Source organism: Lemur catta, chromosome 3, assembly GCF_020740605.2.
Source record: "Lemur catta isolate mLemCat1 chromosome 3, mLemCat1.pri, whole genome shotgun sequence".
NCBI classification, from domain to species: domain Eukaryota; kingdom Metazoa; phylum Chordata; class Mammalia; order Primates; family Lemuridae; genus Lemur; species Lemur catta.
This window is the reverse complement of record NC_059130.1, coordinates 105854074-105975969: the sequence shown is the minus strand read 5'-3', so window position 1 is coordinate 105975969 and position 121896 is coordinate 105854074. Positions and strand designations below refer to the sequence as shown.

General features: G+C 51.1%; 2 protein-coding genes across 5 annotated transcripts; one reads left to right on the top strand and one right to left on the bottom strand.

Moving 5' to 3' along the window:
* Positions 1–352: 352 nt before the first annotated feature.
* MECR (mitochondrial trans-2-enoyl-CoA reductase) lies at positions 353–31098 on the bottom strand. Of its 3 annotated transcripts, none has more exons than XM_045545729.1 (10): positions 30879–31098; positions 18242–18339; positions 17649–17780; positions 10230–10373; positions 7350–7452; positions 6204–6306; positions 4614–4687; positions 2381–2441; positions 2151–2223; positions 353–742 (listed from the first exon to the last, which is right to left on the bottom strand). In XM_045545729.1, exons 1-10 carry the CDS (start codon positions 31052–31054, stop codon positions 585–587), a joined length of 1122 nt encoding a protein of 373 aa, XP_045401685.1. In that variant the 5' UTR covers positions 31055–31098; the 3' UTR covers positions 353–584. The 3 variants fall into 3 exon arrangements, with proteins under 3 accessions (XP_045401685.1, XP_045401686.1, XP_045401687.1); XM_045545730.1 differs by having other exon boundaries at positions 30887–31070; XM_045545731.1 differs by lacking the exon at positions 10230–10373 and having other exon boundaries at positions 30879–31080.
* Positions 31099–42221: 11123 nt separating this feature from the next.
* Positions 42222–116661, top strand: PTPRU (protein tyrosine phosphatase receptor type U). Of its 2 annotated transcripts, none has more exons than XM_045545728.1 (30): positions 42222–43411; positions 52860–52991; positions 56459–56730; positions 57252–57333; positions 57441–57556; positions 57818–57992; positions 58532–58825; positions 70164–70472; positions 73537–73646; positions 73991–74192; positions 74532–74634; positions 77052–77325; positions 78285–78321; positions 79119–79257; positions 86693–86850; positions 96064–96254; positions 97008–97083; positions 97770–97846; positions 103712–103748; positions 104354–104442; positions 104541–104657; positions 105232–105386; positions 107418–107553; positions 108002–108151; positions 109625–109798; positions 111102–111242; positions 113478–113603; positions 113738–113895; positions 115117–115252; positions 115494–116661. In XM_045545728.1, the coding sequence occupies exons 1-30, from the start codon at positions 43387–43389 to the stop codon at positions 115554–115556; spliced, it is 4254 nt and encodes a 1417-aa protein (XP_045401684.1). In that variant the 5' UTR covers positions 42222–43386; the 3' UTR covers positions 115557–116661. The 2 variants fall into 2 exon arrangements, with proteins under 2 accessions (XP_045401684.1, XP_045401683.1); XM_045545727.1 differs by having other exon boundaries at positions 42223–43411; positions 104354–104451.
* The last annotated feature ends 5235 nt before the right edge of the window (positions 116662–121896 follow it).

Here is a 121896-nt window from a genome sequence, read left to right as displayed (position 1 = left end):
TCATGAGGCTGGTCCAGCTACCTGAGATCCCACGTCCTTAGTTCCTCAGGGCTTTGATGACCTCGCCCTGCAGTCACTCTTCTGTGCAGCTGATTTCCCCATCCCCTGGACCGAGCTGCACACTACCTGAGAAGTGAGTCAAACCTTCCTTTCTAAACCCAGAGTCTCCTCTCTGGGCTTGTACCGCTGGTGTGCAGGGATTGCCACTTACTGGCTTTTGCGCCTGCCAGTGCCCAGCCAGGCTTTGCTTTCAGGGTGGTCAGGAAATGACGGCTGGGGGGACAAAACAAGGAAAAGCAGGGCAGGAGCTTCTCAGTGCTGTGAGATGGCCGGTGCACAGTGACAGTCCTCCTTGACAGGGGCGACTTCTATTTTAATTTTTAAAATTTTTTTTACTTTATTAGGTACCCTAAGGCTGGCCCTGGGGAAAGCCTTGGCTGCCTGCACAATCTTCCTAAGAGGAAGAGGCGGTGAGGGAGGAGCAGTCTGGGGAGGTGGGGAGGGCTGGGCCCTGACTGAGGGACCTGCAACCCGTCCCACTGACCAGCCTCCCCTCCTACTTGGCTCTGGCTCCTCTGGGATGATCACATGGTGAGAATCTGCTTCGAAGACACAAAGGGCTTCATGGAGGCTTCCAAGGCATGCTGGTAGTCCTGCAGTGGGACCTCGGTGCAGGTGGGGGCTGCGAGCTGCCCTCGGCGGATGAGATCGCAAAGTGTGAGGATCAGCGCCTTGAACTGGTCTGTGGGAGGTTGGAGGAAGTCAGACAGGGGACTAGCCACTGGGGCTTGGTGAGATGGCACATGGCTGCCCTATGGGCAGGAATGGGCACTGAACTCCTATAAAGCCTTCAGAGCCTGGCTTTGCTAAGGATAGGGTGGCTGTGGAGGCAGCCTGGTCCCTGTGTTCAGGACAGTGAAGGCCAGGGCAGGGACAGAGGAACATGGGGAGCAGCACTAGGAGCTGATGGGCAGGCAGGCAGAGATGGCTCAGGCCCACAGAGCCTGACTGGGTGCACCCAGGGTGCTGAATGGTGGGAGGGGCAGGATTACTTTGAGGCAGGGAAGCGGAAGAGGCACAAGGAGGGAGGTGGGTGTGCCTCGCAGGCCAACTGATGTGGGACAGGACGTGCTTTGCTCAGCGAAAGGAGCTCTCCCTGAGAGCCCAGGACTCCCAGAACCCCATGTGAGGCCAACAACATCCTCTTCCTGGTCCTGCCTACTGCTAAGGACCCAAAATGGTACAGGAAGATGAGAAGTGAAGGCCTTGGCTGAGATGTGTTTCTTCATAGATATAAATTCATTCAGCCTTCAAATCTAATCACATTTCCTGCTTAAAACACTTCAGTGGCTCTTCAATTGCCCTGAAGATAGAGTTTGAATGCTTTACATGTGTAATCTGGTCCCAACCCACCTGTCCAGCTTCCCAGGTCGCTCAGAACCACCTGGGTGCCTGGAAAGTCTCGCTCTCTGTCTGTGATGGGCTTTTGCACAGGCTGTGTTTTCCACCACTCACACCAGCACTTTCTTCCCCTTCACTTGATAGCCCCCTGTGGTTCTTCATTCACAGCTTGGGGTCATGCTCTGGGGGCCAGTCCTCCAGGAGAGGAGCACGGTGTCCTGACTCGGGATCTGGAGTCAGAGAGACTGTTCACATCCTGGCTGCACCACTCCCTAGGTGGGGTGACCTTGGGCAAGGTACTTAACCACTCTGAACCTCAATTTCCTCCTGACAGGGCTAACAAGAGTTTAAACTTAAGTTTAAACTGAGGCAGAGATTAAGCAACTTGCCCAAGGGCCCACCACTGAAGCCGGGTGGAACCTCTACCCAGTAATGGTGGAGGCAGGATTTGAGCCCAGGCAGGCTGGCTCCAGAGCCTGTCCTCTTCACCTGGCTGTCTTCCCTACTGTCAGCTCCTCAGGACAGGGGCAGTGTCTGTCTTGTTCGATATTGTGCCCCCAAGGACTAACCAGTTTAGTCCAATAACTATTTGCTGACTGCAGTGGGGGCTAGAGGCTATTTGCCTGGATCCTGTTGTGGGGCTGGGGACCCAGTCACCTCTCTAGGGCTCAGAGTGGCTAGTCACTTCTGAAGCCATTCTTAGGCACTGCCCTCCCCTGTGACCCTTAGCACTGGAGCCATCCACTCACCTGGACTGTGGTTATTCTTCCACTGGGACAACCAAAAGCCCCGAAGCTTAAGATCCTTAAAAATGAGCAGGCTCTGTGGACACAGGAAGGACATACTGGGCTCTGAGGGCAAGAACGTCAGGCACCACTTAAGGACACAGATTCCCCCCAAGGGACAGGGGCATCGCCTGAATTTACACAGCTGAGGTTTCTGGCCCCTGTCTCCAGGCATGCCTCCCCCACCAGCTTACCACAGAGGCTATGACGGGCTGCTTGGCCATCCCCCCATAGGTCACCATGGTTCCTCCAGGCCTGAGGAGTCCGAAGAGAACAAAGAGTGGGCACAGAGACAGAGCCCTTCTTGAACCTCTCATGGTGCTTCTATTCCAACCCTGAGTCCTAAACCTTGCTCTCAGAATCGCTGGGAAGAGTTCAAAAATACAGATTCCTAGGCCTCACCCCAGACCTAATGAATCAGGAGGCAAGAATGTACACTAAAAACAACACACACACTCCACACACTCCAGATGACTTGCATGTTCAGCCAGGTTGGGAACCCACTGATCTAACCCACCCAGCCAGGCTTTAAGTGTTCCAAAGAAACACACTCTACAGAGAAGTGCTCAAGAGCTGAGTTCAGCCCTGGCTCTACTCCCACTTAAAGGAGCATGGACCCTGGACAATGCGCTGAAAACAGACCAGACCTCGTCTGCTCATTCTGAGGATCAACTCAATGAAACAGTTCTACAGACAGGCATGATGTGGACAGTGTAGGGGACAATGACGAGTGTCCTCTCACCACAGGAGGTGCCTTGTTATACCTACTCTCTGATGTCTCCCCCCCACCGCCCCACACCCAGCAGCAGTCCAACAGGAGTGAGGCTCGTAGAATTTTTAGAAGCTAATAAGTTAGACTACTCCCTGGCTCTTTGAAGAGTCTGTTGACCAAGGATGACCTTAGGCACATTTTGGGACAACACAAGGAAGACTTTGGAAGCTACCAAGTGGAAGAAGCTGCTATGTGGGGCATGTTACTATCCCTGAGGTTGCTGGGTAGATTGGTCTTAAGTACCCCTCAACTGCCACCTGCTCTAGAAAGAAGCTGCTGGGAATTAGGCCCTCTCCTCTGTGTCCCCATTGCACTTGGTCTAATCAGACTCGCTAACGTGTATTGAATGTCTACTATGTGCCAGGCACAGTACTAAGCATTTTGCATGTGTTGTCTCTGAATCCTCACAGCAACCCCAAGGGAGCACTTTTAATGTCATCTTGCAGAGGAGAAAGCTGAAGCTGAAGCCCACCCCCTATTTGTACAGTGGTTTTGTACATCATCTTAGTGTTCCTCGGATTAACCTTCAGAGGCAGAAGGAATTTATCTCACCCCCAGTTTACAGATGAAGGGACTGAGGCCTGGATCATTTTTCATGTATTACCTAACTTTTCAGCCAGTAAGTAGCAGAGCTGGGGCTTGAACCCAGCCATTCTGACTCTAATGCCTACACATGTCACCACAGCACAATGCTTCATCCACAGTGACAGTCTCCAGAGGCTGCCTGATGTAGAGCAGAAGAAGTGTGCTCTGGAGTCAGGCAAACTTGGGTCAAGCCTGGCTCTCCTGCTGACTAGACCTTAGGCCAAGTACGTACCCTCTCTGGGCCTCATTTTCTTTAAGTATAAAATGGAGACCAGACTAGTACCCCACATCTAGAGGTTGTGGGAGGGGTAGGTCAAGCACTGCACACGGTCTGGCACATGGTAAATGCTCAGTGATTCTCATGACAGCTCTTTGGCCACAAGACTCATCGGCCTGTCTAGCCTGTGCATTCTCACAGGTTACCTTAGTGTCCCAGCTATCACTGCATTTGGTAGCTAGTGAGTGCTCCAACATATGTGTTAACTGAATCAATGTTGTTGAGGGGATTGCTGCTTTAGTTGTGTCTTTTCAGGCCACCCTCCAGCTCCAGAAGTTTATATTAAAGGAAAGAACAGAAGGACGTGTATCGTTAACACTGTCAATAGTGCTTATCTCCCTTAGTGGTGGGATGATAGGTAACTTTTAGGCTTAAGTTTTCCTTTGTATTTTTACATGCTTTCAAAATTTAATAAGCATGATGTTAGCTCTAAAATTAGAATCTATTTTTAAAAGCTAATACAAATTTTAAAAGCTCATAAGCTAGGATTAAGTGACTTTTTAAGACGCCCTAGGTCATGAATCCTTGGCCATTTCCCTCTTGCAGACAGCTTTAGCAATCTACTTCTGGGGTCCCTTGGAAAAATAAAGCTGGGCAGATCTCTCAAATCATCTACAAAGGAGGAGGCTGAGAAGTAAATGCCCAGGTAGCTAGATGACTTTGTTCCTATTCATTGTTGTGCTGACCTGGCCTTGGCTGCCAGTGGCCACTGGGACTTGGTCACCTGGTGGTCCTCCCAGCTAAAGATCTGGAGAACTCCAGCGAGCTGGACCTGCAGGGCTGAGGGACTTACGCTAACTGCCGCAGCAGCTCTGTGGAGCTTTTCCCGCCGACACCGTTGAGAGCAAGCCGTGGCTGGGGCACGTCCTGGAAAATAAGGAACCTGCAGTGAGGGAGGCACCACTCTACACGCGGGGTCTGAAGCTTGCCACAAACTACTTCCCTGGCCCAGGGGCTGTGTTAGGTGGAGGGAGTGCAGAAAGTGGGATATTTATGCCTTCAAACTCGCTTTTTTCTCTGCCCAGGAAGGGCCTTTCCTATTGTGCATTTCAGAACTTGGTTCAAAACTCAGCTCCTCTGGGAAAGAATAGGCAAAGAACATTCATATTCAGTTTCAGTGGATTTCAGCTCCCTGAGTGTGTGCCTCTTGTCAGTACTTAAGACTCAGTTTAATAATAATAGCAGTGCTGATCTACTGCTTCAGAGTTTGTAAGCGGCATATGTTCTTGAGCGAGTATATGTCTTCAGCCCTTCCAGATAGTTCAGTGCAAACAGGCTGAGACAGGATTTGATCACTTCCTCGTCGTGTTGGGGGTAGGTGTTTTGGAAGGTTAAGAGGCTCTGAGTTCAGAGAAACCTGAGGCCAGTCCTGACTCTACCACTTACAACTATGTGGTCTTGGTCAAGACCTGTATCTTTTCTGAGTCTTGGTTTCCTCATCTATAAAACAGATAACAACTCCTTTGTAGAGCTTTTGTGGGGATTAACAGATACAAAGTAAGGCAGGTGCATAGGGAACCTTACTTCTTTTCTTTCTCTTCCCTCTCTATGCCTGTTTCCCCAGGTCCTTTCCTAGTTCTGAGAATCACACCCATTGTGACACTACAGATGTTTAAAACTGCAAATCATACAGTGTTTCCTAAACTCTGTTTCTTCTGCCTCCTTCACAGCATCTGGGCACTTGATGCTGCTCCCAGCTAAGGGGAATGGGCTTTGCCTGTCCCAGAACAGGAGAGGGAGGTTTTCAGAGAGGAATGATGGGGCCAGGCCCCAGCTTTATTTTTCTTTCTTTTTTTTTTTTGAGACAGAATCTCACTCTGTCACCTGGGCTACAGCACAATGGCATCATCATAGCTTACTGCAACCTCAGACTCCTAGGCTCAAGTGATCCTCCTGCCCTCAGCCTCCTGAGTAGCTGGGACTACAGGCATGCACCATCATGCCTGGCTAATTTTTTTCTATTTTAGTAGAGATGGGGGTCTTGCTCTTGCCCAGGCTGGTCTCGAACTCCTGACTTCAAGCAATCCTCCTGCCTTGGCCTCTCAGAGTGCTAGGATTACAAGTGTGAGCCATTGTGCCTGGCCCCCAGCTTTTTAAATTAAAGTCTACTTTCTTGAGGGACATGGACACAGATTGGAGGGGAAATGTCTCTCTTCCTAGGTACTTAATTTTTTAAAATTTTAATTATATAAAATTAAATACTAATATGTTAATTAATTTTGTATAATTAATATATATACATATATAGAGAGAGAAAGATGGGGGGGGGTTTGTCTCTTGCCCAGGCTGGTCTTGAACTCCTGACCTCAAGCAATCCTCATATCTTGGCCTCCCAAAGTGCTAGATTACAGGTGTGAGCCACTGCACCTGGCCTCCTAGGTACCTTAAAGATGTTTTTCATTTCAGGCCTTCTTAGCTCCTCCTCTGTGATGATGTGCTCAGCCCCCAGACTCTTCAGTCTGTCGGTCAGTTTCTGGATGTCAGGTCTGGAAACCAAACACAGTCCCAGGTCCCTGGTCACACCTGCTGGCTTTCTCTACCACAGGCTCCCTGGACCCCTCCCCATAGCTGTGAAAACCCACGTTTCTTTTTGCACAAACCTGGGATTGGGTTTAAGCCAGGTCTTGAGCAGGGATCAGTCACCTAATTTCATCAGGCTCTAACAGTTTCCTCACAGGCACGAGAGAGCTAGACTGGGTGGTTTCTACAGCCCCTGCCAGCTCAAGGATGCTAGAAATCATCTGAGAAGTCATTTCACTTCCTGATTTCTTCTACTGAAATGACAAACTCCACTTCCTTTGCCCCCTCTTTTCAAGGGGCTCTTCCAAGTGTTGTGCAAACACTCTAGCCCAGGAGTGGCTAAGGCAAGCAGAATAATTTTTGTTAGCACAACTGAGGGGATGAGGAACTGAAGTAAGTATTAAATCTCCTACTAAAACTGGACATCCAAGACAGACACAGCCACATTCGTGGACAATGAAGCTTAAAGGAACTGGATGATATGATGGAAACAGAGTAAGTGAGGAAACAAAATCTGCCTCTGACTTGCTGTGTCTTCAGGAGCAAGTTGCTTCTTCTCTCTGAAACTTGACAAACCTGCCCCCCTCCTTCACATCTATATTTAGTGCACTTCAAAGTGCCACCCAAATGCAAGGGGAACGAAAGGGCCTTGTGTCAGACAGTTCACAGAAAGAATAATATAGTTCCAAACATTCCCAAATATGAACTACGGTTTTGAAAACAGGGGGTTGTCTCAAGCCAAGAGTCTCAAAAACCCTTAGCTGTTCAGTAAGGGCAGTTTCCACCTCCTTCCCGCCTTCTCTTTACATTTCAGATTCACTCATCCTATAGCCAAAAGCCACCTGGACTTCATTCCTCCAGGCTGACTCATCTGTCTCAGCTGCCAACGGTTAGTGAACCGTAAAGGCGCCTGTCTATGGCTGTGCAAGGGCGCCATCTGGTGGCCACACGGGCAGGTGTGCGCTGGAAAGGCCCAAGTCGTGGTCTGGGATTAGGCTCCCCCACACACCTTTCTCGGACCACGTTGATGGTTCTCAGGCCCAAGGCTGCAGCGATCTGGATGACTGCTTGTCCCACTCCACTGTTGGATGCATTCTGGATGACAGAATCCCCTGTGGAGCCAGGAAGACAGCCAGGTCAAGCCCTGTGGCTCTGTAATGCCTCAAGGGTTCCCGGCCTGGGATCCTATTGTAGGGCAAGAAATAGGAGTCCTCAGGCTCAAAAGGGCCCGAGACCCCAGCTGCTGAGCCATCTCAGACCTTGCACTGTTGCTCACGGTTACCCTGGTGCCTCCCAAACTTCCACAACACCCACGATGCCTCCCAGGACTTGGCAACTCAGCAACTACAGTGGACATAATTTAGACCCTGCTGTGTAAAAAAGGTTTTATATCCATCATCCTCCCAACTTTTATGTCCTCAAGTCTCTGCTTAGGTTATTTCCTTGGTTTCTAATGTTTTCTTCCTTTTCTCTTCCTTCCTTTTGAAATCCCATATATCTTTTGAAGCACAGCTCAAGTTGCCTTCCTTTATGAAGCTTCCCTCTACATGCGCCCACAGTGCCCTTGGGCCTCTCTATTAATGTCATGGCCTGCCTTTTCTTACACGTGCTTGTACACAGGTCCATTTCCATCAATAGCTTGCAGCTTCTTGAGGGAAGGGCCATGCCTTATTCCCCTCTGTACTGTTTAATAAAGGGGCACTGCCTTGAAATGGTATTAGAGCCATAACGGACAAACCGGCATCCCCTGGAACAGGATCCTATTAACAGTTTTATGGTCAAAGCCCAGGTTTAGCTTTGGAATCAGCCAGTGGGGAAGGCAGTGTGGCATGTTGGGAAAAATGTGGGCTCTGGAATGAGATGGACCTGGGTGTGAGTACCGGCTTCACCAATGACTTGAACTAAATGAGACAGGGCAAATCATGACCTTTTTGAACTTCAGTTTCCTCCCTATAAAACAGGAGTCCTAGGAGCATGGATCAGGGAGCCCCTCGTAAGAGTGAAAGGCATTGTGTCCAGGAAAGTGCTCTGTTAACTTTGAAATGCTATCTGGTTTTTCAGAGGCAGCAGGGATTGCACAGTGGGCCAAAACTAGAGGCAGAGGACTTCCTGGAAGAAGAATGCCCGTTTTCCTTAGCCAGGGGTCAGCACACAGGGCGTCACCCCTTAGTGGATTATAACTCAATCTAGTAGGTTGCAAGCAGCCTTTTTTTAAAGTTAAAATTGAGGAGACTATAATAAAAAATAATGGTGCATCAGGGTAAATACTGTTCTAAGAAACTTTGGTTTCTATTATATTAACATGTGTCTTCATATATGTACATACTGGATTATAATGTAAAATGTTACTCTTACTATGAGTCAAGATCCTAAGTTTGTTTAACACTGATCTAGCTCATGCCACATCATTGCTGAGGCAGAAAAGTAGAGAGATGCACAGTGGGCACTTATGTTGGGCAGTGTCAGAACACTCAGATCTGTCCACCACAGCTGCAGCCCAAATCAGAGGTGGCTTAAGGGGAAGAGATGCAGGCGACAAAAGTGTCTGCTGCACTAGGACTCCAGCAAAGGTCCTTGGTCATACCCACTGGCTTTCTCCACTGAAGGCTCTCAGGCCCCCTCTGCCACAGTGGGGAGAACCTGTGTTTCCCTTGGTGGAAAGCTGGGATAGGCTTTTAGCCAGGGCTTGGGCAATGGCTGGTCACCCAATTTCATCATATTCCAACAGTTCTCGGCCTCAGTTTCCTCACTGGCATAAGAGAGGTAGCTTGGATGATTTCTACAGCCCCTGCCAGCTCACAGATGTGCATAGTGTACAGGGGAGGCCCAGGAGGTCAGCGCCCCTTGGGGCAACCCTCAAGTAATGCAGGATGACAGTCAGGGGAAAACTGGCCCAGCTTCCTGTCATTTAAGGGTTAATTCTGCGGTGGGTTTGATGAGGACCTTCAGAGGGCCCCCAGCAGGACTGAGCAACAGTTGCCCAGTGCAGTACCCAGCCTTCACGGGCTCTGCCTCCATCCGTCTTGTTCTCCCTACTCGGCTCATTCCTGCTTCCTGGGGTCACTGCGCAAACGCTGCCCCTAGTCCTGCTCTCAGGCTCTGCTTTCAGGGGAGCCCCAACAAAACACCTGGCTTTATCATTTACTCGCTGAGTGCCCTCATGCAAATACTTTACCTCTCTGGACCTCAGGTTCCCTGTTTATAAAAAAGAAGAATAAAAGCAGCTGCACTGTATGCCAGGCGCTGTGCTACGTGCTACATTGCCCTGTTCCATGAACCTCGGAGCTCTTGATTCTCCACTTTACAGAAGAAAAAATCTGATGATGTGACAGGTGAATTCACAGTTAGGGAAAGGTGAAGCTTGAGGTCAGACCTGGGTTGTCTGCCTAGGGCTTGAACTCTTAACCAGTGGTGATGGCGACCTCACTGCACTGCTTTGAAGATTTAACGCACCCAGTGGGATAATGCCTGTGAAGGCGCTTACGTGAACTGGAAAGTGCTGCGTAAATGCTGAGTGGGATTATTAACACTAAGTTCAGCGTTTTACTGGAAACACAGAGGCTGTGCCTGTCTTGTCTGGCTTTGTGTCCCTAGAGCTTAGCACAGCTCAACACATTTTTGCTGAGTGACAGAATTCCATCCCAAGCTCTAGGGAATGTGACCCCTTAGCAGTTTTCAAGAGCGTACTTCTCATGAGGTTTCAGCATGTTTTCTAGGAACCGAGCTAACATCTTTCTAAGTGAAAGCTACAGCAACACACTCACCCAGGTTAGGGGCCCGTCACCTCCGCAGACCCATCATCGGCCAGCTCCCATGGCCTCAGGGTCAGGATTTGAGCCGCACCCCAGTTGGGAGACCCGGGCCTGTTCTCCCATTTACAGGTCCCTACCTGGCTGTAGCTGCTCGAAGTCTACCAACATCCTGTAGGCCGTGCAGGGATTGACACTCAGGGTGGCAGCACTCTGAAGAGGGATGTCACTTGGAACTCCGATCAGTGCTTCCTCGCTGAACACAGCCTCAGTCCGCCAGGTTCCTGAGTCAGGGGATGAGCCCAGGATCACAAGGCGGGACCCTTCTCCACACCCAACCCCAGCTCACCCTCCTCAGTGGATGGGCATCTAGGACGGCAGACTGAGCAATGCTTGGAGGAAAAAAGAACAAACTGGAAGTTCCTTTTCGTGTCTTCGAGTTCTCACGATAATTACATAAGGTAGACTGTTGCTCCCATCTAAAAAGTATGGTAAGGGCAGTTCAGAAGAGGTTGCCTCTCTGAGTAACCATTAGATTTAGCTAAGTTCACAGTGCAGGTGGCTAACGACCTCATACTACTGCACTCTGGAGGCAAACTACTGCAGTAGCATCACCACCAGGGCAAGAGAAGCTGAGAAAGCCCCTTTCTCCTGCACAGCCCTCATTCTGCTCATCTAGGGCAGGCTGACTTGGGTGGTATTATGGAAGAACACATGAAAGTAGAGGTTACTCTAATATGTAAATGATACTGGCAGGAGCCGCCTGACTCGGCTCCTTCAAGAGCTGTTGTACAAATCAAATAAGATACGGGAAATGGAAGAACTCCGTAAGCTGAAAAGAAATGACCACAAAGCTCCATCCAACATTCTAGTTCCAGACAAAAGAATCGCAGAATGTTAATACTGAGAAGGCCCCTATCAAGTATCGAGTTTGAACTCCTCATGTAACAGGGGAGGAAACTGAGGCGGTGACTTGCCCAAAGCCACCTGGCTGATCTAGGCAGAGTTGGAGCTAGAACCTGAGTATCGGGGATGCCTCCTTATATCCTGTCCCTACTCTGGCCAGGCACTTGAACAACACAGACGTGTTCCTTACTTTCATTCTAGTGGAGTAGAACAGGTGAAAACAAACAAGCAGATACAGTAATTGTAAGTTATAAAGAGACAGTAACAGTGAATTACCTTATTTTTAAAAATTTTTATTTTTTAGAGATAGGGTCTCATTTTGTTATCCAAGCTGGAGTGCAGTGGCATGATCATAGCTCACTGCAGCTTCTAACTCCTGGGCTGAAGTAATCCTCCTACCTCAGCTTCCCAAGTAGCTAGAGCTACTGGCATGCACCACCACACCTGGCTAATTTCTAAATTTTTTTTTTTGTAGAGATGGGGGTCTCACTATGTTGCCCAGGCTGGTCTTGAACTCCTGGCGTCAAGTAATCCTCCCACCTCAGCTTCCCAAATCACTGGGATTACAGGCATGAACCACCATGCCCAGCCAAGAATTACTTTCTCTTTCTTTCTTTCTTTTTTTAAAATTCTCACCTATTTTGTGTGGGACAATTGGCTGACAATTACTTTAGATAGAAGTCAAGAATGGCTCTTCTGAGGGGTGATAGGCTAAGAGTGAAAGGATAGAACGTCCATGCTGAGGAAAAAGCATATGCAAAGACTCGGAGGCAGGACAGATAGAAGAATGGAACCGGAAGAATCCACATGGGAAGGAGGGCAGAGAGTGACCGGAAGAGTGGCTTGAGATGTGGCTGATGTGGCAGGGCCAGATGAATGTCAGACTTTCATGATCGTGCCCCACAGTAACCATGAGTTCCACGTCGATTGCTAACATAAACATATATGAATATACATGTAACAGAAGCCTATATTTTATAGAAAAGTATTTACTCTTACCATGTGTGATATACTGTATTTTTTATTGTACTCTGCTCAATTTTAGTAAAAAAAAAAAAATGCTATTTGCAACCCATTAGATTTGTTTAACTAATGGGCTATAACTTATAGTCTGGAAACACAAGGCTCAGGGTCATGGTATGGAAGAGAGGGGATCTTATTTTAGTGAACAGGAAGCCTCTAACGATCTTTAAGAGGATCCTGGGGTGATCTGATGTAAGCTTTAAGATCACTCAGCCAGACGCGGCTCATATCTGTACCCAAGAGCCTAGCACTTTGGGAGGCCAAGGCAGGAGGATCGCTTGAGGGCAGGAGTTTGAGACCAGCCTGGGCAATAGTGAGACTCTGTCTCTACAAGAAATAAAAAAATTAGCAGGGCATGGTGGCGCATGCCTGTAGTCCCAGCTACTTGGGAGGCTGAGGCGGGAGAATCGCCTGAGTCCAGGAGTTTGAAGTTGCAGTGAGCTATGATGATGGCACTGCACTCTAGCCTGGCAAGAGTGAGATGCTGTCTCAAAAAAAAATAAATAAATAAAATAAAAAATAAATAAATAATCACTTTGTTGCTGGGTAGAAAAGACTGTGGGGTGGAGCGGGGCAGGTGGTAGTGGGAGGCCAATCAGGAGGCGTTCGCAAGGGTCCAGGTATGAGATGATGGCTGCCTCAACCAGGGCTTTGGCAGGGGGGTTGTGGAAAATGGATTTGAGTTTTGTTTTGAAGACAGAAGCAACAGGATTTGGTGAGGATTAGGTGAGGGGCACAGGTCCATGCTCATGCAAGCAGGATCCTGTATGACGAAGGGGTGAAGTTGATGGGCCTCGGAGTCAGACAGGATCCAGCCTTGGCTTCGCCATGCACTCACTATATCATCTTAGGGAAATTACCTGGAGTCTTCTTGGCTCAGAGTCCAGTGGCTGTAGTGTCTCAGGGGCTCTTGGCCTACACACTTCCAAAGCTCTTGGGTATGCCCACTCACTAGCTGGTTGCTGGGATTCTAAGAGTATCCTGCCACCATGTGGTCCAGCTATGGGAGGTAGGGGGCAACCTAGGCAATTACTGATTGTGCTGCAGGAGGCTGGAAACAATGTGGGCTTTAGGGACTAGGAACTGGGGAGGGAGGAACACTCTTTATTAAGGGCTGTGTCAATCCCACAGTAGGTCTGTGGCTGAGAAAATGAGAGACCGAGAAGTTGAAGGATTCCTCTAGAATTCAGGAGGTGCCTTGGCATTCTCTGGGCTTCACCCAGCTTGGTCTCCAAATCTTCACAATCATTTCTCCCATTCACCTTAGCTAACATTTACTGTACTTTACTCTGCAACACATGCTTGGTGCAGGGCTTTCTATGCATGAAATCCAGGATGTTTTCTAATTCCCTTTATGGCATGACAATAGAAATCTGGCCCTTGACGTGGATTTCTGGGGCTTAGCAGTCCCTAATCCTCTTCTCAAGGGAGTCTGGGTGGGCGGGGGCAGTGCCCATGGTCATCGACAAGGGCTTTTGTGGTTTCAGGTAGAAACCCCTAGGCTTTGGAGTTGGGGAGACTGGCTCTGCCACTCACTAGAGTGTGACTTTGAATTATCACCTCACTTTTTTTGGATTTCAGTTTTCTTGATCTATGAAATGCAGAGAGTAACACTTATGTCGTGGTGTGAAGAGTAAACTAAATGACATTTGTACAGAGACTATCACTGTGTCTAATACATAGCAGGTGTGTAACACATGTTGCTTTCCTTTATTGGTCCTGATTCCCAGACCCTAGCTCTGAGGATGGTGACCCATTCCTCACTCATGTGCAACTGACCGTAACCACCTCCAGCATCTAATGCGGGTGTCAGCAAACTATGGCCTATGGGCCAAATCTGGTTCACCACCTGTTTTTGTAAACAAAGTTTTATCGGAACACAGCCACGCTCACTTGTTTATGTATTGTCTGTGGCTATTTACAACAGCAGAGTTGGGTAGTCACAACAAAGCTGGTACGGCCTGCATAGCCTAAAATACTTACTACTTGGCCCTTTAAGAAAAAAGTTTTCAGGTGATCTAATGCATAGAGAAGTTGAGCATTTGCAGAGATCACTGCATATATTCCCTCAGTTGCACTGCATAAGTGTCTGTTGAGATTTGCAACGCAGTGACTATTTGCTCCATTTCACAGATGAAAAAACTGAGGCTCAAAATAGTTGTGATTTAAACAAGGTTATACAGAGGAGCTCGAAGGAGAACCTGCATCCGATTCCCAGGCCAGTGCTCCTTCTACTGCCCTGTGCTGCCTCACAAAGGTTTAGAGAGTGTTTTCCAATGAGAAAGTCAGTTGGCAAAGATCTGTCCACACTCTCTGGCCCAGTCTCCCCTGGGACTAGCTGCAAGTGGGAAAAAGCTGGCTATGGGCACAGCAACTGCAGGGCAGCTCAGTACCATGAAAAATAACCAAGATCTGGCCAGTTGAGGACTTATGTGTTTGATGTCTTACAAAACTGCAGTCTCCATGACAAGACCATGTCTGTTCACACCTGTACCCTAGATCCCAGCGTGCTACAGATGCTCACAAAATGTTTACTGAATAAACTGGGTTAATTATAAAATCCTCATCCTATCCAGCTGGCACGCTGCTTAAAAGACCCACTTTTCTCCACATATACAATGACCTGCAAACGTCCTTTATTCTTCTCCTCTCCAAACTGAAAGTATTACCAAGTCGTCTTACTTTAGTAGCTCTTGAATCCACTCCCTTTTCTCCAGGTCTAGGGCACTGTCTTGTTCAGACCTTTGTCATGTGAAGCCTGAACCGTGTGCCTCCCTCCTCACCGGCTTCCTGCCTCCACATTCTGCCTTTCCAGACCATTCTCTGCATTGCACAAATCTGGTCAAATCATTCCTCTCCTTAACTCTCTATCAGGACCCCTCTGCTTGTGGATGCAGGCCCTCCACATCCCAGCCTCCGCCAACCCCTCCAGCTCCATCTCGCCTCTCCCACTCCCACCCATGCCCCAGCTGCACTGAGTTACCTGTTCTCTGACGGTGCTGTGTCTTCTTTTGTCACCTTACCTTTGCACATGCTGTGCTCCCTGCCTGGGAAACCCCCTCACCTAGCCCATTGGCTGCACTTCTAGTAGGATTTCTAGACTGAGTTCAGGCACCACTTCTTAGGGAAGCCTTTTCTAATGCTTCTCAACTTTGTGTGTCCATCCTGTGATTACAGAACTTGTAATACTGTATTGTATTAAGTGTTGTTTTCTATTCCCGGCCTCCCATCCCAGCCAAGAGCACTCTGAGGGCAGAAACTGTGTCTGATCCATCTTGATGTGACCCTCACTCAGCACAGGGGGCTGGCCCAAAGCACTGGCATTAGTACCTAGTAAGTTCTTGCAGCTCTCAATCTGCTTAGATGGCTGGGCTCTGTCACTGCCAGGTGGGTGTAGGAGAGGACAGAGTCATTCTTGACAGCTTCCCTGATCTAAGAGAAGCAAAAGAGCTTGAAGGAGACCCTAGTTATTGTTTTGTTCTGCCTAGTACCTTTTCTTTCTAGAAGTGCTCCTACCTAACCTCTGGGGCTGTCAACCACAAGGCCCCACCCTCTATATCACAGAGGTGGGCAAGACAATCAGAGCAACTCCATCTGCCAGGTGATTGGTTGAAGGCCCACTCAGGGCCATTCTGGTGGATGGATATGGTTGTGCTGGACATGATTGTGGAGGATGTACTCATTTGTACTCATCTGAGAACATCTCAGGATGATATAAACTCAGGCTGCTGGTGCCATCTATGAGAGGTATGTCTCAGAGTGGATTTGAATCTTAGCTCCACCACTTACTGGCTGGGTAACCCCAGGCAAGTTGCTTAATCCTTTACATTTATTATTGTCTCATCTGCAAAATGGGAATAATAATGTATTGACCTCATGTTGTGGGAATAATTAATATATGTAAAGTGCTTAGAATGGTGCATGGCACAAAGAAAGTAGCCAAAAAATATCTGTTGCTATGATTGTATCACTATGTGGGGAGATCCCATCTGAGAATTAGTGAGAAAAAGAGCTCTAACTGCACTGAGTTCCTAGATCCAGCTGAATCTGAAGCTTTCCATCTCTTACACTCCCCAGTTGCACAAAACAATTAACTGCTTCTTCCTTTTTCCCCCTCCTTTCCTTTCCTTTCCTTTCCTTTCCTTTCCTTTCCTTTCCTTTCCTTTCCTTTCCTTTCCTTTCCTTTCCTTTCCTTTCCTTTCCTTTCCTTTCCCTTCCCTTCCCTTCCCTTCCCTTCCCTTCCCTTCCCTTCCTTTCCTTCCCCTTCCCCTTCCCTTTTCCTTTTCCTTTCCTTTCCTTTTCTCCTCCCTCCCTCCCTTCCTTCCTTGACACAGGGTCTCACTCTGTTGCCTAGGCTAGAGTGCAGTGGCATCATCACAGCTCAGTGCAACCTCAAACTGCTGGGCTCAAGTGATACTCCTATCTCAGCGTCCCAAGTAGCTGGACTACAAGCACACACAACCATGCCCAGCCAATTTTTTAAATTTTTTGCAGAGGCAGGTCTCACTCTTGCAGATTGGCCTCAAACTCCTGGGCTCAAGCAATCCTCCTGCCTCAGCCTCCCCAAGCACTGGGATTACAGGCATAAGCCACCACACCTGGCCTATTAGGAAGTCCATATACTTGCCTCCAGTAGGAGTGGGAGCTGAGCCAGGAGAGCAGAATTCTGTTTCTTTGCTCTGGCAGTGATGTACCTACGTTCCCATCTCCTCAGGCCATGCTGATTGGAGCTATAATTCTCTGCATCCTTACATCCCTAAATTCCTGCCATATGGGGCAAGAAACAGTACAAATAAGATACCCCTGCCAACCAGGAGGTTCATATTGTCATTGAAGAAATCTCTAAACCAATAACCAATAATAGAGGGTGTGCTACAAATTCACAGGAAGCAGACGGCACTTCTGGCTCCCATGTGTGTGCATATGTATGTATGAGAGAGGGAAACGGTCTTGGGGGAGGATCAGAAAATTCCTCATGGAGGAAGCTTCATTGGACTGGACCTCTGATGGATAAATTTTGTGAGATAGGGATAAACGAAAAATCATTTCATGTGGAGGGAATAAAATGAGCAAAGACACAAAGGTGAGATTGGGAAATGGCAGAAAATCCCTTGTAGCCTCAGCAGAGGATCTGCATATGGGCGAGGATTGCATGAGTGAGAAAGTAAGTCAAAAAGGTAAACTGGAGCCACATGGGGCGAGGCCCTGCAAAAGCCAACTGAGGAGTAGGATTTTCTTTGACATATAGTAAGTCATTGGTGAGTTTTGTTTTTTAGCACTTGACAGTTTTTGAGGCACATCCATTATACAAATGGATCCTCACAGTAGCTACAAGAGGGACGCAGGACAGACATTATCCACTTATGAGCACAGGAAGAATTAAAGTTTGAGAAGTGATGCCCCTGCCCAAAATTAGAAGCCCACTGGAGTCTTGTCTCCTGTGTTCCCACTACAGTCCAGTGTTAGGACCTTCTGGGTTATAATTTACAGAGACCCAACTCAAACTTGCTTTGAAAAAATAAACAAAGCTGCACTGCTTAGTTACACTGAGCCAATGAGTGGATGTCTACAGAGCGGGTGACATAGAATCTGGAAAAACGAAAAGGCTGCTGACACCTGGAGAAACTCACCCACACCGGCATTTGCTGGAATCACCCAGTCTCCTGGCTTCAACCTAGTTACATTGCTGCCCACTGCCACCACCTGTCCAACACCTTCGTTCCCTCCAACAGCAGGCAGCTTGGGAAGGAGGCTGTAGTTTCCTGAGGGAGAAGAGCACAAAGGGTCAGCCAGTGAAGTCTGGGCAGTGAAAGAGGATGGAGTTTGGAGTCTGACAGACCTATACCTGATCTGGGCTCTGCCTTTGCCTCACTGCCTGCCTAACCAACCTGGGAGCCTTAGCTTCTTTGTCTGTATAGGGGGATAATACTCTTTAGTGTTCATGGTGATTACGGGGATCAGATAACATATAAATGAGCCCAGCATGTCACAGGCACTTCATAATGGTTGGCTTATTCCCCACTGCAATCTTCCTAACTCTCAAAAAGCCTCATATTCCAGAGAAGGGAGGCCAGGGAGGGCTGACACAGTCTGCAGACAGCTCATCTGGAGAACAGCTGTTGCTAATCACAGGAATTTCACACCCACACCTGAGGAGGAATGAAAACGAGGTGGTAGCTGAGCAAAAAAGCCAATTAACATAAGCCACAGAAACCAAGGTTACCTTGGATCATATTTATGTCAGATGGATTGATAGGGGCCGCCAGCATCTTCACATGGACGTCTGATCCTCCCACAGCAGCTAGCTCCAGGTTCTTCAGTCTAAGTACAAAGCCAAAAGAGAGACGTTAATGTCATCCAGGCCAGACTGGGCGTCTTTCGCTCAAATCATCTCCCCAAAGTAGGTCAGGCAGCATTTTTGAGCTGCCATATGTGCCCAGGAATTAGGGCTCTGGTATAAAAGAGAGAGAGATGCTATAGAAAATTAGCACAGGGTACAGGTTGACTCTCTCACTAAACTGCTGGTGGATAATCCCTAGTGGCCACTCAACCCCACTGCATACTCCGGGACAGGAAACCTCTGCTGGCCTGGATTAGCCTTGTGTTTCCCAAAACTTGCTTGGTTGTAATAATCACCAAGTGTGCTCACTTGTATGGATTCTCAAGCTCAGCTCTGACCTGAACCAGAATCTCCAGGTGAGGGCACCCCAGTAGTTCTTATGAACAGGCAGACCTGAGAGACCCGGGCTAGCCTGCTGTCCTCCGCCTGTTTGGTTTTTGTTGCCCCTAACACGTATGGGGAGAGGAAACATTTCCATGACTTGCAGAGAAGGTGGGGAAATGGAGGGACGGTCTACACAGTTCAGAAAGAACTCCCTGGGTGGCTGTGATGCACCCGAGTGACGTCCCTCCTGGAGAACCCTTGTCTGCCAGAAAGAACGCTGGGCAGAGAGCTAGAGGTCTTGGGTATAGAGCTCTACCACGGGATGGCTGGGCCACTGCTGCCAAGTCTCCGCTCTGCTGTAGGCCTGTTTCTCAATTTGTAAAATGGAGTGAGGGGTGGTTTGGATCTGATCCCTTCCACGAACTTTTCCCATGTGCAGGCTGTGGTAACTCCCTTTGAGGGGGTTGGACATCATGGTACCAATGTCTTTATCCCACTAAAACTTTGCTTAATGGGCAAAACCTGCCAGAAGGTCTTTGAGGCTTAATGATAATGTCCATATGTTACTTCTGTTATTAAAAAAAGTTTTTTTTAAAGAAAGGAGACCTGCCAACAGATAGCACTGATCAGTGTACTAGACCCATGGGTCCTATGACTTTTTAATCACCAGAGGCTCCTTTTCTTTCCCCACACCTCTAAAGCTTCCTGTTTGCAATGCTTCTGTCTGCCCAAATGTACTTATTATTAATAATTCTCTTCATTTTTACTTGCCAAAGACACATGACTGCCAACCAGAGGTTCTTAGCATAAGGCAACAGTATCACCACACTAAGCTGATGAATTCCACCCACTTCCTGCAGGAATCCTACCTTTTAATTATACCTGAAGCTTGACCCTAGGGTAAAAGTGTGATTTTTGGACAGGCATGGTGGCTCATGCCTGTAATCCCAGCACTCTGGGAGGCTGAGGCCAGACAATCACTTGAGTTCAGGAGTTGGAGACCAGCCAGAGCAACCAGGCTGAGACCTCACAAGAGTAAGACCCCATCTCTATTAAAAATAGAAAAAAAATCAGCCTAAGGCAGGAGGATCGCTTGAGCCCAAGAGTTTGAGGTTGCAGTGAGCTAGGATGTAGCCACTGCACTCTAGCCCGGGCAACAGAGTGAGACTCTGTCTCAAAATAAATAAATAAGTGTGATTTTCAAGAAATGTTTTGTACTAATAGTAATAATGGAGACAGGAACTTATAAGGTATTTATTATATGCCAGGACCTGTGCTAAGAGCTTTAAATACATGATCTAATTTAAGACATAACACTTACGCGAGGAAAGTATGAATATCCTCATATTATCAAGCAGGAAACAGAGGCTCCTAGAGACTCTGAAACTTACAGAGGGTAAGGTAGCTAATAAGTGACAGGGATTATCTCATTTCAGTCAGTGCTCTTATTTACATTGCTCTACACCGCCATCCTTAAATTAGTTTGAGAATTCTCCCAACTACCTACAAGAACCCCTGAGGATCTGGGGACCCCAAGCTCGGAATCCCCATACTGGATCATGGTCAAAGAGAGGCTGTGTCTTACCATGATTGAGATACAGCAGCAAAAACCAATAGACAAACTCCACAGAAAACAGTTAACTCAGAAGGAGCTGATGACAAAGGGGCAGAAAGAATAAAAATGAGCTTTTAAAAATAAGATTAGGGGTCGGGCGTGGTGGCTCAAGCCTGTAATCCTAGCACTCTGGGAGGCCGAGGCGGGCGGATCGTTTGAGCTCAGGAGTTCGAGACCAGCCTGAGCAAGAGCGAGACCCCGTCTCTACTAAAAATAGAAAGAAATTACCTGGCCAACTAAAAAATATATATAAAAACTTAGCCGGGCATGGTGGCACATGCCCGTAGTCCCAGCTACCCGGGAGGCTGAGGCAGTAGGATCACTTAAGCGCAGGAGTTTGAGGTTGCTGTGAGCTAGGCTGATGCCACGGCACTCACTGTAGCCCGGGCAACAAAGCGAGATGCTGTCTCAAAAAAAAAAAAAAATAAGATTAGGTACTAAGGAATGTATGTATTTATACGTAGCCGGAGGAGGGGGAGTCCTTGTCAGAGATAACCACTGTTTATGGAGTGCTTACCAGGCATCCAGCTAAGTGCTTCACGTGCCAGCTCTCACCCTACTACAATAGCTTGCATACTATTGTTCTGCTTTTACAGCTGAGGAACAAAGGCACAGAAGAGGTAAATAACTTGCTCAAGGTCATTAAAAGTAGTAAGTGGCTAATCTGATTTGAACCTGGCATCTGATGCTAGAGAAGCCAGATGGTAAGGGGCTGACAAGGGACCAAGCAGAGGGCAGTGAAATGAGAGCACTGGCCCGGCCTGGTGCACCAGCCTTACAGGGAGAGGGAGGGCCGCTAATGGGCACCACAGCCTCCCCACCAGACTAAGCAGGGAGGTGTCAGCCGGGACAGTGATGTTTCTCTGTGAATCTATGTACAAGTCTGAATTCCAAAGAAAAATCCTGCCTAGAGCAAATGGATTTTAGACTAGCTGCCCCTTTATATTATCTGCACTGCTTCTCTCCTGCATTTGACAGATAATCAGAGTTTTTCTGTAAGCTGACAAAGTCCATGTGCTCAAGCTGCTTAAAGACACTTTTTTCTGTACAATTTCTGTATGCTCTTCCTTCAGCCCAGAACTTCTTTTCCATAGCTTCTCCATGAAATGAGAAATTCAATTCACCCTTCAAGACCCAGCTCAAATTTTACTTCCCCTGAGACATGTTTAGACCTTCTTGCTGGCCTTGAAAAAAAATCACTTGCTCAGTGCCCCCATCATACAGAATTATACATCCTAACTATTTAAGAGCATCTCACACGTTTATTATTTTTTAGTTTATGAAGTCTTTTCACATTTTTTCAGTTGACAAGGATAAGACATAGGTTCACATTGCTTTTCCAAAACTCTTGGTGCCAGATGTACTCCACAATGCATAATCATGTATTATCTGTACCCCCAGTTGGAGCTGGGGCAACAACCTCTGATCAGACGCATTAACGTTTCTGCAGCAAAATGTAGGAATATTAATTCACACTGAGATGAATAAAGACCATATGAAAACCTAATGTTAGATCAGATTTTGCCTCCAAATGAGTTATGGAAAAACTGAGTTTTCAGAGCTTTCTGGATTTTGGAACTATAGATAGGAATTTGGATTTGGATTCAGGTCTTTCAGACTCTGAACTCAGTGCTCTTTTACTTACCACCTAGTTTCACAGTCAGAATGTGTGTGTGTACATGCGTGCATGTGATCTCACTGTTAAGACTGTGAGCTCACGGAAGGCAGAGAACTTTTAGTCTTAACTCAGTGTTGAGCAAATGCCTGGGATTGAACTTTTCTCTCTAGTGAGAAAATGTGGCATAGAAGTGCCAGTTGTGTGTCTGTGTGTGAAACAAGAGGGGCATTATTAATATCCTTTTGCAGACAAGGAAACTAAAGCCCAGAGCAGTTAAAAGTTAAAAAAAGATTACATGGCAAATAAATGATTGAGCTAGAAGAAAAAAAAAAGTGCCAGTCGTTTAAGGAATCAGGGGAGGGGCTCAAACCAAAGGGACTTAGCTATTTGTACTTGCTCTTCTTGGTTCTGGGCTGTTTAGGAAAATACCCCTGACACAAGGGCTAAAATAAAAATGGAGATTATCCTTAAGAGAGTTCAGTTTAGGCATACAGATAAAATGTGCAGTAAGACTGCACTTCTTAAAAATCATGACCATGGTCAAGATAAGAATTCAGGTGGATCTTGGTTCATAGATGAAAGGTAGAGAGTGGATTTGGAGTGAGAGAGGCAGCCCTGGGTTTGAATCCTACCTTGGTCATTCATCAGCTAGATAAGCCTCAGAATGCTCCTCTGTAAATTGGAATAACACTAGAACCCAGCTCACGGGACTAAATGAGTTAATGTACATAAAGCATTTATGATAGTACCTGATACACAGCAGATGCTGAAGAAATGGCAGCTGTTATCAGTGGTAGGAACGTGCAAGGAAACCTCTGAAACAATCAGCTGGCTATACCTCTGAAAAGAATCACTGAGTCACTGAAAGGAAGACAGCAACTTTTTGGAAAATTCAAGTAAATTTAATTCAACAGATATTTATTGACAGTCCAAGTGCCAGATCCTATGCCAAGGGGTTTAAAGATGAATGAAGCCAGGAGCAGTGGGGAGTGCTTGTGGGAGGCTGAGGAAGATGAATCACTCGGGCCCAGGAGTTTGAGGCTATAGTGTGCTATGATTGCTCCTGTGAAGAGCCACCTGCACTCCAGCCTGGGCTACATAGTCAGACTGTCTCTAAAAAAGTAAATAAAATAAAATTCCCTGCCCAGGAGCTTAATGGTCTGGGAACCCACACGTGGAAACACCGGGAGAAGAGCTATATAACAGAGGCAGGCTCGTGGTGCTAAAGTTGGCTGAGAGTGTCTAGCCTTGTGGGAAGAAGGAAACAGATGGCTAGAAAAGGGTCTTTTGGAAGAAATGATACCTTAGTTGGGGTTGAAGAATAAACAAGCATTTACTGGGTGGACCGAAAGAAAACGGAAGGCTTTCCTGCTAGAGGGAATGGCAGAAAATCTGACCTGACAGGCCAGGCAACAGGTGTGGTCTGGATTGGAGCCATGGAATGGAGAGAAAGATTCAATAACCTGGAATCTCTGGTGACGCTGATGTCACTTGGTGATCAACTCTATGTTGCAGGAGGGAGGGGAGGTCTTTTAATGGCTCCCAGGTTTTTGGCTTGGACAACTGAATGTTGAGATAGGAAGAAGAGTAGATTTGGAGTGTGGACGCAGGTGACCTGCAGGACGGACATGGAGCAGAGGGTGCTCAAGGCTGGACATAAAGAGCTGTTGAGTCAGCCGTGTGTAGGTGGGCTCTAGGAGAGAAGAAAGCTTATTCTGAGTGATTTAGCTGGGCAACGAAATGACAACTAGTATCAACTGCTTATTAAGCCCCAATTATGCTTATCATTTTATATACGTGATGTCATCCAGTCCTCAAAATGCCTATGTGGAGGGTATTATCCCCAATTTAAAGAAGAGGAAACTGAGGCTCAGGGAAGTTAAGTAACTTGCTCGAGAATAAGTGGCAAGTCTTGATCTTAGGCTAGACTCTGAAGCTCACGCTGCTGAACACCATGCTGGCATCTGCTACATTATGTTTGTTGAATTCTTCTCGGAGATATTATTAGGTATTCCCTGGGATCCAATACATTTGGGAAATGCTGCCTAGTAACCCCCCTTTCTAAGATTCTGACTGCACATTAGTCATAAAGGCTCGGAGAAGTCCTTGAGTAAAGAAACTCCTATGTGGCTTGTAGAAATCAGAGCTTTTCGGATTTAATCCAGGCTGGGAACACTATAGTGTTTTCACAGCACAGCCTGCCTCCAAAAGCATTTGAGATATGATACACTGGGCTACAAACTGCTCCCACTTCTCTTCTTTGTTTTCTGGGGAGCCTAGCTGCTCTGTGCCAGTTGAGATTTACAAAAGTGGGAGGGAAGGAGAACAGGAAGGGCCAAACAGGGACATGGGCCTAGGAGATGGGAAGCTGAAGCTGCAAACACAGGCCTGACATGTGCTGCAAGCCCAGGGGTGGAAGGTGGTGTGTTGGTCCAGCTGCGTCTCACCAAGGAGACCAGCCGCAGCCTACCCCGTGGAATGCCATCAATACCACAGACACTGCTGTTCCCACAGACAGTTCTAACAGAGTCGTCAAGGATACCATTCTGCTAAGGCAGGAGGGAAAATGGGAGTATGAGTTCCAGGAGTTAAACCTCTAGTGTAATGATAGCAATTTCTTCCCTGTTCCTTTTTTTTTAAAACTCACCAAAGGAAATAGAGGCTGTGTTGCGGAGTACAAATGGGGCACCCAAACACAGCCTGGCTAGATCTCAAGTTGCTTCCCCTGTACCATTCACGTCCTTCCCCTGTGAGTGTAATGGTGCCACACAACTCGGAGGGATGCCACTGTCTTCAATTGACAGATTCCAGTCTGGATAAGGTCACAATGGCTCCTTTGAGACTGAGGCTGTACACCTGTGATGCCATATGAAGTACAAGGGAGACAAAAGCAGGCAAAATAAAGAGCCTTTTGAGAGGGGGAGAAAAGAGGCCAGTACCCTGAGGACTAGCTCAGTTATATTTGCTGTGTAAGGTGGGCATTAGCTAGCTCTGCTATGATATCTCTCCTGAGTTCCACATTTAATTAGCAATCATTTGTACTTATCTTTCATCTTCTACTCAATCACCTAAAACGGTCAATGTCATTTTGAGCAGCAAGAACAGGCAGGGAGAGATTGTCACTGGCCAGAGACTTTCTCTTCTGCTCAGCAGAGAGCCAGGAGTGTTTATCTCATCACAGGGCACTGGGTGAAGGTAACTGACACCTTATGTGGCTCTCCCCAGTCTGTCTGCAGTCCCAGTAGTCACCAACAAGCTGCCTTCTGTGATTTGGTGAAATGCCTGGTGTGCTGGGTACATCGCTCTGGTATTTGACTAATAATGAATAAGCAGGGCGAACTGGGCACAGTGAGGGAATGAAGTTCCTCAGCTCCCAGCTTGTGAGGGTTCAGCCTTCAGCAGGGAGCGTTGGTGGCCTCAGCTTGTGGGGGTCTAAAGGACCCCTGGGCTCACAGGGAGAGCTCCGTTCCCTGAGCAAAGCTCCTTTGTCTCATGTCACTTGCTGTGCCAGGCTTGCCCACCTGCCTCCCTGTGCCTCTTCTGGCTTCGCTGCCTGGAGAGAGTCCTGCCCTCTGCCATTCAGGACTCATCTTTTGGCCCTTTAGCATAATCGTTTTGATCTGATGGGAATCAGAGACTTAGGGCAACTTCTGGAAGTTTCTACTCACAAAGAAACCCTCTCCCTACTTCCCTTCAACTAAGATTAGAAAGCTTGCAAGCCCCACAATATTCTACATCTGCTGACAACAAGGGAAGCTCCACTTGAAGGGAGCTGCAGAATTTCTCACTCAGCTTGCTAAGGACCAATTCTCTGTAGCTCCAGAGAGCAAGCATGGCCCACAGCAGGGGGCAGAGTCCCTGCCTGCAGCTGCTTGTCTCTTTTTTTTGGAGGGGGGATGGCTCCCTCTCTCATCCAGGCTGGAGTGCAGTGGCGCCATCATGGCTCACTGCAGCCTCAAACTCCTAGGCTTAAGCGATCCTCTCACATCAGTCTCCCAGGTAGCTGGGACTATAGGTGTGTGCCACCACGCGTGGCTAATTTTTCTTATTCTTTTAGAGATGGGATCTTGCTATGTTGCCCAGGGTAGTCTCAAACTCCTGGCCTCAAGCAATCCTCCTGCCTCAGCCTCCTGAGTCACTGGGGCTTTTGTATCTTTGACAGGCAAAAACATAGCCATGCAGCCCCTGTTTGGCTAGAGGCCGGGGCGCTGATGATTAGGTAACCAACGAAGAGCTAAGTGAATCCTTAGTGAAATCTTGTGTCCAGGACCTAGATTTTGCACCACACCATTGCTCCCTGCAGGTTGCTGGAGCAACCACTGGCAAGCAGGCAGTCTGATGCCTGCTTCACTTTCATAGATTTGTTGGAGCTGGACAGTTTTTGAAGCAAAGAGGATTCGTGTCTAATAACAGTTTCCATGGCTGCAGTCTTATGTGGAGAAGGATGCTGAGGCCTCATCTTGTCCTGGCAGGAGCAGTGCTGTTTGGGAGAATGGGGCAAAGAGATGGGAAGGTTCTCAGGTGTACAGAAAAGGGAGCTGTGAAGGTCTGTCAGTGGCATGGAAGAGGGGGTTGGCATGCATGCCCCAGTCTACCACTGCTGACCATGGTCACCCCCTTTATTTCCTCAAGGAGTAACTGAAGAGAACATAGACTGCAGTGATTTCCTCACCAGCGTAATCAGTGGCAGAGGTGGGACTGGAACCCAGGCCAGTGCTCTTGAGGGTGGTCTCCAATGAAACATCTGAGCCACCATCTAACCTGGTGTCATTTCTGCTTTTCCTTCTCTAAAATGAGGACCCTTCCCCCTCACCTGGTGGGAAAGGCCAGGAACCACACCAGAGAGCTGCAGGAGCTGCTAGAAGAGGGCAAGACAATAACGATAACTTGGAGTGGCATCGAGTGGCAGCCCCCCTCCCACACGCTTTGGGCAGAGAGAAAACCCCAGTCTATTGTGCAATTCCTTGGAGGCGTGCCTGTCAAATTTCACCTTCAAAGGCAAGAAAGAAGAAAACAGGGTAGGAGGGCTTGTCCTTAAACTCCACAGGCTACTGTGAAGTCCAGATGGAAGGTAATGTACGAGTATTACAGGTTGTGGAATCTGCTTGGGTTCGAATACTGTGACCTCAGAATAATTCCCTCTGGGCTGTCTTCAGCAGATACCTCTCTCACAAGGCTACATACTGAACACACAGTAGCTGATCAGACACACCATGTTTTCTCTTCTTTCTGGGTCTCTCCACATGCAGGTCCTTCTGCTTGGAACATTTTTACCTTTTCTCTTCTCATATACTGCTCACCAATCTCCTGGGGGACTCAACTTAGTCCTCCTATCTTCAGAGAAAGCATTTTATGACCAGCCCAAGGGGGTTAGGTACCCCTCTTCTGGTGCCCATAGCATTCTGAATATATCCCATGATAGCACTCACCCCCTGGACTGTGGTGGCTTATCTCCTGGACTAGACTGTGAGTTCCCTGAGGGCAATGACCACAATTCATTCAACTCTGCATCCTCAGTGCTTGCACTTTAGTAAGCCCTAAAAGAATAAAGCCTGGCTAACTTACTAAATCAATGAGTTCTGTTCCCAATCCTTTCATTCATGAACACAATAAACAGCTCTCAACAGAGCACCATACCAAAATACTATTTTTTTTCCAAAGTACTATAATTCTGGTTTAGAAACCTAGTCACCTACACAGAGTGGTTTTAAATACTAATGGCAACTGTAAAAAGAAATCCCGAGATAAACAGTGCCCTACTACCTGAACAGCCTGGGTCCCTACCACCTGCTCCCCCAAATTTCATCTGGCTTAAGGCAGAATGAGTATGTCTATGGGTTTTCCAGCTTGGCTGCATTTTGTACTAGCAGCAGGCAGGTGAGAAAGTCATGATGATCAGGATGCTGTTTTATGAAAACTTCAGGATCCTGAAAAGGAGAAGAGACACGGGAATATTTCTTCTATCTTCCCCAGGCGGGTGCTGCCCTTCCTGCTGAGTAGAAACTTGGAGTCGCCTGAATGACCTAACATTTTACCTTCTCTCCTGACCTTATTCCCAATTGTTGACTCCATTTTATTCTCAAAAAACATTTGAGATGATTGCTATTGTTTCTGCAGGGCTATGTCTATATCAGAGACTTTTATATTTATTTATATTTTTGAGACAGGGTCTTGCTCTGTTACCCAGGCTGGAGTGCAGTGGCACGATCATGGCTCACTACAGCCTCCAACTCCTGGGCTCAAGCAATGAGCCTCCCAAGTAGCTAGGACCAGAGGCATGCACCACTATGCCTGGAATTTTTAATTTTTTCATAGAGACAAGGTCTTCCTATGTTATCTAGGCTGGTCTCGAACTCCTGGCCTCAAGTAATCCTCCCACCTCGGCCTCCCAAAGTGCTGGGATTACAGCTGTGAGCTACCAATCACAGCCCTGTATCAAGAACTTTTAATAAAGAAGGGGCATCCAAATTGTATGATCTTGGATAAATGCCTTTCAATCTTCTTTTTTGAGACAGAGTCTCACTCTTTTGCCTGGGTTGGAGTGCTGTGGCATCAGCCTAGCTCACAGCAACCTCAAACTCCTGGGCTCAAGCAATCCTCCTGCCTCAGCCTCCCGAGTAGCTGGGACTACAGGCATGTGCCACCATGCCCGGCTAATTTTTTCTACTTTCAGTTGTTTGGCTAATTTCTTTCTATTTTTAGTAGAGACAGGGTATCACTCTTGGTCAGGCTGGTCTCGAACTCCTGAGCTCAAGCAATCGTCTTGCCTTGGCCTTCCAGAGTGCTAGGATTATAGGTGTGAGCCACCACGCCTGGCCCCTTTCAATCTTCTTGAGCCTCAGTTTCCTTACTTGTAATATGGGAATAACAATGATCAAACTGGATTATTGTGATTTTTAAATTCCATAATATATGTGGAGAACTTAGCCCAGTGCTTGCTACACAGCAAGTATATAACATATGAGAGCTATTTTCACCATAAGACCCAGAGAATGGCAAAAATCTAAAAAGACTTTCAGGAAAAAAAAAAAAAAGGAAAGAGAAGGACATCAGGGTTTTTGGGAATTATCTGATGGAGAATCCAGAACTCTGCTTAAGGGACAGAGTTGTGAATTCTGAAATTTCTAGAATGTTTGCAATTCTTCAGTCTTACTACGTTTAGATCAGCAGTTCAATCCTTTAAATGAAAAAGGCCCACATACTAATTTAGAGGATCCCATTTTGGAAGGAAGGGAAAGAAACTGAGGGATGGGGGACGTGGCTTAGTAGAGAACAGCTGGAATGTCTGGGGTCAACAGGAATGAAAACAGGGACATTTAGAATGTTGACATGAAAACAGTAGATCCCAGGGGCCTCACTGTGAGGCGTTCTGCAACCTCTCAGACTTGAGCAGATTGTTCCTCTTTCCCTCCCTCCTGCTTCCAGAGCTCTGGCCCGCAATGCAAACATCACATACCAAACCAGTTTGGGGAATGCTCTGTTCAGACGCTGGGTAGGTCCATGACCTTACCTGGTGTAACCTGACCCAAATACCCAGTCACTGCGAAGTTTAAAGGACATCTGATTCTTTCCAGGACATCTGATTCTTTCCATGACAGTATGGTTACCCTAAACCTCCTAAGACATGACTACAAAGAGAATCCCTGTCTCTGGCCTCAGTCCATATGCGAACAAGGAGTTCCTGAATCTGGGTCAGAAGGGAAAAGTTGCCCTTCTGGGGCAAAGGGAGAATTACTACCTGCCTGATAATCTGTATCCACAGGGAAATGGTTCTCAACCCTGGCCTGGGCAGCAGAGTCACCTGGAGAGCTTTAAAAACTCGATGCTCCAGGTCATCCCAGACCTACTAAGTACCTCAGGGATGGGGCCTGGGAATATATACTACAGTTTCTAAAAGCACTATAGGTGACTGAGCTGTGAAGCCAAGGTTGAATAGAATGCTTTGTAGAAGTATCATGTTTTGAACTTCAGGGAAATTACTAGGATTCCACACAAGGAGACAAAAGAAGCTGTCCTTTTTTTTTTTTTTTTAATCAGGCACATGCAAAATTCATGAATTAAGAGCCAATAGAATTTTAGGAGGAAGGCATAATCATAAAAACAATGAGGACTCAGAGAGGTTGAGTGACTTGCCCAAGATGAAACAGCTACTAAAGAGGCTAAGCCTGTATTTGACCTAATACAGATACTTAGGTCTGTACGGCTCCAAAACAGCTTTTTTTTTTGACCCAGGGCCACACTCAAGAAGTCTGAGCAAGTGGACTCCTAAAGCAGCTTTTTAAAAAACTAGGCCAACGTGCATACACTGTGCAGTGGAGGGGAATTCACATGAAATAGGAGTCAGAAGCCACAGATTCCAGTCTCTGTTCCAATCACTTATTAGCCAAATCACTTTGGACACGTAAAGTACCTTGCTCTCTGTAAAGTAGAAACAATGATCAATGACCAACTTTACTGAGAAGTGAAGATCCAAATGGATGTAAAAGTATTTTGAAAATTCCCTCCGAAAAATAATAGAGGGAAATAACTTAGGCAGGTCAGTCAGTCAGATGTGCATTCAAATCCGACCGTGTCACTTACTGGCTGTGTGACCTCAGGTGTGTGATTTTACCTCTCTTATTCCTCAGTTTTCTCATCTGCAAAATGGAGATAAATCAAGTAACTACCCCACAACATTGTTGTAACAATTAAATGAGAGCACCCATTTAAAAAAGGGATTGCCTGACACGCCATACTCAATCAATGGATATCAGCCATTATTATCATCCTTGTAATTGTCCCTCGGGTCTCCAGCTACCTCGAAGCACTGACTTTCTGAGCTACCGAAAGCGCCCTGCGCTTCAGTTTTGGTCTTGCTATCCTTTGTCCCCTTTCTCGGATCCTGTCCCTCCCTTCCCAGTCCACAGCCGGACTTAAACCCCTTCAGGAACCCTAGTCCCCTTTCCCGGTTTCCGCGCTCTTACTCGACGACCTTGGCTGGATCTCCGTGGTGCCCATAGACGAGCGCCCGGGCCCGGGAGGGCTCGGCGGATGCGGAGTAGGAGGAGGCAGCAGGCCCATGGCGGCCCGAAGCGGAGAGCACACCCCACAGCAGCCTGGCAGGCGTTCGCGCCCCCAACATTGAGCCGAAGACCCACATGCTCCTTCCAGTCAACAGAGCCGGGCGCGCCGGCTACGTCATCTGCCCGCACCCGCGCGCCTGCGCCCCGCCCCGCCGCGTGACCACGCCCCACGCTCCTTTTAAAGGGCCGTTTTTTTCCTTTGCTGCCCACGCGGTGGCGCCTGGGGAGACAGCGTAGGGGGCTGGGGTTGGGCAGCGGAGGGACTTGAGGGAGGTGCGGAGCTTGCAAGGCCGCCGAAGCAGCTCTCCCAGCAAGGAGAGTATGGATCTGGCCTAAAGCTGTGTGTACAGCTTGTAGTTCACTGTTTGATTTGGGGAAAGTCATTTACTCTCCCCTGGCCTGAGTTTCCCCTTCTTCCACCCTTTATTGAATGCTGCCTGAGCCAGGCCCTTTAAGGCATTATCTCATTTAATCCCCATTACCCTATAACAGCATAGGGAGGGCAAGCCCACTTCCCTACACTGGGTAAAGCAGACATACGGTGATATGGAGGCAGGAGTACTGGACATAGCGTTAGAAGACTTAGGTTCAAATCCTAGCCCTGCCACTTCTTAGCTTGGCCACCTTGAGCAAGTGAAACTCCGAGTTTGTTTTCTTATGGGCACAATGAGGATAATATACCTCCTTCCAGATTGTTGTGAGGATCGGATGAAGCAATAGAAGAATGTTATCGTGGACGGGAGAATACATTGTAAAAAATGCTAAGTGTGTTCAGATACGAGGCAGGAATCACAAGGAGAAGGGGCCCCTCTCAGAATGCTCACGGTGTAGAAAGGGATTAAGTGGGACACTGGAAGGGCTTTGTAAAAAGATGTAGCCCTGTAAAGAAGCTAGATCTTATTTTTGGTATAGGGAAGATATGAAAATAACTAAAACCCCAGTTGAACGTTAGCACATGCCAGAGTGCACTGCTCTAATCTGAAGAAGAGAGGTGCTCTGGCGTGGGGGTGGGGGTGAGGGCCGGGGATTTTGGAGGAGGTGCTGTAGGAGCCAGCCCTGTGACTCAAAGTCTTCTGTGTGCATGTGCATAAAAATAATCCAAGGTCCCGTCTCAGACCTACTGAATTAGAATCTTGTGGGGTGGGGGTTCCAGGAATCTACATCCTTACAAGCTCCCAAGAACATTTTGATGCAGGTGGCCCACGCAACAAGCTTTGAAAAACACTGAGCCAGGGCTTTGAAGGATAAGGAAGAGTTCCTTTGTCCGGATTTTACTGACCCAATGCTTGTCATGTCAGAGCTTTTTCTCTCAGGAAGAGAGCACAGCAAACTACCCTCATTAAGGGTGTGGAAGCTGGACTCTAGCACACCTGGCTTTGAGTCCTGGCTCTGCCATTTTCCAGTCATTTGATTTTGGACAAGTCACTTGGCCTCTCTGTGTCTCCATTTCCTTATGCTTAAAATTGAGGGAATAATAGTTATCTGTATCTAGGGTGTTGTGAGGGTCAAGCAAAATATTATTCACTTGAAGCATTTAGTATAATGCTTGGCACATGGAAGCATTTGAGAAATATTATCAGGGGGTTATTGTGGAGATTGAATGAGAAACATCACATGCAAAATAGGCTAGGGTCTGAGTCAATATGTGCTCAATAAATATTTGTACTTGTTTTTATTATTAGAGAAAGTTAGTGTCCCATGGTGGGGGAATGACATGGTCCCACAGTTATGTGCAAGCATACATATGCAAGCACACACCATAACCAGTTTTGCTCACCTATTTTCACAATGACACATAGGCCTACTTGTGCTGAGAGGTACAAAATAGCCCCCCAAAGTTGTAAGGTTCGCTAGGTAACATTGAGCTGCTGACAGTATCTTCTCCACCAAATTGGCTCTTCTGAATTCTTGGGCAGCACAGCCAGGAAGCCTAAAGAATCATCCAACAAGTCTTCCTACTTGGGGCTGGACTTTGCTCCCCTGTGCATTTCAATAGCCCTCACTTAGAGTCCAGGCCATCTGGGTTCCCCCAGGGGCATAGTTTGAGAGCCACCTTTTGAGGGGTTCAAGTCCAGTTGTTCTGGTCTTGCACTGAAGACCCTTTGCACTCTGACTCCCACCCTGTCTTTCCAGCTTTATCTTCTACTGTTGGACTGTGCATAGCCTATGATCCAACCACACCTGATACCCACCTTTCCCAGCACTTCTTTGTCTTGTGCCTTTACTCAGGCTGTTCCTTCTGCGTAAAATACTCTTCCCTGCCTTACCTCACCTGGGAAACTCCAGGTTCAGATATCATTTCTTTGATGTTGTTTCCCAGTCCCCTAGGTTGAGTCAACTGCTGCTGCGTTTGTGTTTTTTCTGGACTGGTCTTATGGCCTTTAGCACATGGTCTCTTAGTTATTTATGTGTCCACTTCCCCCTCCAGGCAAGAGTGGGGCCATGTTTGGTTCATCTCCATGACACCAGCACTCAATATGAGGTCTGGCACAGGGGAGGTGTCATAAATATTCCATGAGTTGCAGGGAATTGAATTTCCTCATGGCCTGGCACTGTCTGTAGTGTCATCTCCTTTTCCCTAGATTTGGGCTGGTCACTCCAGGCCAGTACTTTCCTTCTTAAGGATTATAGAAGTTTGTGGTTTTTTTGAAGTAAAGCAGAATGTTCTCTTTTCACCTGTCCACTTGTTGCTTGCACTCTCTTTCTCCCTCCATCACAGTCCCTGCCATCTTTCCCTGCACAAAGAGTAAAGGGATGTGGAATCAGTCAGACCTGAGTTCAAGTCCTGGGTCCACTATTTACTACTTGTGTGACCTTGAGCAACTGCCTTATGTTCTCTGAGCCTCAGTTTCCACATCCATAAAATGGGACTAGTGGTAAACTCCTGTCATGAGAATGCCTCAAGAGTCCTTTGCAAACAGCAGCCTTGGTTGTTTTTTCTGTTCACTGGTTTTCTCTCCTTGAACCTCCTTTTATCTGGGTGGGCCTCTCTGGCTCATGTCTGCTCCAGCATCTGTCCACCTTGGTGTCTTCATCATCACTCTTTTCTTGCTTCTGTCTCTCTCCTCATGTGACTGCCTCTCTGTTTAATTCTCTGCCTCTGGTCCTTGCCTGCTCTGTGCCCTTTGGCCCCTTCCCCACCTCAGCCTGGAGCTCATCAGTGCTCACAAGAGAGGAGCCCAGAGGCCAAGAAACCCTCAGCTCTGCCTCCTCAGCCTCAGGGCAGCTTATGGGTGTGCCAACCTCAGTGTGAGGCCAGCCGGGAGTGGAGGCAGGGCCTAGATACACCTTGAACTCCCAGGCTGTGTCTGACCCATCTGCCTGTGGGGTTCCCTGCCTCTGCAGTCTGTTCTCCACTCAGCTGCTTGGGGGACTTTAAACTAATCAGAGATTAGAACTTATTACTCTTCTGCCTCATGCTCCAATGGCTTCCCATTGCTCTTAGGCTGTAACCAAAAGCCCCTTCCTTGTCCCTAGTTTCTTGTGTGACCTGCAGGCCCTGCCCACCTCTCCAGCTGCACCTGGCTCCCTTCTCCCCCCAGCTCGCCCCATTCAGCTGCCCTGGCCTCTTTGTGGCTCCTCAAAGCCACCAGCACCTGCCTTTGTACAGGCTGTCCTTTCTCCCTGCAATGTCCCTCCCCACCGGTTTGCATGAGGCTGGCTCTTTCTCATACTTCAGGTCTCAGCTGTAATGTCACCTGTCACTTCCTCAGTGAAGCCCTCTTGGACCACCTTATCTAAAGCAGACAACCCTCCCTCACATTCTCTATCATAGCACACTACCCATGTCCTTCAGAGTGCACTTGTTGAAGATTGTGATTATGTTTATGGACATGTCACCTGCTAGATAGTAAGCTTCATGAGGGCAAGGACAATATCTATATTCATTCATTCGTTCAATATTTTTTTTTTTATTTCAGCTCTTCATGGGGGTACAAAGGCTCAGGTTATATACACTGTCCATGTCCCGCCCATCCCCCCGAGTCAGAGCCTCAGGCGTGTCCACTCTCCAGACAGTGCACGTGGTATTCACCATGTAGTCATACCTCCATCCCAGTACCAACTGCATGCTAGATACCAGGCACTGGGATACTAGATGAAGTCCTTTTCTAAAGTCCCTAAGGGAGCTCATTTCTAGAGGTGGGGACAAATAATGAATATGTCATATAGCAGGTCCTCTGTTTAAAACAGCAACACTCCCTGTCCCCCTCACTATTTTTTCCCCTAAATTCTCTGGTGTATGAGACAGTGATAAGGGATATAAACCAGAGGATTTGCTTTTCATTGTTGTTGTTATTTATTGTTTTTATCTTCCCACTGGAATGTAAGCTCCGTGAGGGTAGGGATTTTATTTTTTGAGTCTTGCTCTGTTGCCTGGGCTAGAGTGCCGTGGCATCAGTGTAGCTCACAGCAACCTCAAACTCCTGGGCTCAAGTGATTCTCTTGCCTCAGCCTCCCGAGTAGCTGGGACTACGGGCCTGTGCCACCACGTCAGGCTAATTTTTCTATTTTTTTGCAGAGATGGGGTCTTATTCTTGCTCAGTCTGCTCTGAACTCCTGGCCTTAAGCGATCTTCCTGCCTTGGCTTCTCAAAGTACTAAGATCACAAGCGTGAGCCACCAAGTCTGATTTTTTGTCTGTTTTTTATCTCTACCTGGCCTATAGTAATTTTTTTTTTTTTTGAGACAGAGTCTTGCTCTGTTGCTCAGGCTGGAGTGCAGTGGTACAATCATAGCTCCCTGCAGCTTCCAACTCCTGGCTCAAGCCATCCTCTTGCCTCAGCCTCCCAAGTAGCTAGGACATCTGGCTAATTTTTCTTATTTTTGTAGAGATGAGGTCTGGCTGATGTTGACCAGGCTGGCCTCAAACTCCTGGCCTCAAGCGATTGTCTCACTTGGGCCTCCCACACTACTGGGATTATAGGTGTGAGCCACCTTGCCCAACCTAGTAATTGTTGAATAATTGAATCAGTATCTAATAAGTATTTGTTGAATGAATGGGTTTCCAGGTCTCAGCCACTATTCAATTCAAGCCAGACAACCTTGATTCAAATCTTTTTTTTTTTTTTTTTCTGAGACAGAGCCTCACTCTGTTGCCCTGGCTAGGGTGCCGTGGCATCAGCCTAGCTCACAGCAACTTCAAACTCCTGGGCTCAAGCAATCCTTCTGCCTCAGCCTCCCAAGTAGCTGGGGCTAGAGGCATGTGCCACCATGCCTGGCTAATTTTTTCTCTCTATATTTTTAGCTGTCCTTATAATTTCTTTCTATTTTTAGTAGAGACGAGGTATCCCTCTTGCTAAGGGTGGTCTCCAACTCCTGAGCTCAAACAATCCGCCTGCCTCGGCCTCGAGTGCTAGGATTTACAGGCGTGAGCCACCACACCTGGCCTGATTCAAATCTTGGTGCTGCTGCATAAAAACGTACAACCTTGGAAAAGTCACTCTCTCATTCTATGCCTCAATTTTCTCAACTGTGTTATGGGAATATAGTAGTACATACCTAATAAGGTTATGATGAAGATTAAATGATTCCATGTGGGTAAAACACATAGAAGGTACCTGGTCTTACATAGTAATGGACAACTAGTTTGCAGATCATTGTGCAAGGGCTTGTATTGGGTAGAGGCCCAAATATACCTAACCAGTGTGCCCAGAAGGTAGAGTAGGACCAGTGAGTGCTAGCAAGGGAGACAGACTTCACGTCATGAAAATGAAGAACTTTCTAAATGCCAGCGTTTCCAAAGCCCCAACAACTGCTTTTGGTACGTGACGAGTGCCCTGTCCTTGGAGGTATGTATGAACGCACATTTGGAGGGGCCAAGGTAGAAGGGATTCAAGCATCAGATGGGACAGACAGTATCTCCCAGGGTCACTGTCCCTGAGAGCGCTATGCGGGACCTAGGCATGGGCAATGAGTGTGCTCGCCTGGAATGTTGGTGCCCAGTCAGTGCAGAGGTGTCGGGGCCTCCGGCGGGGATGCGGGAGTGGGGGAGGGGCGCGCCGGGTCGGCGGGCGGCCGGACCCGCAGCAGCACCCGCCACCGTCAGCAGGGGGCGCCGCGAGACCGCCGAACGCGCGCCGGGCCTGACGTCAGCGCCCCGCTCGCTCCGGCTCCCGCTCTGGACTCGGCGCCAGTCCCGCTCCGCGCCGCGCTGCTCCGCTCCGGCTCCGGCTCGCCTCGGGCTCGGCTCGGGCTCCGGCGGCGGCGCCCCCCGCGCCGGGCCCCGGGACAGGCGGCGGCGCTCCCGCCATGGCCCGCGCCCAGGCACTCGTCCTGGCGCTCACCTTCCAGCTCTGCGCGCCCGAGACCGAGACTCCGGCAGGTAAGCGCACGGCGGTCGGACCAAGCTTGCCCCGCCAGCCGCGGGGCCCGTGGCGTAGCTCGGAAGAAAGTGTGAGTGTAGGGTGGCCGGGCGTTGTGAACGTGCTCCCTGTGTGTATCTGAGTGTGGGATGTGCGGTTCTGTGCCCTGGGCGTTGTGTGACTGCGAATGTTGTGTGTCCGTGAGTTCCCTGTGCAAGAAAAGGAGCTGTGTTGTGTGTGTGCGAGTGTGTTGGGGTGAATGTGTGTGCATCGAGGCACTGGGTGTACGCTGTCTCTTGTGTGTCTGCCAGTGTGCAGTGTTTGTGCGGCCAAGTAGGTGATATGTGTGTAGTGTGTGCATCTGAGTTTGGTTGTGTGGTCGAAGTTGTATCTGCTAATGTGTTGCATTTGTTTGCATTTTGTATGCCTTGGCCGGGAGTCCTGTCTGTGTGTCTGAGAATGGGTTGTGTGTTTGTGGTACGCATGTGGTCGGGGGTGCTCCGTGGATCCCGCCTGAGTGTGGATCCGAGGAAGCGTGTGTGGGGTGTGCTTGTGAGATCGCGTGTGAATGCGTGGGAATGGGTCCGGAACGTGTGTGTCCCCGCGCTGTGTACGTGTGGGAGTGTCTGGGGTTTGTGGTGTGCGCCGCCGGGGCTGCGTGGGTCCGTGTGAATGCCAAGTGTGCCGGGAATGCGTGTGTGGGAGCGAGCCTGGAGCGGATGTGAGTGTGTGTGAGTGTGTCCGTGTGTGCTGGCTGCGCGTCCAGGAATGTTGCGAGTGTGGCGCGCGCCTGGGCCGCGGTCGAGTGTGTGCCCGGGGCCGGGGCCGCCCGAGGGGGCGGTGGCAGGACGTGTGTGTGTGCGTGCGTGTGCGCGTGTGTGGCGCGCTGGGCCGGACAAGTTGTCGCGCGGCGCCCCCTGGGCTCCCGGGTCGGGCAGGGCCCGAGGCTCGGGAGGGAGGAGCGGGCCCCGCGGCCGCCGACTCCGGCCTGTCGGGCTGTTTGTTGTTTCGCAAGTTCCGCGCGGCGCTGGCGGGCGGCAGATCCGAGGCGGCGCCGGGGCTGCGGGGGGCCCGGGCCGGCGGGGGCTCGCGGGGGCTCGCGGGGGGCGGCGGGCGGGCGGGCGCTCCTGCTCGGGGCCGGGCGCGGCGGGTCGGAGGGCGGCCGGGCGGGGGCTGTGTTCCGGGGTGGCGGGCTGCGGCGTCGGCGGGGCCTGGCTGGCCGCTGCGGGACGGCGCCCCCTACCGTGAGCGCAGGACGCGCCGCGGACGCCGGGGTCTCCTGGGACACTCCCTCGGTCGCGTCCGCAACTTTGTGCGGCCTCCTGGCCGGCCGGGCCCGCCTTGTGTGTACGCGTGTGAGAGCGTGTCCGTGTGCCTCGCGCTCCTGTCCTCTGTGTGGTCGCGCGCCCTGGGTGTGTTTCGGAGTCTGGTGTCTTTCGGTGTGTGCGTGTTCGCGTATCTGAATGCGTGTATACGGAGCTTGTGTGTCCGTGTGCGCGTCCGAGTGCGTGCTGTGGACGGCGTGTCGGGTGCGTGTCCCAGACCCCACCCTGGGGCCTGGGATCCCATACCGCGGCCCCTTCCCGCGGAGTTGCGAAGGTACCCTCCCCTCCTGGGGACACCCCCAACACCCCCCACCTCCGCGACCCGCTGGGCGGCTCCAGGCGCCGAGTAACGGGGAGACGCCCCTGGCCAGGCGGGGTCAGAGCCGAGACACGTGCCGGAACCGCCTCCTCCCGGCTGGCCGCCAGCCTCAGACAACGGACCTCCCCGGGACCTCCCCGGGATCGAGTTCGTGGCCTCGCCGCCTGCTGGGGCGTCTCAGGCCGGAGCTCCCGTGGATCCCGAGTTCTCCCCGGCCCTGGTTCGCACTTGGGCCTCGCCCTGCTGGTCCGGAGCCATTGGGCACAGCTTTAGCTTTGACCTCTTGGTGGGTACTGGAGAGGATGCCCAAGGCGACCTCCCTCCCTGTCCACCCCCAACTCCTTCCCCATGTCCTGGAGCAACTATGCCTGTCTTCTCCACCCTGAGATCAAACTGGGGGGAGAGTATTGTATGCTCCCCACCCCCACCTCTACCTCTCCGGTGCCCCAATTCTTGCTAGTAGTAGGGATTGTCAGGAACTGAGGTTTGGGAGTGAGACCTAGAGCAAGTTACTCCCCTTCTTGATGCCTCAGTTTCCTCACCTGCCCCCTGGCATGATAATAATAGTGTATAGTACTTGGTAGTACCTTGTAAAGTTAGGCTCTATCTCTGAGTGCTAGGGAACAAAAGATGGGGTTGAGGGTTGTTACAAAGCCCCAGAGGCTGTGATTTGAACCCCGGGTAATCTGGGTTCAAATTCTGCCTCTGCTACTTGCTGTTCAGTTGACCTTGGGCAAGTCACTTTACTTCTAAATTTCCTGGCCAGTTAGTAGCTGTTACTATTAGAGCTTAAGTCAGAAACCCTTAATAAAGGATGTGATATTTCCCGGCCCCCAGTCTGGGTACGGTCAGCCCAGCTCCCTGAGTGCCTCCCAAGTTTCCCGGGTAGGGTGGGCATGTGATGTCTCTCAGCAGAGCAAACCTGGCGGTAGTTTATTCTGCCGTGTTCTTGCTCATTGCGTCCTTTCGGTGGCTGGACTTGTGGACAGCTGGAATGAGGGAGAGGCTGCCCAGTGGTTTCAGGTTGGGCAATAAAGGCTTGTCTGGGCATCCCGCCCTTCCCTTGTTGCTGGGGCTGGAGGAGGGGATTCGGCAGGAAGCAGCTAGGGGCCAGGGTGGGAGTGCTGAGCTCGGGGCACCCTGCTTGCTGGAGGCATGCCGCCATGCTTTGGTGCTTTCACCAGCGAGGCTGGGCTTGCAGGCTGACCTTTCCATGCAGGGCAGGGGTAGCCAGAGTTGGAGGGGGTGCTTTCTGCCCCCTTCCTCCCTCTGCCCCTTTCCCTCCTCCTGCATCCTGTTGTGCCCTGTCCGTGTGCTGCCTCAGAGGCTCTCTCATCTGTCCCCTTCTTTCCCTCTGCAGCCATCTTTCACCTGCAGGAAGGCTCCAGCCTCTTCCCTCCACAGTGCAGGGATCTTCCTAAGACTCATGTTTTAACCTGGGTTTAAAACCCTCTGAAGGCTACCCCTTGCTTTCAGGGTTATGTCCTTGCCCCTTTGCCCTGTTGCTTGCCTCGGCCCCTGCCTGCCTGTCCAGCCCCATCTTGTTCTATGTCACTTGCCCTTTGCATCCTGTGATCTGGCCAGCCTGACCTTCTCACCAGTAGCCCCCTAAGTGCCCATGGCTCACCTGCTCCTCTCCGGACCTTTGCGCAAGCTGTGCTTTCTCCCTAGAACGCTCTTAACTCCACCTCTTGGCAGGCGAACTCCAGCAACTTGTTCAGCCCTCAGCTTAGACATCACCCACTCCCTGAAGCCTTCCTTGGTTATGCCGAATCCTAGCCCAGGAAGCAGGAGTGGGGGTTGATTGGATTTTTACTTAGCATTGTAATTATTGTAATCACAGTTTATTGGTCCTGTCTCCTTTACCAGACCCTGAGCCCTGTGAGGACAGAGACTGGGTGTTTAGTTTACCTCTGAATCCTAAGTGCCAGGCACAAGGCCTCGACCACCCTGTCTGAATAAATGTATGTGACGTGAAAGAGTGAATGAAGTCGAGGGGATCAAGTTCAGAGCTAGAGACGCCAGATGGGGGCGCACTGACTCCACTGAAGGTAGAGATTAAAGAAATAGGGTTTCCCTCCAGGAATCTGGAAAATTCTGCCGGGGGATGGTGTTGTGTTGTGAAAAGGCCATGTAGAGAGGGTCATCTGGGAGCTTTGAGTTGGGGCGGTTAAGTCCCTGGCAGAGACTGAAGGGAGCAGGTCTCCTGCCTGCGAGCCCCGCCCCTAGGCCCCAGCCCCACCCCCAGCAGCTGGCAGGGCCTGTCCAGCCCCCAGTCTCAGGCCTTTGTGACAGTTGGTGAGGCATTGAGTCTCAACGGTCTGTCTGAGCGTCTGGGGAGGAGGGAGGGCAGAGGGAGGGCGCTGCGTTAGGAGGGGGAGGGAAGCCTTCCCAGAAGATCCTCACTCCGTCCTCAGTCCCAGATCCTGGGGTGGGCAGGTGGGATCACAGCCTCTGTCCTGGCTGCTGTGTGCTGGGGGAGAGGGAGGGGACCTGCTTCCCTGGTGGCCCTTGTGGGTGGGGTGGGGGGGAGGCTGGCAGAAGTGTGCACGAGTGGGACCCTGGCTTCTGGGCAGCCAGAGTTGGGTGTGTGTATGTAAGAGAGAGAGAGAGATTGTAGCTAGGGGCACAGGGCATATATGTGGCCGGTCAGGGTGTCTAGCCATGTCTGGTCTCCCTGGTGTGGCAGGATCTGAGTTTGGAGTAAGGAGGTGACCAGGACCAGGTGCTCTGATCCCTGGGGAGCCTGACGCTAGGGTGTCTGGATATGCAAGCGTCGAATTCCTGGAGTTGGGTGCAGAGCTGTTTCGATGGGTGGTGTCACAGTATCTAGGTGTGGGCATCCCAGTCCCAGGCTGTGGGAGGATCAGGGTGTGCAGAGGATACTCAGTGTCTCTGGGTCTGGAGGTGGGCGTATCCAGGCATCTAGGAGTCTTCAGGTTAGTGGCTGTTTAAGTGCAGAGTGTCTCTGTGTTGTGTCCAGGTGGCTGGGTGTCTGGATATCTGAGTGGGGGGGTATCTATATGTCCAGCAACAGGGTGTCCACGTGCTCAAGAACCCAGGTGTTTGTGAGTCTGGGTGTGAGGTGCCATGTGTCTGTTTGCGTGTTTTGGTGTGGAAGTGCCCTGATGTCCTGTGGGGATATCCATGTGTCCAGGAATGGGGTGTGTATGTGTTGGGTGGGAGTGTGCTGGTGGCTATCCCCAACTCAGCCTCCGGGACCCCCTTCCCAAAGCCAGGAGCCTGGGAAGGAGGCCCCACTGGTTTTGTTTCTCCATGGTTAGTCAGTCTAGAGCTTTGTTATCCACCAGAAGTTTCTACAGTGATGGTGATATTCTCTACCTGCATTCTCCAGTACATTGGCCATTTAGCCACATGTGCTATTAAGTTTAAATTAGTTAACATTAATGAAAATAAAAATTCCTTCCCTCAGTTGCACAAGTCCTCAAGAGTCACATGTTGCTAGTGGCTGTCGTACTGGTCAGTGCAGGAGGAGAACATTTCCATCCTCTTGGAAGGTTCTATGGACGTACTGGTCCAGAGGTGTGAGGCATGTGGCAGCTTAGTGAGGCCTGGGCATCTCAGGGAGTGAAAATGTCTGGACAGATCATCACTCAGTGGCTGTGGAGAAAGATTTTGTTGATTCCACGTCCCCTTCTCTGCAGACTCGTTATTTCCTGCCTGGACTATTGCAATCCCTCCTCCTCGGTCTCCATCCTGCCATCAGCCTTTTCCTTTCTAATGTGCTCTGAATGACCTTTCTAAGCATACATAGGGTGCTGCCACTCCCTTGCCCCAAGCTGAAGGCTCCCCAGCACCCAGGAGACAAAACCTAAAGCCTGACATGGCAGACGAGTCCCTGTGTGACCAGCCCTTTCTTTCCAAGGCAGCTTCACCGTACGCATCTCCTCCCCGACCCCGCTCCTGCCTGTCCACCGTCTGATCCAAGATCACCAGGCTTACGGCCTATCCCAGAGCCTGCCATGTCCCTTCACACCTCTCTACCTTTGCACATGCTGTGCCTTCTGCCAGGAATGCCCGTCCCTTTCTCACCTTGCTCGGCCTTCAGAGTCCAGCTCCATTGCCTCTGGCACAGTGAAGCCTTCCCAGCCCCATCCTGGCACAGTTGGTCAGGTTTCTCCCATAATGCACACGTGACAGTGGGCTGCTGTTTCCCATCCCCTGTCTCCACTAGGCCAGGAGCCCCCCAAGGAGTGGGCTGTGTCTTTGTCATCTCTGGTCCCCAGGGCCCATGCATGGTAGGTGCCCACTGTTTGCATCAGTGTGAACCTCTGGGTGGATAGGGAAGGCTTGGAGGGGGTAGAGGCAGGCTCCAAGGGCAGTTGTGGGTGGGTCGGTATGCCTCCTTGTCTGGCTCTGGGTGGGGGCTGCCATCGCCTGTAGAATGGCTGTGGGAGGACCCCTGAGGTGGACAACTCAGAAGATGCTGCTACTGGATGACTCATGAGGTCCTGGGCAGACTCTCAAGGTGCAGATGCCAGGATCAAGTGGTGACTCAGAAGGGACGAGGAGAAAGGGGGCTTAGAAGGGTTAAGATTGGGAGTTTGAGGGCAGAAGCTGCCGGGAAGGATTGGGATGGGGGTATTGGGAAGGGGTTGTGGGGGGTATATTTGATGGGCAAGATCACAGCTGCAGCTAGGGTGACAGCTGAGGGATGGGCGAAACCTGGTGGCGAAGGTAAATCTGGGGAAGAGGACAGCTGGCAATGAGGGGACAAGTGGTGCTGGGGGAAGAACTGAGGGTTGGGGGACAGGTGGAGGATGGAGCAAACAGGGGGATGTGGGACAGCTAGGGGTGAGAGGTGACAGCTGAGAGGTATCAGAAACCTATCCAGTCAGGACAGGTGGGTCTCAGCGAGTGGGAAATGCATGCTCAGAATGTGTGTGTGTGTTTACATGTGTGTGTGGATCCTTGTGGTGGTGCATGTGTGTCAATACATGTTTGTGCCTAGCACGAGGTGGTTAAGAGCATGGGCTCAGGGCCCAGACCATCAGGGTGGTTCTAGTCCTGGTTCCACCACTCCTAGCCACGTGGCACTTGGGCCAGTTACTGACCTCTCCGAGCCATTAGTGTTTGTGAGATGGGGATGGTAAAGGACACACCGCTTGCGTTGTTGTGAGGATGTATTTTGTGTTTGTGCATATCTAGTTTAGAGCAGGCCCTGCACATAGTAAGCACTGTCGGTGTTGACTGCAGTGTGCATGTGTGCGGCATCCTGTGTGCTCAGAAAAGTTTGTTCTTGGCTTCTGATGAAGTCCAGGTCTGGGAGGAGTAGTGGTAGTGGGGATGCAGGGTGGGGGAGTGACTGGCCAGGGTGGCTGACTCTGGCTTAACTGTCACTGCCTCCCTCCTGTCCCTCCCATTTCCTGCCCACCCTGTGCCAGGGCCTAATCCAATAGGTTTGCCTCTCTGTCCCTCTTCTGTCCTGCCCCACACTGCCCTGCCCTGGGCCGGGGGCCAGGGGATACACTTTAATTGTCCAAAAGCTTTATCAGCAGACTCTGAATTCATTGTTTGGCTGCCAGCACGCTGGGGCCCTGCTCAGATATAAATACCTGGACAATGTGCTCAGCTCTCTGTAGACTGCCTGTCCTGTGGGTGGCAGTGGCTTCATCCTGTGCCCTTGGAGAGCCACTCTAGTGGAAGATGTTGGAGGATGGGGGACAAGGCAGATGAGGCCTCAGACCCCAGCCGGTGGGCTGAGCCAGCCCAGCCTGGCAGAGCTGTAGGGATAGGGTTCTCCAGGGGTCTGGGTTCCCCTCCTCTCTGTTGCATCACAGAGAGGCATCACAGCCCTCCCCACAACACTTCTGCAGTGTGCCGTGTCGTTGCCTTGTGCTACATAAACACAGTGCATCACGGCTCTGGACTGCTTTGGATGTTGTTACCTGGGGTCCTGGATCCAGCATGCTTGTGCTGCTGCACTGCATCTCAGCCCTTCACTGCGCTGGCATTCTGCATGGCACTGGGTGTGTGGGCTCTGCCGAGTTTCTGCACACTCTGCCTTTGCGTTGTGCCACTGGACTGTGTCTCCATCCTGCAGCTGTCCTGATCCGTGTAGCTTCGCAGCTCTCTTTTACACTGTGTTACTCTAATGGACGTCAGTGTTGCACTGGGAAGGTGGAGTCCCTGGGCTTCTAGACAGAGCCCCTCACACTGCACCACTGCTTGAGACCAACACATGGCTTTCTATGGCCGCATTGCGTGTTTGCATCATAGAGCATTTATGTTCTACGCTGCAGCACCTCACTGGGCAGTCTGCGTTGCGCTGGGCATTGGACTTTCCTGGGATCTGGGCATAGCTCCTCTTGTTGCAGCACTGCAGTGTGCCTACAGATGGCATGGTACCACAACATTGCATCTGTGTATCACGTGCCAGCTCTGTAATGTGCTGCATTATTGCATGGGCATCTGTACGGCATCCGGCATACGAACTTTCCTGAGTTTCTGGACACTGCCCCCTCTTCATTCTGCTGTTGCATTGTACTAACACAGTGCACCTTTGCTTCCCGTGGCACTTCTGTCCCACTATTTCACTGCTCTGCACTGGATATGTGCCTTCTGGCCCAGCCCTTACACTGCACCACTGCTGCTGTAACACTGCCCCTGTGCTACCTCAGCCTTTCGCTGTATTACCAGCGAGGTGTCTTGGCTGGTGTTTTCTCGCAGGTTTCTGTTGGCAGCCCCAGGTGAGCAACATCTTTGCATCAAGTGCCCTCCCTGCAATGCACCTCTGCCCCACATTGCACACGGCTCAGGGAGTCTATACCTACAGTGCAGCTTAGGACCACTTTGTTGGGCTTTGGGACTGGTTTGGGTTTTTGCGAGCATCACCACTGCACAGTACCTGGCATTGGATTTGTGCACTGCACAGGGTTACTGCCAAAAGCCTCTACCTTGCAGTGCACTTGTTTGCTGTCGGGTTGTGTGCATGCTACTGGATTTTGGGACTCAAGGCCCTTGCATGGTATCTACTGTTCCACATGGCATCTTCACTACACTCCGTTTTTGTGCCACTTCCTACTCTTGCCCTCGAGTCTGCACCTACTCTGCTCCTTGGGACTGTATTGGGCTTGTATTCTGGACTGGGTTGCTGTACCCACCAGTTTCTCCTGCACTGCACTGCATCCTTCTCTTCCCTGTCTCTCTGTACTGTTCTGCGTGCCTACACTGGACACACCCTTCCCATGGGAATGCATGGAGCTCCTACTATGTGCAAGGCCCTGTGCTAGTGACTGGAGAAGAAGAACTAGTAAGGCTTGAACTTAACCACCTTAGCATTCCTTCATACACCTGTTGTGTAGCACTGAGCCCCAGTGTATCACTGGATGCACCGCAGTGGTGTGGTGTGCCTCATGCTGCTCTGGGATATGCCCGTGATGGCTGTGGCACCTCACACTGCATCATGGCCCTGACCAGTTCTGCCATGCAGTACCCGATGTCTGTAGGGGTCTGTGCATACTATGTGCTCTGCCCCTCTGCGTTGTATAACTGCATTCTGTCTCTGCACAGAGGAAAGCTGCTGCACCACACAGTCAACATGCCACACTGCAGCACTACACAGCCTTCTCTCTCCATGTGTCTTTATGAAGTACAGATCTCTGCACTGCATGGGTTTGTGCACAGCCTCATGCCCCTCTGCTCTGCACTGTGGGTTCCTATCACACAGGGCATCTGCGCTGCAGGGGAATGGTGAACTCTGCCCGCTGTCTCTCTGCACAGCACAGCCCCCCATTCAGCCCTTTGCCTGTCTGGCATCCAGCCTTGGTCTGTGCCTTCCCCTTGTACTGGCAATATGGCAGCCCCACTGCTAACACTGGGATTTGCAGTGCATGTTGATCAGGGAGATGGGGAGCGGGTCTGGGGTAAGATCCCCTTGTACATTTGGCTTCCTTCTGTCCTCAGTGGAGATGGCAGGATGTTGACATTGCTGGGCTCTGTGTTGGCTTTTGTGGGTGGCGCCAGCTCAGCTTTCTCTTCTTGTGGCCCAGCCCTAGGTGATCTCCCTGGTTGCAGCCATGCTGACCCCCTGGGTGATTAGAAGATGGCATATTGCTCCCAACCTTGACCATAATTAGTTGTTCATGAGTTCTTCAGGGCTCTATGGGCAGCTCTGGAAACCCTGGCCTAGGTCTGGATGTGTTGACTGGGCAAGGAGAGCAGCAAGGTGGGCTGGGCCAGGCCCCTGGGCTGGAGTCAGTCCTGGAACTGGGTGGAGTTCGTTGGAGTCAGACTAGCTGAAATCGTGGGGTCAATCGTCTGGCAACTATTGGTCAGGCACAGAGCTTACAGGTGGGGTTGAAAGGCATGAGAGGCAGTCCTGACCTCAGGCAGGGAGGAGGTGGGAGTTAGTCCTGCGATGGAGCTGTAGTTGGGATGGAGCATTGGGGACAGGGCTGGGTTAGGCAAGAATTTCCAGGGCTGAGGCCAGTGTTGGTTCCAGGGTTGGGTTGGGCTACCTAGAATAGGGGTACAGCTTTGGAAGATGAAATAGACCAGTGTTGTTGTTTGGGTTGTATTTGGGTTCCCCAGGCCACGGTTAGGGCTGTACTTGGCGTTGGGTGAGATCCCAGCCCCTAAATTTGCAATCTGTTGGGAGAAGTTTTGTTTCTCCTGAATCATCCTTGGGAACCAGATATTTTATTGACAAACCAAAGAGCACAAAAATCTGCCATTGAAACAGGCTCTATTTACCTGGGGTCCTCAGAAAACACTGGTGGCAGCTGCAGCCACAGTGGGCACAGTGTGGTGTCAGGAAAGTCTGGTGCACAATGCTTGTGGGGCTCACACACACACATATGCACAACTCCCCTCTACCGCACCACACACACCCACCTCCTCCTTAGACACATGCTCACCATTGAAAATGGCCTTGTGCCTTTGCTTGTAAGTGTAGCACACCTACAACTTCACAGGGCCTGCCTGGAAGACCCCCGCTTTCAGGCACGCATGCTCCCTCTCATATTCCTCTCCCCCATGGAGTCTGTCTCTTTCCTCAGATTATTCTTGATCATATACACACTCATACTAGGGACTGGGGGCACCTGCAGGGGTCCTGGCTTGATTAAACCCACCCTCTCTGGGAGGCCACCCCAGAGATGGGGTGCCCAACCAAGATTGTGTCCCCAAGGCTTGGACTAGCCCGGGGAAAGGGAGTAGTTGTGTGAACATTTGAGTGTGGGGCTCAGTGTGTGTGTTGTGCATCTGCGTGTGATGCATGCTGCAGTCTGCAATCAGAATTGCAGAGGTGGGAGCAACCTCAGAGATGCCCATTCTCATTTCATAGGTGAGGAAGCAGGGGTTGGGAGAGGGCAAGGCACAGAGGGACTTGGGGCCTCAGTAGGAGTATGGTGCAGGTCCCCTGCCTCCCAGCTGAGTGCTCGATGGTACCAGGTACCTGTCACTTTCACAGCCATGTACACACACTTGGGTGCGCCCACACAGGCACAGCTGCCTGTGGAAACATGCACGTGGAGGCGTGGAGACCCATGCACCAGGAGACTCCCCCTACTCCTCCAGCTCTGCCCCTTATATCACCCCATCTTCAGCCCAACTGGATGTGGCTAAACCATCCCGCTGCCTTCCCAAATTGTGGCTGACGGTTGCTCAGGCAACCGTCTGCCAGATTGGGGAGATTAGCTGAGGAATGTAGCTAGGCCAGTTTGAGCTGAGGTGGGGGAGCTCATGGGGGTCCTGGCTGGATTCAGCCCACCCTCTCAGGGAGGCCTCCCCAGAGATGAGGTGCCCCAGGAGAGGCCTGGTCTTCTCCCTGTTCCCAGCCTGAGATTGTGTCCCCAAGGCTTGGACTAAGTGGGGGTGGGGCAGGAAAGGAAGTACGAGAAGTTTGTGTGTGTGAACATTTGAGTGTGGAGGTGTGTGTGTGTCTGTGTGTGTGTGTGTGTGTGTGTGGTGCATCTGAGTGTTACTGGAGTGTGTGCTGTTTGCATCCAGTTTGGGGACTTGAGGCCCTTTTCCTCACCAGTTCCTGACACTGGACTGTGGACCCCATGGTGGCTGGGTCTCAGGCTCCCTCCTCCTGATCTTGTTGTGCTCTCTGGAGAAGCCACCTGCCCTACTCATGGCTTACAGGTTGTGTCACTTACCTCATCTGAATCCAGGCACTTTCCTGCTCAAGCACCTACTATGGCTTCCCAGTTCAAAATAAGGCCGAACTGCTCACTCTGGTGTTTAAGGGCCTCCATGATCTGGCCTAAACCTCCCTCCCTCCCTCCAGGCCCATTTGCCAGGGGTTCAGCCAGTTCGGCTCCTCTCTGTGCTCTGACAAACTGTTTACTCACTGGCTCCCTTTGCTCTGCTGGGCCTTTTGCCTCGAGTGCCCAGCCGCCTATCTCTCCTGGCCAGAGTGACACCTGTCCTTCCAGGCTCTGCTCAGATGCAGCCTCCTCTAGGAAGCCTCTGCCCTCCTCCCACTCCCTCCCCTGGACCCCTTCCGGTGGCCTTGACCCTTCTCTGCTTTGTCTCATCCCCTCACTCTCACTCAGACCTGGAGGTCCCTGGAAGCAGAGTGGGATCTTAGTCATCCTCATGCCTCTAATAATGCCAGCCTGGGACCTGCTTTATACTGTCAGGGAGCAAATGTCCTGTGAACGAAGCTGAATTAACACATGTGGCCAACAGAATATCAGGACCTTATTTTGTTTGATAAAGATGGGTGGTTTAAGTCTGAGCTTTTGTAAGTTGTAGCTGTGTGGCCTTGGGCAAGCAACTGTATCTGAGCCCGTTTCTAACTATAAAAAAGGAATAATAATAGTGCCTGTTTTCTGAGTTGCTATGAGGATTCACCAGCACAGGTGGTCGTGGTGGTAGCTGGAGGCTGCCTTGCGGTGGTGTTGATGTATGTGTGTACATGTCTGTGCCCATGTCTGTGTGGATGAGTCCAGAGGGATTCCCTGCTGCGGTTCTGAACTCTGATTTAGTCTTTTTTCCATTGGGCTAGTAGCCTCCCCAGGAATTGGGTTTCTTAGTGGAAAATGGGCCTTGGTTCTGGGGCTCTTGGCTCCTGAGCTGCCCAGGCTGGGGGTGATGGGGGCTTTTCCTAGCACCGGGGAGAGCTGGCTGTTCCCATCCCGGGTGACCTGGGCTCTCCTTGGGGAGCCTGGCCCCAGACATGTTACCCACTAAGGGCCATAGCTAGAACTGGGCCTGGCCTAGAGATGGACGTGGATCAGGGAGATGGAGTCTTTCTGGTTAAGGAGTCACTCTGGATGGGGTCAGTCAGCCCAAGAGGTCACCCTGGCTGGGGTCAGTTGTAGGGCATTTGGCATAGGTCAGGGGTCACTCTGGCCAGGGTCAGCCAATTTGGGCTCAGTCAGTCAATCTGGTGGTCATTCTGGCTGAAGTCAGATGACCTAGGGCTTATCTATGTGAGGTTGGGGCCACTCTGGCCAGGGACAGTCAGCTGGGAGCCAGTCTGGCTGAGGTCAGTCTGTTTGGGGTTCAGCAACTTGAGTCAGTCAGTTTGGGGGCTACTCTGGCTGAGGTGGGATGGTCTGGGGTTCACTCTGAGCAGAAACTTTGGTCTGGGTGTCACTCTGACTAGGTCAGTTGATCTGGGAGTCCTGGCAGGTCATGTGGCCTGACTCAGGATGGACATGAGGAAGCCATGCGCTGGCACTCCCAGGCTCACCCCAGGGCCACGGGTGAGACATTGGGGGCAGCTGCATTGTTACTAGTGAAGGAACAGGAAGGGCCTGAGCCCTCGTCAGGGCTCTAGATCCTGAGCTTCCCTTCTGGCAATTCCTCTGCCTCAGGGAGGCCTTGGCTAAGACCCTTGGGGGCAGGCCCAGCTCAGGCTGAAGTCAGCTGTCCGCCTCCTCCAGGAAGTCCTCCCTCACTGTCCCTACTAGCCATGTCCTCTCTCTGTGCTGCCCTGTGGCCCTTCCAGCCCAGATGGGGTTAAAACCCACCTCCCACAGGCCATAGGGCATGATGCTGACCAGGGCTTTTCAAACAAAGAGTCAAAGAGCTCAGGCAAAGCCCTGCCCCAGCTCTGGAAAGAGTCTTCTTGTACTTCATTTCATCCGCTTGGGGCCAGCTTCACACCCACTTGTCATTGTTTCACACTCAGATGGAGTCCGGGGAGAGGAGAGGGAGACCCTAGCAGTGGTGAGCCCCTTTGCACCTGGCTCCGCTGACTGTGTTGTTTCCTTGTGCTACTTCATGTGATCTGCACAACAGCTGAAACAGGACAGAGCCTCCTGAAAGTGAAGTCACTTATTGCATGTGAAAATGCCTAGCACTGTGTCTGGCATGTGGCACTCACTTCCTAGTTACTGTCTAGTCCTCCTCCCCGCTCTTCTTGAGATTGGGAAGCAGCTCAGGTTTGCTGCTTCTACTATGAAAGGTTTTTCTGGTAGGAAGCAGGGACTTTGGCATTGGCCGACTTGGGTTCAAATCCTGCCTTTTTTCTCAAGTGGCACATGTTAAGAGCTGCTATTTCCTGAGTGCTTACGTTTGCAAGGCATTGTGCTAAGTAGACCATTGCATTGAATCCTCAACAGCCCCATGTGTGCGTGGGGAAACTGAGGCTCAGAAAGAGAAGGGAGCTGCCCACAGTCAAAAGGGTTGGAAAATTACAGAGTCAAGATTTGATCCCAATTCTGTCTGATGCCAAAGCCTGCTCACTGATCTACCATGTGGCACTGTGGACGGGTCCCTTCCCCCTTCAGAGCCTGAGTCACCTCATCTGTGAAGTGGGGAGAAGTACCAGTGGCTAGAAGGCACCCAGAATGGGACCTGGCATGATTAGCGCTTGCTTCCTTGCCGCTTGCTCGGGCATTTTCCAGGGTCTCAGATGCTTCTTACTACTCCCAGTGGAACTCCAAACACTCAGGTTTGGGAGTGGGGCAGGGGCCCAGTTTGCATTTCCTTCCTGAACCAATGGTGTTCTCAGGTTTGTTAGGGGCCAACCCAGGGCTTTGATGAGTTAAGATACATGGACCTCATTACCAACCACAAGACTCACATCTATTTCACTCCTTACTTCTTCCCTCTCTTTCTCATTAAACTGTTAATATTTGTTGCAAATCGTAGGAATTTGCATTCTCTAGTCATCCATGTGCCTAGTCCACATGTGACTGTGCCTTTGCATGTCACACTCTTGTAGGCAGGGACCTAAGTTGGCTGACATTGGGCAATGACTGAATCCTGTTGACATCTGTCAGGTAGGAATAACAGTGGTACCAGGCTCAGAATGTGAGGCCTACACGAGACTTTGCACTTACACCATTTAGCATCATGCCAGTCTTGTTGTAAGCATGAGATGATTGGTGGCAATTGTTGTTATTTTTAAGGGGATACTGTCAGGCTGGCTTAAGGCATTCATGATCCTGCCAGGCCCAGCGCCCTCTGTCTGTCCTCTATGTGAAGATGCAGGGGCAGGTGGCAGAACAGTGAGTAGTATAGTCAGGAGATCTTGGTTCAAACCCCGCCTCCATCACTAGTGAGCTGTGCGACGCTAAGGAAGTCACTCAATCTCTTTGGGCCTTAGTTAGGGTTAGGGTTAAGGTTAATTCTAACCATGAGATCAGGACTAGAATTATAGGGATAATTCTAGTCCTGATCTCATGGGTTTTTGTGAAATTCCAATGATGTAGCAATTGTAACTAGTTTTTATTGAGGAGGGTCTTTGATGGGTGGTTGAGCAGTGGGGCATCCTACGAAGTAATGGGGGAGTGGGCAGTGTGGGGATGTCTTGGTATAGGGAGGGGACAGTGTGGGAGGAACTTGGGAGGACAGAGGGTAGGGGAGGGAGAGTTTTGTTAGAGGAAGGGGGCAGAGAGGGAGAGGGAGGGCGGGCCTGGGCACAAGGAGGGGAGAGTGGGGGCTACCTTCCAGGAGCTGTCCTGGCCAGCAGCCCTGCCCTAGCCTGGGCTAACCAGGCCATGCCCTCACAGCTGGCTGCACCTTCGAGGAGACAAGTGACCCAGCAGTGCCCTGCGAGTACAGCCAGGCCCAGTACGATGACTTCCAATGGGAGCAAGTGCGGATCCACCCTGGCACCCGGGCCCCTGCGGACCTGCCCCATGGTGAGCCTACTCTTCATTACCCTTCCCCCTTTGTCTCCTTCTAGGGGCATCTCTACCCATCTGCTGTGTGACCTTGGGCACATTACTTAACCTCTCTGGGCCTCATCTCGTTTTGCATCTGCAATGACACACATGACACTGGATGTGGAGCACTCTGGACACTGTCTAATTGTGCATGTCAGGTAGTTTCACTTGTAAATTGGGTGCAGGTTCAAGTAATCAAAGGCCCTTACAGCTGTGAGCTAAAACTGACTTCCCATTGCTCCCCTTACGGCTTAGCTCAGGACCCACCCCACTCCTACCAGGTCTTCCTAAATCCACCACCTTTGGACCGCTCTCTTCAAAGCCTCTCTTCTCCTGGACAGCTTTTGAACCTAGTCTCCCCAGGACTTGAAGATGCTGAAAGAGCAGTAACCCTAGGGCTAGGTGGGTATAAAACCTTCCTTCCTCTGCCCTCTTCTTCCTGGAAGTCCCAGATCCTTCCCAACTTCCACCTTGCTCTGCCCTATTTCAGGATGGGGCACTTCTGGCATCCTGAGCACTGGACTGGGAGTCAGGAGACTAATTACATGGATTCTAGTATTGGCCTCTTGCTCTAATGATGGCCCGTAGAGCACTCACCCCAAAGTCATGTAGACCTGGGCTTAAATACTGTCTCTGTCACTTTACCAGCTGTGTGACTTTGAGCAAGTCACTTAGCTTCCCTGAGTCCCCTTTGTCTTATGTCAACAGAAAAGAACCCAAACTCTGTAAAATAATTTGTGCCATGCTCAAGAAGCCTTGAGCAAGTGGTCTCACTGTGGCTGGGTTATAGTTTGGTTTTATACATTTCAGGAAGACAGGAATTACACATAAAGTTATAAATCAATACATGGAAAGCGTATCTTGGTTTGGCCTGAAGAGGCAGGACATCTTGCAGTAGGACATTACAGGTTATAGGTGGGTTTAAAGATTCCTTGGTTTGTGATTGATTAAAGAAATGAAGCTTTGTCTAAAGGCTTGGAATGTTTTAAGTTAAGACAAGGAAGTCTGTTAATCAGAGACAAGCCACTGGACATATACAGGACATATACCCAGACTCAAGTGGTTTAAGCTTTGTCTTGCATAGCCTTAGGCCCATTAATGAGTCACAAAGGACATGTCCAAGAAGGGAGGGACGCATAACGAGTCATGTCTGACCTCCCTTCTCATGGCCGGAAACTCAGCTTTAGGGTATTTCTGGGGTCCCGTTGGCCAAGAGGGGGTCCATTCAGTCAGCTGGGGGCTTAAGATTTTATTTTAGTTCACACTTAACTGTAAAGTGGGGAGAACAATAATCCATTTCGCAGGGTTGTTAGATAATGCCTATAAAGTGCAGAGGGTGGCGTGTAGGGGATCAGTGTTTAGCTGCGATTGTTGGGGGTATCTGAGAAGGCTTAAGTTACTAGAACTCCTCTTTGCTAGGTGCAGAATCAACTGGGAATTAAGAAAAAGATAAGACAGATGAAGGCCAAATTACCAACTTTATCACTGATAAGGACTGTGTCAGAGGACACAGATAGTGTGGGAACCAAATGGGTGAACCCCAGCACTGGACGGCCTAAGGACGCCTCCCCTTTGCCCTCTCACGGTAGTAGCCCAGGGCCTTCACTGCCCAGCATAGCTGAGATTGCATCTGCTGTCAAGGGCGAGGGTGAGGGGCAGCAGAGGTTCTCAGTGGGGGGCCAGGACCTGAAGCCATCAGGAGAGGAGCCCTTCACAGCCTGGCACAGGTGGCCTCTGCAAACTCCCCCACCTTCCCTGCCTCTCCTTCTGTGCGTTTGCTCACACTGTGCCCTTCCTGGAGCATTTGTCTCTGCCTCTGCAGGGCTCTCAGATCCTGGTTAGACCTCAGTACTGGTGGGTATCACAGTTTGACTTGTCTGAGAAAGATTTGTCAAGGTGCCCACCATGGCAGGGGCCCTGTGTGGGCCTCTCCATATGCCCAGGGCCCAGCCTTGGCATGATACACGGTTGGCACTCAGGTATAAGACAGCTGATTTTAATTCACCTCTTACAGTCCCAACCACCCTGTGTGGGCTCTGCCTCTCTTTCTCTCACACACAAGCAGAGACATCCCCAGTGAGAAAGGGGAGAGGGAAATACAGTAATCAGCGTGGGCCTCGTGATAGATCCTGGGGATGTGGTGGTGAGCCAGATGGACAGTCTCTGCCCTCCTGTGCTCATGTTCTAGGGAAGGGAGTTGGGGGTGGAGGGAGATTCACACTCAGACAGAGAGCAAGAAAGAGGAGAGCAGGAGAGTGACAGGGACAAAGGGAGGAAATGGAAGAGAAGGGGAGGGATGTGAGGAGAGAGGAGAGAGGCAGAGGGAGCAGCAGGAGGAGGCAGAACAAAGTGTCAGATTGGAAGGGGGAGGAAGGCTCACACAGCTGCTCACAGGGAGAGGAGAGAGGAAGCAGGAATGGGCCAAGATGGAGTGTGTTGGGGGTTGGGATGTGCCCCTTCCTGAGTGGGGACAGGGACCTGAGTTTTGTTTACTGCTACCCTGTCAGGACTGATCCAGGGCGGGCTCACAGGCTTCTGGCTCACAGAGATGAATGAGATTCCTTCCAGCAGATTCCCTGGGGAGCCCTCCTGCAGCAGGGATCTCAATGAGCTTGCTTTGGCTGTCGGCCAAGCCCGGGAGGAGGCAGTGCTGGGTGGCTGCAGTTGTCTCTTTGGCAGCTGCTGGGGCCTTCTCCCCCCAGAGGGAAGTTGTAATCCCCCAGCCAGGTCCTGAGGCACCCAGTCCTCTCCTACTCCCCCCTATACAACCTGGATCTCTGGGGATGGGACAGGCTGCCTTTCTCCAGGTTGCAAGTCAAGACAATCGGTATCCCAGGAATTTACACTCAGAGCTGGGGGCTAGAAGGGAAGTTAGAATCGTTTCATTCAATCTCTGTTCTACATATTCATTCAGCTTGGGTTCAGAGTCCCTTCTCTGACACAGTGGAGCCCTGAGGCATCACAGGCTGGTGGGACACAGACACACACTCTGGTAACGTCCATGGGCCAGGGGAGAAGCCCATGGTGGGATGTGGAGGGAGGGCTTTGGAAGAGGTGGCCTTTGAGGGCTTGTCATGTGCCAGGCTCTTGACTCTGGAGATGACTGACCTAGTCCTTACCTCCAAGGATGGCTCAGAAGATGGGGGAGGCTGTGCTCAGGCAGGGCATGAGCTTGGACTGTGACCTGTAGGTGGTAAGGAGCCATCAAGGGTTTTGACAAAGTCAGGGTTGTGTGGTTTTTGCTGCTCCAACCCTCTCCTTTGGGAAACTGGTGCTGGGAAGTGAAGGGACTCACCCAGTGAGTTAGACCTGGGACCGGAGCTCGGAACCCTGACTCCCCGTGGGTCCGAATGCCTGGAGTCCTTTGTTTCTGCCCCTCTCCTGCCCACCTGGTCCTCTGCTAAGGTCTCTTCAGCTGCTGCCTCTTCCTCCTCTCTTTCCAGGCTCCTACTTGATGGTCAACACTTCCCAGCATGCCCCAGGCCAGCGGGCCCATGTCATCTTCCAGAGCCTGAGCGAGAACGACACCCACTGTGTGCAGTTCAGCTACTTCCTGTACAGCCGGGATGGGCACAGCCCCGGCACTCTGGGCGTCTATGTGCGTGTTAATGGGGGCCCCCTGGGCAGTGCCGTCTGGAATATGACTGGATCCCACGGCCGACAGTGGCACCAGGCTGAGCTGGCTGTCAGCACCTTCTGGCCCAATGAATATCAGGTTGGCTGGGTTCAGTCTGTGGTCAACCTGCGCCTGGGGGTGGGGGCAGGAGGATGACGGCTTAAGGTCAGAGCAGGTGAGTGGCTGAGGTTAGAATTAGTCTGTGTTCAGCATGAGGAGGCAATCTATGGTTGAGGCCAGGGGTCAGTCTGGGGCCAGTCTGGGTTCAGCCTCAGAGGTCATTTTTAATAGGAAAAGCCCATGGCTGGGGTCAAGGGTGAGTTGGAACAGTGCCCACCTGGAAACCCTGCCTGGCTAGGAAAAGAGTTTTGCTGCTTGAAGTAACTGTCCAGGATTGGGATGAAAGCTCTGGCCTTGACCTTGTTCAGTCTGGGTGCTGACACCCCACTCCCAACTAGCTAGCTTGGTAGGGTCAGCTGAACTCTGCTGGTTGAGGAGGAAGGGGTTGGGGTTGGGGTTGGGGCTGGGGCTGGGGCTGAGCTGAAAGGGGGCTGTTGTGGGCCCTCCCAGGCAAGGCTGCAGGAATATCAGTATGACGAGGACCCACCCGCTTTCCCCAGGTGCTGTTTGAGGCCCTCATCTCCCCAGACCGCAGGGGCTACATGGGCCTAGATGACATCCTGCTTCTCAGCTACCCCTGCGGTGAGTCCCAGCTGACCGCGCGGGCTCATGGGTGAGGGGTGCGGGCCGCCCAGGCCCCTGTCTAAAGGGGTGCAGGCCCAGCTCACTCCGTGGCTCTATTCCCGCAGCAAAGGCCCCGCACTTCTCCCGCCTGGGCGACGTGGAGGTCAATGCGGGCCAGAACGCCTCGTTCCAGTGCATGGCGGCGGGCAGAGCAGCCGAGGCAGAGCGCTACCTCCTGCAGGTGAGGGGCGTGGGGGCCTGGCCAAGGATGGGTTGGTAGCTTCTTCTGGGCCCTGGCTCCCTTGCGGGGTGCTAAGTCTGCCCTCTTAGGTCCCCCATCACCCCAGGGCAGAGCGCATGGCTCCAGGAACCCCATATCCCCCCTGTGTAGGAGGGTCGCTAAACGCACCCGGACGATTACCCCTAGCTTTGGCCCGGGTCAGAGCGAGAGGACTCCTTCCTCCGCGGCGCCCCTGACATTGTCACCCCTCTCTCCCTTCAGCGGCAGAGCGGGGCGCTGGTGCCCGCGGCCGGCGTCCGGCACATCAGCCACCGGCGCTTCCTGGCCACTTTCCCGCTGGCTGCCGTGGGCCGCGCGGAGCAGGACCTGTACCGCTGTGTGTCCCAGGCCCCGCGCGGCGCGGGTGTCTCTAACTTCGCCGAGCTCATCGTCAAGGGTCAGTGCAAGGACGCGGGGGTGGGCGGAGACCCGCACTCTGGCAGGGGTGGAGGGCGGCGGGGTGTGGCTGGAGGGTGATCTGACGCGGGAGGGCCTGTGGAGGGGGCAGTGTCTCATCCCCAACCGGTCTGATCGAATGGGCGGGGCCTGCAGAGGGGGCAGGGTTGGTGGGGGCTTGGAGTACGGGGTCAAGGTGAGAGGCTGGCAAGGCAGGGTCTGGCTGTCTGGCCCCTGTGCTTGCGGTCCTCCCCGCCAGGCAATGTCTCCGGGGACCTGGAGGGGTGTGATGGGGAGGGTGGCTGCTGAGGGGAGAGGGCAGGTTCAGCCTTAGGAAACGGGTGCCCCTTAGGGCCTGGGGATTTAGTGGAGGAGGGAGAGCGGGTCTGGTCCAGGGCTTGGTAGCAGCAGGAGGGGTCTGGAGGACAGGGAGGGCTCTTGGCGATTTGGGGGTAGTGGGACGTTGGTGGGATGAAGAGTTGGGAGCTGTGGTCTCACAGCAGTGTGGGTCAGCTCTGCCTCTCCCCAATCCGCTCGCAGAGCCCCCCACACCCATCGCGCCCCCACAGCTGCTGCGGGCCGGCCCCACCTACCTCATCATCCAGCTCAACACCAACTCCATCATTGGCGACGGGCCCATCGTGCGCAAGGAGATTGAGTACCGCATGGCGCGCGGCCCGTGGGCCGAGGTGCACGCCGTCAGCCTGCAGACCTACAAGCTGTGGCACCTCGACCCCGACACCGAGTACGAGATCAGCGTGCTGCTCACACGCCCCGGAGACGGTGGCACGGGCCGCCCCGGGCCACCTCTCATCAGCCGCACCAAGTGCGCAGGTGGGTGCCGCCACCACCTCCTGGCCCCAGTCCCTGGGGCCGGACACCGGGTGTGGACTCAGGGAAAACGAAGCGCAGAGGGGCACATTCCAAGAGGTGGTATGGCCTAGATCTGTGCTTCTAAAACTTTCTAAAACATTGTGATTTTTCCTCAACCCTTGTGGTAAAGATGATAGCTGATACTTTCTTTGTCAGACATGCATATACACACACATCATATTGATTGATTGAAAACTTACAACAGCACCATGATGTAGGTACTCTTGTCATACCCATTTTACAGATGAGGTGACTGAGGTACAGAGATATTAGGTGACTGGCCCAAGAACACACAGCTAATAAGTGTCTGAGATGGGATTGGAACCCTTGACTGGCTGGCTTCAGATCTGTGTTCTTAGTTCAATGTTATATCATCTAGATAAAATAAAACAACTAAACTCCATCATATCAAAGTGTGTTATAAATTCTAGCTGGATTCTCCTGTCTGTTGCTTAGGCTGGTCTTTGAACTCCTGGTCTCAAGGAATCCTCCCCCTTCCACCTCCCAAAGTGCTGGAATTATAGGAGTGAGCCACTATGCCTGGTCTGCTTTTCCTTGTTAAAAAGGGTAAAGCAGCTGTTAGGAGCAATGGTGCACCTGCATCAGAGGAGACTCTATTTGTTTAGAGTAGAAATTTTTTAATGGAATTTTTATTGAGATAAGTGTAGATTCCCATGCAGTTGTAAGAAAAATACAGAGAGATTCCCTATATACGTTTACCCTATTTCCTACAATGGTAACATTTTGCAAAACTATAGTGTAATATCACAATCAATTTATTGATGCAATCCACAGATCTTACACTTCTCCAGTTTCACTTGTACTCGTTTGTGTGTGTGTATTTAGTTCTTCGGCCTATTTAGTTAGTTCTAAACTAATGGCTACCACACTAAACCGGTAAGAAGCTGTTTCAAGACAGAATTTATCACATGTGTAGGTTTGTATATTCATCACTGTAATCAAAATACCAAACAGTTCAATTACTTTAAGTACTCTTCATGTTGCCCTTTTATAACCACATTCACCTCCCTGTTTTCTTCCACCCCCAACCCATGGTAATCACTAATCTGTCCTTCATTTTTAAAATTTGTTCATTTCAAAAATGTTGTATATAGAATATATAACCTTTTGGAATTGGCTTTCTTTTTTTTTTGGTAACAGCCTTATTGCAATATAATTCACATCTCATACAATTCATTCATTAAAGTGTACAGTGCATTGGTCTTTAGTATACGGTAGCAGCCCCTTGTCTGTGGTTTGTCTTTCTGTGGTTTTAGTTACCCATTGTCAACCAAGGTCCAAAAATAGGTGAGTAAATTACATTAAGATATTTTGAAACAGAGAGAGACACCACATTCACCTAACTTTTATTATAGTATATTGTTATAATTTTTATATTTTATTACTAGTTGTTAGTCTCTTACTGTGCCTAATTTATAAATTAAACTTTATCATAGGTATGTATGTATAGGAAAAAACATTGTTTATATAGTGTTTAGTACTATTAATATCTGTGGTTTCAGGCATCCACTGGGGGTCTTTGAATAAATCCCCTGTGAATAAGGGGGGACTACTATATTCAAAGAGTTAAGCAACCATCAAAACAATCAATTTTGGAAACTTTTTGTCACCCCAAAAGGAAACCTTGTACCCTGTAGCAGTCACCCCCATTTCAGCCTCATACCTGTAGCCCCAGGCAACCACTAATCTACTTTCTACCTCTATCGATTTGCCTCTATGGAAATTTCATATAGATGGAATCATGCAATATGTACTTTTGTGACTGGCTTCTTCCAATTAGCATGATGTTTTCAAGGTTTATCCATTTTATATTATGTATCAATGTTCCATTCCTTTTTATTACCCAAAATCCCATTGTATAAATACACCATATTTTATTTTCCTCAACTGATGAAATATGGTATATTTCATCAGTTGATGGAAATTTGGGTTTTCACACTTTTTGGCTACTATGAACAGTATTGCTATGAATATTCATGTACAAATGTTCATGTGAACATATGTTTTCATTCTCTTGGGTATATACCATATATATATCATATGGTAATTCTGTGTTTAACCTTTGAGGAACTGCTGGACTGTTTTCTAAAGCAGCTGTATCATTTTACATTCCTACCAGCAGTGTATGAGAGTTCCAATTTCTTTATGTCCTTGTCAACATTTATGTATTTTTTTAAAAAAGAAATCCACTTTATCTTATTTATTTATTATTTATTTATATTTTAGATATGGGGGGGGTCTCACTCTGTCACCTAGGCTGGATGCAGTGGTGCCATCATGGCTCACTGCAGCCTTGAACTACTGGTCTCAAGCAATCCTCCCACCTTAGCCTCCTGAATAGCTGGTATTACTTGTGAGCCACTGTGCCCAGCTCTGTCTTCTGATTATAACCATTTTAGTGGGTGTGAAATGATATCTCATTGTGATTTTGATTTGTTTTTTCCTGATGACTTATGCTGTTGAGCATTTTTTCATGTGCTTATTGGCCATCTCTGTATCTTTGTTGAAATGTCTATTCAGATCCTTAAAAATAATGCATTTTTTAAGTTGGGTTATTTGTCTTTTTATTATTGAGTTGTAAGAGTTCTTTATATATTCTAGATACTAGACTTTTATCAGATGTGGTTGCAAATATTTTTTGCCATTCTGTGGGTTGTCTTTTCCTTTTCTTGATAGTAACCTTTGAAGCACAAAGGTTTTCAATTTTGAAGCCCAGTTTACCTATTTTTTTTCTTTTGTTGTTTGTGCTTTTGATGTCATGCTCAAGAAACCATTGCCTAATCCAAAGTCATGAAGATTGACCCCTATGTTTTTCTAACAGTTTTGTAGTTTTAGCTCTTACAGTTAGATCTGAGATCCACTTTGAGTTAATTTTTGTATATGGTGTGAGGTAGGGTCCCATCTTCATTTTTTTTCTTATGGATATCTTGTCTCATCACCATTTGTTGAAAAGATTATGCTTTCCTCATTGAATTATCTTTGGCATTGGGATTGGCTTTTTTTTTTACTAGCATAATTCCCTGGAGACTTATTCAAATTGTTGTATATATCAATAGTTCATTCCTCTTTATTGCTGAGTAGTATTCCATGGTGTGGAAATGCCACAGTTTGTTTAACCATTCGCTTGTTGATGGGCATCTGGACTGGTTTCAGTTTTTGGCTATTACAAGTAAAGCTTCTGTGAACATTCACATACAGGTTTTTGCAGGAACATAAGTTTTCATTTTTCTGGGATAAATGCTCAAGGGTGCAATTGATGAGTTGTATGGTAATTGCATGTTTAGTTTTATCAGAAACTGCCAGAGTGGCTGGCTGTATTGTTTTGCATTCTCACCAGCCATGTACGAGTGATCCAGTTTTCTTCATCCTTGCCAGCATTTGGTGGTGTTGCTATTTTTTAATTTTAGACTTTCTGGGAAATGTGTAGTGATATCCCATTATGATCTTGATTTGCCTTTCTTTAATGCCTAGCGATGTTGAATGTCTTTTCATGTGCTATTTGCCAGCTGTAAATCCTTCTTGGTGAGTTGTCTGTCCACATCTTTGACTGTTTCCTAATTGGATTTTCATTTTATTACTGTGGAGTTTTGAGAGTTCCTTGTACATTCTAGATACCAGTCCTTTGTTGCAAGTGCAGTTTGTAAATATTTTCTCCCAGTTTGTAGCTTGTCTTTTCATCCTTTTTGTATGGACTTTCACAGAACAACTATTGTTAAATTGATGAGGTTCAATTTATAAAATTTCTCTTTTATGAATTGTGCTTTTGGTATCAAGTCTAAGAACTCCTTGTCTACCCCTATCTCCCACACATTTTCTCCTGTTTTTTTTCCTAAAAGTGTTGTGGTTTTACAGTTAAGTTTGTGATGTGTTTTGGGTAAGGTGTGAGGTTTAGATCAAGGGTCTATTTATTTGTTGCTAATCAATATTCTTGTGTTTTCAAAAGCTGATGTGTGAATCATCGAAAATCCAGTTTAATGCTGTACTTTGGGAGACCCTGTGGTGATGAGTGAGAGTGTTTCAGTGGGACTTGCTTTCTAGCTAAGGGGTCTGGGTCAGGTTACTTAACCTCTCTGAGCTTCAGTCCTCTTGTTTTATAAAATGAGAATAATCATATTTACCATATAGGGTTAACTTGAAGATTCATTCAACAAATATTTATTGAGTTCCTATTATGTGCCAGCTACTATTGTAGTACTATTGTTGTTGCTAGGGATATGTGACTGTAACTGAGACAGACAAAGGTCACCAGCTGAGAGTTCCTCATGGAACTCCATGTGGAACTCACATTCGAGGAAGAGGAGACAGGTAATAAATAAGTAAACAAGTGAAATATACAGTTGACCCTTGAACAACATGGGTTTGAACGGAGCAGCTCCAGTTATGTGTAGATGTTTTTCAATCAGATGGACATCAAAAATACAGTATTTACAGGATGGGAAACCCGTGTATATGGAGGACTGACTTTTCATATATGCGGATTCTACAGGACCTACCGTGGGACTTGAGTTTGCAAGATTTGGTTACACGCAGGGGTTCTGGAACTAATCCCCCATGTACAGTGAGAGATGACTGTAGAGTTTGTCAGATGGTGATAAGTGCTGTGAAGAAGACGAAAGCAGGGAGTGGGACTTGGAGGGTTGTTATTTTTAAAAGGCTCAAGGGACCCTCTAACCCTGCGGTCGCCAACTGGTACTGGTCTGTGGCCTGTTAGGAACTGGGCCGCACAGCAGGAGGTGAGCGGTGGGCAAGCCAGTGAAGCTTCCTCTATATTTACTGCCGCTCCCCATCGCTCGCCTCACGGCATAAGCTCCGCCTCCTGTCAGATCAGCGGTGGCATTAGATTCTCATAGGAGCACGAACCCCATTGGAAACTGTGCATGCGCGGGGTCTAGGTTGCGGCTCCTTATGAGAATCTGATGCCTGATGATCTGAGGTGGAGCTGAGGTGGTGCTGCTGGCCCTGGGGAGTGGCTGCAAATATGGATTATCATTAGCAGAGGGGTTTGACTGCACAATAAATGTAATGTGCTTGAATCATCCTAAAACCATTCCTCCACGCCCCTGTCTGTGGAAATATTGTCTTCCCTGAAACTGGTCCCTGGTGCCAAAAAGATTGGGGACTGCTGCTGTAACCAAGAAGGTGATATTGGAGGTGAGGACTGAGCCATCCAGAGAGCTGGGTGGGGGGCTTGCCGGGGAAGGGGCAGCTCCAGGCAGACTGAGCAATCAGTACAAAGGCCTGAGGCTGGAGTGTGCTTGGCATGTGTGAGGAACACAAAGGAGACAAGTGTCACTGGGCTAGTGACGGAGCTGGAGGTAGCAGGAGAGGAGGCTGAAGTTGAGCTGGGATGTAAGTCTCAGAGTTGTTTGACACTGTGTGAGCTGGGGAATCATTGTGGGGTTTGGAGAATAGGAGTGAGCATAATCTACTTTTGTTTAAAGGTATCACCCCGGCCCTTTTGTGGAGAATAGACTTGGAGGACAGGGGTGCCACAGGGGGAGACCAGTGAGGAGGCCACTGCAGTGATGGAGCTGAGAGATGGTGGCAGCTGGGAACAGAGTGGAAGGGGTGGCTGTGGTGAGAAGTGGTCAGGTTCTGGGTGTATTTTGAAGGTAGAGCTGACTGCATTTGCTGATGGATTGGGTATGTGATGAGAGGGAGGGAAAGAGAAGTTAAGGAGGGCTCCGAGGTGTTTTGCTTGAGCAGCTGGAAGGATGGAGTTGTCATTTACTGCGAAGGAGCAGACTGCGGTAGGAGCTGGTTTGACGGGGTGTCATAGATCAGGAGTTCTGTGTTGGAAATGTTGACTTTGAGATACCTATTAGACGTTCAAGTGGAGATATCCATCAGGCAGATGGATATATGAGTGTGGAGTTCAGGGAAGAGGTTCAGGCTATGGATATAAATTTGAAAGTTGTCAGCGTAGAGATGGTAGAGTTGGTATTTAAAGCCCTGAGACTGGATGAGATCTTTTATGCTAGCGGTTCTCAACTAGGGGCGATTTTGTCTCCCAGGAGACATTTGGCAGTGTCTGGAGACATATTGGTTGTCATAACTGGGTGGTGGCAGTGGGGTGCTAATGGCATCTAAGGAGTAGAGGCCAGGGACGTGGCTAAACATCCTGCAATGCACAGACAGCCCCCAACAACAGATAATTATCTAGTTCTAGTTCAAAATGTCAATAGTGCTGAGGTCGAGAACTCCTGATTTAGTCCTTCGATTTTTAGGGGACAACCGTAGATGGAAGAGAGAGGAGTTGTGAAGCCTGAATCTTGGGCCCTTCAGCGTTTTGGGTTAAACACAGGCAATTGCATGTGAAATATAGTGCTTAACACATAGTAAGCACTCAGTAAAAGACAACTGTCATTATCAGGGTATTTTTAACTTTGCAAAGGCAGTTCTGGTTTTCTTACACTTGGAATAAAGGAATAAAAGGAATCAGACCTCAGGGTCCATTGAAAATCTATTGCACTCCCTTAAATTTCAGATACGGAAACTGAAACCCAGAGAGAGGAAGGGACTTGCCTGTGATCACACAGTGTATTGAGAACCCAGGTTTCATGGTGATAGCTGTTGATTATTCCCATTTTACAGATGAGTAAACTGAGATTTAAAGATTCAGTCACTTGCCCAAATCTATACAGTGAGTCCATAGCAGAGCCTGAACCAAAGTTTGAATGTCCTGATTTCTAACCCAGTGTTTTTCACGAGAATGACAACATGACGGCAGCTGGCGCCATCACGGGCTGAATGCCCGCTTTGTGCTAGGCACTGCTAAACACTTTGCAGGCTGGCCAGGATGGAAGCTGGGGCAGAGGCCAGGCAGACATGATGCGACACCTCCTCCCACCCCTCTTAATTACACGTTCCTCTTTGTTGGCATTGTGGCCCCCCCTGCTTCGGTGCCTTGGTCGGGAGATGTTTTGCTGTTGCTCAGCTGTGTTGTCAAATCCACCATATCGTGAAACTCCCCTCCACTATATTATTTACTGTAAAAACAATAGTGTAGCATCAGGAGGAGGCGTTTTTAAAAATAATCACTCTAAATCTTACCATCCTAGCCCAGCAGCTGTTTTAATTTTTCTGTCTTCTTTGCATCTCTGCCCATATGCCTGCAGTACACGTTTTACACCCTTGTCATTGGGATGTAGAAAGCATTCGTATGCTGCTTCCTTTGCCTGGTGTTGTTACACATGTTATGCTGTTTATAATTATGTTTATTGACTGTAGAAGTCCATGGAATGTCCCCGCATTGCAGGACTATTTCACTCCAGATCCCTATCCTTATGAATAATACTACATTGAAAAACTCAGTGCTGTGGTTCTCCCCTTCCCCCTTGAGTTATTTCTTTGGGAAAATAGAAGTGGTTGAAGAAAGGGCTTTGACATATATTGCTCTAAAAAATGATTGTACTAATTGGTACTGCTGCCGGCATCTCATGTTAGTGCACATGTGTTTGTTTATTAATTACCAGAGGCTGGGCAATTTGATTTACATCACCTCATGTAATTCTCACACCTGCTCCTCAAAGTAGGTGATACTGTCTCCATTTTTTAGAGGAGGAACCTGATATCAGCATTGGAAGGGGGTTGAGTAACTTGCCTGAAGTCACAGAACTAACGAGGGTTGCAGATAGGATGTGAATCTGTGTCCACTAGACCCCAGGACCAGTCCAGAGCTCCTTCTGCAAGAAAAGGCCAAACTCTTCAGGGTTATTGCATCCTCATTAGCCTTATAAAAATTAACGCATATTGGCCTCATTTAACAGGTGTTAGTTGTTACACTTCTTATTTTAATGTGCACTTTGACCTCTGATCTCTGAATGGCCTGGAGCCCTATGGAATTTAGAAGGATGGGGCTTTGAGGTCCCCAAGTTCTGTTTTGTCAGTATGTGCTGGCAGCTGAAGAGAATGTCTGGGTGCCAGATGGTTTTTGGAAACAGAAAGACTCATGCATTCACACTCCTCAATCAACGTATCAGTCTGTAGTCAACAAACTATTTGAGCTCCCTGGATCTGCCCAGATTTGATCAGGGTAGGGAGGGAGAGAAGAGAAGTGGGCCTTCTTATCAAAGACCCTTCAATCTAGCTATGTAGATGGGAGGTAGTGCAGCTATTGGAGAATGAGATGCCCAAGTATGAAGTTGGGAGTTTCATCCTCCAAGTCAGGAGTTGCTATCTTGGGCCCTGCAAGGTGGTGGGTATTTTTGTTTGTTTGTTTTGTTTTTTGTTTTTTTGAGATGACATCTGGCTCTATCACTCAAACTGGAGTGCAGTACCCCAATCGTAGCTCACTGCAGCCTCAAACTCCTGGGCTCAAGCTATCCTCCTGGCTCAGCCTCCCTGGTAGCTGGGACTGTAGGCGCTCGCCACCGTGCTTGGCTAATTTTGGTATTTTTTGTAGAGACAGGGTCTCACTATGTTGCTTATGCTGGTCTCGAACTCTTGGGCTCAAGCGATCTTCCTGCCTTGGCCTCCCAAAGTGCTGGGATTACAGGCATGAACCATGGTGTCTGGCCCTGCAAGGTGGTTTTAAGAAACTTGAGTAGGTTTCTAGTACTCACAAATCTGGAGATTTCATAGAAAAATCTGAATTTTTGGCTTCTCTTGAAAAATGGGAGGATCTGGCAACCCTGAGCCTATAGTCCTATGTGGCAACAATCGCCTAGAGCTCAGGAGTAGCTGCTCCTTTTGGATGGGGCACCTACTGTCCTGTGTGCCATAGTCTCCACCCAGTCTGTGTCCCCAGTTACACTGAACTTTTCTGGCCATCCTGTAAATGCTGCAAGAGAGTGAGGAAGCAGAGTGCTTCTGCCAAGCCTGGAGGGATGGAAAGGAATGCAGGGCTGCATTCCAGGGGGTGGGGATGGTATGAACAGAGCTGAGACCCACTCTCACTAGTTTAAATAAGACAGGGGACCTTGGCTGCCATAGATGCCCTGGGACAATACACACAGGGTAGCCAGGACCACAGCCAGAGAGTTGGAGGGTGGAGAGAGGACCTCTGAGTGAGATGGTGAGTGAGTGCACACTAAATCTCCCCTGATCTCCAAATACATAGGAATGATGGCTTAAAACAAAACTACATTTAAAAAAATTAGGAAAATCCCTGTGAGCCAGGAATAGGGGAGAAAACATCAGTGTGGTGACTGGGCTTGTAGCCCGCAGCCCTCAGGTTGCGGTGAGCAGTGGCTGCCAGGCCTTCAGTGTCTGTGTGGGATGGGACTTGGGGGGGCCCTGCTTGTGGCGGGGAAGGGAGCAGTCAGGAGGTGGGCCTTGTTCCCAGCGGGCGCTGAAGTCTCTCTGATAGCGTGATATATGACCGGAGACATCGCTTGCCTGTAGTCCAGAGAAGAAAGGGAGGCTCCTGGGTGGAAACAGAAACTTGTATTGTGCTGTATTTGGGGCCAGTGTCTAAAACTGTCACCTGTGAACTCCCAAGTTCGGAGCAGCCTGGGCTGATATTTCCCTTTGTGTCTTCTTTATAAGGGAGATTCTGAGAAAATTAATCATGTTAAAAATGGTATTAGGATCATACCTAATCATCTTAAGAGGCTTTGCAGCAGTACTTTCTCACTTGTTCATTAAAAAATCCTGGGGTCCTCTGACTGGGGACACTTTACAGGGACTTGGGAGTAGCTGCATTTCAGAGAATCGGGGTGCAAGAGAGAGAAGGATCATCAGAAGTAATCTTGGCTTCTTCCCTCATTTCCCAGGTGTGGAAATTGAGACCGGGAGATTGTGTAAGATCACACAGCTGGTCAGGGCAGAGGCAGGGCTGAGGGCTCATCCCCGGGCTCCATCCTGGCTTCACTTCAGAAGCTTTGCTTTCTTTACTTAAAAAATGGGGGTGGCTTTCTGGCCCACAAAGTCATCAAGAGCCCGTAAAGTGTAACAACATGCTCCTCCCTCCCGTTGGGGTAGCCATCTCTCTCCTGAGGCATTGGTGTGATTTTATTTTATTTTTATTTGTTTGTTTGTTTATTTATTTATTTTTGGAGACAGAATCTCACTCTGTTCCCTGGGCTAGAGTGCTGTGGTGTCAGCTTAGCTCACAGTAACCTCCAACTCCTGGGCTCGAGTGATCCTCCTGCCTCAGCCTCTTGAGTAGCTGGGACTATAGGCTCTTGTCACCATGGCTGGCTAATTTTTCTATTTTTAGTAGAGACAGGGGTCTCACTCTTGCTCAAGCTGGTCTTGAACTCCTGAGCTCAAGTGATCTTCCTCCTGGGCCTCCCAGAGTGCTAGGATTATAGGCGTGAGCCACCAGGCCGCTGTGGCCTGGTGTGATTTTTTTTTGACAGTGAATTCCTCAGAGGGAGGCGGGGAGTTGTGGTTAAGAGCATGGATTCCGGAGCCAGCCCGTCCAGGTTGATCCTTCACCACTTACTGTGTATGTAACTGTGGGCAAGTTACTTAATCTCTTTGTGCTTTTGTTTCCACATCTGTATGACAGGGCTAATACTAGCATTTGTCTCCTTGGATTACAGCAAGGATTAAATGAGGTAAAGCATTTTTAAAGGCACTAGGACAATGCCTGGCACATCCAAAGTCCCCAAGAAATGTTAACTGCCATTATTACTATTATCATTACATAACAGATTGTATTTCCCCTTTTGCTTTGGCAGCCAGGGAACCCACCACTGAATTTGAGCCTTTAGTCTCCCACATAGGACCTAATGGCATGCATTCTCTGGCTTATGTAACTATTTGACTTGCATTGCCCCCATCATCCTGATTTCCATATATTATTGTATCATATGTATTACTGTAAGTTGTTTCAGAACAAGCTTGGCATTAATAAATTAAGAAAAATATAGCAACAGGTTGATTCAGATTGGGCCTTATGTAGTCCAGGATGATCTTAAATTGGGAGATGAACTGTGCTGTTAAAAATAATTATAGCTACCGTTTGTGAGGGCTCATTGTGTATTAGCCATTGTCAGCATGCTTTGCACGTATTGCCTTACACCTCATAATGACCCTGTCAGGTAAAGCCTATTATTTTTCCATTTGGCAGTTGAAAAAACCAAGGCTCAGAGAAGTGAAGTGATTAAACCAGTAGTTGCCAGCTGCAAGTGGGAGAGCCTGGCTTCAGATGCAGCCTGCCTGACACCAGAGGACATACTTTTACTCCCTGTTCAATGTTCTAGGGGTCTCTTGAGCTCTTGGGGGAAAGAAGGGATGATTCCAGGTAGCTGACTGATGCTCTCTCTCTCTGTTCCTCTTCTCTTCCCACTGCCTCTGCCACCTTCTCTCTGCTTCCTGGATTCCCCAGAGCCCATGAGGGCCCCCAAAGGCCTGGCCTTTGCCGAGATCCAGGCCCGCCAGCTGACCCTGCAGTGGGAACCGCTGGGCTACAACGTGACGCGTTGCCACACTTACACCGTGTCCCTGTGCTATCACTACACCCCGGGTAGCAGCCACAACCAGACCATCCGGGAGTGTGTGAAGACGGAGCAGGGTGCCAGCCGCTACACCATCAGGAACCTGCTGCCCTATCGGAATGTTCACGTGCGGCTCGTCCTCACTAACCCTGAGGGGCGCAAGGAGGGCAAGGAGGTCACCTTCCAGACAGATGAGGATGGTAAGAGTCCCAACCCCGATTCCCCTGGCCCTGAGTGCCTCCTATAGACACCCTATATCTAAGGCTGAAATTTATATAGGGAATTTTTTTTTTTTTGCTTAGGATTAAAACAACTGTATAACAACACAGTAATGATAGCTAATATTTATTCTCTGGAAGACTTTGGTATTTCCTTTCTTAAGTGTTTGGAAGAATTCAGTGGTGAAGCCATTTGGGCCTGGAGTTTTCTCTGTGGCAAGGTTTTGAATAACAGTTTCAATTTTTAAAACAGATATTGGACTATTCAGATTTTCTATTCTTGTATCAGTTTTGATGGACTGTGTTTTTTAAGAAATTTGTTCATTTCACCTAAATTGTTAAATTTCGTGACATAAAGTTGTTTATAAATATTATTTCATTATATTTATTTAATATGTGTATGATCTATAGTAAAATCACCTTTTCATTCTTGATATTGGTAATTTGTGTATTGTGTTTTCTTGTTCACTCTTGCTAGGAATGTATACATTTTATTAATCTTTTCAAAGAGCCAACTGTTGGCTTAGCTGATTTTCTTTATTGCATATTTATTTTCTATTCTTTTGTTCCTTTTTTTATACTTTCTTTGGATTTGATTTGCTGTTCTTTTAGCTTTTTGAGATGGAAGCTTCTTAGATCATTAATTTGAGCCATTCTTCATTTCTAATATATGCATTTAAAGCTATACATTTCCCTCTTAAGTCCTGCTTTACCTGCACACAAGTTTTGATACATCCTATCTTCATTATCATTCAATTCAAAACATTTTTTGATTTCTGTTATAATTTCTTCTTTGACTCAAAAATTATTTAGAATTATCTTGCTTAATTTCTAAGCAATTGAGACTTTTATAATTATCTTCTTGTTGTTGATTTCTAGCTTAAGTCCACTGTAGTTGGAGTATTACTCTACTCTGTAGAGTATTACTCTAAATTTAGTCTTTTGAAATTTGCTCCTTGCTTTATGGCCCAGCATTTGGTTAAATTTTGGTAAATGTTCCATGTGTAATTGGAAAAAAGTACATTCTGTTGCTGCTGGATGCAGTGTTCTATAATGTCAAACTAACACTAAGCACTTAATAGATGTCAAGCACTATTCTGAATGCTTTTCATATATTATTGCATATAATTCCCATGACAACCCTATGTGGTAGGCTACTATTTCTTTCTCCATTTTACAGATGCAGTCACATAGCTAGTAGATAGGTAGCAGATCTAGGTTTCCAATCTGGCCTTCTGGCTTTGCAGGTATCACTCTTAACAGCTACACTCGAATGCCAGCACAGGTCCAGAGCCTTCCCCCAGATTCCTGCATATTCCCAGGCACTCCTAAGCTCCTAGGTTTATAGTTTTTCTTGCTGCCCCATGTGTGCAGTTTTCTGTTCTGTACAACATTGGCCCAGACATAAAATTCAGATCCTTCCTTGGTTTCCACAACGCCCATTCACCCAAGGCAGTGTGTATGCCCTGTGCTGTGGATTTGCTGGGGGTGGGAGTGAGGACCAGATGGGTTTACTCTGAAGCATTGCAAACAGCCTCAAGTTGAACATCAGACCACCCCATTCTTAAAGTCTCTTGACTTCTGCCCCCTGCCTCTGCCCCTGCACCCTAGGTGTGTGGTTGTGGCCACTTCACCCCACCCGGGTCAGCCCTCACTTAGGCTGCTTGGTCTTCTTTCTCTTCCCTTCTCCTCCATAACTGCTCATTATTTAACATTTTTCACTTGTCATCAAAATATTAGTATAATACTTACAAGAATTGTGCTCATCTTAAGTAGTCAGCTTGAATTCACATACACTGGACCTCTCCCAGTCACTACCACCTGAGGGTAAACATTATCCTGACCTGTAACACCATAGATTAATTTTCCTTGGTTTTGGACTTTGTATAAACGGAATCCTGCAGTGAGTATTCTCTGTATGACCGGCTCCCTTCTGTCAACTTCATGCTCGAGAGCCTCAGCCATATTGTGTGTGAATTCATTCTCTTTCCCAGAGGATTCATTCTCGTTGCTGTAGAGTCCACTGTGGGAACACACCACGTTTATTTATCCTATTTACTGATGTTGGGCATTGGGGTTGTTTGGGCCATTTTGAATAATGCTACAAATAAAGTCTTTGTAGATGTTTTTCCCTTGGTAGATATTACGCATCTCTGATGGAGATGCCTAGAAAAGTCTAGGCTATAGGGTATGTGTTCATTTTTAGTAGATGTAGCCAGAGAGTTTTCCAAAGTGGTTGTACCAATTTATGCTCTTACTAGCGGTGTAGATGGATGGGTGGATAGTGGTATTGCCTTGTAAACTGTGTTTTAACACAGAGCAGCTTAGTTTTCATTGGTTGTTATCTTGGTTTCTGCTTTCTCCTGTCTGAGGACTTTAGCTTCCCCACAATGTTTTATCAAGGTGTTTTCCCAAAGACCATTCCCTTCCTAGGCAAAATTCCTGTGCCTGCTGTTAGGAGTATACATTAAAACAAAAACAAAACCAAATTATGCCTGAAAGTGTTTATGCTAAAACATTAATGGTATTTATCCCCAGTTGATGTGATGGTAGGTGCCATTCATTTTCTTTATGCTCGTTTAAATTTTCTACCTTGGACTTACATAGTTTATATCGTTAGAACTTTTTAGACAAGAAAACATCTCTCCCTGTGGTTCTGATACCCTAATGCAAGTGTTATTTTCATTTCTCTGGCAGACGTCTATATTTTCTGAAAGCTACCCAACTGGAACAAAATAGGAGCCTTCAAACATTCTTCTCTGTTGAATGCAACCTGCACAGTAATGAAAATGCCAGCCACCCTTTTTGAGTACTCAGTAATAGGTTGAACCATATGAAATTGCTTTGGGGCTTTATGTACATTACATCATTTAGTCCTGGTTAGAGAGGGGTTATATCATCCCCATTTCACAGATGAGGAAACTGAGGCTCAGGGAGGCTGAGTAGTCCAACTGAACTAGATAGGAAGTGGCAAGGCCAGAGTTTGCACCCAGGTATCTGGTGCCAAGCCCACTTTCCCCTGCCCCCTGCTGCCTTTCTCTTGCAGTGCCTGGTGGAATTGCAGCTGAGTCCCTGACGTTCACTCCACTGGAGGACATGATCTTCCTCAAGTGGGAGGAGCCCCAGGAACCCAATGGCCTCATCACTCAGTATGAGGTGGGTGTGGGACCCTATTACAGTGGGGGCCCGTGGTGGAAGCTGAGGGGATGGCCCTCTTTCCTCCACTGCAGTAGCGTGGAGAGGGAGGCGCATGGGGAAGACAGGTGATTGTCACAGTTCCTTCAACTGTGGCCAGGGTCTGTGCCCTGTGGGTTATGGGGAAGGGGGTCTTGAAGGCAGCAGGAAGAGGCAAAGGTGTCCAGAAGCCTGGCCTGATGGATCCGTGGTCCCCTTTGCCCAAAGGATCCCCGGCTCCCCTGTGGCATGGTGGGTGGGAGGCTGCTGGTCAGTGATGGTCTGCCCCATCCCCATGCCTGCCTGCCTGCCCATCCTGCCCCCAGATCAGCTACCAGAGCATCGAGTCATCAGACCCGGCGGTGAACGTGCCGGGCCCACGACGTACCATCTCCAAGCTCCGAAACGAGACCTACCATGTCTTCTCCAACCTGCACCCAGGCACCACCTACCTGTTCTCCGTGCGGGCCCGCACCAGCAAAGGCTTTGGGCAGGCGGCGCTCACCGAGATCACCACCAACATCTCAGGTGAGCCCCGCTGACCCCCTGCCTGGCCCCTTTGGAAGTGGCTCAGAATCCCAGGGTTCTGTAGGCATCCGGGCGTGGTGACAGACGGTCCCTGCTGAGATACATGTGCCATTTAGGGGTTGGAGTCAGGGGTCAGGGAGGATTAAGTCAGAGAGGTCAGGAGACTATGGCCAGTGGAATCAGAGGGTTGAGGTTGGGGGTGGTGCCCGAGGTCAGGGGCCAGCAAAGAGGCTGAAGGGGAAGAGATCTGAGGACACTGGTCAAGGAGGCTGGAGGCCTGGCCTTCCTGGTCCCGTGGCCAAGATCCATGCTAATGTCCCTGTTGTCCCTTATCCCCAGCTCCCAGCTTTGATTATGCTGATATGCCGTCACCCCTGGGCGAGTCTGAGAACACCATCACCGTGCTGCTGAGGCCGGCACAGGGCCGCGGTGCACCCATCAGGTGGGAAATCCTGGACGGAGGGGCGGGAGGCCAGGGCCAGAGCCCTCACCCAGGCCAGCTCACCCTTGTCCTCCCATGCAGGGGCTGTCTGGAAGGGGATGTTCTGTGGTCCTGGGCAGGCAGGAAGCCTGCAGTCACTCCCCTCTGAGGCCATGGGTCTCGGATGGTGACTGTCACGAGGCCTCTGGGTAGTGTCCAGCCCAGAGAGGGCACTGTCCAGGCCTCTATAGAGGCCCTTCCCTCAGACACCTTGGAGAAACTGTGGGGGCCTTACTTCTTCCCACCACTTTTCCTGGAGATACAGGGTGGGCTTTCTAGAAGGCTGGTGCAGCCGGGCAGATAGTGGCCAGGAGCTTGGCTTCTCTGCCACCTCCTCCCTAGAGGAAGTTGGGGCTGCTGATGCCTCAGTGGCTGTCTCTGCTGGGGAGAAGGTGCTGGAGACGAGATGGCGTGTGTCTGTGTGGTGTGTGTGTATGTGGGATGCGAACCGGCGTGTGTTTTTGTGATAAAGACATGTGACGTGTGTGATGTGTGGTGTGAAGGTGTGAGTGTGTGCGAGAGGTATGTGTGGGAAAAGAGTGTGCACATATGTGAGAGCGTGAGGGTGCTTGTACATGTGTGTGCACCTACTGTTAGCCTGGCGCTGTGCTAGGGGCTTTGCCTGCACGAAGTCATTTTATCCTCGTGGCAGCCCTGTGGAGTGGGTATTATTACCCTCACTTTACACACCAGGAAACTGACTCAGACACCTAAACCACCTGTCCCCAAGGCCACAGAGCTAGTAAGTGATAGAGCTGGGATTTGGAATCCGGGTCTGTCTGCAAAGCCTATACCTTTCCTAGAAGTCAGAGCACCTTCCTGCCCCTCTGGTCTGCCCCTTCCTTCCACAAAGGTACCTGCACTGGGAGAGGGTGACAGACTTTAGGTGGGGGGTGTGAGGGTCCTACTCAGCCCCCCAGGAAGGTAGTAGGTTGCCCAGGTGCCCTTGGTAGTCTCTCACCTCCCCATCCCCACCTCTCCTTCTGCCTTGTCTCCCCCATGTTTGCCACTGCAAATTCTGTCCTGGCCTGGTTCCCAGACCCTCAGGGGAGACCCAGGAAAAAGTCAGGGCATCTGCAGGGCATTTGGCATTTTGCTGGAGCCTCAGGGCCCTTGTGTGGCTGAATCTGGGAGGAGTTGGGAGACCCTTCCTTGTCCTTGAGGGTCCTGTGAGCAGGACTGGTTAGGATCCCTCATGGATGGTGATGACAAGGCTGAGTGAGGACAGGGGTGGGACATGGTGGGGGGGAGGGGCAGGATGGTGGTGTGATTCTGGGCATGTCCCTTTACCTTCCTGAGCCTCGTCTCCTTATTTGCATAATGGGGGTTTTTCTAGATTCAGATGTACTTTGTTCATGGCTAACGTTAATTGCTATCTCCTGGTGGGATTTAGGGCTGGGCGAGGCCTGACATCAGCCTGGGGAAATGGAGGCTGTGAGGGGCTTGGACTGGTGTTTATAATGGGCTAGTGACAGGCAGTGGGCTGGTGACCAACTCTGAGATGATTCCCCGCAACTTGTAACCTCACAAGGAACATCTAGAGAGCAAGGAAAAGGCATTTCGGCTTCCCAGAGCAGAGGCAGTCAGTATGGGATGTCACACACTGAGACGTGACTGAGGCTGTGACTGGAAATATTTAAATTTGTCAGCATTCACGTGTTTGCTATTGGCTTTGTCCCACAGAGGATTTGGAGGAGCTCACAGCAAAAGCTCGTTCAGTGGAGTGATAAAATAAACAGAAACACAGACGTCGGGACCGGGGAACACAAATCAGAGGGAGCAGTCAGGACCCAGAGACAACAGGGTTCCAGTTTGCAGAGTAGAGGCTGCCTTGGGGTTGAGAGGGTGCTAGAGATGTAGTGTGATGTATGTCCTATGTGACTGTCTCTGCCACGAGAGGTCAGTTCCAGGAGCCCAGATGCCTAGTGCTTAGCACAGGGCTCATCATTGGAGCTCAGTAAACTCTGAATGAATGAGTGAATGGATCTGGTAACCTTGTAATCTGCCGAGGCCAAAGGGAGCTATGGAGTGGCTTCGATTTCCCAGGTCTTGTGTCACAGGCAGGGGGACTCATTGAAGAGGCAGAGTGAGGCCTCCTGGCTTGGTTCCACTGAGCACAGCCACGGTTCCCTCAGCCTTGGAATAGCAGCTGATGTGCTGGCTGCTTGCTAAACTTGCCCGTTCCTCACGTCTACCTCATGAACAGTCCTGTGATCAGTCCCATTTTACAGATGAGGAAACTGAGGCCCAGGGAGGTTAAGTGACTTGTCCAGCTGGTAAAGGACAGAGTGGAGATTAGTTCTCAGGTGGGCTTGACCCCAAAGCCCTCGCCATCCTGTGACCTCCAGTGATCACTTGCACGCTCCCCTCCCTCCCAGTGTATACCAGGTGATTGTGGAGGAGGAGCGTCCCAGGCGGCTGCGGCGGGAGCCAGGTGGCCAGGACTGCTTCCCAGTGCCACTGACCTTCGAGGCGGCGCTGGCCCGAGGCCTGGTGCATTACTTCGGGGCGGAACTGGCGGCGAGCAGTCTGCCTGAGGCCATGCCCTTCACCGTGGGTGACAACCAGACTTATCGAGGCTTCTGGAACCCACCGCTTGAGCCCAGGAAGGCCTACCTCATCTACTTCCAGGCAACGAGCCACCTGAAGGGGGTGAGGGACTGGCCAGGGTCGTGGTGGGGGTGTATGGGGTGGGGGATGGCTGGCTAGGGACACCTTGGAGGGACCCCCCCCCCAGAGACGGGAGACCCCCCCCCAGGCCCCGCCCCTCCCATATCTCCCATCCTCCCATATCCTGGCCCCTCCCACATTTCTGCCCCGGCATAGCCCGGCCCCTCCCATAACCCCGCCCTTTCATAGCTCTGACCTCCCTCTTCCCGCCCTTCTATGACCAGGCTCCTCCCACAGCCCAACCCCTTCCATAACCCGGCCCCTCCTGTAGAGCCCCGCTCTCCCATGTGCCTACCCCTCCCATAGCCCAGCCCCTCCTACAGCTCCACCGTCCTATAACCTGGCCCTCCCACTGCCCCGCCCTCGCCATGGCCCCGCCCCCCAATGCTCGGCCCCGCCCCATAGCCCTACTCTCCTAAAGGCTCCACCTCCCCGTGGCCCCACCCTCACACTGCCCTGCCCCGCCCAACCCCCCCCTTTTCTATAGCCCATCCCTACCACAGCCCCGCCCTCCTGGCCCCAGGCTGTGTGCCACAGAACACTACCCCCTTCCTGAGCCTTCTTTCCTAGGGTCCTCTCTACCTAGGCCCCCAGTCTCCTCCCTGCCCCTTCCTGAGGCCCTTGTGTCTCAGGTGCCTCTTCCCAGAGGAGCCCATCTCACTCCTCCCTGAGGCCCCGCCCTATTCTCCTCCCTCCTCCAGCGCCCCTCCCCTGGGTTCTCCCTAACCTGACCTCCAGACCTAGACCACGCCCTCACTTCGAGGCCCCTTCCTTTTCTCCTGGGTTGAGTCCAGGCCCTCCTGCTGGGTGAGGGGGTCTTTAGCTATAGTCCCTACCAGACAAAACCCTGATCAGGCCCAAGAACAGCTGCCTTAAGTTCCTGCCCTGGGGAGGGGGAGATTGGGGCTGCAGCCGCGCTGAGACCCCATCTGTGCCTCTAGGAGACCCGGCTGAATTGCATCCGCATCGCCAGGAAAGGTAAGTCCCTCTGGGTGCCCTTGTCCTTCAGCGGCAGATTTCTCACCTGCCCAGCTCTGGGGAGGCAGAACCTGAGGTCCTAGGGCTGTGGGAGCACAGGAAGGTGATTGGGCAGGCCTGGTATCAGGAAGGGCTTCCCATCTTGGCCCCCACAAACCCCACCTCGAGGGCTCCTTCTCCCAGGTTGGCAGCAGGGCCCATGCTCCCCACCCCTCCTTGAGGTCACAGAAGGGTCCTGGCAGGGGCCTGGGACAGACCTGTGGAGGGAGCCATTACGGTTGGGCCTAGGGGGTGTTGGTTACTGGGTGCTGGTTCTGGGTTCTCTATCTGCCCCTTTCCCTGTGGTGGGAGAGAGAGGTGGGGACAGCATGGCCCCTATGGTGCAGGGATTGTCCCTGTTCCAGACAGGGAACGGGGTTGGTTTTCCATCCTGAGATGTCCTGGTCATACTGAGGTCCATAATTCTTTCTCCCTGTCACCTCCCAGGAAGACAAGAGGGTGGGTCTGAATGCCCAGGTGTTGTCCCCCACCTTTCCCCTGAGGGCTGGGGAGGATCTGAGAACGTGGAGAGGAGAGGGAGCCTAATCATAACTCTGACTTGGAGGCGCAGGAGCTGTGAGGGATGGCGAGCGGGCAGATCTGATGGAAAGGCAGCACCGTGTGGGGAATGAGGGGTTGTTGTCTTTGTGCAGGTGTGTTTGTGCAGCCCAGTTTGTCCTTGGGGCACAGACCCCTGCAGGAGGGGCTTGGTGGTCCCTGTCTCCCCTCTGATCCTTTGCCCTGCTTTGTTCTCCCAGCTGCCTGCAAGGAAAGCAAGCGGCCCCTGGAGGTGTCCCAGAGATCGGAGGAGATGGGGCTTATCCTGGGCATCTGTGCAGGGGGGCTTGCTGTCCTCATCCTCCTCCTGGGGGCCATCATTGTCATCATCCGCAAAGGGTAAGTGAGGCTGGTGCCCTGGCCTGCCAGTGGCTTCTGCGCCTTAGAAGCCTGGTGGGCACTGAGGCGTGGTAGGGGGCTGGTAGGGCGGCCACCTGGCGGGTGTGTGGAGGGTTGCCAGCCTGGGCATTGTGTTTACATCTGATCTTGGGCAGGGCCCTGAGCCACGGCTCTTCCTGGGGCCCACCCTCTCTTGGCCCTGGACCCTGTTACTGTAGATCCCTGAGGAGCCCTCCTGGTCCTGTGACTGAAAGAAAACCCCTTTCCTCCTCCTACTATCCCTCAGACCTCAAAGGTCAGCCTTGTGTTTGCACGGGATGTGTTTCTTAGTGCATTTTGCAGAGGGCAGCATGAATCCTAACACATCTTAGAACTCCAGGATTTGGAATTCTGAGAATCTCAGACTTTAGAATTACAGAGGTTGAGAACCCCAGAACATGAGAGCTGCCAGGTGGGTCAAGGCCATCTAGTCTAGTGATTTTCAAATTTTTTTAAAGCCACAGAACCTGTCTTCAAAATACCAAAAAATCCTTCTGTTGGAGCCCAGTACATACCGCAGATGACAGCTGGGCAGCAGCTCTGGTTGGAGGACAGCTGGAAGCTTCTGCGACCCCTCTGCTTACCAGCCCACCCCACCTCATTCCCACTAGACAGCCCAGACACTGTGGTCCAAGCACCTTAACTAAGGGATAGGGATGCTGAAGCCCAGAGGGGTGCAGACCTGCCCAAGGTCACCTAGGGAGCCAGAGGCAGAGCCAGCTCCGCCCCTCCCCACCTGGGTCTGGCTTCTGGAGCCCCTGCTGCTGCCAGGCTGGGCACACATGGGTAGGCTGGCACTGGATCTGTAGGCTGCTGGGAGTAGATAAGTAGGATCCAGGAAGATGAGAACGAGCTGGCTAGGGCCACGTTGCCTGAGGCCAGGCAGCAGTAGGAGAGAGATTGGGGGTGTGGTGTACCCAGAGTAGGGGGATGTGGAGGGATGGCCTGTCCAGGGCATTAAGCTCTGATTTTTCCCTTCCCTAGTCCCTGCACAGCTTTATGAGAGAATATTCTATTTTGTCTTATTTTTTAGAGACAGGTCTTGCTCTGTCACCCAGGTTGGAGTGTAGTAGTGCAATTATGGTACACTGTAGCCTCAAACTCCTGGGCCCAAGAGATTTTCCTGCCTCAGCCTCCCAGGTAGCTGGGACTGTAGGCATGCACCCCACGCCTGGCTAATTTTTCTTATGTTTTGTAGAGATGGGATCTCTCTATGTTGCCTAGGCTGGTCTTGAACTCCTGACCTCAAGCGATCCTCCTACCTTGGCCTCTCAAAGTGCTGGGATTATAAGCGTGAGCTACCACACCCAGCCGAGAGAATATTTTAAACCATCATTTCGTGAGTAATTACCATGTGCCAGGAGCTTTACACGTATCAGCCATTATTACATTAGTTATTGAGTGCCTACTGTGTGCCAGGCGCTGTTCCAGCACTCAGGATATGTCAGAAAAACATTTCCTTCTGGGATCCTGACCAGTGAAACAGGTCTGACTCCCTTTTTACAGATATAGAAATGGTAGTGAAAACACCTTGCCCGAGTCTCTGTGTTGGGCAGTGGCGGGGTCTGATTCGAACCCAGGCCTGACTACACATGTGAAAGCCCTCAGTGAGCTGGGTGCACAGGAGGTGCCCCCAAAGTGGCAAGTCTTTGACTGCTCCCCAGCAGGGGGCCTGAGAGGTGACTCTAAGTGGGATTGGGCTGGGGCTGGAGGGGGCTATAAAGGAAAAGTCAGATTTTACGGGGTTTCAGGTAGTATGTGAGGTCCTAGAAATCAACCCTCAAAGAGAGAGAGGATAGGCAAAGTGGGGGTGTCACCCACCCCTGCAGAGACAGTGTTGCGCCCAGGAGAAGGTGGATCAGAAATGCTGTCAGGGCCTTGCTAGGAAACCCTGTAAACCCAGGCTATCCCAGACACCTCTAAGCCCCTCCCTCCTGTCCCCCTGCACCCCATTACTTCCTCTAAAAGCCACTCAGTCACACTCTGTAGCACCTCACTGATTCCTCTGGATCCTACCTTGGCCTTCAGGGCCTCTGTGTCCCCAGGGCTTTCCCAGTCTGCATTGTGGGTAGGACAAGCAGCTCTGGCAGGCTTGGGGGTGTTCAGATCAACTTAGGGTGTGATTGTAATGGCCCCGTTGGAGGCAGGAGGAGGTGGGGTGGTGGTTATGGGAAACAGTTAGGGGCCAGCTGGGAGGAGGTTTCAGATTCTCCATCCTGCCCTGCCCATGGGGACAGTCAGACAGATGCAGCTGCCCCAGGGGAACTGCAGTGCCCAGAAGGAAGGCTGGTGACCCTGGCCGGGCCAGATCCCCTGGTTCTGCTTCCAAAGGCCCCCGCATCCATCTTTCTCCTTAGCAGCATTTTCTTCTCCCTGAACTTTTTCATGTACTCACTTGTAACACATTGCTCGGTGTTTGTCTTTCCTGCTGCATTAAGAGCTCCATGAAGTTCTGTCTTGTTGGCTGTACGTCCCCATGGTGTAGCCCAGTGGAGTCGGTCCCGCAGCTCAGCAGGCTTGGGGACGCAGGGAGGAGCTGCTTGTTGGCTCCTGCTGAGCACATGGCTTCCTGCTGCTTAAACCTCACAACAGTCCCTGTGGGGGGACTATTAACCTCACTCTCTTAGAGGAGGAAATGGAAGCTCATGGAGGTGAAGTTCTGTCATTTATTTTCAGTCATTTATTGATTACTCAATTCAAGGAAATATTTATGGAGGGATTATAATGTGCTGGGCCCTGTGCTGGGCCCTGGGGATCTAGTGGGCAAAAAAAGACAAGGATCCTGTCCTCTTGTGCTCCTCTTGTAGCTAGCGGGGAGCCTGACGTTAAATTAGAAAAAGCACAAATGGATGAGATAATTACAGATTGTGAAAAGAACAAGGTGGGGGTAGGGCAGGGAGAACACAGGAGACATAATGTAGGTGGCAATTGTGGGAGAGTGGTCACGGAAGGCCCTTTTGAAGTCATAACTTTTTGGCTGGGACCAGAAGAATGCCGTTCCTCCAGCCAGCCCCACTCCCCTTTGGGGTCTTTGAGACCAGCCCCAGGGCCCTGGACCCTCTGCTCTCTCCCTGGGATGGAGATGTGCTGTGTGACCTTGAGCCAATCTCTTGCCCTTGCTGGGTCTCAGTCCCCTCTCTCCTCCCCTGGATCTGCAGGGTTCCCTGTGGAAGGCCATTTGAAGGCTGATGGGGTGATGTGGGGGCAGGTAAATGGAGGACCCTGGAGTGTGCCTGGATGAGGCCTCAGGATGGAGCACAAAGCAGGTTCAGGGGCCAGGGCCAGGGACGGGCATCCAGAGGCCTAGGGCCTGCTCTGGGCTCCACCACTGACCCCCAGAGAGTTTTGGGGCAGTGCATGACGCCCCGTGACTCATCTTCCCATCTGTGAAATGGGAATCAGAGCTGCTCTATACTGTGAACTTTGTGGTAACATGGGGCTCGACCTAAGCTGTGCTTCAGGCGCCCCGTGAGGGGGTGACCTGGCTGCTTTAGTGGACCCCACATCGAGGGGCAGTCAGGGTGGGCAAGGGTGGGCCCTAGGGCATCTGGCTGGAGTCCTTTCTACCCTGCCCTCTCTCTGTCCCCCAGCCACTCTTTCTGTCCTCTGGGTGGAGGTGTATGCAAAGGGCTGTCAGAGGGGCCTGCAGGGACTGAGGGTGGGGGGTTGTCACAGGAATGAGAGCACCTTTGAGTGTATGAGTGAGTATGTGTGGGATGTGTGTGAGTGTGCTTTTTTGAATATGTGTCTGTGTGAGTGTGAGTCAGTGTGTTTGAATGTGTGGATGAGTGTGTCTGCACGTGTGATGTCTGCATTTGTGAGTCTCAGTGGTGTTTCCCTGTGTATGGGCGTACGTGTGTATGTATCTCTATGTGTATCTGTGTAGCTGTGAGTGTGCACGTGTGTATAACTGTGTGTGAAAGCTCTGTGTACCCCCAGGCCCTTTCCCCACCTCCTCCTCACTCCAGCAGCAGGCTCAGCGAAAGTTCCGGAAGGGCCTTTGGTCCTGGTCTTCAACATCTGAGCCTGGCTGGCCCTTGGGACCAGGAAGGCCCTCCTGACCTGTCCAGTCCCTGGCCAGCCCCCTCCCCGGCCAGCCCCCTCCCCAGCATGGGAGGCACTCAGGCCCCGCCCTAGTGGCCGGGCACTGCCGTCATCCCGGCCCTGGTGGCAGGACCACAGACACACTGTGCTGTTCTCTCTTTGCACGCTGCCAGGAGAGACCACTATGCCTACTCCTACTACCCGTAAGTAGCTCCTCCGGCTCTGCCAGGTGGGACTTCTTACCCGCCCTCTCTGGCTGGGCTCGGGCGCCTGCATCCGGCCTGGCCGCATGTCAGCCATGTTCTCCACGGGCACCGCGGCCTCTGACTCTCCCTCCTGCTCTGTCTCTCTGTTCTGCATCTTCCTCCCCGAGTCGTGGTCACGAGCGGTGGTTCTGTAGTCAGAGTCATGGGTCACAGCTGGCTCTGCTGAGCTTCCCTGGGAGGCCATGTCACCTCCCTGAGCCTCAGTGTCCTCTCCACCACTGGGGCAGCCCCTTATGTCCTTGAATTGTTCCTGGTGGTCAGAAGGACAGACTGACCTCAGCCCAAATCCACGTCCAGGACTGTGCTCACATGGGTCCCCTCTGGAGTCCTTGCCCTTGTACCAGCGTGCTCATGAGTGCATGGTGGGGGGGGCTGACATGTCCCACCCTGGCAGCTCCTCCCACAGTGCAGACGGCACTTAGGTCCCCACGAGCCCCTTCTCCAGCCGGGCAGCCCAGCTCTGCAGACCCATTTCTTGGGTGCTTCCTCTGGGCCAAGCCCTGTGCTCAGTTCTGGACAGAATCCTCACAGCAGCCTTAAGAAGCAGGATATCATCACTCCCACTTTCCTGATGGGAAAACTGAGGCGCAGAGAAGTCGAGGGACTTGTCAGAGGTCTCCTGGGGTTAAAACCCACGCCCCCTGGCTGACTCTGTGGCCTGCACTGCTACTTTGTCTTCTGTCTCTGTCTTCTACTCTGCAGGCCTTCCAGAACATTCCTCCTATACCTGTGCTTGTTTCCCCTCCCTTTCAGAGCTGGCCCAGATGGCACCTGGCCAGCCAGGAGGACAGTGGGTCTCTCACCTCCTCCCCCTGGATCTGCCACTCTCACTGTTGTTTCCCAACATGAGCTTTTCCAGCAACTAAACACACATTGACTCGGCTGAGCCTCCCGCTCCGCGTTTGCAGGAATTGCTGACGAGGCGCTTCTGCCTCCCTGCTGCTCATGCAGTTAATTTGTGTGTTTTTTTTTCTTTCTTTCTTTCTTTTTTTTTTGAGACAGGATTTCATTCTGTCGCCCAGGCTGGAGTACGGTGGCGTTATCACAGCTCACTTCAGCCTTGAACTGCGGGGCTCCAGTGATCCTCTTGCCTCAGTCTCCCAAGTGGCTGGGAGTATAGGTGTATGCCACCCAGCTAATCTTTTATTTTTAAATTTTTTTGTAGAGATGGAGTGTTGCTATGTTGCCCAGGCTGGTTTCGAACTCCTGGCCTTAAGTGATCCTCCTGGCTCTGCCTCCCAAAGTGTTAGTATTACAGGCATGCGCCACTGTGCCCAGACTGTGGTTAATTTTTGAAACTAAATGGAGAACATTTCAAAGTGTCTGTGTTGAATTCCATCTGCTTAATCTCGCGTGGAGATGAGCCGCATGCGGGCAGAGTGCTCGGTGTCCCTCCCAGGTTCCGTCTTCCGTGGATCTGGCTGGTTTGTTTCCGTGGTTCTTCTTCCAGGCGGGCCAGGAGTCCCGGGCAGGAACCGAGCCCTGTGGCGCAGCCCTGCAGGCCGCCCGCCAGGCGGTGTCCGCGCACTGGGGGTCCTCTTTGGGCTCCACGTTCAGCCAGCCGGGCCCTGTCTGTCTGCCCTGTGGTTTGCTGTGCCTGTCCCTCCCTCCCTCCCTCTCTGTCCCCTTCCCCACTTCCTCTCTGTCCTTGCGACTGTCCCTTTCTCTCTCTGCTCCCTCCTCCTTCCCTGTGTCCTCCTAAGTCTCTTTGTCCCTCAAGGTCACGGTCACAGCCACAGAGGCTTCTCCTCACCTGCCCGCCATGGGGTCTGTGGCTCTGCCCGGGCCACAGTGACGGTGAGGCCCACGGCCCGGCGGGGGCTGGGAGTGGGGGGCTGGGCCTGCTGTGCCGTCTCTCGTCCAGGCTGTGGGGGCTGCACCCCACTCCGTGCACAGCAGCACTGGTCCCAGTGTGGACACAGCTGCCTTCTTAGCACAGGAGGGACGTCCTGGTCCTGGCAGGAAGGGCATGCAGAGGTCACCCTGTCCTTCTCCTGCCCCAGGCGGCTCTGAGTCCAGGACAGGCTGACTGGAGTTTGCCTGTCTGGGAAAATCCTTTCTTTGGCTTCCTCGTCTCCACAGATGGTCACTGTCCCTGAGCCCTCATAGTCTGGAAGTGCTTCGTCAGGTCTACCCCACATCCTGCATGCTGTAGGGTGGGGCAGGGGAACAGCTTGCTCCTTAGGAGCCTTCCTTGTGATTGGGCCCCTTGGGCTCTTCTCCACCTTGACAGGGGTCCCAAGTCATCTCCCCTTTGCCTGTTTCCGACTGTGGACCATGGAGCTGTCCCTGCCTCCCTACCTCCTTTTCTCCCACCCTTTCCTCCAAAGTCACAAACTGCCGTCCTCATCCGTGATGCTGGGCCTGGAGGGAGGGGTGCCTCTCAGTCTGTCCCCTGCAGCTGCAGCAGCAAGATGGACTGGTGGGCAGTGGTGGGAAATGGACCCTGTGGTGATCTCTCTACAGGTCTATGGTGGTCCACGGTGGGACCATCCTAGAGGGTTCTGGGAGTAAGAGGAAGCCCAGGTTGGTGTTCAATCTGTGCCCGGAGGAAAGCTCCCGAGCACTGGCTGAGCACCTGCCTGACCCTCGGCCATGACGGAGGAGTGTGTCCCTCCCTACTGCAGGAGAAATAGGAGTCCTGAGGACAGGTGTCTAGTGAGGGGGAGAGGAGGGTGGAGGTGGGGACATGCTGGGGCTGGGGCTGGGCCAGCCACCTTCCTAGTTTGGGGTACAGTGGTGGTGACTGCTGTGATACCAAATTAGGCCCAGAGTGACTTTCCTTCCCATTTCCTGAGCCCACGGGGCCAGTAAGAATCCCAGGCTGAGGCCACTGCTGCTCTATCCTTGGTGCTCAGCAAAAGTCCCCAGGGCAGGGACCCTGCCAGCCCCTTTGTGGGAGGCACCAACTCCCTGGGTTGCTGAGTGAAGGTTGGAGGCAGAGCCCCCTCAGCACCCAGAGATGCTTCCAGACAGCTGCCTGCTCCTGGCCTCAAGGCCCCCTGACTGCTGGGCCTCCCCACCCTCCTCTGGGTGCTGTCCAGCCCCGCGCAGTACCCGTGTCTCCTGTCAATGCCCCTCTGCAGGAAGCCGGTGAACATGACCAAGGCCACCGTCAACTACCGCCAGGAGAAGACCCACATGATGAGCGCCGTGGACCGGAGCTTCACGGACCAGAGCACCCTGCAGGAGGACGAGCGGCTGGGCCTGTCTTTCATGGACGCCCACAGCTACAGCTCCCGGGGTGAGTGCTGGCCCTCCTGCCCCTTCCTCGTGGCTCTGGGGCTCCCACCTGGGCTGACAGAACTGAACCTCCTTGGGGCCCCCACAAGAAATGAGTTCTGTAACCCCCCTAAGGAAAATTTAAGCATCTATTGTGCTCCTGCTGGTGCACTGGCACAGGAAATGCAGAGAAGGCGCAGGTGTGTCTTTGTGTTGTGCACTGGAGGAGCTTGCAAGGAATTCTGCTAACATACGAGGAATGCAAGATGCAACGTGACGGTTGTCAAGGAGGAGGTGCAGAGTGCTGCTGCGTGAACAGAGGGATCACAGCAGCCTCACCATTTATTGAGCACCTGCTGTGTGAGAGGCGGGGGTCCAGTGACTGAGAGGGACCGATACAGAGTCACACAGCCCTGGGCTTGCCTGGCAGATCCCCTTCTTAGCTGTGTGACCTGAGGCAAGTTACCTAACTTCTCTGGCTGTCTGTTTCCTCGTGTATAAAATGGGAATAAAGATCACATCTGCTGGTAGGACTGATGTGAAAGACTAAAGGAGATAATGTGTGTAAATCATTGAGCACTGTGCCTAGATCCACAGAACATAGTGAATCAGCTGTTATGTGCCAGGAGTATGTCATAAATTGCTTCATCCCACATCTTTTTATTCTATTTAGTGTTGATTTGTATAGAAGAAGATACGTAATGTTTATGAAAGTCATGAAGTCATAGTAATACAAGCACCAGTAACTGAACTGGTGAATTAGAACATTATCTCTGTGCTTCTCCCTAGCTACATCCCTGCCTCCCTCTTAGATGTAAATATTCCCCTGAAATTTGTGTTTATAATTTTCTTGTCTTTTTTGGGGGTAATTTTACCCTGTGTGCATATGTCCCCAAATAATGCATCGTATAGTTTTGCTCATTTTCGGGCTTTATAAAAATGAAATCACACTCTACTTTTCAACTCAACATCATGTTCCTAATATTTACCCATGTGGATGTTTTGCTGTAGTTCATTTATTTTCTCTGATGTGTAGTTTTCCATTCTATGACTATATCACAATTTAGTTCCCCATTCTGCCATCCATGGACATTCGATTGGTTTCTGGTTTTCTTGTTATCACAAATGAGGCTGCTGTGAATATTCTTATGTGGATCTCTAAATGCACCTGCACGTGAGGTTCTAGAAATAGACTTGCTTGATTATGGAGTACGTGCGTATTCGACTTAATAAGACAGTGCCAAGTTGCTTTCCAAAGTGGCTTTGCCTGTTTTCACTTGTAGCAGCATTGTGTAAGACTTTCTGTTGCTCTATAGCAAGATCAAAATTTGCCAGCCTTCTTCTTGCTGCCAGACTAGCTTGTAGAAAATGGTAATTCTCTATAGTCTTAATTTGCATTTCTCTGATTACTAATGAGGTTGAACATATTTTCAAGTCATTATTGGCCATTCAGGTCTCTTTTTCTACGAAATGCCTGTTCATGTCTTTCACCTAATTTTCTATTGGGTTTTCTGTTCCTTTCTTAGTGGTTTTTAGGAGTTCTTTATATATTTAGGATAATAATCATTTGTCACTTATGAATTGCAAATATCTTCCCTCCATTTATGGCTCATTTTCCCAGGTTATTTATAGGATCTTTGGATGAGCACAAGGCTTTTATTTTAACGGAGTTAAATTCATCAGTCTTTTCTTCCTTTGTGATTTCTACTTTTTGTGTTTTCTTAAAGAATTTCTTCCCTATCCAAGGTCATAAAGTATTTTTTTACCTTTTTCTAAAGCTTTTAATATTTTACATTACATATTTAAATCTTTATCCACCTAGAATCAATTTTTGTGTGTGGTATGAATGAAAGGTTTTATTTTTTCCATAGGAATAACCAACTGTTCCAGCATCATTGATTATAGATCATGCTTCCACTGCTGATTTGCAGTGCCACCCTTGGCATACATCACATTTCCACATACATGTGGATTGTTTTTGGCTGCCTGTTCTTTCTTCGTTCAATTTGGTGATTCCTGTGTTACCCACTGTCTCATTATTGTAGCTATCTAAGTCCGAAACATTAAGTACTCCCAACTTTGTTCTTCAGCAAGGATGTCTTGGCTATTTTTTTAAAATTCTCTTTCTTACAAATTTTAGAATTACCTTTTCACAAGTTTCTTGAAACAGTTTGTTAAATGGATTTGTATTGAATCTATAGATCAATTTGGGGGGAATTGATATCTTATAAAATTGTCTTTCCATCTATGAACATGATATATATTACCTCATTTATTTAGGTCTTGAATGTCTTTCAGTAATTTTCTCTATAAAATCTTGTCTATCTTTTGTTAGCTATATCCCCAGGTCCTTTATTTTTGACATCTATTACAAATGGTACACTTATCAAATATTACATTTCGGTTTTTTTTTTTTTGAGACAGAGTCTCACTCTGTTGCCCGGGCTAGAGTGCCGTGGCGTCAGCCTAGCTCACAGAACCTCAAACTCCTGGGCTTCAGCGATCCTACTGCCTCAGCCTCCCGGGTAGCTGGGACTACAGGCATGTGCCACCATGCCTGGCTAATTTTTGCTATATATATTTTAGTTGGCCAGATAATTTCTTTCTATTTTTTTAGTAGAGATGGGGTCTCGCTCTTGCTCAGGCTGGTCTCAAACTCCTGACCTTGAGTGATCCACCCGCCTTGGCCTCTCAGGGTGCTAGGATTACAGGCGTGAGCCACCACGCCCAGCCCACATTTCTGTTTCTTATATAGAGAAATGCAGTTGATTTTTTGTATATGTGCTAATCTTATAGTCATATTCCTTGATAAACTTTTTTATTCTAATTTGTTTTGTATAATCTTTCAGATTTTCTGAGTAGAGTCAAAGGATCTGTGAATACCAAAAGTTATTTCTTCTTTTCCATTTCTTATCCTTTTTTCCCATGTTTTTTTGCATAGCACTGGTTGGGACCGCCAGTACTTTGTTGAATAGAATGGCTATAGCAGGAATCCTTGTCTTCCTGACTTTATAAGAAATGCTTCTAACATTTAAACACTGAGAATGAAGTTTGCTGTGGGTTTTTGATAGAAATATTTTATCAGGTTAACAAAATTCCGTTTAGTTTTTATTATAGTTTGCTAAGGCGTTTTATTTTAAATGGGCATTAAACTTACCAAATGTTTTTTTTCTGCAGTTATTGTGATGATTATATTTTTTCGTTTTGTCTGTTCATAGGATGAGTGACATTTTTAGATTTTTTTAATGTTAAAATTACCCTTAAATTCCTGGAATAAATTCATCTTGATCGTGATGTATTTTATTTTTTATGTATTGTTATATTCAGTGTACTTATTGTGCAGCATTTTAAAACTGTCTTCCTGAGAGGTGTTGGCCTGTAATTTTTCTGTTTTGTACTATCCCTGTCTAGTTTTTGGCATCAAGATTCTATTAATCTTCTAAAATGCATTGGGATCTCTTCTCTTTTTTCCTTCTCATGGAAGATTAGGAAAGATTAGATTAGTTTAGATTACTCCTTGAAAGGTTGGTGGAATTTACTTATAAAACAATCTTTTTCTGTCATTTTCTTTATGGACTGATTTTAAACTTCTAATTCAACTTATTTAAAGGAGTAAATGGCTCTTTTGGCTTTCTATTTTTTTAAAGTCACTTTTGGTAAGTTATGTTTATCTAGGAATTTGTTCATTTCATTTAAGTTTTCAAATTCATTTACATGCACTTATTAAGCATGTTCTCTTTGTGATTGCCCTCATTAAAATTTCACCATTTTATACCATTGTACCCTACTCACTAGCTCTTACCAACCCTGCATCTTACAAATGAGGAAACAGGCTCAGAGAGGGGAAGTCATTTGTCCAGGTCAAACAGCCAGAAAGTAGCAGAACCAGGATTTAACTGCAAGCCTTTCTGCGTTGCAAACTGCTGTTTCTGCTGCATCATGCTGGGCCTTGAGGGATGGGCAGGACTTGGACAGCAGAGATGGGAAGGAAGGGGCCTGCATGGACAAGGAGCAGCATGTGCAGATGCGTGGCGGCTAGGAAAGTGGGGAGAGGTCTGACGGGACTGAGTCCTCCTGTGGGTGGGGGACAGTGGATGCGGTGAGAGTGGTGTGGGCGCATGCCTTTGCTGCTGAGTCCTATTGAGACATAGGGACAGGCAGGAAACTTGGCCTCTGGTCCCAGGAAACTCACTGACTAGCTGGGGCATCAAGACTGACCCAGGGAAGTTGGGACCAGGCTCATTGCCACATGGATGGTAGGGACAGTCAGAGTTGTCAGAGTTTTGAGAAGACACACCCTTGGGCCAGGGTGGGCAGCCCTTTGTGAGATGGGTGGGATTTGACCGATGGTGAGGAGGGAGGGCCACTGGGCGGGGGCAGTGCTGTGACGGCTGGAAGGTTGAGGTGTGTCCAGGAGACTTGGGCTGAGTCTGAGCACCTGCTTGCTCTTTCTCTACCCTCCACTCACTAGTCTAGCTTCCACTTCCTTCTTTTCTTTTCCAAACAGTGGAGGCCAGATTTTTGTGGTTTAGAATGGAAATACATGTTAATTTTGATGCATCCTTCATATGCAAATTTTAAATTAGAGACTTACGCACTGGGTGAATAGTGGCAGGCTGGCATGAAGAAGCCAGCTGGGACTTTCCCAAGGTGTTGGCATGAGCCCCCGTTGGCTCTGAGATCCTGCCTGTGAAAACCCTCGGGTCCATCTGGAGCTGTTGACCACTGTGGGTGCCAGTGGGTTCTGGCCAAATGTGGGTTTGTCAAATAAGTGCCAGGTTCTTCCATCTCCACAAATGCCCCTTTATCAGGGAGGAGGAGGCAGAGAAAAGCAGGGTGGACAACAAGGTCCCAGGGTCAGGTGGATTCAAGCCTGGGTTTGAATCCTAGTACTGTCATTTCATGAGCAAGTAAGTTAACCGTTCTGGGCCTCAGTTTCCTCCTTTGCACAAGGTGGATGATAATAGTGCCCATGTCGTAGGGATATTCTAGGGATTGAATGATTTAAGGATTGTGCCAGGCATATGAGCACACTCAATATGCTAGATGGGTTTACTGTTATTATAGGCTATGTTTCTTTAGGAAAGTTATTTGCTAATTGCAAACAGTGAAGGAAAAGTTTGGGATGCTATCAAATTGTATCACTGGGGGCCTCTCTTCATCTGAGGATGGCAGGGATTGGGGGAAGTGCCCATCCCCGAGGGAGGTCTGAGGATTCTTATTTCCAGATAAGGAAACTGAGACCCAGAGAAGTCAAGGAACTTGAGTTAGAATTCGAATTCAGGTTTCTCTGACTCCAAACCCAGTGTTTGTTTCTGTGGGCCTCAGCCCTCCCCATGAAACATCAGCTGTCCAATGGTTGCTCGCAGAAGATGTCCCACGGTCATCATGGAGCTGGGAAGAGCCCAGGAGAAGGCCTGGGTGGAGGTTCTCGCCCTCCTTTCTCCCTCCCTCTCGGGGGCTGCTGGCTGTGGGCAAGCTTGTCCCTGGGGGCAGGAGGCGGGGTAGGAAATGTGTCTCAAATCCCACAGGGGAATTCACGGGCAAGGAGAGTAGAGCCCTATCTTCTCTGGGCCCAGGAAGTGGAAGGTGTCATCTTACCCTTTTCTGGTGGTCTTATTTGTGGAGCATCGTGTGTTGTTCTTGGGCTTAGCAGTAAGCTGCCCAGGTTGGCTCTGACTTCCCAGCAAGATCTCAATCAGGTGGGATTTTCTGCTGCCATTGTGAGCTGATTGCACACCTACTTGTGGGGCAGTGTTAGGGCTGCCAGCCCTACAGGATGCCTGGGATGAACTGTTAGATTCCCCACTACCCTCATTGCCCCTTTTCCCTCCCAGACAGCTCTCTGTGGAGCTGTTGGCCCAGTTTCCATAAAGAACACTGGGGCTCCTCTCTCAGTTCTCTGAGCCAGCAGGAACCCTTCTGGGAAGCTATGCTCTTGTCTTGCATGTTTGTTTTGGATGCTCCTTAGAATCGTCTTTTCAAGCTGCCTTTCAGGTCCTAGACCCAAGATCGCACAATAGAGAAGGACCAAGACTCTTGTCAGCCAGCTGCCCTGGCTTTCTGGGACTCAGGCATTCTTCCCTTTCCTGGAAAGGACTAATAATGTCAACAGCTGCCACCTGCAGGTTCTTGCTATGTGCACTGGGCTGGGTGCTTTATACACATTATCGTATTTAATATCTACATCATCATATTGGTTAGTAACAATTTTTACTTTCATTTGACATGTGAAAACAGAAGTTTGGAGGGAGTAAGTAACATCCCCAAGGTCACGTGCAGAGCTGGGATTCGATCTGAGGCCTGTCTGACTCCAGAGCTTCTCCCTCAGTCTCCACATTACACTGTGTTCCCCTGAGGATGTTTCATGAAACAAACAAACAAAAAAGCCCTCCATGGTGAAAGATGACTGAAATGTTGCTATTTCTACTCATCTCTTGGAGAATTAAAATGCACATGAACATGTTGACAGCTCGGAGAGATCTTATAGGGAAGACACCTATTTATTTTTGTTTAAACAAGAATTTCACAGACTCCTTTAAAACAAAGAATCCCTCCTCATCCTCTTTTTCTTCTTTTTAATGGAATTCCACTTAATCATCTTGTATACCTAGTATTTTCTAGAACGCACTTTGGCAACCATTACATTAGACCAGTCTCCTCTCTTTGGACCTTAGTTTCCCCATCTGTGAAATTAAGGGCATCCGGCCATGACGGCATAGCTGGTACTTGCCTGCCCTCCAGCTGTCAGCAACCAGAAATCCGGATAACATACATGACACAATTGCTTTCAGACATTGAACTACAGGCAGCTCAGAACTGTGATTCCAGAGAACAGAGAAGCAAATGAGGTGAACTCTGACTTTCTGCCTGGAGGCCATTTTTAAACCACAGGACAGGAAGATGGATCCCAAGCAGAGCGGGGCAGTCAGTCTCCTTGATTTAAATAGAAGTTGGGGAAATTGAGCTCATCATGGGTTCTGACCTGGTGAGCCTACATTCATTCTGCCGGCCCGTCATGGAGCAGGAATTACAGGCCAGGCACCATAGAGGGCTCCCCTAAGGAGGGTCATTTTGGCTGAGACCTGAAGGATGAGTATGAGTTCACCAGGCATAAAGAGTAGGGGGCAGGAAGGGTTTTGGAGGAAGAGGGAACAGCATGGGTGAACGCACAGCGAAGGGAGGGGACAGGCATCTGGGCCCCACTAAGAGTCCCCCACCAGGCCCTGCTAGCTCAGTCCTGGGCAGAGAATGGGTATGAAAAACGTGGAGGGCTGGGCTTGAATAAGCCCCTATCTGCCGGACAGGAGTAGGGAACTGAGTATAGTCAGGTACTGAGTAACAACCTTTTGGTCAACAATGGACTGTGTATATGATGGTGGTCCCATAAGATTATCATGAAGCTGAAAAATTCCTATCACCTAGTGATGTCATAGTTGTCACAGTGGTGTAGCACAAGGCATTACTCACATGTTTGCGGTGATGACAGTGTAAACAAACCTATGAAAGTCTAGCATGCGCAATTATGTGTGGTATGATACGTAATACTTGTTAATGATAATTACTGTTACTGGTTTGTATATTTCCTACACTATACTTTTTAGCATTATTTTAGAGTGTACAGCTACTTACAAAAAACCAAGTTAACTGTAAACGCCCTCAGGCAGGTCCTTCAGGAGGTATTCCAGAAGAAGGCACTGTGTATTATTGCCCCTGAAGACCTTCTAGTGGGACAGGATATGGGGTAGATGACAGTGATCTTGATGACCATGACGCTGTGTAGGCCCAGGCTAAAGTGTGTGTTTGTGTCTTAGTTCTCAATAAAAAAGTTTAAAGAGTAAAAAAAAAATTAAAAAATTAAAAATAGATAAAAGCATATAGAGTAAGGATAGAAAGAAAGAAAATACTTTTGCATAGCTGTGCAATGTGTGTGTGTTTTAAGCTAAGTGTTATTACAAGAGTCAAAAAGTTAAAAAAATTAAAAAGTTTATAAAGTAAAAAAATTACAGTAAGCGAAGGTTAATTTATTGAAGAAAGAAAAATAAATTGTTTAATAGATTCGGTGTAGCCTCAGTGCACAGTGTTTATATATAAAGTCTGCAGGAGTGTACCCTGACATCCTAGGCCTTTGCATTCACTTGCCACACACACACGCACACACGCACGCACTCACCAGAGCAGCTTCCAGTCCTGCAGGCTCCATTCATGGGAAGTGCCCTAAACAGATGTACTATTTTTCATATTTTATGCTGTATTTTTACAGTACCTTTTCTATGTTTAGTTATGTTTAGATACACAAATACTTAATTGTGTCACAGTTGCCTACAGTATTCAGTACAGTAACATGCTGCACAGGTTTGTAGCCAGCAGCAACAGGCTAGACCGCACAACCTAAGTGAGTGGGAGGCTGTACCACGTAGGTCTGTGCGAGTGCACGCTGTGATGTTTCCACGCCTGCGGGATTGCCTCACAACGCATTTCTCAGAATGCCTCCGTCCCCATCGTTAAGCCACGCCTGACTAGTGAGTGGGAGTGAGTGTCCCAAGGTGGGTGTGGCCGTTTTCCCAATCCCAGGACCTGATCTCTGGGACAAGAGTGGCCTTGGGAATGCTATCGAACAGCCAGGGAAGGGGTGGGTTCCGGGTGCGCAGGGCTCTGTGAATCTCTGGAGTCTCTGGACCTATCCCCATCCTGTCCCCCTTGGCCAGGCCCCTGCACGGGGGACAATGGAAATGCTTGCTCAGGAGAAAGGCTCCCATTCAGGTGCCTCCCGAGTTAATCTGCAGGGGTGGGTGGCAGCAGCTGTTAATTTCCGGCTTTGCTTGTCTTTGAATGAGGGTGATTGCTGGGAGTTGCCAATGTTCCAGATTGTTCCCTGGAAGAGGGGGAGCGGGAGGGGGCTGTCTTGGCTCTGCTGAGTGCTGCCCCCTGCAGGCAGCAGGGTGAAGCCTCTCCACGGGATGGAGTGAGGGTATTACAGCATCACAGCGTGGCAGGGCCATGTCTACAGATGGGAAACCCCAGATGCAGAGGGAAGGGACTTGGCCAGGGTCACACAGGGTGGGGCCAGAGTCACACAGGGTGGGCCCAGCTAGACTGCTTGGCTCCAGTGAATAACCCAAAGTCCTCACCATTGACTGTGCTCCCCGCCCCCCTTGGCCCCTGAGTCCATCCGGGGCTCCCCACGCTGGGGCATGTGTGTGTCAGGAACCCCTCTGCCTTTCTCTCACTGCAGGAGACCAGCGCAGCACTGGGGTCACGGAGGCCAGCAGCCTCCTGGGGGGCTCTCCACGGCGTCCGTGTGGCCGGAAGGGCTCCCCGTACCACACAGGGCAGCTGCACCCTGCGGTGCGTGTGGCCGACCTCCTGCAGCACATCAACCAGATGAAGACGGCCGAGGGCTATGGCTTCAAGCAGGAGTACGAGGTGCACGCAGGGCCCCAGTGCAACAGGACCAGGCAGGCCTCGCCTGGCTCCTCCTCACCGTGGACTGAACCTGGCAGCCCTCAGCCCGGCCCCGGTTGGACCCCTGCTCCGACAGACCCCACTGCAACCTAACCCTTCTGTACCTTGACCCTGACCCCCATCCTGATTTCGAACTGATCTGGTTTCTCACTGTCATGTTAACCCTGATTTGAAAGCTGACCTTGAATCTCATCTCAGTCTCCATCTGGATCCTGATCCTGATCCTTATTCTGTCCCTAATCTGAGCCTGACCCCAATACTGACCCTGACCTTGACCTAACCCTAGTCCAACATTGACCCTGACTCTCACCCTAAGCTCTGTTTGAACCCTGACTGGGATCCCATCCTGCCCCCATCTGTACTGTGACAACACCTGTATCCTAATCTGAATCCAACCTGCACCTTTACCTTCTGCCCCGCTCAGATCTGGATTTGACCTATTCTACACCGGAGCCGTATTCCAAAATGTCTCCGAACTCTCACCCTCTTTTCCCCTCTTTTCTCAATTTCCCTTCCCCCACACTCCTTGATTTTGAACTTGGTCTCTTGCTGATAAAGGGACATACAGTGACTTTATCTCAGGTCCCAAGTTCAGCCCTGCACCTGGTCCTTACGGTGGCCCCACCTCCACCCTGCCCACATCATACCCATTAGGGGAGGGGTCCTATGAGTGGGGGTCCCCTCCGCATTGACCACCACTTTCCCTTCTGGCAGAGCTTCTTTGAAGGCTGGGATGCCACAAAGAAGAAAGACAAGCTCAAGGGCGGCCGGCAGGAGCCGATGCCTGCCTGTGAGTTCCAGGGTATCCATGGGAAGGGCCCAGGATCCAGGCCAGTGGGCGGGAGGAATCGGGAAGCGGAGCACAGCCAGAGTGGGCTCTGGGGTGGCCTCAGAGATGGTGGTAGGGTTGGCAGCCATTTATTGTGTGCCCACGACATGCCAAGCCCTGTGCCGAGGGTTACATACGCCCATTATCTCACTCCTCTCAATTACCCTGCGAAGTGGGCACTATTATATCCCCATTTTAGAGATAAGGAAACTGAGGCTTGGGAGGTTAAGAACCATGCTCAAGGTCACACAGCTAATAATTGCCTGATGCTGGGTGCAGTGGTACACACCTATAGTCCCAGCTACTCGGGAGGCTGAGGCAGGAGCATCACTTGAGGCCAGGAGTTTGAGGCTGCTGTGAACTGTGATTATGCTGGAACTGCGCTCCAGCCTGGGCGACAGAGTGAGACCCCCATCTCTTAAAACAAAATTGCCTGAGCAGCATCTGCTTTGGCCCTCCTTGACTTCAGACTAACCCCTGGCCTCTCTTGCCTCCCACGGTGTCCAGACCCTACTGGTCGGTCCTGAGCCTCTAGGTTTCCTGGCTGCCCTGCTCATGCCCCAGCCCTGGCCTAGGACGCCCTCCCCAACCCCCCCCCCCGCTCTGGCCTCCCCAGTTCAGCCCCTGTCCTCCTGCTCTGTTTACAGATGATCGGCACCGAGTGAAACTCCACCCAATGCTGGGAGACCCCAATGCTGACTACATTAATGCCAACTACATAGATGTGAGTGCCTTGCCCTGTCATTTCAGCAGACCTGGCCCTGCCCGCTCTAGGCTCACTGTCCAGACAGGGCAGAAACCTGGGAGGGGATAAATGTGGGTTCAGATGGCTGAGTTCTGAGTACCCCTACCTCCTGCACTGGGTGCCAGGGAGCTTAGAGGAGGGGGAGGACAGAGTGGGTGGCAGCCTTCAGGAAGGCTTCCTGCAGGCTGGAGTTGTCCTGAGAGATGAGGGGGCTTCAGTGAAGCAGAATGGAGGGAAGAGGCAGACAGCTAGGTCTAGGGGTGTGGAGGGATCCCCTCTGGTGAGGGGCCAAGAGGTTGGAAGGGTGGGATTCTCCCAGTTCACCATGAGGCTGGAGAGGTAGGCAGGGGCTGGATTGTGAAGGCTCGAATGGCAGGCTCAGGAGTTGGGGCTTTTTCATAGGGGCACCAGGGAGTTAATGTGTTTTGACTATGATTGGGATGGTGCTTCAAGAATAATAGTGCACCTTTATTGAGCATGTACCGTGTGCCAAGCACTGTGCTAAGCACTTTATACCCAATATCTCATTTTATGTAATCCCTACACCCACCCTACAAGGTAGTTAGCATCATGACCTCACCTTACAGATGAGGAAACTGGGGCTCAGAGAGGTGAAGCTACTTGTCCTCGGTCACACAGCTAGTGAGTGGTAGAGAAAGGACTCCAACCTCAGCCTGTCTGTGTTTCCAAAGCCCTTGCTGCTAACTGTGAGGCTGTCCTGCCACCCACTGCAGTAGCTGGCCCTGGGTGACTGGACGAGGGGCCAGAGCAAGGGCAGGAGCTAGGAGGCCTAGGCTTGGGTGTCAAGAAGAGGTGGTGAGACTACTCCCCAGGTGTGGATGGGGGGTGAGATGGGACAGGGCCCAGGGACCCTGGTCAGACTCCCCTGTCCCTGCAGCAAATCAGGTTTGGGAGAGTACCATTTGATCATTTGTGAAATATATTTTGAGCCCTTTCTATGTGCCAGGCGTTGTGCCGGGCACCAGGATACAATTGTGAAAAAGCCAGGCACGGCCCCTGCTTTCCTTGAAAGACATTCTAGTTGGGGAGACAGGTAAACATGGACATGAATAAATACTTTCAGATTGGTGGGGAAGCACAGGCCAGAAAACAGGGACTTCCCCAGTGTCATACAGCAAGTCAGCGGCAGAGCCAGGGCTGGCACGGCAGCCTTCGTGGAGAGGAGAGGGAGGGGCGGCCCAGGAAGGGAGACGCGAAACAAAGGCCTGAGGTGCTGGGAGGACCCAGGGGCAGGTCTGGGGGCAGAGGTAGTCGGGGACTCTGGAGGTGGTCTCTCCTCTCCCTCTTCTTAGCCTCCTGGGGTCGGATGTGCTGCCCTGTGGTCCCCAGAATCCCTTCCCTTCTCCCCCACCCATCCTGTCCCTTGGCTGGCATTAGTGCTGGGCCTGGGCTTACAGACTTGGGCAGCTTTGGTGACAGTGGGCCTCTCTCCGGTCTCATTAAGGTCCCAGTTGGCTTCTCTTGGGCCCTGGCAGGGACACGCCACTCCCCACTCTCCCTGGACCAGCCCAGCCCAGCCCAGCCCAGCCTGGCCCGGCCCGGCTGTCCCTGCTCTGCCTGCCCGCTCATATCGCCCATTCTGGCCACTCCTGTGCTCCGTCCACCTCCATCTGCCTCTGGCCTAATATCTGTCTCTTTTGCTTTGTACTGTTCCCTCACTGGAATCATTAAGATTCGGATAAACCGTGAAGTAAGTATCTCTCTCCCCGCCTCCTCCTCCTCCTCCTGTCTGTCTGACCGGCTGTATCTCAGACTCTCTCACAGTCTCTGGCTGTCTGTCTCTCTGTCTGTCTCTCTGTCTATCTCTGACCCTGTCCTCCTTCCACTCTACTGTGTGCCCAGCACCAACCGTCCATTTCAGCAGTCTGGCCAGGGACCGCAGGGGCTGAAGATACGACAGGGTCCCTATTGTAAGCACTTCCCTCCCACTCTCCACTGCTTCCAGACCAGGCAGCAGTATTGGGGTGCTTGCACCGGCCCCCACTGTCTGTCATTTTTATCCCCCAGTCCCACCCTTCCCAACAAGTCCTCACTAGGACCCCACACCTCCTGCAGGACCCTTGGGAGGGGTAGGGTGGGGGAGGCTGCTCTGGGTGGCCCTGTCTCTGCTGCTTTAGGGGTCAAGGTCTTTGGACAGCCCTGGGTCAGTCCCCCTGAAACCAGTTTACCTAGTGTTCAAATCGCCTTGTGATCAGTTTGCTTGAAACTTGTCTCCAAGCACTTTGCCCTCAATTTAGCCCTAATTTGAATGTTTTTGGGGGGAGCAGTTTAAGTATTCTTTTTTTTTGGAGACAGAGTCTCGCTCTGTTGCCCTGGGTAGAGTGCAGTGGCGTCAGCCTAGCTCACAGCAACCTCAAACTCCTGGGCTTAAGCAGTCCTTCTGCCTCAGCCTCCTGAGTAGCTGGGACTACAGGCATGTGCCACCATGCCTGGCTAATTTTTTTCTATATATAATTTTAGCTGTCCAGATCATTTCTTTCTGTTTTTAGTAGAGACAGGGTCTCACTCTTGCTCAGGCTGGTCTTGAACCCCTGACCTCGAGTGATCCTCTCACCTTGGCCTCCCAGAGTAAAAATTTACAGGTGTGAGCCACTGCACCTGGACTGGGTATTCTATTTTTAAAAATTATGCCATCTTTTGGCCTTTTAAGAATTAAAATACCACCCTCATTCATCTAGTGATCCTCTGACTTGATTTTTAATACATGTATATTATTTTCGTAGTATTTGATGACTGGTAGGATTATTTACTATTATGTGGATGCCTTTTCTTATTTTGTCTCCTCTTTCCTTTAAAAAATATATTTCGTCCTTTTTTATGATTGCTCAAATACTGTTCATTGTCAGACTTTCGACCCCACAGTCACATCTGGAGATGACTGGTTAGCCCGGATGTGCCCTTATTTTGAGTGTGCCTGAACAGTTGGTCTGTAAAGTTCTCACAATTAAAGGGAATATTAGGTTCCCCCAGTACAGTGCATATGCTCAGCCCTAGTGCCCCCATTAGGAGGTGATGATTACAGGTCATTACACTTGTTTATATCTCAATTTTCACAACATCCACCTTGCTCTTAAATCCAACCCATTTGGTTCACTGTTGTCAGACTCTTAAGAAATACCCTTGGAAGCCTTGGCTTAACACTTGGTCAAATGCCAGTTAACAATAGTGCCATTGACCTGCTGTGTGCCAGGCACCTGAGACACATCGTTTCGTCTTTGTCACACTCTGCCTGTTAGGGACCATATTGACCCGCATTTGGCAGGTGACAAAATTGAAGCTTAGAAAAGTTGAGTGACTTTCTCAGGGCCACATGGCTTTCAACTGGCAGAACTGGTCCACAAACCCAGCCTTAGCCCTCAACTCTTACACTGGACTGTGGTTCTTACCCTATGGGGGGCATCAGATGCCCAGGGCTCCTGCCTGCAGTGCAGGTGTGCAGTCCTCCACTCCACACGGTCAGAATCCAGCGAGGGCACAGCAAGTGCCTGGGACCTGTGCATGCTTCCTGGAGGGTGAGGGGCCAGGGCTCTGTAATGCTGGTCTCTGACGTGGTGTATGCAAGGTGATCTGATCGTCCTTTAAAATCTGATCATTTTAAACTTCTCTTTGGGTCTTTTATGTAATATAATTGTGCAGTAATACACACACATATGTTTTTAAAAGTTAATATGCAGATATTAAGGATTATCTGCTGAAAAACTTGTTTCGGGTAGGGTTGTATGACCATTTATCACCCTTTTTCCAAAAAGAAAGCCCCAAACAACAGAAGAATAGGACACTGGAATGAAGCAGAAACATTTGTAATAGAGTTGAATTTTAGACCAGCTGGTCTTTGAGCAAATTGATCCGTTTATTTTAATAGAGTTCCATCCCTCTGTTATTCACGGACCAGCCTGTGTGTGCTGGTGCTGTGCCGGGCACTGGGGGCAGAGCTGGGTGGAGCAGGTGAGGCCCCTGCTCTCATGTGGGATTCTTAGGCTGGTTTTGGGTGGGGCAGCCTGTTCCCAGCTTGACTAGCGCTGGGGGTGGGAGGGGAGCCCCTGGCTGCACCCTTAATGGGCCCCCTGTCCTCCACCTGCACCTTCCCCTCTGACCCCAGTCACCCAGCGGCTCTGCTGAGGACTTGAAGCAGAGACAGTGGCTTGGAGCGACAGCAGGAGAGAATTAGGCTAGACCCGGAGAGGTTTCCAGTGGGGAGGGCTGAGAGTCTCCGTCAGGCTCTTCATTATTATCAGTAACTTTGACCATGTTTTGGTCATTTTCGTGGGAACAGCAAGTAGATACACGACAGAATCTCTGAGTGTGTGTCTCTTGCTATTATCCCCTTGTTGCCGAGAACAGAGGCTTAGGGAGGCGGAGAGCCGGGCTTCTCAGAGTGCGCTCTGAGGCCCAGCACTATGGCACCACCCGGGAGCTGGCTGGACGTGCACCGTCCGGGCCCCACCCCAGACCTTCTGAATCTGAACCTGCCTTTGAACAAGATCCCCAGCAGATTCCCGTGCACAGTAAAGGCTGAGAGGCACCCTGTTAGTGCTCAGAGTCACACAGCTACTCCTTGGCAGACCTGTGACAGGGACCGGGGACCATTTGACTCCAAGACTATTTCCTAACCGTGGTAGTAAATCACCTTCCGTCCCAGCAGTTCTGGACATCCACTTGTATCCACTTGTTTGTATCTTCAGGGATACTTTTTAAGCTTTCAAATAGTAGTAGTAGTACTAATAATCGTGGCTACTATTGACTAAGTTCTGATCTTGTGCTTGACACGGTGCCAAACATTTATCATACGTTACTCCTCACAACAGCCCCAGGACGTCAATACTATAATTATCCCATTTTATAGATGTGAAAATGGAGACGTAAGGAAGTGAAGGGGTTTTTGCCTCCGTGCACACAGCTAGCAAGAGGCAGAGCTGGAATTGAACCCTGGCGGTGGCCGGGGAGCTGTGTTGCGGGTGTGAACTCGAGGCAGGGGCGGAGCGTGATGGTTTCCTGCAGTGCTTCCTCTCCTTCCCGTGTTGCCCGCTTTGAAGCCCTGGGTATCTGCTGGGCTCCTGTGCCCCAGAAAGATGAGGCCTGTGGCAGGACCTCAACGGTGGCTGTGGCCCTGGGGCGGGGCGTTGCGGGGGTGGCTCAGGGGATGGAGGATGAAGTAGCTCCTGGCCTGCTTTGCGGGAGATGGTGCAGGTAAAGTGCTTAGCACAGTATGTGACCCTAACAGGGTCCCCCAAAAGTTCATACTCATTATTATTATTGAATTTAAAGATTTTTCTCTAAGGGCCATGAGTAACCCCTGTGCTCATATGCTTCCAACCTGAAGCCTTCATCTGGGCCTCCCAAGCCCTGAGTGACCGAGGTAGTGGGGAGGGGGTGCTGTCCATTCTGGTTGCCCATGGAGGGCTAGGCTAGCTGATAAGCTCTGGTTACCCCGTGTTTGGGGCCTGGGGTGATTAGAGCTTCTGGGACTCTAGGAACAGGGCAGGGTCATCCTGGACCCTGTCTCCCAGTAGCAGCCTGGTTGCAAGTAGATAACTAGCCCCCCTTTATGGATGGGGAGACCCTCTAGGCCTGCGAAGGAATCATGTCCTCCCTGGGGTCATACAGCAAAGGTGGGATTGAACCCAAGACACTCGTCCCAGCTGCGTTCTCCCTTCCTTGGGGACTGGGAGGACAAGGTCACCCTGGTTAGGAGGCCATGGGGATGAGAGTGGGGTGGGTCTGTGGAGGGTAGGGGGTGCTGCTTCTGGGGGAGGAGAACACAGGAGGTCTAGGAGTGAGGGGCTGCTCCCTCGGGTCTAACCACGCCCTCTTCTCCTGTTCCAGGGTTACCACAGGTCAAACCACTTCATAGCCACTCAAGGTACCCGGCATCTCTGCCCGTGTGTGCCCAGCGATGTGCTAGAATGCCTCTGCCTGCCTTTCGGCCTCCCCCGCTGCTCTGCTGGGCTCCTGTCTGCCTGCCATCTGCCTTTGTTTCCCTGTTTGCTTGTCTGCTCCCTGCTCTCTGCCTGAATCTCTTGGCATTCCGTCATCTGCCTTGGTCCCTTGTTTGTGTTAGTGATCAGTCCATTGATAGCTCCCTGGTCTGTCTGTCTGTCTCCAAGATGGTGTGTGCACAAGTGCTAGCCAGGCTCAGTCCTCATGGGTGTGGGTTGTGCCTCTCGGTCTGGTGGCTGCCTGGGTTTGTCTGGCTGTGTCTCTTTCCCCAACTGTCCATCTGTCCATCCTCCTGGAGACTTGGGCTGTGGACCGAGGATCTGGCTCTCCAGCTCTGCCTCCTGGATAGCACCCACCCAGGGCCCTGCAGGCATGAGTGGGCTGTTGGTGGGGTATGTGTGGGGTGAGCACGAAGCCCCCATCAGGGTGCAGGGAGCCTCCTGGCTTGGGGTGGTGGTGTGGACAGCGTGGTGTGCTGGCCCTGGGCAGAAACCTCGCCTTAGGGACAGGCACACTCTGCACCCCCAGGGCCGAAGCCGGAGATGGTCTATGACTTCTGGCGCATGGTGTGGCAGGAGCACTGCTCCAGCATCGTCATGATCACCAAGCTGGTCGAGGTGGGCAGGGTAAGCGGGGCTGCGGGGTGGGTCAGGGGGCATGGAGGACCAAGGGGGCAGCGAGGAGCCCACTGAGTCCTGTCCCATGGGGACTCCAGGTGAAATGCTCACGGTACTGGCCAGAGGACTCAGACATGTACGGGGACATCAAGATCACGCTGGTGAAGACGGAGACTCTAGCTGAGTATGTTGTGCGCACCTTTGCCCTGGAGCGGGTGAGTCTCCCCGTCACGGGTTCCCTGCAGAGGGTGCCTGAGGGGTGGGGCAGGAGCAGGAGGGGCGAGGAGGGTACCGCTGCCAGCCCCAGCAAAGAAGCTACCTGGTCACTGTGCTGGGAGCACCGTGGAGGGACAGGAAGGTGACTGTCTCTGCCCTTGACTCCAGGAGGAAGCTGAGACAGTGGAGATGATGACAATAATTGCCAGGTGCTGGCTGCTCCTCTGTGCTGAGCCTGTTACACATTTTGTTTCAGTCCAGGGAAGCTCTGTGGGATTACGTGTTTACTGTTAGCCCATTTTACAGATAAAGAAAGTGAGGCTGAGAGTGGTTACATCATGCATAACAGGCTACATCACTGTCTGTTTGTCTAACCCTGGAAAAGTGGTTTTTCCTCTTAGAGCCTTAGTTTTCCCACTTGTACAATGGGACATTAATACTGACCTCATCAATAGATTTATCACTGGGATTAATTGAGATCACGCAGTGAGATGCTCACCACGGTGCCTGGTGCACAGCAGGTGTCTAATAGATGCTGCTGGTGTCTTACTGTTATTACTGTCATCTCCCCAGAGAGGCTACTCTGCCCGGCACGAGGTCCGCCAGTTTCACTTCACGGCGTGGCCGGAGCATGGCGTCCCCTACCATGCCACGGGGCTGCTGGCCTTTATCCGGCGCGTGAAGGCCTCCACCCCGCCTGACGCTGGGCCCATCGTCATCCACTGCAGGTGGGTTGCCGGGAGTCCCAAGGACAAGAGGGCCAGTGGGGAGTTGGGCCCGAGTGGGGTTGGTTCAGGGTCTGTAAGGGGGACCAGGCCTGGGCTCGTCCTGCTTAGAGACAGAGGACCGGAGGGAATGACCCCGGAAAGGCCCTTTACCCTTTGAGCTTTGGCGCTGAGGTTGGCACCCTCACGTGCCCTCTAAGACCTGTGGAGCGCCATGACCCAGGTGCTAGGGAGGTACTGGAGGCAGGGAGGGGGCCGGCTTAGGGCTTGGCGAGGCACCATCAAGTTCAGCTGCATCCATTCAGCAGATGTTTGCTGCACACCTGCTGCGTGCTAGGTTTGGCCCAGGGCTGGGAAGGATTTCACCTTCTCCTCGCCAAACCCAGTGGGCCTCGCTCACCCCTTGGCCTTCACACCCTTTGCAGACCCTGAGTGGCTCCTGTGACCCCAACTGCCTTCTGTCTCTGCTCTGCTTCCTCCCTGGCTCCACATCTTCCTCTTGCCCCTTAAATGGGGGCCCAGAACCCTGTCCTCCGCCCACGCCCTGGAGAGCCTCACCTTCAACGCTGTGGCTTTGGCGAGTACCCTGTGGCCACAAGTCCATGGCCTCAATGTCTCCTCCTGGCTCCTCTGTTGGATTCTTACCAGCTCCCCAGATGCCACGTGGCAGACTCATTCTTCTTCCTGCCCTGCCGCCCATACCAGGTCTCTTCAATTTTGTTAGGTGTCTATAAGATACCGTCTTATTAAAATAGAACTTTTTTGATATATAATACACTTAAAAGCAAAGTGCACAAATAATTACTGTATATATTACTATGAATTTGCACAAATAAAGCACACCTGTGAAATAACCAGCTCTACTTAGATTGAGAAACAGAGCATTAGCACCCAGAGGCCGCTTGAGCCCAATTCTGGTCTGTCCCCTCCCGGCCCCTCCCAGAACAATCACTGTCCTGACTTCTAAACCATAGATAGTTTGCATGTTTTTGGACTTTGTAAGAATAGAATCACACAGCATGTGCTCTTTGCTGTCTGATTTCTTTCCTTCCACTTTGTTTGTGAGGTCCATCCATTTTGGGTCGTATTCCACTGGGTGAATAAATGACAATGTGTTTGTCCATTCTGCTGTTGATGGGCATTTGGGTTGTTTCCAGTCTTGAGCTATTATGTATAGTGCTGCTGAGGACATTTGATTGCATGGCTTTAGGCCAAGAAATGCATTCATTTCTGTGGGGTGTGTATGTAGGAGTAGAACTGCTACCTACGTGAACATTCAGCTTTCGGAAATATTGCCAGTTTTCCAAGGTGGATGTGCTAATTTAAGCTCCCACCAGCGGCGTATGGGATACCCAGTTGCTGTATGTCTTTGCCAATATGTGGATACCACCATTTTCAAACCTGCAATCTTGGTGTCATCTTTGTCCACTCCCCCTCAACTCTGTGCAACCCAGTGTGAGCACAAGGGTCAAAGGGGTGAACCCAAGACAGCCCAGCTCTTGATGAGCTCCCAGTCAGGTTAGGGAGACAGCCACGTCAACAGTGACCATGTGGCAGGAAAAGTGTTTTAATAAAAGCGTGCCCAAATTGCTCTGGGAACTCAAAAGAATGACATCTGCCTGGAAGGGTTAGCTATGCTCCATTGAGAATGTGAAATGAGCGTGTGGGGTTTTGAAGGGTGTGTAGGAGATCTGGTGATATCCAGGAGGAAAGAACATTTTTGGATAAGCTCTGAGCGTCACTGTTGTCCCTCTCTCCTAGTCTAAGTTGGTAAGTTGGGCTGGCTTCACCTCTGCGTTCTTCCTGCCCTCACCCCTGCTCTCCTTCCCCGGGGCCCATGCCCAGCTTTGTCATTGTTGTATTTCACCAGAACTCTTCCTCCCAGCAGCCTGCTCCCTGGCTTCTCCTCGCTGGGGGAGGGGAGGTTGTCATCTCTGTCCCTGTCCCCTGTGTGGTGCAGATATCTCTTCTTCTCCCTAGTCCCGGCCTCCCCCGCCAAGGCTCTGACATGGCCTGGGGCCGCTTTCTCCGCAGCGCGGGCACTGGCCGCACAGGTTGCTACATTGTCCTGGATGTGATGCTGGACATGGCCGAGTGTGAGGGCGTCGTGGACATTTACAACTGCGTGAAGACCCTCTGCTCCCGGCGCGTCAACATGATCCAGACTGAGGTGCAGCGACCCGGCCCTGTCCCCACCAGTCCCTCTAGGACAGGGGTCTCTCGCGAAGGAGCTCAGCGCTGGTGGAGTGTGTCCAGAGGCTCTTGCCTTCCCTAGGGCCATTCCTGAACTTGGCTGCCAACCTCCCAGGGCTTCCCAAACTCAGCTCTGTTGTGTTCTATTGGGTGGGGTCAACAACGGGTTCCATAGTCCAGACATCCCTGGGTTTGCATCTTCCTGGATACGTGACCTTGGACTGTCCCCTCACCTCTCAGAGCATCTCACAGGGCTGTTACAGGGGTGAAATAGGAGATAAGTGAGCCTGTCTGTGGTGGCACGTGGTTGGACTCCACCCCAGAGCACCCCGCCTCAGCCTCGAGCTTGCTTACGCCCTCTCTCCCCCACGGATCTCCAGCTTCTAGTCCCTTCCTCAGTCTCGTGTTCTCGTCTCCTGTTCCAGGAGCAGTACATCTTCATTCACGATGCAATCCTGGAGGCCTGCCTGTGTGGGGAGACCACCATCCCTGTGAGTGAGTTCAAGGCCACCTACAAGGAGATGATCCGCATTGATCCTCAGAGTAATTCCTCCCAGCTGCGGGAAGAGTTCCAGGTGGGGGATGAGTGTGTGTATAGGTGTGGGGTGTGTGTTGGGAGGTCCTCAGCGCTGCAAGAGTCATTGAGGGCCAAGCAGGAGGGACCAGACTGAGACCACAGCTGGAGGGACAGAGCTGGGGACTAGGAAGGATGAGACAGTGGAGGAGATGGTGCATCGAAGCAGTTAAGGGCCCAGGCTTTGAAATCAGATAAACCTGGGTCCAAATCCTGGCTTACCTAGTTAAGAGCTGTGAACAAGTCATTTTATGTCTTTAAGCCTCAGTTTTGTTACCCACAGAAGAGAAATAGTTACTGTCTCCTTTGCAGTGTTGTATTCATCGGGGTTCTTTTGGGTGCGAGTCATTAGAAGTCCAGCTCTTGTAACTGAAGAGTCTGAGGCAGGTGCAGCTTCGATTGTGGCAGATCCAGGAGCTGCAGCGAAGATGCCAGCACTTGGTCTGTCTCCACTCCTGTTCTGGCTTCATTCTCAGACCCACACTCGGCCCCAGCAGTGCCAGGCTCCCCTGATCTCTGCTGTCAGGAGACTCTGGGAGGAGATACTTGCTGCTCCCAGCAGCCCCAGCAAGTCCTAGATGAGACTCTCACTTGCCCATCCCTGAACCAGTCACTGGGGCCAGAGAGAGGGAGCTCCTGATTGGCCCTGGCTTTGGCTGCACACCTGCAAGGCCTGGCCTGTCACTAGGCGGGCAGAGACCCGGGATGTCCTCTCCACTCTGGGTTCCTGAGAGGGCTTGGTGGACAGCACACGCTGGGTGCCTGGTGCTCCGGGGCCGGCACAGGATTAGGGTTAGGTGCTGCCTGTGATTCCTGGAGCAGGGGGTCGGGCTTTGGGGATCATGGCAGACTTAGGTTCCCTGTGAAGGATCCCCAAGAACAAGATGCACTGAGACCCCGGGAATCTAGAGGGCTGAGGTCTGCAGGCATGGGGTCGAGGAGCTGCCCCAGAGGCCTTGGCTTGATTTAGTGCCAGGTGCTCAGGACTTGCATTCTGTTCAGACAGGGCTGTGACCAAGGAAGGTGACGACCTCTGCCAGGTCCCTGGAGTCCGCTTTGTGGAGGGCATGGGGTTGCAGGGTTTGTCTCAATGAAGGCATCGCTAGGCTAGTAATGATGCTGCTGTGCCTGGTGCGTGCCTGGCTCAGCTCGGGGCTTGTCATTATCTCACTATATCCTCCCAGCAGCCCCATGGAGTAGGCATACTACTTTCCCATTTTACAGCCTAAGAGATAGAGTAGCTTGCCTGAGTTTACACAGGTGGTAGGAAGGCAGACTGTAGTCTCCAGAGCACTGACCAGGCCCTGCGTGGCCTAGCCACAGGGAGCCTGGGGCCCTGCCTGCTCTCCTTTGTCCCTGGACCTCAGTTTCTCCATCCGTGAAATGGGTCTCATAACCCAGCCCATCCTCCTTCATGGGGTGTGGGAGGCCCAGCAAGCATGGGGCTTGACTCTCCCCTCTGACCCCCTTGTAGACGCTCAACTCGGTCACCCCTCCGCTGGATGTGGAGGAGTGCAGCATTGCCCTGCTGCCCCGGAACCGCGACAAGAACCGCAGCATGGACGTCCTGCCTCCCGACCGCTGCCTGCCGTTCCTCGTCTCCACCGACGGGGACCCCAACAACTACATCAACGCGGCTCTGACTGACGTGAGAGCTTGGGGGTGGGGTGGGCTGTGGGACTCCCCCTCCTGGCAGCATCTGGGAAGGTCCAGGGGCCAAAGGAGCAGAGCTGAGGGCTCTGGTGGGGGGACCCTCTGCCCATGCTGAGGAACAGTCCCATGGGGTGACCCTCCTACCCCAGTGATCCTCCATTCAGGGCATTCAAGCCAGTGCCCCCCTCAGGTATTACTCTCGGCCTGAGTGGGGGGCTGGGCTGTGGAGTTCAGGCAGGGCTGTCTCCAGAGTTGGGCCCAGCGGAGCCTGGGGTAGGATGATTCAGGAGACTTTGGGGAGGCCTCGAGGGTTTGGGTTGGGACTTAGGACCTGATGTCTGGAGCCAGGGGAGCTTGTCTTGAGGACACTGAGCTGGAGCCTGCTCCAGGACCCGGCCTGGGAGGGCGACCGGCCTCCTGGCCCCAGCCTGGCTGTGGTCTGAGGGCTCAGGAGCCATTTAGAGTCTCTTCCCCGGCTCCCAGCTCAGGGGCCTCTGCCTCCTCTGGGTGTTGGGAGCAGAGCAGGAGGTGGGTGCCGGGGCTTTAGGGGCCTGAAGAATAGCTCCGAGGTGCAGCCCTCCGAGGTGGGAAGAGTCTGTGAGTGTTACCCCCATTCCTCCTCCACACCGGAACCAGCTGAGAGGTGGACGTGAGAAACAGGCAGGTGGAGACCAAACTGTTGCAGATAAAAGTGGAGAATGAGGCTTTAGATACGTGGCTGCGTAGGCTGCTGCTCCCCAGCTGCTCCCTCAGCGTGTCAGGCCGACTTCCCCTCTGGGTGCAGCTGTGCAACCACCGGCCGCCCCTTCCGATCGGGGACAAGCCTTCCTGTGTGGCAGAGGCCAAGAGCAGGCAGAGAACGCCTTTTGAGGGCAGAAGGGAGGGCTTCTTTGAGGAGGTGACAATTAAGTAAAGACCAGAAAGAAGTAAAGGAGAGAGCCATACAAACGTTCAGGAAGTTTGGTCTGGGCAGCAGAATGGCAGATGCAAAGGCCCTGAGCCAGGTGGCAGCCATCTTCTGCCTACTACTTCCAGGCTCTCCTTGCCACACATCTGGGGACCTTTTGCTGTTTAGTTCCCAGGGGCCATGGGCTTGGGTGCTAGAGGCCTGGGGCTCACCCTGTCAACTCAGTCCTCAGTGAGCCAGCCAACCTTTGAAATGGGCCACTGGAGGCCCTGGTCCCGTGGGACACAACTGTCCAGCTCAGGGTGGCAGAGCAGGAAGACAGGCTGTGGTGGGGACTTGGCCCATGTCAGGGGCTGGGAATGGGCCCTGCCAAATCCTGGTCTCCCCGCAGAGCTACACTCGGAGCGCGGCCTTCATCGTGACCCTGCACCCACTGCAGAGCACCACGCCCGACTTCTGGCGGCTGGTCTACGACTACGGGTGCACCTCCATCGTCATGCTCAACCAGCTGAACCAGTCCAACTCTGCCTGGGTGAGGGCCCTGCTGGCCAGCCCACCCGGCCACCTGCTGCCCAGGGCCTCAGTGTGTTCAAGGGCATGGTCCCCAAAGTCAAGAGTTGGGTCTCAGCTCTGCCACCTATCTGTGTGACCTTAGGCGAGTCGCACTCCCTCCCAGAGCCTGGGTTTCCTCATTTGTAAAACAAGGGTGTGAGACTGGAGAGAACTAGCTGCTCTTTATTGAGCACCTGCTGTAAGCCAGGGACTCTGCTCTGCATGTATGGTCTTATTTATAATCTACAATGACCTTGGGGTAAAGGCTTCAGGTGAGAAAATTAAGAAAACTAAAAGCAAAAGAGGTGAAGTGCCTTCTCCAGGGTCACACGGCTGGGGAGTGGCAGGGCTGTGCTCCCCACCCTGGGCTGCCTCCTTCCAGAGCTTCTGCTGTTTCAGTTGCTCACTAAACTGCCCATCATGGGGGCTTCGAGGCAGAGTAAAATCCAGGCCTCCTACTTTCTGACTGTTGCTCTAGGGTAAGTTAATTCACCTCTGTGAGCTTCAGTTTCCTTCTCTGTAGAATGGGGACCATCACAGGACCATGTGAGACATGCATATGCTGCTTGGCACTGTGCAGTGCCAGCACGCAGTAGGCGCTCAGTACATGGCAGAGATGAAGAGGATGGGGGTGACAGTCACTTCTGAGGTTGGGCCAGACACTGGCTTGGTGACCTCTGCTTAGGGGAGGCCCCTCCAACTCCTGCATTTCCTTTTGGGGCTCTCAAGGCTGAGCTCCTGGGAAATGCAGATGCCCAGCCTTCCAGCCCTCCCTGACCACATCGCCTGATCTCTGGACTCCCTCCCACCCCAGCTCTCTGTTGGGTCCAGGGGGCAAGGAAGATTTGCTGTAAAATGAGCATGACGGCATCTTAACGGCTGCCTGGAGAAGGCTTTGTTAACTGGGCTCTTTATGGGTCGGGCACTTGGTGTAAATGACCCAGGACTACAGGGTAATGGGCTCCAGTTCCTGGGTGGGGATCTGGAGTGACTCTAAACCTTTACTAAGGTGTAGGAGTGGGGCCCAGAGGGAGGTTCACACAGACATCACTCCCTGGTCATTGATTTATTCATTCATTCATTCAACCAACTTTTTCCATGCACTCCTCCCTGCCAGGCCCTGCAGTGGGCAGTGGGGAGACAGGAGAAGACAGTCTCGCCCAGACCTTGTAGTACAGGGGTAGTAGGTACAAAATCTGACAGTAATAGCACAGAGGGAGAAGGGCTATCCTGGAGCCGGCACAGGGACACAGGAAAGCCTGGGGGATAATGTATCTAGGAGGGCTTCCTGGAGGAGGCAGTGTCTCAGCTGAGATGCTGAGCATAGGGTTAACTGGGTGAAGAGATGGGGAAGAGTGATTTATGGAGAGGAAACAGCACATGCAAAGTTCTGAATGTGAGGAGCTGCCAGGACCCCAGCCAATAAGAAAGTAGTGTCCTTCCTCATGGGCTGGGGTGAGAGAGGGAAGCAGATGGAGCATGGTGTCACTTGGGAGGAGCTTGGGGGCCATGTTATAGATGGAGAAACTGGGCCCAGAGAAAGGAAGAGGCTTTCCTGGGCTCTGGGCAGAGCTGAGACTAGAAGCTAAGGCCCCGGGCTGCTGGCCTGAGACCCGTGTGTATACGTGTATATATATGTGTGTATGTATTGTGGATGCTGCCCCTCCCCTGTCCCTCTGCTGTCTCGAGTCTGTAGCCCTGGAGGGAGTGTATTTAGGACCCTGGCTCCATGGAGGGGTCCTAGGGCAGGAGTGGGGTGCTGAGCTGTGTTGCAGCATCAGGGATACCCCACCTCTGTGAGCTGGCGCTGAAGGACAGAGGCAGTGAGAGAGAAGGCTGGGAGGAGGTTCTGGAATGGGTGGGGGTGATCTAGGCCTATCTCTGGAAGAAGGCAGCCTCGTGTTGGGGTGTGTGAGTGTGTTAAAGTGTAGATTTTTAGTGGCACGGCAGGGTCATCAGCGCACTGCCTAGGAAGGGTTTGTCTTGGCTGATCTGAACGTGTCAGTGTAGAACACGCTGGGGCAGGTGTGCACTGCGGTCTGAGGGGTGAGTGGCGGCAAGTGGGGGGGTGCTGAAGGTGGGTGTGGAGTGACTGGGCGGGCCAGGGTGCGTGGGAGCCACAGGACAGGTGTGGAGCTCTAGGATTGGGGGTGCTGTGGGGTGAGCCCCTGCCAGGCTCTACTCAGCTCCCCTCCCTCCCTGCCTGTGCCCTCAGCCCTGCCTGCAGTACTGGCCAGAGCCAGGCCGGCAGCAGTATGGCCTCATGGAGGTGGAGTTTGTGTCGGGCACAGTGGATGAAGACTTGGTGGCCCGAGTCTTCCGGGTGCAGAACATCTCTCGGGTGAGTGGTCTGGAGAGCCCCAGGGTGAACCTCGGTGGTGGCCTGGGGCGGCCTTTGATGACCCTCTTGAGGTCATCAGGGCCCCTTGTGACCCTGGTGCTCATGTCCCCCTGGCTGGCTGCCCATGACCCCAGCTGCAGGAGGGGCACCTGCTGGTGCGGCACTTCCAGTTCCTGCGCTGGTCTGCATACCGGGACACACCTGACTCCAGGAAAGCCTTCCTACACCTGCTGACTGAGGTGGACAAGTGGCAGGCAGAGAACGGGGATGGGCGCACCGTCGTGCACTGCCTGTGAGTGCCCGGCAGGCCGGACGGTGGGTGGAGGGATTGGGGGGCCAGAGGCTGAGGTCCAATCTGAGAGAGGGCCTCACAGTTGGCACCAAAACCCCCGGGCTCCCAGAGGGCCATGGCCTGGACTCAGCCCAACCAGCCAACACCGGCCCTGCCTTCCCTGGAGAAACCCAGTCAGTTTCCGGAGTATAGACTCAACCCTGAACAACTGCCCAGTACCCTCTGTGTGATGTGTGACTCTGCCAATTCAATTAAGGGGAGTCATTTGTCAGAACTTTTTACCCTGTGAGATCGTAGCACACTTTTTATGCCAATGGAATTTCAGCCTTTTGTTCATGTATGCACACACACACTTTTTTCTTCATTTATTCATTCATTCATATATTCATGTGCATGCCCCCATTCATGGATTCATGTATTCACTCACGTCTGGGTGCAGTCACTCCTTCCCTCCCCACTCTTTCATGCTTTCAGCAATTACTGAGCCTTCCCGGGGCCAGGCTGGGCTGCTGGAAGCCGGGATGGGGGTCTGAGTCATGGCCCCGCCCTCAGGGCTTTTGGTTCTAGCAGGAGAGACCCCTCGAGAAGGGGGCTGAGAACCTAGGCATCCTCTCATCCCCCAAGAGGCACCCACGTGTGGGAGTTAGGGAACAGCGGGAGAGGCAGGAGGGCGTGGGAGGCTCGCTGTGTGGGAGGCTGCAGGTTTGACTTGGGGTGTGTGTGCGCGGCGTGACCCGTCTTCTCAGCGTTCATTTTCCATCCCGCTCTCTGGGTATTTGCTTGCTGCGCGACGGCCCTTCTCTGTCGCTCTTTGTTTCTCAGTGTCTTTCTTTTGGAGTGTGTCTGGCTCCTCTTCTCTCAGAATCTGGTCTGTTTCTCCTTGAGGGTATGTTTTCTGGGATGCCATAGGCGTCGGATGTATGTCTTAGCCTCTGATCCTCCTGGAACTTCCGGTCCTGCGCCCACCCCTGGGCCCTCTGCCCCTCCCTCTCCGGGTCCCTCACCTCTGGGCTCTCTGGCCCCGCCCTCTCCGTTCCGAGACCCGCCCCCCTGGGCCCTCTGCTCCGCCCTCTGCGTTCCGAGCCCCACCCTCTCCGTTCCCAGCCCCGCCCCTTACCTCTGGGCCCTCTGGCCCCGCCCCCTTTCTTTTGGTTCCCAAGCCCCGCCCCCCACTCCTGATTCCAGAGCCTCTCCCCAAAACCTTTTGTGTCTATCATTTAGAAATGGAGGTGGACGGAGCGGTACCTTCTGTGCCTGCGCAACAGTCTTGGAGATGATTCGTTGCCACAACCTGGTGGATGTTTTCTTTGCTGCCAAAACGCTTCGGAACTACAAGCCCAATATGGTGGAGACCATGGTGAGGGGCCATGTCTCCGTGCCCGGCCTCTTCCGCCTTCCTGCTCCATGCCTGGCCAGGTCCCTCAGCACCTACCCGCCCACGTATGGTCCCCACCACTGGGCCCTGGTTCTAGTCTTATGTTGTCAAACGTCCCCCCTCCCCTAAGGTGGGCCGGGGCTCATGCCTGCCCTCTCTCCCCCTCCCAGCCCCCGGTACTAGGGAGGGCTCAGGCTCATGATTCCTTCTCTCCCTCTCCCAGGACCAGTACCACTTTTGCTACGACGTGGCCCTGGAGTACCTGGAGGGGCTGGAGTCAAGATAGCGGGACCTCTGGCCTGGGCCACCCACTGCACACTCAGGGCCAGACCCACCGTCCCAGACTGGCGAGGAAGATCTGTGCCTCCAACTCTGCCCAACTGCAGCCCCACGGGGAAAGCACTGGAGTGGACGCTGGGCCATCTTGGTGCCCCCTCCACTGTGGGCAGGGCCTTTCACTATGTCCCGTGGGCAGGCTGTGGGCCGAGAGCTTAGCAAGACGGTGGCCCAGCCCCACCTCCACAGGGTCCTGCAGGCCTGTGCTGACAGGCCTGGCACTGCCTGGCGGAACGGCAGGGGCTCAGGACAGCCAGCTCTAGGGGACCCTTGACTTCATCCCAGCCTTGGGCAGAGATGAGTGAGCCTCTGCAGAGAGCGTCCCAGGCCAAGGTTTCCACCCAGCTCAGCTTCCTATGCACACGGGTGGAGAGTGCTGTGAGGCTTGGCATCTAGAATTCCATTGGGCCCAGCCCCTGAGGGCCCTCGGGAGGCTGGGATCTGTCCTGAATTGTCAGTGGGACACACTGACTGTCCTCCCCAGGGGAATTGCAGTGTCCTCCTCTGCCCCACAGCCCCCTGCAGCCCCGGAGCCCCGGGGATATTCGCTCACCATCCCTCCCCACTCCGCTTCCCATGTGCTCTGAGCTTGCCTGAACCAGGATCTGCCTTCCCCAGCTGACCCGGCGTCTACAGAATGGTCACCTCAGCCCTCTCTTCCTCTAACCCTCAGGCCTCGCTGGCCTGTCCTGTTCAGCTTGGGCCAGTGACAGTCTGCAAGGCTGAATGGCAGTCCCTGGGGTTGAGGTCCCTGTGGCTTCTGGTCAGGCTGCCCACTGGGGACGGGACAGGGCTGTCACAGCCCCTAGAGTTCAGTGGAAAAGAGGGTATTTTGGGATGGAGGATCAGTGCTTTTTTGTTTATTTTATTATTTTTGGATGGGTGGGTGGGAAGGTCTCTTTAAAATGGGACAGGCCACACCCCCATGCCGTGCCTCAATTTCCCCATCTGTAAACTGTAGATATGACTACTGACCTACCTCGCAGGGGGCTGTGGGGAGGCATAAGCTGATGTTTGTAAAGTGCTTTGTAAATAAACATGCTCTCTGAATGCCACAGAGCGGCCCTGTGTGTGTCTGACCAGCCTCACTGGGGCATGCTTGCCTGTCCCCAGCCTCCCAGTGCAGTGGGAGGGTCCTGGGTAGGGGTCAGAGGCCTGGGTTCTGGTCTGGCCTTGGTTTTTTTCATCTGGACAATGGTAGGGGTGTGGACCAGGCATTGCTCAGGGTCCTCCCACTTACAGAGTTGGTTGCAAGGGACCCTGGCCTTTGCTGCCTGCACCCAGGCCTCTGAAGCAGTTCCTCAGGCAGTGGGCTTCATCTTGAGACCGCTGAGGGCCACAGAGCTGCCTCTCATCCCAATGGGGTCCTGGATCAAGGTTTAGCTTTTTCTGGGGCAGCGTGGGAGATTCAGGCTTTGGTGTCAGGCAGATAGGCCCCACCAACTGTGAGACCTGGGGCGAGTCAGCTGCTGTCTCTGGGCCTCAGTTTCTCATCTGTAAAATGGGGACAATCCTCTTAGGATCAGATGAGACAGAGATTAAGTACCTTATGTAGCGTCAGGTGTCCTGAATGGGCTTAGTTTACAAATAAACAGCAGAAACAGAGACAGAAGAGACGAACCCATGCCAGGGATGACCGTCCAGCTGCCTGAGCCCAACCCATTCCAGCCACTGGCTTCCTCCTGGGGTGGAGAGGAAGGAGGAGCGAGCTGGCTGGCGGGGACCTGAGTCACTCTGGCTCTGTGCCGTGTGACGTTGGGCAAGACAGTCCTGTTTCTGGGCCAAAGTTTCTTCATACAAAAGCTGACTCTATGATGTACTCATTCTGTTCATACATGAACTGACTTTCTGTGCCTCAGTTTCTCCCTTGGTCAAAGGTTATGATCCATTCTAATGACCTCACAATTCAACATCCTTTAATCTGAGTTAAAATGTATTGGACAGTTATGATCCCCCTTGGCTGAGACATGGACTGGCCACCTCACCCTCATTCTAAACTGGCTTCTAAGCCTTACCTGATGGGTTGCAAATGTGTGTCACAGACACTGGCCAAGCAATAGAATATGACTTGCTTTGCCAATAGAATGGGACAGAAGTGATGGCGTGAGTTCTGGACCCCGGGCCTCATGAGGCATTGCAGATTTTACTTTTGCCTTCCTGGAACTATGTCATGTAAGGCAGGCTGTGTAGCCCACCAGATGATTTGAGGTCACATGGAGGAGAACCAGCGCATCCCAGGAACAGTCAATACCAACTGCTAGACCTGTGAAAGAGGCTGTCTTGGACCTTCCAGCCCAGCCCATCTCTCAGGTGAGTGTAGCTGCATGTTCAAGTTTACAAGAAACTGCCCAGCCAACCCCCTAGAAGTGGGAGGGGTAATAAAGGGTTCTTTCTTTTAAGCCAATAAATTGTGGGGTCATTTGTTACGTACCAAAGCTGATTGATGCATGCATGTTCTGGGCAGTGTGGATGCAGCTCTGCTCTGTGCCCCATTGGGTGTTGAGCTCCTCAAGGGCAGGGAGTGTTTCTGTGTTCATCTTGTTTTATCTATTGCCCAGCAAAGGGCTTGACTTGGAGCTGGTGGTCTGAAGTGCTGGCAAGAGGGACAGAAGGAGGGAGCGTGGGCCCGCCTGCCACCTGCGCCTGCCGCCTGCCTGGCTGACCTCACGTGGCCCTCCAGAGGAGCCGGGGAGGCAGGCTGTGTGTAGCAGGAGCTCCAGCTCCAGCACCAACAGGCCGGGGTTCCACCCGCAGCTCCGCACCCCCAGGGGGGTGACCGTGCACAGCCCCTGACCAGTAACCTGCAGTAGCCCTAACAGTCCCTACTCGCAGGATCGGTTCTGAGGTCTGGAGATGAAATGTTTAAAAAGGGCTAGCGCAGTTCCTGGTGACACAATTGGCCCTCAGTAAAGGACATCTCATACCACACTACTGAAGGCCCTGCATAATGAAAATGGTGATCGTCCCCTTTGTTTAGTACCTATTGCTGTGTCACATGCCTCACGCCCTTATCTCTTACTCAGTCCACACAGCACCTCTTTAAAGTAGGGGTCACGCCCCTTCATTTTAGAGACGGGGAGATGGAGGCTCAGGGAGGTGAGTTCACTCACCCAGGGTCATTTGGCCACTATGTGGCAGAGCCAGGACTTGAACCCGAGTCCAGGCTGACCCCAATGCCTGAGCCTTTCCCTGCTCAGCTCTGCAGCCTTTCTGGGTGGGGTCAGAAGCCCCAGAATCCCCTGGATGCAACACCAGATGGGTAACATGTGGCCTGGGCACTGATTTTCAAACGCCGTGCGGTGTGTGGAGGTGGTGGCCTCTCGGACCAGGTGGCCAGGAGCGCAGGAAGATGCATGGTCCGGCCGGGCTCTGCCTGGGGCCCCGGGCCGAGCAGGTGCGGATAGCAGCCTCCACCCACCCCAGCCCCGGAAACTAGGATTTCTACAGGCACAGACGGGCCGGCTGCCTGTTACTGCCAGGAGCTAAATTGTTTCTTTACGCCGTAATAAATCCGGCCGCAGGAGCCAGCCAAGGCCATTACTTCTCACGACCTCTCTGCCGGCCCGTGATTGGGACACGTTATATATCCCAGCCACCCAGGAGATGGAGCCGTGACTTTGATGGATGCTAAGGCCACTTGCAAGGCCCTTGTCAAGAGCGGAGCCTGGCCACTCTCTGTCCCTGGGCTCTGCTGACCACCCGCCCGGTGACCTCTGATGGGCAGAAGCTTAATGAGCTTTGGCCTGGACACTGCGTGGCTGAGGACAGAAGTCACGGTGTCGAGGCACAGGCAGAACCAACAGGCTCAAGCCAGGTCAGGGCCTGGTGGAGGACGGCTGTGGGCGTGGGGAGGTGAGAAAGCAAAGCTTCACTCAGCACTTAATGCGCAGGTCACACTGCTAGGTGCTGTCTGTGGCTGGTCACACGTCAGCCTCCAATGATGCCTGTGGGGTAACCACAACGATCATCCCCACTTTACAGATGAGGAGACTGAGGCTCAGCTTAAGCAACTCACCCAAGGTCGGAGAGCCATTGAGTGTCACGTGAACAGCAGCAACCAGAGTGATGCTCTGAAAAACACAGGCCAGACCCCAGTGCCTCCTGTTGCCCTGGGCATGAGAGCCGTGCTCCTGGCCGTGGCCTCCGAGGCCGCCCTGGCCTGGCTCTGCCCTCTCTGACCATGTCCCTCCTGCAGTCTCCTTCATGCACTCTGGCCTTGTCTCTTCTCCCGTCTCTCTGAGCTCTTTGCCCGGATGCCCTTTGCCAGTCTCACATGGCTGGCTCCTTCCTGTTGTCCAGGTCTAGCTCAGGTGTCCCCTCCTGGGCCTCTCCTTGAGTGCTGTCCCCACTGTCCCCGTCCCTCCCAGGGCTGTCCTGTCTGTCCCTCAGTGCTATCCCTCAGTGGGTGTCAGCTTGTTCATTCATTGGGTATTTGTCCACTGCCTCCCCACCAGACTGTGGGCAGGGAGGGGCCAGGGCCACATGGATCTTGTCCCCCTGAGTCTCCTGTACTGAGCACAGTGCCCAGCACATGCCAGGAACCCATGAGTATTTGTTGAATGAATGAAAGTTGTGGAGCTGGCACTGGAACTTGGGTCTGTCTGGCTCCAAAGCCCACACTTTTAAGCACATCATTTTTAGTCCTCAGATGATTGGGTGGCTTGGTGCCATGAAGCCAGGTTCCAGTGCTGGCTCGGCCACCACCATGCTGTGTGGCCTCAAGCAAACACCTGCCCTCTCTGGGTCTGTGCAGTGAGGAGGTGGGACTAGGTGCTTTCTAGGAGCCCGTCCTAAGTAGGGCAGCATCAGGTTCAACACCTCTTTGTAACAACGGGTGACATTGCTCAGGGCTGGCCTAAGCATCTGCTTCCTGAGGCTGGTGGAATCTTGGGTGTGGTCTGGGCTTCGATCTGATGAGCCAGCTCACCTACCTTGGCAGGTTCTTGTATGATACCTAATGCAGACACTGTCCCTCATCTTCCCCGAAATCCTGAGAGGTAGACTTTACCAAAACCATTGGATACATGAGGAAACAGGCTCAGAGAGGTGAGGCGAATTGTGGCAAATTGCTAGACAAGAGCTGAGCTAGGATTAGAACCCGTGTCACTTGACTCCAGAGCCATTGCTCTTATCATTATTGGAGAACTACTGGCAGACCTAAACTGAACCACACTGACTGCTGGAAATTCCTCTTGTCCCTGAATCAGTCTGCCCTCTCAGCACTCACTCAAGCCAGGCTCAGCCACAGAGGGCCATGAACAGGCTTAGCTGAGGCCCACGGTCACACAGCCTCCCAGACTAGTGTTTGGCACCTAGTAGGCCCGCAGAAAATGCAGCTGAATGAATGATTGATTGAACGTCTGGAATCTGAAGATGGTGGGGGCGTCCTGAGTCAGCAGGAGCTAAGAAGCTGAGAAAGCCTTTCAAGAAAAATGAAATGTATCTCAACCCACTTCCTACTTACTCCCAGGGGTGGGAAGAGGGCACCTGTCCAGGAATTTTATTTTCTGTTCATTTGAAAGTGGAACAATGTGGCCTTTTGGAGCTCTGTTTACTCTGTGACTGTGTTTTCTCTTTGAAAAGGGCTGCGGGCACTTTGCTCTCCAGGGCTCCAGCCCACACATGCCCCCTCCTACCTCCAAAAGGCACAGAAACTCTTGCTCCTGCAGCCTCTTCCCCGATAAACCCTGGACTCCCTTATATGTCTGCCTCTGCTCCCTAACCCCCCATGCGGCTTATCAGTTTACCGTCTCTGAGCTCTGAATATACCCTTCTTTGCTCTGCTTTGTGTAATCAGAGCTGGACCCTGTAAACAGTTCTCTTTTGCCAGCTGGAGCAATGCTAGGCTTTGTCAGGAGAGGGCGCTAGAGGGACACTGTAAGGTGATGGCTGCAGTAAGGCGCCTCCCTTCCCGGCTCTGGTCCTCAGCCAAGGGCCAGCGCCCATCCCGAGTGGCCCGTGTGGACCAGCTCCACATGTACTCCTGGGCCTCACTCTCCCCACCTGGAAGTTGCTTCTGCAGACCAGCCCTCCCCAGACTTTTGGATCATGTTCCCACCCGAAGGCCACTGCTACAGACCAGCCTGGTCCACACTCCCTGGCAAGTTTCTTAGTCACTAGAGGCTGCGTGTTCTTGTGGTCATCACTCCCTCATAGAAGAGTCTGCATCGGGGAAAGACCTGAGCCCTTAGTTCCTTCATTATTCACTTTCCCTGAGCCTAGACATAGTAGCTACTTGCCTGCCCTTGCTGCTTCTGGGTCTCACAGAGTCCTCTTTGACCCTTTTTAGT

Coding starts and splice junctions, on each gene's coding strand:
- MECR (XM_045545729.1), bottom strand. CDS start 31,054: ATGTGGGTCTTCGGCTCAATGTTGGGGGCGCGAACGCCTGCCAGGCTG. Junction 17,781..18,241: donor TGACATAAATATGATCCAAG/GTAACCTTGGTT, acceptor CTTCTCCCTCAG/GAAACTACAGCCTCCTTCCC. Junction 743..2,150: donor GAAGAATAACCACAGTCCAG/GTGAGTGGATGG, acceptor AACCTCCCACAG/ACCAGTTCAAGGCGCTGATC.
- PTPRU (XM_045545727.1), top strand. CDS start 43,387: ATGAGGTCCTGGGCAGACTCTCAAG. Junction 57,557..57,817: donor CAGAGCGCTACCTCCTGCAG/GTGAGGGGCGTG, acceptor CTCTCCCTTCAG/CGGCAGAGCGGGGCGCTGGT. Junction 103,749..104,353: donor CCACTTCATAGCCACTCAAG/GTACCCGGCATC, acceptor CTGCACCCCCAG/GGCCGAAGCCGGAGATGGTC.